Source organism: Mesoplodon mirus, assembly GCF_964341445.2.
Source record: "Mesoplodon mirus genome assembly, chromosome: 3".
NCBI classification, from domain to species: domain Eukaryota; kingdom Metazoa; phylum Chordata; class Mammalia; order Artiodactyla; family Ziphiidae; genus Mesoplodon; species Mesoplodon mirus.
The window spans coordinates 89601955-89746133 of NC_138978.1; the positions used below are offsets into that span (position 1 = coordinate 89601955).

Genomic DNA, 144179 nt, shown 5'->3' on the forward strand with positions numbered 1-144179 from the left:
ACAGTTTTAGCTGGACAAGATGCCAGAGAGCCCTAAAGGCAAAAAGGAGCCAGAAGTGGAACTCTCACTTGTGAGGTTTAAAAGTGAGGGGAAGGGCTTCCTTGGTGGCGCAGCGGTTGAGAGTCCGCCTGCCGATGCAGGGGACACGGGTTCGTGCCCCGGTCCAGGAAGATCCCACATGCTGCGAAGTGGCTGGGCCCGTGAGCCATGGCCGCTGAGCCTGTGCCTCTGGAGCCTGTGCTCCACAACGGGAGAGGCCACAATAGTGATAGGCCCGCGTACTGCAAAAAAAAAAAAAAAAAAAAAAAAAGTGAGGGGAAACAGAGTCCACTTGATTATGATATACTCTTTGGGTTGTCTCAGTAGATTAAAAGAAAATTAAAAGAGTTTAAAAGTACATTTTCTACTGGGCAAAAAGGTCACCAGCTGGTATTCCACACCCAGGTCAGTGACCTATCTGCTCCTTACACAAGCGTGGCAGAAGGAACAGCTCACTCATGACATTACTTCTCCAGAGTCAGTGTGTTATGTCTCTGCTTTATGCTCCTTAGAAAGAAGATGAAGGACTTGAGAGCCTTGATGTGTTTTCTTAGTAGTTGCCATTGGGATTAGGCTGAGCGAGATCCTACCTGAGGACTTTATCCCATGGTGTGCCCTACTCTTATTTTTGCTTTGTCCACACGAGAAAAATAAAGATGATAACTTAGTGTTGAGATGTGAATTTGGGGGTTTATATGCTATGGGGAAATTTTTAAAAACTAACATAAAACTCTATGTACATTATGAGGAAATTATGGAATAAAAAGTCTAAAAATTAAAAAAAATACATTTTGTAAGCTTCAGTATGAAATGATGAGAAAGTTCTGGACATGGATAGTGGTCATGGTTGCAGAACAACGTGAATGTACTTAATGCCACTGAACTGTATACTTAAAACTTAGTAAAATGGTAAATTCTATGTTACGCATATTTTACCACAATAAAAAAATTTTAAAGGTGAATTTTCTATTGTTAAACACTACCTGATATTATTGAGTTGGCCAAAAAGTTTGTTCAGTTTTTTCCGTAAGATGGCTCTAGTAGCACTTAGTTGTCTTTAACTATATGCAAAACAATTTTGTTAGATTGTATTGTGGCAGCTGTCATATCAGTGTGCATTTAAAAAAAACATCAAAATTGGTGAATTTTTGTGTACCCATTTTAATATTGAAGATGGAAGAAAAAAGCAACATTTTCAGCATATTATGCTTTATTACAAGAAAGGTAAAAACGCAACTGAAACGCAAAAAAAAAAGAGATTTGTGCAGTGTATGGAAAGGTGCTGTGACTGGCTGAGTGTGTCAGAAGTGGTTTGTGAAGTTTTGTGTTGGAGATTTCTCGCTGGACGATGCTCCATGGTCGGGTAGACCAGCTGAAGTCGACAGTGATCAAATCGAGACATTGAGAACAATCAACGTTATACCATGTGGGAGATAGCCGACACACTCAAAATATCCTAATCAAGCGCTGAAAATCATTTGCACCAGCTTGGCTATGTTAATCGCTTTGATCTTGGGTTCCACATAAGTGAAAAAAACCTTCTTGACCATATTTCTGCATGGGATTCTCTACTGCAACATAATGAAAACATTCAATTTTTAAAACAAATTGTGACAGGTGATGAAAAGTGGATACCATACAACAGTGTGGAACAGAAGAGATCATGGGGCAAGTGAAATGAACCACCACCAACCGCACCAAAAGCCTGTCTTCATCCAAAGAAGGTGATGTTGTGTATATGGTGGGATTGGAAGGGAGTCCTCTATTATGAGCTCCTTCTGGAAAAGCAAATGATTAATTCCAACAGGTACTGCTCCCAGTTAGACCAACTGAAAGCAGCACTTGACGAAAAGCATCTGGAATCAGGCAACAGAAAACGCATTATCTTTCGTCAGGATAACACAAGACTGCATGTTTCTTTGATGACCAGGCAAAAACTGTTATAGCTTGGCTGGGAAGTTCTGATTCATCTGCTGTATTCACCAGACATTGCACCTTCGGATTTCCATTTATTTTGGTCTTTACAAAATTCTCTTAATGGAAAACATTTCAATTCCCTGGAAGACTGTAAAAGGCACCTGGAACAGTTCTTTGCTCAAAAAGATAAAACGTTTTGGGAAGATATAATTATGAAGTTGCCTGAAAAATGGAAGAAGGTAGTGGTACAAAACAGTGAATACGTGTTCAATAAAGTCCTTGGTGAAAATGAAAAATGTGTCTTTTATTTTTACTTAAAACCCGAAGAAACATTATGGTCAACCATCAGAATCTGGCAGCCCTGTGTTTTAGACTTGATTCCAACTGCTACACCTGTGGAACCTAGAGCACATTATTTAACTAATTGTCAGTTTCCTTATCCATAACACAGGAATAATAAAGTACTTACCTACCCATTATAGGCTGCTGTAAACTTGAAATAATTTATGTGGAACTTAGCAGAGTTCACGGCACGCAGAAAGGGCTCAATCAATGTTGGCTCTTATTTTCTTTTTAGGTTTTCATACCAATACAATTCTTTTATATTTTTTACAATGAGGACTAAAAACAAGGCTCTAGTACAAAAAGATGGGTTATTCTTTCTTCCTAGTCCTTAATGTCATATAGAACTATAGAACAACTTCCCATAAAATGAATTTCATGTTGTAGTCAAGGGACATATGAGCCCCAAGTGCTGACCACTAAGCCAATGGTTAATAAACCTTAAAGTCTCACACCCTAAGAGGCAACAATTTCAGAGAAACCACAAGAACTTGAAATAATTTAACAGGTTAATATATATATTTTTTATCAAGTATAACATGGTCATACAAAAGCATTTGTTACAAATATAATTCACACATATAAAAAGAGGCTATTTTATTTTTTTGTCCCTTTTATATCCTATTTTACACAAAATGACAAAACCAAGAAAATAACAGAACTATACTAGTTCTAAAAACTGGGAATTTTATAAATGAAATATATCCAATCATCTATACTTCCTCTCAAATTCCAAACAATGAGGCTTACTGAATTATACTTAGAATCAACTTAAATAAATCTTTGTATGATTCAGATGAAACATACATTGTCAATGGTTATAAACTCAGGTAGAAAAAGTACATAAAATTATTCATAAGTGAAAACACTTCATACAAAAGAAAGGGTTTTTTTTTAAAGAAAATCCCAGACAATATTAAAAGGAAAGGCACTGAATTTTAAAACACTGTTTTGGACTATTATATAAAATACCAAAAGGTTCAGAACTGTTGAACAACAAAAGTTTATGCAGAACAAAGCCGAGAAGTGAAATTATTAAATGTATAATAGCTAAAACCAAATAAGACATGACTGAACTATACAATTTAGAAACATGTTTAAGTGCATTTTCTTTGTACAATTCAACTGCCTATCACGTGTAAAATCTGGCAATGAATTAAAATGCAATTAAATACAGATTTGCAAGCCTTTTGGCCATTACGCAAATATGAAAAAGTTAAGTGACTCGCCAATTGAAAAATAAAAGGTTACACACATACCATAAAAGCACAAATGGTCAAAGATACACTATAAAATTGTGTGAAAAAACAATCATACCAAACAAAGATCTTTCAGGCACCTGCACTCGGAAACATTCCTTTTATAAATAAGCATGTAGTTTCATTTCAAAAAAATAAAGCTGATTTCCTCAATTGCACCTATTAGTTGAGAGCTATATCATATATTAGGGATGCACTTAAATGGATCATACTATGGGGAATCAACTGAACTTTAAAAAACATGAGTCTATCTATTTATTCACAACTTCAAAAATACACATAATTCCAGTGAGGCACAGATGGGGCCCTATCAAAACATTCTGTCATTCAATATAACCAACACAGGATAACACAACACAATGACAAAAAACAAAATCCATGATTTGGCAATCCTATACAAGAGAGGCCCTGTCAAAAATTTCTTCCAGAAAACAAATACAACACGACAAAACAACAAAACAAAAAAAGAAAAACTGAATTCTGACAACCCTACACAAACTGTGGGATTTCATCTTCAAGGTCTTCAAACTGCTGCATTCGTTTTAGCCTCGGTCTCTGACATGCTGGATGTATACCAGGTAAGTCACGCTCTTCAGCCTTCTCTTTAGGCTTGCTAACCGGCTGCACGGGACCAGCTGATGCATTTTCAGAACCTGGAACTGATTTCAGCGTGTGCTCCTGGGGAGCATGAGTTGTGCAAGCGGGCACAGCTGCGGAGGATGTCACAGATTTCTCCTCATCCCCTCTCCCAACAGCAGCAGGAGCAGGTGGTTTATAAAACGTGGTCCAGTGCTGGGGCTGCAGTGTTCTGGGTGCTCTGACAGGAGCAGGAGCGCAGGAGTCAGAAGACCGTCTCTCTGACACCTGTCTGGCTGACCTGATGGATTCTGTGTATGGCTTACTGGTGGTGCTGACTGGGTGGTCCCCACCACTCCTGGTGCTCACTGACACTTCTCTTTCCTGGAATGCACTGGGCACAATCACTGCAGTCTTTGCAGTCAGGTCAATTTGTTCATACTGTTTCTCCCGAGTTTTCTGTAGAGGTTGCTGATCAAAGCCATCAAATTTGGAACAGACAATAGTTGGGGTGTCTTTTCTATTAACTCCTTCAAAGGTAGGATTCTTGCAAAACTTGTCTGAATTTACATTCCCCATATTTCTGCCATTTCTCTCATTAGGAGAGCTTGCAAGAAGTAGTAGTCTGTCTACAGGCAAACTTACAGGTCTAATCTTGGTCCTTGGAGTATGCCTCTCGACACCATTTATTTCCCTATCAGACTTCAGAGTAGGCAGCTTGGAGGTTTTGCCAACATCTTCCATCTTTTGTGATGCTGATTCAAGCTCTTGGTCTACAAGCAAACGCACTTTGTTGTCTGAAAAAGGAAAAGATTCATTTAAAAATCAAACTTTATGGCACATAGTTAACAGGAGAGTCTAAATGAGTTATAGATGAACACCCTCTCAAAACAAGGGTCTTCATATATTTTTTCCAAGTTATTCTCTAGGCAGAGGAGTAAAATACTCATAAAATATTAAAGGTACACTTTGAATTAAAATGTTAGAATTCCATATTTATTTAAATCAATACAATAAACAGCTACAAAATTCACTGCAGGTTAGTGAAAAAAAAACACACTTGCTGATGTGGCTTCTCTTATGTGCTGCGTATGAACAAGTATTTGCTGGCTGAAAGGGTTGTCACGATTTCAGCAGGCAGATATTGGTGTGTTACCCTCAGAAAAGTGACACCAATTTACATGCCAACCAAATGTTAAGTATGCCCTGAATCCTAAGGCTTTTGCCAACTCAATCTGCTTTTCAGTTACATTCAACCCCCAGTGAGAGCATATCTTATTAAATGCCTTAGATGCCCTCATCTGATCAACTAATAAATGGACTATAATATTCATCCTGCCTGATTAAGGTTGAATAGTTTTATTTTAAGTAAAAAATGCCATTCTCCCTATTTGCTGTTTACTCCCAGACGTACTTTCTTCTCTTTCCTGTCAAAACTGGGACCCTGAACTCCTGCAGACCCTATCCTTTTTTGTAGCATCTCCCCTAAAATATTCCCATTTCTGATAAGTTCCAGCCTTCTGCTCATGCTCCTCTTTTGGGCAGCGGTCTGCAAACAGTAGCCCATCAGAATGACTTGACAGTCCTTACCTCATCTGACCTTTCTCCTTACCTGAGACTGTGGACCTCTCTTCTCTGGGCTTCCAGGGCAGTGCTCTCTTGTTTTGATTTCCCAGGTGCTTCCCCATGTGTATAAAACACCCTAAGGGACCTGACACACTGTGGTCAGGCTGTAGGCACCAAAGTGCATTCTTAAGTTCTAAGGGAAAAAACTTGAGTGTAATGGGGAAGAGTGCAGACTCTGAACCCCACCTGCCAGGTTTAACTCAGCTCTACCACTTCTGCACTAGGCAAGGCAATCTCACTGCCCCTCCGTGTCTTCATCTGTCAAAAGGAATCATAATTTTACCTACGATTATATGTGGCCTAAAAGATCTAACCATGAAAAGTGCTTATTTATCTGGTATACAGTTAGCCCTTGAAAAATGACATTTATTTTTATTACTATTCCTAATTGGGAGCCCTAGCTCACCGAATAGTGAAATAATCACAGACACAGGTCCAAATACTGAACAATTTATTAGGGGCATGACCTCTGACATTATTTAACCTCTCTCAGACTATTAGGCTATGGGTTGAACGGGGCTATTACTACCTATTTACAGCACAGAATTGTTCCGAAGATAAAATCAGATAAATGGAATCAAACAATAAGCACAGTGCTTAGCACAGAGTAGGCAGGTACTTAATGAATGTTAGCTCCCTTACTTTTTTTTGGACCTGTCAGGCTGTGATCACTAATACTTCATTACACGCAAATTTAAAATATATGGCTGCACTTAAAAAAACTGCAAGTTAGCTCTAGTGATGTACAGAATTATAGTAACAAGTGGAAGCCTTTCCACAAATGAATAGCTTGGTAGCTATCACTGAAACTAAAATTACCAGTGAATAAAATGATTATACAGTCAAGGAAATTAAAAAGATATACACATAAGTGTGCTTAATGTGTTACAGGCAGGCAACAGGAAAAGGCATTTGAAAAAAATTTTAGAGGTTTTTTGAGTCTAAATTTTTTGAATTTTAGGAGTCCAGTTGACACCTTATGAGTAATGAGATTAATACAATGATCTATAGTAACAGAAGATGCTAATGAATCATCATACTGCTTACCAGATTTCTGCCTTGACTTTGATTAATGGCAAAAATAAAAATAAAAAAAGTTTTCAGAACACAAAACACACCTTTGAACTCCAAGATGTCTTTTTATAAGAAGGGCTATTGTAAAGAATGAAGGCAACTTTCTTAGTGGCTGGCAAAGATGTACTTACTAACGAAGCTTCTTTCTCTGACTTCTCTTCACGCCACTCACCTTGGCTTTTAATCACGGTTTATTGGGACAGTTTTAAGCCAGCAAATATGCATTTTACATGGCCACTCACCAATGAGACATGCATCACATTTTTCGAATGCATTTTGCTTCCGTTCTGATTCCTCAAATGATGCAGTGGATTCAAAACTCTTGCTTTCACTATCTGTAGTATGGATATCCTGTCGATGGAAGAAAATTTTTAAACTTGAAGAAGCAAAACACACCTCAAAATAAACAGTTCAAAGATTCGTAACTTATTAATAACGTAAACATTACAAAGTTCCAACACAATTCCAAAAGAGCAAAACTCACTTCCTTTGAAGAGAAAAACAGTGACTTCGTAGAATGTTCTGGATCTCTTTCTTCTGGTGATAACAGGGGCTTCGGAAGATAGCCTTGGTCAACCTGAGGTGCACCACCGCCTGCACTACACACAGCTGTATCTTGTGGCTGCAGGGACCCATCGAAGATCTTCTGTGAGTAGGTAATGAGGAACTCCACCAACCGCGCTTGATTTGAATAGTCAGCAAGAGAGGAGATGGTGATAGGAGCAGCTGTGGGCCTTGGCCTAATGAGACTTGGTCCAAATATCACCCCCAAGTTTCTGGAGTTCATTTTGTTTTCTTCTGCATGATCTACGACTCTGTGATGCAGAACACATAAAGCTGTATTAGATTTCCTTGACAGTAGTTTACTATGGGCTGGGAAGGGTGGAGGAAAAATGGGCTGTGCAAGTCTAGGGAAAGGATATATTTATTTGCTTAAATACTGACCACACACCAAGTTGGGTTTCACAGTATTAGGATTAAATATAAGTAAGCAGAAGGAACCAGTACAGTTTTACCAGCAGAAATTAAAAAACACCCCTAAAAGCTGCTCCCACCTTAGTAAATATATATTACACCCTCCCAGGTCCATATACTGGAAACTTTCTATCTCACTGCTAGTCTTTAAGCCTAGTTGAGCCTAAAGATCTCTCTGCTTTATTGCCAATCCCACTGCTCTGACCTTACTTCAAGCTCTCATCACCTTTTATTTCTCTGGCTATTCAAAGAGATCCGAACTGAAGTAAATATCTCCCCTCCAACCTATTCTCCATATTGCTACCGTAAAGATCTAATAGGCAAACCTGAGCATGTTAAATTCCTGGCTTAAAATTCTTTAGTGAGTACAGAAAGAAGACAGTCAACTCATCTGCCAGGTATGTATGACTTTACCAGGACTCCTCCAGCTCACTTTGTGTGACTGCTTGCTATATCCTGGCCTAACCAAATTACTTAAACGTCCTCAAAAGCAAAATGATCTCTTGTGTCTCTGTGTCTATTACCCTCTGCCTGGAATGCTCTTTTGTACATTCTCTGTCACCAAACCATTACTCAGTTCTTCAAGTCTGGCTCAGGGTTACCTTCTCTGATTCATGACCCCCTCTCCCCCATCTTCCACTGTATGTTGAGCAAAGTTCCGTCAGAACAAGAATGATGCTGCGCTGCACTTGTGTGCAGGTCTGCCCCTCAAGCTGACAAGCACAACGGATGACAGAAACCTTATATTTGCGTCCTAATTTCCCCAGCCTGGCATACAAGTGGCATCTGAGGGAAAGATGTTGGCTGCATGAACATATATTCAATGTCTCTCTTTCCCTAACACATATTAGAAATGAAACATTCAATGTAAAAACAATACCACAAGAGTGTGAATGTACTTAATACTACTGAACTGTACACTTAAAAATGGCTAAAATGGTAAATTTATATGTGTATTTTACCACAATTTTAAAAAAACCCATAAAAGCAAAACCAAAAAACTGATCAATTATCCACCCACTAATCATGTCTGTCTTATTCAAATTCTTACCGCTTAAGATGAACTATGAGGTAATGAAGGCTGTTAAAATTTGATGCTGGCAATTGTCTTAGAAGATCCTTGCTTTTTAGAAGAATTCGGTTTATTTCTATACACGTATTTGGACATTTTTTGTCCTCAGGATTATCCTTTTTCATCTCTTGTTCTTCATTTACATGTTGGATCTCTACTGCAAGGTCTATAAATTCCTTGTACAATCGGAATAAAATAAATGGTTCTGGTAGCTAAAGAAATAAAATTACATTAGAAATACCATTCTGCCCAGTTTTTCCCTGTTAATAACCTACTGAATAGCTACTGAGTGGTTTAGCATGTTCTTTTTAGAGTAACAAGACTTAAGGTCAATCACATTTAGAAATGTACATGTCTCATCACAAGGAAAAATATTTTTCTATTTCTTTAATTTTGTATCTGTAGGAGATGATGGATGTTCACTAAACTTCCTGTGATAATCATTTCATGATGTATGTAAGTCAAATCGTTGTGCTGCACACCTTAAACTTATACAGTGCTGTATGTCGATTATATCTCAATACAACTAGAAGAAAAAAATTACACCCCAGAACAAGAAAAAAAAGAAATGTACATATCTTTGCTAGATGTGATCTATAAAGTGAATCCGATAACACCATACATTATATCTATATTAAAAATGACTTAACTGGTAATCAGTAACTCTAAACCTAAAGCCACATGATATGATTTTAAAACTCTGATAGATATGCTATACCAATTACATTCATGACTGCCCCAAAGTTAGCACGATCTTCAACTATTTTATTAAAACAAACCCAGGATAATATACAATATAAGTCAAATTAATTAGAAAAAGCTCATTTTCTGTTGGTATGGGGGAGAGAGAGAACAAAAAGCTATAGGGTGTTTGTGTTTTACTCGGGCCAGATTGAAGATTAGCAAAAGACAATATGACTTATAAGAAAGAAACTGTCAACATTTTGTTATCCAATTTTTAAATACCACTTGAATTTCCGTAAGTAGGTCAAAAAAAGTTCCTCTCTCAAACTGTCAATGGGCATACCACCTTGATCTGTCTACTGGCATAACTGATTTCAATGATTCCACTGCCCAGCGATGGAAAATACAGCATCTCTCTGGCTAGCTGATGTCCTACAACAACTGTGGTGAGGTAGGCACCACTTCTCCAGTTTCCCCTTCTGTTCCCAGAGAGGGGAAGCCTTGAGATTAATTTCTACCTCTACCATCTTGGTCACTCTTGGAGCTTCAGATTTACCACATGGTAATGAGTAAATAAAGGCTGCTCTCTTAACACTGTAAGAATTGAGCATGGCTTCCCACACTAAAGCTTTGGTCCCATAGTATTCCCAGGATAAAATGAGAGCTGATAGTATTGGACCCCACTTATTTCCTCTCCTCCACTGACTAAAAGAAATAAAGGATGATTCATTATGAGATTAAAAGTCATTCAAAGACACTGTTTCCACTTCTCAGTTGAGAATCCTATAAAATGTGATTGAAGAGATATCAATAGTTTCCTGGGCTAACGTGGCACATCCAACATTTGTACCTAATTTCTTTCCCTCCTACAACCCCACTGAAATACAGTTAAGCTTACAGGACTGGAAGAACAGGAATGGGGACAAAAGTAACATTTCACAAGCTGAAGAGGAGATGAACAAGTGCTGACTTAGCACTCCTGAGAAAGCTGAAATTCCAAACTTGAGAACCAACATGATTTAGCGGGTCCTAAGGAGACTCAGGGATTGTCAGACTAGGTCCTCTGATCTCGGGGAAGGGTGAGCTATCTGAACAGAATTAGATTTTTAGATCCTTGTCTCCACTCCATGCTCCTGAGCAACCTCAGAAGTCTGGGGATTTCTTCTCTGGGCAGTGTGAAACAGAGGGTCTCTGGACGGACAATGCCAAGCACAAGGAACAGGTGGGCAACTATCTTAAAATAAGGATTTAATGACTGTATGCCTGCTGAATGCAGAGATCCTGGAGCTTCTGAACTAACATGGCTCCCAGAGTTCTGGAACCATACCTGTAGGCAGGGAAAGACCTTTCTCTGGGGTATCAGACCAGCCCAAGAGCAGAGAACTAGAGATACAGACCTCAAGTACTTCCCAAACAGCTCTCCTAGATAACACTACAGTAAAGCTCAAAATCTTCAAAGCCTTCATGTATTCAAGAGCTTCTGGATAGATTTCAGTTCCCAAAGCTTTAATTTTAAGGAGACAACTATGGAAGACAGAGTCAAAATAAGTAGGAAAAAAACCAACTTGAAGGTCTACAACTGTGCTGTCAATATCGTGGCCACTATCCACATACAGCTACTGAGCAGTGGCAAGGTGGCTGCTCCAAACTGACATGTGCTCTAGATGAAAAGTATATACCAGGGGCTTCCCTGGTGGCGCAGTGGTTGAGAGTCCGCCTGCCGATGCAGGAGACGCGGGTTCGTGCCCCGGTCCGGGAAGATCCCACATGCCGCGGAGCAGCTGGGCCCGTGAGCCATGGCTGCTGAGCCTGCGCATCCGGAGCCTGTGCTCCGCAACGGGAGAGGCCACAACAGTGAGAGGCCCGCGTACCACAAAAAAAAAAAAAAAAAGTATATACCATATTTCCAAGGGTCAGGGCCAAAAAGGTAAATGCTTCACTAATAATTTAAGCATATTGATTAGATGTTCAGATAATATTTTCAATATGTTGAATAAAATATTAAAATTAACTTCACCTGTTTCTTTTTAAGTGGCTACTAGATAATTTAATATTATATATAGGGCTCACATTATATTTCTATTGGATGGGGCTAGAAGCTAAGCAGAGGAAAGAATCCTCTTTAAAAAAAGCTATGAATATTTCAGGTAGAGGAGATGCTGCATTCAAGTTTAAAAAGAATGCTATAAAAGGGACAGAAAACCAGAATTCTTGGAAATTAAAAGATGATCTCAGAAATAAAATAGTTTACAGTAGGAATGGAAGAAAAAGCTGAGGAAGTTTCTTAGAAGGTGTTAAATGAAAACAAAAACAAATGAAAATAGGGAAAAGGGAAGGAAACTAGAGAACCAGTGCAGTTGTTAAGTATCCAAATATAAGTTCCAGAAAGAAAATAGAGAGGAGGAAATGAGCAAGAAAATTAAAGTTCCAAGAACTAAAGGACAAGCAGAATGACAGAGCTTGTGGAGTGCCTGAAACCATGGATGAAAATACACCCAAATCAAGGCATACACTGTGAAATTTTAGGATAATGGAGAGAAAAAGAAGATTCTACAGGCTTTCAGAGAGAAAACAATAGGCCACATAAAAAGAATCAGGAATGAGAAGGATTTCAGGCTTCAAAGAGAATAAAAAAACACCTTCAAATTTCTGAAGAAAAATAATTTTCAGCCTACAATACTATAAACTTTCACAGTATTCCCATTCAAGAAAGCAGAATAAATACATTTACAGATCAAACAGTTTCAAATATTTACTCTTATTCCACCTTGCTCAAAGATGGGCATGACCAAAACAGGACAATGAATAAAAAACAGAAAGACATGACACAGAAGACAGGTGTTCCCTCACAGAAGAGGGTAGAGAAGAGAGATCCCAGGATAACAGCTCTTCACCATATTAAAAAGGACCCAGATGAAGAACAAAGCTCCTGAGATGGACACAATGAGGACCATCATCACTATGCTCTCTGTAACTGTCTCTTCACTTTCACCCAAGGACAGAGAGCTTCACCCAAGGACAGAATGCAGCTGGGCTTGTCCCAGGTCTTTTGTACTTGGCTTATCATGACAATGTGCTGGTTGTTCCTGTAACCCTTCCAGGAACTGCTGCCTGAGCCACTACGGCCACTTACTTCACCCACAGAAGCATTTTCTTCAGACCTACTCCTATAACATGCAGGTGCAAGAGTGAGCAAAGAAAGAGAAAATATAGAGCAAGTCCACTCCCAACCACATTCCTGCTGAATTTCCAGCACCTAGCTTATAGGATAGCCCTGCCCCCTAACTATGGTGAACTTCATGTTCCCTGAATGCATTCACACCTTACTAACCTCCCACAATAGTTATTTTAAAATATCTATGAAAGTGAAGCCAAACTATGACCCAGACACTGTTTCTACTGGCTGAATTTTTCATATAACAGTGTGAATGGTGGACTTTTCTTAAACAGCTAGATTTATGCTTTCTACTCAGTTTTCTAGAACTTAATGATATATTGTTTAGGAATACACAACAGGTATTAAAACTATTAAGAAAAGAGAGGGAGGTATTAACATGGTTAGGAAAGACCACTGGGTAGAGCTGTGGGCTACAACTGGGGAGGGGCATACAGGGGCCTTCTATAAGGTATAGTGATATTTTATTTCCTTAAGCTAGGTGATGGAAAATGAGCTTTTACTATTATGGGTCTTTAAATTGTACATATATTTTATACACTCTTTGATCTGTACATTAATAATTGGAAAGATATTAACATGGTCTACGTCAATGAAAAAAATATGTGTGGCAAACGTTATCAGCAAACCGCAAATTATATTTTTGCTCTATTTAATGGTAAATTTCAAGGCTAAAACCTTTACCTGTCGAAGGTATAATTTCAAGACATCACAGATGTCATGTGAACTAAATTCTGAAATGTCTACCAAGTGCATTCCATTTTCCAATGCTTGACACAGTTTTTCAGTTTTTATTTTGTTTCCACATACACGATAAATTCCCTTGAGAAGAAAAAATTTTGAAAAATTCTGCTTTAGTACAAATGATTAAATGCAGACCTCTAAATATACTTACTGTCTACTTCAATTCTAAATATTATAGGAAAAAACTAGGACCAAATGAGGTAATATTTTCCAAATAACTCTGAATAAATTCAGTTATTTAGTAAAGACTGGGAGCATTGTTCTCCTTTAATGTCTCCTTATCATTAGAACAAATCACATTTACATTTAAAAATTTTTAATTTTAAAAGTTATAATATACCTGTAGACACAAGGCTCTATTTTCAATCTCTGAGGCACATATTTTGAGTACAAAAGGGATGCCATCTGGTTCCTTTTTTGCAACTTGTGTGAATTCTGCTCCAAATAAGTGTATTTTCCCCAGAAGTTTCTGATGACCACAGATGATGACTAAATTTTCCAAACACTTTCGGTGACAAACAAGGAGACACTACAAGAAAATCAAAGTCTAAAATGGTTAACTCACCTTAAAACTATTCACAACTGGATGAACTACAGGTAGAGTGGTAACAGAACAAAAATGAGTTTAAAAGGTATTACTTGTGGTGTTTGAAATACATTTACTAGCAAAATGAAATATAAAATTATAGAAAATACACTGTGGTTCAATTTATTAAAAATACATTTGCAAAAGATCCTAATTGGTAAAACTAATAACAAAAAGCATTGCTCAAAGCAAAAAGCATAAAAGGGCTAATGTAATTCCAGAAAGATCTTACCTCTTCACATTCAACACCCTGGAATACCACAATGCCTTCACAGTCCCTGCACTTCGTGGGGGATCTCAGTTTGCGAAACTTGTGAGTCAGAGCTGCCTTTGACATCAAAGTTTTCTTAAATGTTCCGAGGGAATTGGGTCCTTGTAACAGAAGTAGAATAGTATGTAAGAATTGTAAGACTACAGAAAAAGTATACCGTATGATACTACATTTTTAAAAATCTTTAAATAAGATTACAAAAAGCTCTTACTATAATAACAAAATAAGCATCCAACTTATAGATCTCTTACAAGGCACACATATATCAAACATTTAAGCTACGAGTAAAAATCACCATCAGACCAATAAGATACTTCTAAAATAGCATAGCATAATGTTTCCAGAATCAGCGAATTTCAGTTATTAACATGTCCTTTATTACACAGGTGGCATTACATTCTTAGAAAATGACCCTTTGAAAGCTTGGAATAAAACTAGCTATATGAGGTTAGTGTGTCAGCATTATTTGCGTTAAAGCTATTCTCAATTCATTACAAAATTATAAGTAATACTAGCTAGCTATCAATATCCTACCAGAGGGCTTCCCTGGTGGCGCAGTGGTTGAGAGTCCGCCTGGCAATGCAGGGGACACAGGTTCGAGCCCTGGTCCGGGAGGATCCCACATGCCACGGAGCAGCTGAGCCCGTGAGCCACAGCCGCTGAGCCTGCGCTCTAGAGTCTGCAAGCCGCAACTACTGAAGCCCACGCACCTAGAGCCCGTGCTCTGCAGCAAGAGAGGCCACCGCAGTGAGAAGCCTGTGCACCGCAACGAGGAGTGGACCCCGCTTGCCGCAACTAGAGAAAGCCTGCGCGCAGCAACAAAGACCCAACGCAGCCAAAAAAAAAAAAAAAAAAAAAAAAAATCCTACCAGAGGTCAGATGTTCTTATACTGTTTAAGAAAATGATACCAGAACAGGTATCTGGAGGTCTCAAATGAAGCCATTAACGTGACTTCCCTTTTATACCCTTCAGCATCCACAACTTTCCCCGCCCTCAAGAAGTACATGTGTTTACTTTTCCCGCCTAGCTTCTTACACTATTTCTTTTGAAGAGGCTTTTCTCATATAGAAATTCTCAAGACTAGAATGTCTCACGTATTGCAACACTCTGAACAATTAAGTCACTATTAGATTTATGAAAGACCAAAATATCTAGCCTATTTTATCAACATGCTAATACATTTTGGCTCCAGTGGTTTTGCTGTTTATTCTTATATTTTCACTTGTAACATTTGATTAATACATTATCAACCCATACTTGTACATAATTTGTTGGGATATATTTAAGTCACCATAACGCCTTTTTTTTAAATACACAGTAAAGGAATTCTTTAAATCATACTATTTTTTCCCTAATATCATGCAATGCTACTGATTCAACTGGTTTAGTGGAAACTTGATTCAGGTGAGTGTAATACCAGCTTCTGAAGGGGAAGGTGGCTCTCTTTCATCCAGATCATCTGCAGAAGACATGGTTCCACTAGATGGAGTTCGTGGAAGTTTTCGATGGAAGTCTCCTAAAAGAAAATTCATTGTAGAATTTCAGAAATGGGTAGTGACAACATTTTTTGAATAACGCAAGTCATACTATTATATTAGCTACAATGTAAACATTTGCTTCCATTCACAGACTTTGGATGCAGGGGATTCTGATACTCTTGGGAACAAAAGAGAATTGAGCCAAATCTGACTTTTCCAAATAAATTTAAAATTGAGGATCACACATCCCAATGAACCTTACTGTCAACTTCTGATAGTAAGTGCCAGAGATTATAAACTCAAGGACAGGGAGTTTTTTCTATTCAAGTCTTATATCTAATGTCTGACAGAATAGCTGGCGCAATGGTAAAGTTGTCATTAAATGCTTGTTGAATTAAACGATAAAGAAATACTTACAATGTAACCTAAAGCTTTCTAAAATAAACAAAAATCTGCAAATATAGCAATACAACAGTACCGTCACATTTATGTTGCCAGTAAGACAGAAGACCAGGAACCAGGACCAATGATCCTGGCAGGGAGCAGAGCATGGGATACAAGCTGTCAGCCAAGGACTCTGCCATGTGTCTCAAAGCATGTTTGGAAGCAGCCTGACCAGGTAATGAGGTTTATTTGCTCCCTGCTGATATTACACACAGGGCTGTGTCTAAGTGGAAGGTTACACTTACTCAAGCCCTTAACAGTCTTAGGTTCACAGTTAGAAAGGGCTTTACAAATTATTTAAACCACATCTCTCCCAAAAGATTCCCCCTGCCTTCAAACTATGCTTAAAAGGTGGTCATCTAGTTTTTGTTTTGAATGTGTCCTCCAATGACTAAGAAATCATGAGACCACATGCTTGCTCATTTTAGAACTATTCTAACTGTAAAATGACTTCCTTGTATTGCTGAGCAGAAACCTGCCACCTATAAATCCCAGCTCTTGGTCACGTGTCTCCCTAAAGGAGCAAACAAGCACTCTGACTCTCACCCTTTTACACTTCAATGTCTGAGAACAGCTGTCACATCCCCAGGTTTCCTCTTTCCCAGGCTATGCATACCTCAGTCTTCACCCATTTATCATGCGACCAGTTTCCAAATTTTTGTCTTTACCACATGAAGTCTTACAGGATTCCAAATAATTTAGAGCTGGCTCTAGACTGTCTCTTAATTTCTGGGGATAGCTAGAACCACTCTGTTTTTACAAAGCTAATTACAAATATTCAGTTAAATATTTAGGATTGCATCTCCAGAGTGTCCCTGAACAGCAATAATTTTAAAGTAGGACTCAAAGTAGTTGCTGACAATCTGCCTATAAACCCCAGTACGGCATGGAAGTCATTTCTAACTTTAAATTCAAGGGCTTTATTTACATGAATAAAATTTCTGTAATATGTAGAACACCAGAAAAAAAAACAAAGCCTTGGACTCTGAGGTAGGTTAAATCCTAACTTATCTCCTGCAGTGCCAAAATCTTAGGAGAAAGAAACTTAGCCAGGAAGAACAAGACTGGGAGAAGTCTCTGGTAGAAAAGCGGAGGAGAAAGAACATCGAAAGTAATAATCTCAAGGGTTCAAGTGACACCTTCTTCTCTTACTAGCTGTATTATCTCTGGCAAGTTATTCTCTTTGAAGCCACTAAGGGAGGGTTCAAAACATCTATTCTGCCTCTCTAAGGAGCATGAGACTATCAAAGTACCTTAAAGCACATTTATAAAAAATGAAATTATCACAGGCACAAGAACTGTTGTTAATTGTACAGTTCATTATAGTGATTAACTACAAAACAATCCAAAAGACAGATAATCACAGTTACGTTCATAAAACGGAATACTATACAGCATACAGTATAAAGTATAAAATAAAGACAGCTTCTCATATCAATATGAATCTCAAAAAAAATGCATGAAAGAAGTCACAAAAGGATAGTATGATTTCCTCTGCATACTATTCCAAAGTGGGCAAAGCTCAACTAGATATAAGTACTAAAACATTTAAAATAGCCAGGGAAAGATGAACAAAATTCAGGATGATGGCTCATCTGGGGGTGACAGAGCAAGGTTATCAAGGAGGTATACATAGGGGCCTTCTAATATACTAATCATGGTTTATTTCTTAGGCTAGGTGTTGAATATATAAGGGTTTGTTCTATTATTTTTATTTAAACTGTACACATATATGTACAAACCCCTCTCTATGAGACAGTTCATTATAAAAATAAGATAGTTATAAACAACAAGGATTTACTATATAGCACAGGGAACTATATTCAGTATCTTGTACTAAACTATAATTGAAAGGAATCAAAAAAGTATAGAGATATATACATAAATATATGTATAACCTAATCACTTTGCTGTACACTTAAAACTAACATAATATTGTAAATCAACCATACGTCAATTTTAAAAAAAGTAAAAAAGGTAGTTAAAAGTATCCCCCAAAAGGAAAATTTTAATCTGTCATTGAATTTTCACTCTAGACTTAAATACTTATGTACCTGGACTTATAGATTCAGAATCCAGAGATCTAGATTCACTGCTTCCTCCAGTGCTCTCAGAATCACTAAACATTCCAAATGTCCATGACCTTATAAAAGAAGGACCTTTAAGAAAAGAACATTTAAAGTCAAACTTGGCTACAGACAAATTTCATAAGTGTTTCAAAACACTGACATTAATGAGACAAGTCAAACTTCTTTAACAGTGTTAAGCAACTGACTGTAAGACAAGCACAGTGCTCACAACTGTGAATAAAACCTCATAAGGTTACAATTCAAGGCCTGATGTTTAAGTTCCAGAGCTGCGATTCGCGTAATGATCACATTTAAACAATCTGATCCTTCATAAATTAGTGCGCTCTTTAATGTGAAACACTACCTGATATGTCTGCACTGTTAGAGCATCTGTCCTCTTCAATCTTATTAGAGTTGTCAGGAAGGCGCACAACATCTTCTAAAGAGTCGGAAGGTCCATATCCAGAAGTGTGGGGGGTATTTGTTAACTGTTTATTTACATTCCTAAGAAAAACCCAAATAAAACTCATCACTCAGAAGCATGACTACTTTATTCTATTTTCAGGAAAATCTGTTAATTTAATGAACAGAGTAATTAAATTAACTAAATATTAGGAACAAGCCATATTATACTGTTGAACTTCTTAAAAGAGATGTGAATAAAACTTATTAATCATTTGTATTTATTATAGCTGAAACACAGAAAAGAATAGCAAAAATACAGTCCATTATTCATATCATGGTTAAACTCTTCTGGTATAACCTGTGTGGAAAATGCAGGTTGTTAAGTTTGCGGACATTCGAAGTTGATATGACCATGATTTGCCATTCTCAAAGGATTTCTAAATCTCAAAGAACTGAGCTCTGTGTTAAAATGGAAAACTTTACTCTTAAGTGAGTCACATCTTAAATAATATTTTAAAAATTCAGAAGGTTTTAAAGTCAATTCTACCAGTGTTAGAAAAAAACATCACCTGACACCAGATAGGAAACTTAGCAGTAAAGGTTTTATGCCTTGAAATAATTTCACCTAACATTAATTCTCACCCATCAACTTTTTCTTCCTCAGCTGAATTCGTGGCCCTGACAAACTCACTGTACTCCTGGCCTGGGTCATAGAGTTTGGCACCATCACAGAGAGACTGTAAATTGTTCGCGAGGGAGGCAGCCCGCAGGTGTTGCATCTGGAAGAGGTTAACTGTTACCTGTGGGAACAGATAGAAACAAAAGGCAACGTAACTCACGTTATAGAGAATGCTACATAAATACATATTTATTTCAAGTGATAGCACCAAGAAAAAGGTCACACAGTGAAGAGCTCAACAGTGAATCTCCTCGAGAGCACACTATGTTGCCTGACTCAGTACCAGGTCTAAATCAGAAAAAAAAAAAAAAGAAAGTAGTTTTAATCCAATATCTAAGAGTAATCATTTCTGGCAAAACTGGCTTTAATCTGAAATGTTTAAAAGCACAACCTCATGTCCCTAATGGTTCACAATTTTAGGAGACAGGTATGTTTTTGAGGATCCCCAGCTCTGTACTGATGGTCTGACCACAACTGTCTAAACTGAAAAACATGGGGAAAAATATTCCAATCAGAACACTGTTATTTTGACTTTCACTTCTTCAATCCTTTACAAATAGAAATGCTTTATACTTACAGTGTGTCCTACAGTGCTCAGTTTTTATAATTAGGTACTATCCTGAGTCTCTTCAAAATACATTATTCCACTGAGTTTCTACAAATGCCTACATATACTGTCACTACTGCCACTTATAGTAACAGCAACGATAGCAGCTGGAGCGTGCTTACAACATGCCAGATTCACCCTGAGAGCTGTACATGAAGTAACTACTCTCACGTTCCCAGAAACCCAGGTTTTGGATACACTACGGCAAATAAACAGATGAGATCCCAGCCCTCATAAGAGTCTGCATTTTCCTGAGGGTGGTGTTGGAGAGAGAGGACAAACTAAGTAAATAAGATTATTTCTGGTACTGAAAACTGCTACGAATACGATATAATATTGTCAGGTTATGGAATATGACCAGGTATATGCTTGCAAAAGGGTACTTTTTTTTTTTTTTTTTTTTGCGGTACGCGGGCCTCTCATTGCTGTGGCCTCTCCCGTTGCGGAGCACAGGCTCCGGACGCGCAGGCTCAGCGGCCATGGCTCACGGGCCCAGCCACTCCGCGGCATGCGGGATCCTCCCGAACTGGGGCACGAACCTGTGTCCCCTGCATTGGCAGGCAGACTCTCAGCCATTGCGCCACCAGGGAAGCCCCATAAGGGTACTTTTGACATGACAGTTTGGTGAAGGACTCTCTGAAGAGGTAACATCTGAACTGAGACCTGATATAAGAAAGAGCCAGTGTGAAGTTTCAGGGAGAAGACCAATCCAGATAAACGGAAGAGGTAGTGCAAAGATCCTACGGCAAAAGTGAGTAAGAAAGAACTTGTCATGCTCAAGAAACAGTTGAAAGGTCAGTGTGGCAATTCAGTTTGAGATGAAGCCAGAAGGGGAAGATGTAATCTAAACCAAGGTAAGGGGTCTGGATTTAAGTACAACTGAAGGAAGCCAGTGGAAGGTTTTAAAAGGGTGTTAAGAGCTATAACATGATCTGATTTATTTTTCTAAATGCCACTCCGGCTCCTGTGTGGGAAATGTTAATGAATGCCAAATTTCAACTGGCTTAATGTTATTTCAAAGACTGCCATGTTTCCTCTTTCATCTCTCTTGATTATACCAGATGATATGTTGAACTTCTGATTAGCCTCTAAGTCCTTTCCAAGATAGACAGGCATTCTCCAAGGATAACTAAGAGTCAGCATAAATAGTATTTGAAAAGTGCACATAAATGAATAGCTTGTTTGTGGCCTCTTTCAAGGAACATAGGAAATTCAAACTGTGGATGGTGAAGTTTAAGTCCAGGAATTAGCTACAATCAGGGAATTCTCCAGTTAATGGTAAACTGAACTTACTCTCTTGAGTAAAGGTAACTAACTGTATGTTCATTTTTAATACTTTTTAATAAGCTCTATGAATCTAGTTAGAAACACCAATAATTTAAAAAGCCAAATGAATATACTGGCATAATTGCTCATCTGCTGAATGTTTGTCTCTGGGTACTTATTAATAATAAAGACTTAAGCAATAATATATACTGGAAGCCCAATCTTAAAATCTCTTTTCCCTAAATGATTCAGCCTTCTCCCTCACCTAACAGAAATGCTAAAGACTGAGGTCCCCATGGGGTAGATCCTACAGGACTTGCTGGGCATCTTAATTGGGGTGGCTCATGGGTACCTCAAAAACCATCATGCTCCTAAGATCTTTTTGTCCCCCAATCCCTTCCTGAGTCAGGGACTTGGTCCTTTTCTTCTAGGTCCCCAATGTGTAGCACAGTGTCCTAAGTGCTTCATAAAGGGGAAATGACCAAATGAATAGTAGTAGAATGTGTTATCAGTCAAGGTCATACTGAAATTCTGCACATTTCCTGGTACTGCTAACTCAAGCACATAGGACTTCCAACTCTATGCCCAGTTTTGTCACCTACATCTAATTTTTAGCTATTCCATGGGCACATAGATTAGCACACATTTTTCTGACAGTTGTTGAAACAGAATATGCCATAATATCAAATCAATGGGAACAGATTCTCCCATATAGATTAGCAATAATCTAAAAATTAATTTTTGTTCAATATAATTTTCTATCCTATATTTTTAAAAAGATAAATTTTTCTTGGATACTCTTTAAAACAAAAGGAAAGGGCTTCTCTGGTGGCGCAGTGGTTGAGAGTCCGCCTGCCGATGCAGGGGACGCGGGTTCGTGCCCCGGTCTGGGAAGATCCCACATGCCGCGGAGCGGCTGGGCCCGTGAGCCATGGCCGCTGAGCCTGCGCCTCTGGAGCCTGTGCTCCGCAACGGGAGAGGCCACAGCAGTGAGGCCCGTGTACCGCAAAAACAAAACAAAACAAAACAAAACAAAAGGAAAAACTCTTGTGCTAATGTTTCCCATTCTTCAAAGCCCATTGATTTGATTAGGTCTTTAGTGACTGACTTGGTAATTTCTCCTTCCTCTCACTTAGTAATGTAATTATGATCTACATCCCATACCCTTCAATACTTCATAATTCAAGACAATTTTGAATATTCAGGAGTAATTCTTGATGTTCATGACATAACTTACAATTTTGCTGGGACATGAAACTGATTTGTGTATCTTTCTTAAGACAGTGAGTGAATATAACTGTGCCTAGCATCTTTACATCTCAAATAATTTTGTTTTCTCTGCAATGATATACACAGTAACATATCCTAGAGGGAAAATAAAATTCTTTTAAAAACAATTTGAGAGATGGTGTTGCAAAATAAGTCACCAAAATCCCCTAATTCTCCTGCTTTGATGGAGAAGAAAACATAAAGAAATCTGAGAAAATTATGGCTCTTACCGGGGAAAAAACACCAATATTCAAGAACTCAATGTTGGATTTGGTATCTGCTTGGATCTTCATGTGAATAATGCCATACGGAATAAGTAAAACTGATTAAACTGGTTCAAAAGAATTCCAGCTAGTAAGAAATTCTGCTCACAAATATATAGAGAGAAATTTTCTATAAACTGTCTCTATACATTACATGTTGTAGTGACTTTCAGCAGTTTGGGGATTTGTTCAAATTTGGGGAACTTTAACCTCAAAGTCTACTTCATACACTGATATGTACTGTTCTCCAATTTTTCAGATGTATTCATTCTCTCCCCCTAAATAAATGCTGAACTCCTTGAGGGCAGGCATCTGTCTTACATTTCTTTTAAATAAAGAGTAGGCATTAATAAATACAGATGTTATATACAAAATTAGGTAACTTCTTGTTTATATTACATCAAATTAAAAGAAAGCATAATTGTTGGATCACCAAATAACATCACTTTTTAGGAGGGAGGCAGATAAACAAGATTAAGCTTGTGAGAGAACTCAAAACCACATCACGTGAAGAAAAGTAATCAGATTTGGGGGTGTTTAGCATGGAAAAAAACATCCAGGGAAAGAAGGTAATAACTACCTTTAAATATTTAAAGTACTATCTTGTGGAAGAGGGATTATAGCAGTACAGTACAACTTGAAAGGTCCACAAGAAAACAGATCTTTTTTTAGCTCAATATAAACATCATATTAATTTTGGAGCTGTTCAAATCCAGGCTAAGTAATCATTCAGCAAGACAGCATAGTACTTAGGAGCACAGGCTCTGAAGTTATTCAACCAGAGTCTATCTTAGCTTTACAACTTACATGCTGGGTGACCTTGATATCAAGTTATTTATAACTTCTCTAAACCTGTGTTTCCAAAAAATTTAATGTACAAATACATATTATAGGGGATCTTGTTCAAAATGCAGATTCTGATATCAAAAGTCTAGGCTGAAACCCAAGATTCTGCATTCCTCACAGGCTCCCAAAGGAATTAGAATGTGACTGGTCCAAGGAATACATTTTGAGAAGAAAGGTTTTCTAAGCTTCAGTTTCCTCATCAGTAAAATGGAGCTTAAAACAACTGTTTTTACCTAGTAGGACTCTGTGAAAATTAAATGTGTTAATGAAAGCAAAGGGCTTAAGGCACTGGCAAGCACATAATTTTAGCTATCATTAGCTACTGTTTGAGGTGAAAAGGACTTGTTAAAGGTAAAAGATTGGCTTAAATAATTTATGTGGGAATTTTGGATCCTGGGATTTTGTAATTCTTTTAAATAATTTTACTAAAATTGATTCTGTAAATTAACCACATATTAATTAATCAGAATTTGATAAATAAATGAAATACAATTTTAAACACCCAGAAACATTTTAAGGAAGACTTCTGATTCAGATGGAATAAGCTCACTTCCCACAGTCTCTCAATGAATTTTCCTAAAAACGCTTGACAGAATGCATGGATTAGCTAGCTGAGGGCTCTGAAAAGTAAATGGTAGCAGGTAGACTGTGGAAATAAACTACAAATCAAGGTATGACCAATTAGTGGTATGCTTCCTGTTATTTTTTTTCCGCTACTGTGTTTCCCAGTTAGTACACAGCTCCTACTCAAATAAATGTGACTGAAAGAGTGGGGGAAATCCTTTGGTTTCTTTTGTATGTTTGTTTTCTCTCCTGCCCCAGCCCCCATGCAAGCCCCAAGCCCTAAGATGAAGTCCTGTGGCAGTGGCAGTGATGGCAGTAGCAGCAGAACAGACATCTAAAACTCTTCTCTATAAGCAGAGGGGAATTCTCTATAAGTAGATGAACTGTGGTCTGAAGAGTGAGGGATCTGAAATTCCTGTTTTTTCTTTCTCTTTATCCTTCCCCTACTTAGCTCTTAAAGCAACAGACTAGGTTGACTACAGTTTCCCAGCTAGAAGACCTAGAAGGGAGCCCTTAGGAGTTGAAGAGTGAACCTTGCTAGATAAAATGCCTGCAAAACTTTTTAAGAATCAACATTCAATATAGGTTATAAAGAAAACCTAGAGTCATATAAGGTAATATTGCAAATGTCTAGGATATCATCCAAAACTACTTGCCACACAAAGAACCAGGAAAATCTCAGTGACTCACAAGAGAAAAGATAATAAACAGATACCAACCCTGAGATGACTCAGCTATTTGAATTATCAGATAAAGACTTTAAAGCAGATATTATAATGGTTTCAAGAAATAAGGGCCAACAATATTAAAACGTGGAAAGACTGAAGTCTCAGCAGAGAATTGGAAGATATAAAAAAGAAATAAGGAAATTTTACTACTGAAAAATATAATATCCAAAACAAAAAATTTACTGGATTGACTGTATAAAAATGGAGATAACAAAGGAAAGAGTCAGTGAACTTGAAGCTAGATCAGTAGAACAAGAGGAAAAAAAGATTGGGGGAAAAAAAGGTCCCACATTCCTGTGGGATAATAACAAAAGGTCTGACATTTGAGTCTTTAGAGTCTTAGAGGAAGAGGGGAACATGTTACAAAAAAATATTTGAAAAAAAAATAGCCAAAAACTTCCCAAATATTGCAAAAGTCAAACGTGCAGATTCGAGAAGTTAAGGGAATCCCAAATAGGAGAAACTCAACAAAATCCACACCCAAATACATTGTAATCAAACTGTTGAAACCCAAAGATAAAGAAAAAATTTTGCAAGCAGCCAAAAAAACCAAACCAAACCAAACCAAACAACAAAAAACAATGCATGCCACATAGGGGAACACTGATTCAAATGACTGTAGATTTCTCATTGGAAACTATGGATGCCAGAAGGCAGTGGAATAACATTTTTAAAGTGTTGAAAGAAAATAACCAAATTCTATAACCGGTGAAAATATCCTTCTGGAATGAAGAAGTAAAGACATTCTCAGATGAAAAACAACCAAGAGCATTCATCACCAGAAGACCAACTATAAAAGAAATGGGAAAGGAAGTTCTTTAGACAAAAGAGAAATAATACCACAGAGAAGATGGAACTTTGGAGTGAAAGAATAATAACAGAAATGGTAAATATCTGGGTAAATGTAAAGACTATTTTTCTCCTCTTCTCTAAAATATGAGACTTTTGAAAACAAAAATTATAAGATTGTCTGGTGAGGTTTTCAATGTACATAGATGTAATATACATATATCAAGCACAACCCAAAATGAGTAAAGGAACTTATATGGTGGTATAGTTTTTACATTTCACTTGAACTGGGTAAAATATTAGTTCTAAGTAGACTGAAAAGTTCATATATATCTATATATATCTATATATATCTAGTGCAACCATTTAAACAAAAAACACTATACAAACAGATATAATCAAAGACCCAATAGATAAATTAAAATGTATACAAGAGATAAATTAAAATTTAGATAATCCTTTTAGATAAATTAAAATATAATTCTAATATATAAATAAAACAGAGTAAATCTTTAATAGATAAATAGATGAATTAAAATGTAATTCTAAAAAATTTTCAATTTATACAAAATAAGGCAGCAAAAGGGAAATAGATGAAGGGAAACAAGGTACAAATAGAAAACAAATAAAAAATAGTAGGCCTAAATCTGAACATATATTTACATTAAATATAAATGGTCTAAACATTTCACTTAAAAGATAGAGATCATCAAAATAGATTTTTAAAAAGTCAACATTGAAAAATATGCTATATAAGAACTTCATTTAAAATATAGTGATTAAAAGTAAACAAATGGAAAAGATGTACCATACTAAAAATAATAAAAAGAAAACTTAACTACTTCTATCAATATTAAATAATGTAGACTAAAAGGCAAGGAAAATTACCAGGATAAAAAGAGACATTTCATAAAGATAAAAGGATCAATTCACCAAGAATATATAACAATCATTAATATGTAAGCAACTGAGAGATTCAAAATATATAAAGCAAAAACTGATAGAATTTAAAATGTACAGTATATTGAAAACTTTGAAACTCCTTTCTCGATAATTGACATAAATAAAAAGTAAATCATCAAGGATATAGAAGAAATAAATAATACCATAAACCAAAAGGAACTAATTGACATTTACAGAATACTCCAGCCAACAACAGTAGAACACACATTCTTTCAAGTGCACACACATAGAACAGGCACCAAGATAGACCATATCCTGGGTCATAAAGCAAACCATAACAAATTTAAGAGAATTAAAATCATAGAAATTATTTCTTTCACCATAACAGAATTAAACTAGAAATCAATATCAGGAAGATATCCAGAAAATCCTCAAATAATTAGAAATTAAATAACAAGCTTCTACAATATCCACAGGTAAAATATGAAGTTTCAAGGGAAATTAGAAAATATTTTGAACTGTATAAAAATGGAAGTACAAATTCAAACTTTGTGGGATGTAGATAAGTAGTGCTTAGAGGAAAATTTAAATCATTAAATATTTGTATTAAAAAGACAGAGGTCTTGATGAAACCTAAGCTTCTACCTTTAAGAAACTAAAAAGAATAGCAAAATAAACACAAAGCAAGCAGAAACAATAAAAAGCAGAAATAAAAATTTAAAAAGACAACTAGAGAAAAACCAATGAAATCTAAAGCTGTTTCTCAGAAAAGATCAATGAAATTTATAAACCTGTAGCCAGACTAATCAGAGAGAGAGGAAGTGAGGGAGAAGGGACAAATTACCAAAATCAGGAATGAAAGAAAGGATATCACTACAGCCCACTGAGACACTGAAAGGATAAGAGTTATGAACAACTCTATGCACATAAATACAACAACTTAGATGAAAGGGAGGGACCTAATTCCACAAAATACCAAAATTCACCTAAAAAGAAATAACTAACTCAAATAGGCTTATAGCAAAAGAAATTGAATACATAGTGAAAGATCTTCCAAAAATGAAAACTCCAAGCCGAGATGCTTTCACCAGGGAATGCCACCAAACATTTAAAGAAATAACACCAATTCTACACAATCTTTTCCAGAAAACAGAATAGGAAGGAGCATTTCCCAACTTACTTTATGAGGCCAAAATTACCGACTCCAAAACCAGACAAAGGCAGTATAAGAAAAAACCTAAACTAAACAAAAACATAATACAAGTATCTTTCATTAACAGAGAAGAAAAAAAATACTCAACAAAATATTCGCAAATTGAATCCAGCAATACAGAAAAGGAACAATGCATCATAACCAAGAACAGCTTATCCCAAGAATGCAAGGCTAGATGAACACTCAAATATCAAATGTAATCCATCATATTAAGAGACTGAAGAAGAAAAATTGTATTATCACATCACTCAAATGATGCAAAAAAAACCCTCATTTGATAAGATCCAAGATCTTCATGATAAAATTCTCAGCAAACTAGAAAAAGGGGAAATTCTTTAACATGATAAAAGGTATCTTTAAAAAAAACTTACAGCTATCATCATGTTTAATGGTGAGAGACTGTTTTCTTCCTAAGATCAAGAATAAGGCAAAGATGTCTTTTCTCACACTCCTATTCAACAATGAACTGTAAGTCCCAGCCAGGGCAATAAGAAAAAAGAAAAAAAGGAATAGTTTGAAAGAAAGAAAGAAAACTGTCCCTCTTTGCAGACAACGTGATTTTTTATGTAGAAAACCCCAATGATTCTGCAAAAAAACGTTCCTAGAACTAATAAGTGAGTTTATAGCAAGGTTGCAAGATACAAAATCAACATACAAAAATCATTTGTATTTCTCAACACTAACAATGAATAAGTGAATTTGAAATTAAATAAGTGTGTGTATGTATGTATGCATAGATACATATACACATGTACACATAAATCATGTATTTATTTATATCAATCATATTCACAACAGACCCCCAAATAAACACTTACATACATAAGCTTAAATCTAACATAACATGGGAAAGACTTACATGTTAAAAACTACAACATGCTGATTAAAACTATCATTTACCTAAATAAATGGAGACACAAACTGTGTTCATGGATTGGAAACTCATAGTTAAGATGCTATGTATATAGTCAATTCTCCCTAATCTGATTAAGATTTAACACAATTCCAATCAAAATGTTAGCAAGATTTTTTTGTAGATACAGACAAGCTGATTCTAACATTTTTATGAAAGTCAAAGGATCTGAAACACTCAAAACGATTCTGAAAAGAATAAAGTTGGAAGACTCACAGTACCTGATTTTAAGACTTGCTAGACAACACCAGTAATCAACCTAGTAGTGTTTTGACAAAACGATAGACACACACACACACATATATATATATATCCATGGAACAAAATAGAGAAACTAGAAATTGACCTACAAAAACATGGTCAATTGATTTTTGACAAAGATGCAAAGGCAATTCAATGGTGATGGCACAGTGTCTTCAACAAACAGTATTGGAACAAGTGGACATCTGTATTAATCGTGTTTTTTTTTTAATTTTCTGTATTTTATGATTTTTGTTGTTGTTGTTTTTTTGTTTTTGTTTTTGGTTTTGCGATATGCAGGCCTCTCACTGTTGTGGCCTCTCCCATTGCGGAGCACAGGCTCCGGATGCGCAGGCTCAGCGGCCATGGCTCACGGGCTCAGTCGCTCCGCGGCATGTGGGATCTTCCCGGACTGGGGCACGAACCCGTGTCCCCTGCATTGGCAGGCGGACTCTCAACCACTGCGCCACCAGGGAAGCCCTTACGATGTTTTAATATCTTAAAAAGCTTGCTGCTGGGGAGAGACTGCTCCTCCCAATGCTAGCCAATTCTTAGCTGGGGAACATGCATGTCTTTCATATGCAACTCCAACCATCTCTATCTAACTCTCACACACCAAGCCAATATTTCCCCTTGCCCTAAATCATCCCAGGGCCAGGTACCAAGCAATTGCAGGCCATCCCTATTCCCCAAAGCCCACTGAAATTACACAAACTAGCCAATCCTTTATTGCTTATCCTGTCCTACCTTGCCTTTCCCCAGAAACCCCAATAAAGGCTTTATACTCAACTCTCCCCTCACTCCTGCTTCTGCTTCACCAAACCTGGTACCTTTATGGCCCTGTGTGGCATAGTGTGTTCCCTTCTCTCAGGAAATCTAAGTAATTCATTTTTCAATGACATTGACCTCTCCACGTCAACATTCAGTCACCTCTATAAATTAAAGTCCAGTGGGTATAATTTTAATACAACATCCATATGCAAAAAATGAATTTCAACCTGTACTTCACACCTTATAAAAAAATTAACTTAAAATGGATCATTTCTCAATGTCAAACTATAAAAGTTTTAGTAGAAAACATAGAAGTCTTTGTGATCTTGGGTTAGATGAAGCACTCTTAGATATAATACCAAAAGCATGACCCATAAAGGAAGAAATTAAGTTAGACTTAATTTCTTAAAACTTTCTGCTCCCTGAAGGACACTGCTGAAAGAATAAAGATATGCTTTAGACTGGAAGACAATATATGCCAGGTCAACAATAAGAAAACAAACAACTCAATCCAAAAGAATAGGCAAAACACAGATGGCAAACAAGCCACTTAAAAGATGCTCAATATCATAAGTCATTCTAAAATACACAAATTAAAATCACTACCTAAGAACAGCAATAATATAAAAACAACAACTGACAAGTGTTGTCAAGGATGCAGAACAACTGGAACTCTCATACATTGCTGGTTAGAATGAAAAATGTTATGGCTACACTGGAAAACAGTCTGGCAATTTCTTATAAAGTTAAACAGACATTTACCATACCACCCATTAATCTCACTCCTAGGTATTCACCCCAGAAATGTGAAAACTTATAGTCACACAAAAAAATGTAAATAAGTATTTATAGTAGCTCTATTCCTAATCACCCCAAACTGGAAACAATGCAATTGTCCAACAGGTGAATGGATAAACACTGTGGTACATTCATATAGTGGACTATAACTCAGCAATAAAAAGAAATCAACTATTGATACATATATAACATTGATGAATCTCAAAAGCATTATGCTGAGTAAAGAAGCCAATCTCCAAAAGATACATACTATGATTGCATTTATATGACATTGTGGAAAAGACCAAACTACAGAGATGGAGAACAGATCAATACTTGCCAGGAATTGATAAGGGATGGGTGGAGAGTTTGACTACAAAGGGTCAGCATGAGGAAATTTTTTTGGAGTGATGGAATTGTTCTGAATCCTGACTGTGACAGTAGTGGTTACACAAATTTATATACGTGTTAAAGCTCGTGAAATGTACACCGAAAAAAGGTACAGTCATTCCTCAGTATCTGAGGGGAATTGTTTCCAGGACCACCCATGAATACCAAAATCCACAGATGTGCAAGTCCCTTTTATAAAATAGCATAGCATTTGCATATATATTACGCACAACCTCCTGTATACTTTAAGTCATCTCTAGGTTATTTATAATACCTAATGCAATGTAAATGCTATGTAAATAGCTGTAAATACAATGTAAATGCTACGTAAATAGTTACCAGCGCAGGACAAATTCAAGTTTTGCTGTTTGGAAGTTTCTGGAAAATTGTTCCCCCTGAATATTCTCAATCCATGGTTGGTTAAATCCACTGATGTAGAACTCGTGGATACAGCGGGCTGACTGTATTTTGCACATACATTTTAAAAATAAAAACCATGGTAAAGAGGCAAATGAAAACACTTGAGAACAGGATGCTTTGTCTTCAAATAAACCATTGGGTTCAATTTCAATATTTAGTTTACTCAAATTTTGAAGAAGGATCTCATACTGCTTATAGAAGTTCCAGGTATTAAATCCATTTTGTCAACCAAGCCAAGAAAGACAGTGACATAGAGGCAATTTCAAACTCTCAAACTTCAGTTTTAACAGAACAAATCATCAATCCCTGGAGTGGAGAACCAGATAAAAAAAAATGAAACTCAAACCACATACCAGTATTAAAAACTGAGAGTCGACTTTTAAAATCTAAACTTTCCATTAATCTCAGAAACTAAATCCCATAAGAATCATGACTCATCAAGCATTCCTCTCCCTTCTTCAGATATATAGACTATTTTTTCCTCTTTAAAATACTGAAGAAATTACTTACAGCTTTAAGGGTAAGATCACACTGGAAAACAAGTTTCCGGAGTTGTGTTAAAATTTCTCTTTTGGTATTTTCTAGATCATTTCGTCTTTCTTCAACATTTGTCACACAAACTTTGTAGAGTTCATTTGCTTCTTCTACCTTCAGGAGTATCAGAGAAAAAAGTGACACTGATTCACTGAATCTATATTTTAAAACAAATGCTTACTCTAGTAAGGCTCGATTTAAATAATTGAAAAGGCTTATGCATGAAAGTTCTGAAATATTCTATATTTTAAGTAGAATATTTCTAAAGAGAAATATTCTGTTTTGGTAAGCAATTCAAGGACACTTGTCTTTTATGAATAGTCAAGTATGATTTACAATTAGTACACTGTTTGTCTATAAAATCAACATCCACTTCTACTTAATAGCTTTTTCTATTTATATTTACCATTTTCTATATAATCTTCTTACACAATTTATCAATTATATTTCATAAATAATACAAAGCTTCGGCCTAGTCTTGGTACCAGGTATTAGAATAAGTACACATATACACACAGTTGCCTAAATGGTGAACTTTCTGAACAATCAAGTAAAAAATATTAAACTACTGCTCTAAGATATATCTTTCACAAACAAACCCCAAAATTCAAAAGATAAGCAAAAATCTCTTAGCATAGTGGTTCTCAAAGTGTGGATCCCCGGAAGCAGCAGCACATGGGCACTTAGAAATGCAGGTTGTCTGGGGCCAACCCTAGACCTGCTGAATCAGAAACTCTGGGGATGGGGCCCAGCAGGCTGTTTTAACAAGCCTTCCAGGTGGTCCTAATGCAGGTTAAAGTTTGAGAACCAAAGCCTTAGCAGATTAGTGCTAATTCAATAATAACAAATAACAAAAAAGATGATTACTTTTTGAAGAGCCTCTTCTTCCAGTCTTCGCTTTTTTTCTAGCTGCCTGTTGAGATTTTTTACTAATCCACCACTTGAGCACAGATGCTCCTCTTCTGCACGAAACATGGAAGATTTTGCTTTTTCATATTCATCTTGACGTTGCATGCACAACAATTTTGCCTTTTTAAGAGCAGTCTCTGTTTCAAGCTACACAGAAAAAAAAAGAGTATTAAATACAGAATAAGAAAAATCCTAATGTACAAGTTTCTTTAGCATATTCAGCAAGATGGTTAAGACTGCATTTTAGATAAACTACAGAGTAAGATATGCATCTTCCCAGGGTAGATGCTTATAGACTGCAGATGATTTTTAGATGTTCACAAATAGATGAAACTCTACTATAATACTAACCATTTTATTTTGTTCCTGTTTCCAAAGTTCTTTTATTTCTTTCCTTTGTTTTTCCATTTCATTTTTCCTCCCAAGTAGAGGCTGGCAAGGGTATTTTTAAAAAAAGAAAGAGAGAAAAAAGCTGTTTTCTAAAGGTATACTGCTGTTTTTTTTTTTTAAGTATATTGTACTTATAAATTTTTACCTGCACAAATTTGTTGGCTTGGAGAGCTGCAATTGTTTGTTGTAAAAGGTGACTGCTCTCTATATCATTAAGAAGAGCATTGGTAAATAAAGACTGCAGTGGCATAAACTCCTAGAATTTAAAATTGAAAAGTAAATTTTCCAATAGAAATGTACTAGAGTTCTAGATCCTCCCCACCCCCACTAAACTTCTTCAAAAGGAGAATTTTTAAGCTTAGATTTTTTTCAGAAAAATGACTATTCATAAATATGACCATATGAGAAAAATACTGAAGAAAATTAATGAAGTTATTCTAAACCTCGTTAGCAAAATTAGTAGCTAACAAGATAATCAACATTCATATAAAACTGTGGATTTCCTAGTTTCTTCATAATGGGTATCCTTATAAGTTTAAAAAGATTTTATTTTGTCAGTAAAAAGGTTATGTAGCACGTAAGTTCTTTCCTGTTAAGTACAAAATTTAATCTGATTTTGTAAGGCGCTCATCTGAGTAATCTCTCGGCATAGGACCCTAGTAGTTCACTGATCACTTACCTGTAGTCCAATGTTAGTTCTAGTTGCCTCTGCCAACTTGACAATATTTCTAGTGGACTCCAATTCTGAAAAGGTCAAAGAAGGCATCAGAAGGTAAATTCAACTTATTTTTCCCCCTCCATACTCTAAAATTATTTGTAATCCCCCAATTAAAAAGTGATCACAAATACTAGTCTGCATCATGATATGAAGTTATGATTCTTACTTGGTAGTACTCATCAAAATCAACTGGGAAACTTTCAAAATGCACTTGATTAGATCTCACTTCTCTGGGGGAATGGGACCTAGTCCTGTGTATTATCTGTTTCTAAGGATATTCAGGTGAATCTGATGGGCATTCCCTATTAAAAGCAAATAATGTAGTGGAAAGAGCATAGGCTTTGGGTAAATTCTATACCCTTCCAGTTACTACTATATGATCTTAGGCAAATCTGCTGACCTTAGGCAAATCCCATCTCATTTGCCTCCACTGTAAAATGGGGATAATAATCTTGTCTTGCCTACTTCTCAGGGTTTTGATAAGGATTAAATGAGATAATGGATGTTGAAAGCATTTTGTCAACTGTAAAACACTGGGAAAATATTAGCTATTAAGATTTTCCTTATATGTTTCCATTGCCTTCTGATCCGACAGCTACTGTTGTTTTTGTCTCCTTTAACCATATTATCTGATTGCATTTCTTTTCACCCACTAGAGTATGACTTCTTTAAAGACAAAGACAGTATACTATCTGTCTTGGTGCCCCCAGATCTAGTGGTTGGTCCACATCAATGTTCAATAAGTATATTTACTGTAAGAAGAGTCTTTCCTATTCTAAGAGAAAATGGGCAATGATTTAATGCACTACAATGAAAGAGCTACTAATTTGGAATCATATTATTTATAGTCTGTAGAACATTAATCACAAACAATTCAGTTCTTACGTTCCAAAGTTAATCAGATGCCCTAAAGGGCAACTCACCCAAGCTCAGCTTCTTTTCAACCCATGAAACTATGTTCTTGGTATATTTTAACCATGTTTTAGCATATGACAAAGCCAATTCTATAGAGTTAGTGTTCTTTAACAGCATGCTGTCTAATTCTATAGGAGAAAAACTTCCTGAAAATAAAAATATCAAGGTAAGTATACATTAAATATGAGTTCATAACTCTAAACAAAGAAGCATTCATATCCTAAGATGTTCTTCAATGAAAACTGGTTTAAATATATGTGACAAATTCATAATTAAAGGGTCACAGTTTAAACTGAAAATTAAATTATATTTTTTAATAAATGTGTATTTCTATTATTCATCAAGTTACAAGCCCTATATAATTCTTGATCAGTCTATCATCACATTATCTATCTACTCTAGCAGGTTTTTTTCCTTAAGTTTTATATGTAAAACTTCACACATCATTCATTTTACGTCTGAAATGGATACGTTAGGTTACTAAGCAAGGAGAGATTAAGTAATCCAAAACATTTATCAAAAGTAACTGTAAAAATTTGACTAAAGTTTTAAGTACCTCAAGCATTACCTTTTTCACTGGATGAGTCCACTGATTCCACAGAAACATTTTCAAAAGACTTAAAACATGGAAGAAAACAAATTTAAGATTAGAGCAGAAGATAACAGAACTTGGCTTCAAAATTTTTTCACTCTAATTTGTTACTCTGACATAATTCCTACTAAAGAATTTCAAGCATTTAGAACTCAAAGGGCCTGAGAAGTCTGTTTAAATGCCAGAACAATTAATAAGAATTATATAGCTTTTTACAACAGCAGTTCTCAAGGTCCAAGAATGAATAACCTCATTGTTTACTAACAGCATTAGTTAACATTAATGAATCCATTCAAAACTTTAAATTCTGCAGATCTCAAAAATATTAGTCAGCAAGTTATAGAAGCAATCTAAATAGACTGCTATTTAAATAGAAGACAAAGACCTCTCTCTTTCAGCCATCTTTTACCGTTTCATTATATGATAAGCTGTCTCTGAAGGTCCACTGGACAGCTTAGTGCAGAACTTTCTATGATAATGGAAATGTTCTACATCTGCACTGTCCAGTAAGGTAGCTAATAGCTACATGTAGCTATATGAGCATTTGAAAAGTGGCTAATTTAAATGAGAATTAAAATTTTAATTTAATGAATTACATGTGACAAGTGGCTACCTTATTGGACAGTGCAGGAAAAGGTTATCTACCGAAACTGTGAGAGTTTATATTTAGTTGGGCAATACGGAGTATGAAGGAATTCAATGCAACAGGAATCAAGTAAAACCTGGGTTTGAAGTCAAGCTCTATCACTTAGTAGCTGTATAACACTGAGCTATGTATTTATACTCATTTAACTTTGGTTTGCCCTTCTATAAAATGAGGATAAGAACATTACTCCATAAGACTATTTTAAGGATTAAGATGATGTAGGTTTAGCACAGTGCATGGTTATCTATTAAGCACTATTAAATAAATGGCAACTATTATTTTATTTTTATTTTTTTTATTTGCAATACGCGGGCCTCTCACTGTTGTGGCCTCTCCCGTTGCGGAGCACAGGCTCCGGACGCTCAGGCTCAGCGGCCATGGCTCACGGGCCCAGCCGCTCCGCGGCATGTGGGATCTTCCCGGAGCGGGGCACGAACCCGTGTCCCCTGCATCGGCAGGCGGACTCTCAACCACTGCACCACCAGGGAAGCCCGGCAACTATTATTTTAAAAGATATTTTTCAAAACTCTTCATTGAATGAAGTAATTTTATTAGTAGTATATCATCATGGATTTTTAGATTTCAATTTCTAGGGTAAATTAAAAACTGCAAAAAGGAAAAAGTATTATCCTATTAAGAATTAGTATACATGTGCACAACAGAAGTACACAAATAGGAGATATGATTTACACCTAAAATTTAAATTGTTTAGGCCCCTTTAACACTGATATAATGTTTTATTACACCTTCTAAATTAGCAGCAAGCTTGAAAATATGAAATTGAGGAAAAATCATAAATAACAGCAAAATATTTAAAGATCTTAAAATTCTTCATCATTCTGATATGGTTTCTACACTATCCTCCTTTAGTCCTTCAGTCACCAAATGGATGACTTCAGAAGTAGTCACAATTGTTTTCTAAGTACTGTAGTACATATAACAAATGCCTTAAATAGTCATTCATATTTTGTATTATTTAAGAAAGATCTGTAGTTTCTATATTATTTTGATATAATAACAGGTACTTGGCACATTTCCAAATATTTGTTGCAATCCTTTTGGATTCCAATCCTTTTTGGAAATCCTTAACAGGAAATGATCAACATATGTCCCTAATGCAGTTTGTTTAAATACCTTGCATTTGGTGAAAAAATTTTAGTCAAATGAAAATATTACTACTACAATTAGTATAAATCTATAAAGCAATATTCTACATACATTCCTAATGCTCTTTTATTTCATAGCAATTTTTCTTCCAGTTAGGAATCAGAACCCCAATTCTCTAACATACTTATAAGGATGCTCTCAGGGAGAATTCAGACCTTCAGTTCTGTTAATAAGTGTTTCATGGTAACAAACAAACTGTAGGATGTGTGAAAAGATTAACACCCTCTTTACTTCTTGCATCATTTTTCTACCAGTCTTAAAATCTGTGACAATGTCAGGAAGGAAAAACAGCTATGAATTACTTACTAAAATTTTGGACCATAGACATATAGGTTCATTACATAAGACACTATAAAATTACCAGCTATGTTTTTTAAAAATGATGGTTCCACTTCAAAAGTACAATTAAATTTTTGGTCCAGAAACTGACCATAATTTATCATATTTAAAATGAACTGAGCTGGTTTTTTTTGCTAAACTAAACACCTATCAAAGATTAATGCTGAGATTAAGATTAGGATATTATTAAAATATTAAGTTAAAAATATTAAAATCTTTGCTTTCATACAAACTTGGCCTACCTTACTTTCCCGGGAAACAGGCAGTCGCAATAATGAATCATTGCCTACATCTCCCATGAGGAAGTTTGTTAGGCTATCCAGGGGAATTAAAAAAAAAAAAGAAATGGAAATAAACAAGTCATGACATTGCTCTGTCACAAGCTTTACATTCAACATGTCATCTAGGTTAAATTTTTTTGAAGTAAGAACCTTAGAAATAAACTGCTAGGAATCTATCCACATAAACCACATAGTCACTTGCAAATGGATGTTGCTTCTAAACAGCTATAAACACCTCCAAATACAGCAGTAAAGCAACACAGAATGTAGCTTTTCTGAAGTTGTGATAATATTTCATGCTAGTTAATACTTTACTTTGCATGTATGTACTGAATTATTGTGACATACTCTCATTGAGACATCTAGGCCCTAATTTCTTTAAATGACAGTCCTATACTTACATATTTCCAAAGGTAAAGGCCAAAGTTTCAATGGAAGAAAACACTTCTCTGAAGAGATCATTTTTGTTTTCTTCATTTACTTCTGTGAAGTTCACAGCTTTAGGGAAAAGTTGGTTACAATAAATGAGGAGAAAATACTTTAAACTAGTTTTATACAAAGTCATTTAATCCCTTAAAAATCCATCATTACTACTAGAAGCATTAGAAGATTCAGAAGCTGAAAAGCCTAATACACAAAATAAATATGATGTTCAAGTTCTTCATTAAAGAAATCATACAAAAGAATCACCTCGCATAAAAGTAGCCAGCATTCCAACCTGACTGCTCCACACATTACATAATTTGACACATCTAAAAAGTGACTCAATGTGAAATCAATTGATCTTGAGTCACACAGTCCATGTTACACCAGCCTTCTCTCATTAAGAGTGCTCTGTGTTTTTTTCTCTTGCTTATTGCTTCATGGCATTTTTTAAAAACAGCTAAATGCACTGTGGCTCACTTAAGTCAATATGAAGTACATTTTCCACTACAAATTACCAATATTTGAAGTCACATATACATTTGACATAACGTAAAACCTATATACAAAGCATACCAATTAAAAACACACAAAGCTTAAAAATTTTTTAATTCCTATTTATTTATACCGTTATTTCTTATAGGGTCTTGGGCTCTGAGGTCCATTTTAATTGATACATAGCTGTCTTTTGTTTATCACAGGGACAGTCTAACATTTTGCATTTTGTTAAAATTATGAAACATAACTGAAAAAGGTTTCTTATCATAAGTTCATCTGTATGCACCTTTGTTAAAAGCCCAGATACAATCTACAGAGACAAAATCTGAGGGTTGAATAGGTAATTTTTTTAAAGTAACTCATTCTACTCAGATTGAGTTTAAGGAGCAACTGGCTCCCTGTATCCCACCCTCCCTAGGATCCTGGCCAATAACTGGAAGGAGAGAAACCAAGTGGAGAGGAAGCTATCCTTTGTTTTAAAACATAGTTGTTCTTAAGCTTGCCTGCACATCAGAATTACTTATGCAGCTTTAGAAACAAAGTCTGAGTCCCACCACCAAAGATTCAGATTTCACAGGTCTGGTGAAGCACATATATTTGTTCAAAAGCTCTCCCAGGTGATTCTAAGGTGCAACTAGGGTTGAAAATGTTTCCTGGAAAGCCAGGATTCCTAAGCAGGGATCAATTAAACCTTAAGCCTGGAAGCCTCATGAAATTACAACCAAGATTTTACACGCCTTTGTAGATATGAGGGGCTAAGGTCCACACCTTTCATGAGATCCTTCTAAATATCCCTGATACAAACAAGAAGAAAAACTTAAGAACCGCCATAAATAATTTTTAAAATATTTTTTGATTTCTGCTCTGGTCAAGATGGAAAAACAGGCTTATATATCTGAAGCAACTAAAAGAAATCTGTACAAAATATACAAAACAGCAGTTTTCATGACATTAGCTATCAGGCAACACAGAACAAAAATCCTAACAGACAAGAAACAAACATGGTGAGGCTCTACAACTGCCCCAAGCTTACTGCCTAATAACACACAAAGATTCCTAAGCAAAGGAAACTACCAGAGATAAAGAAGGTCATTTTATAATGATGGATTCAATTCATCAAGAGGACATAATTTTATACACTTATGCACCTAATAAACAACTTCAAAATGCATGAAGCAAAAACTAATAGAACTGAAATGACAAATTCACAACTACAGCCAGAGATTTCAAAAACCCTCTCTCAATAATTGACAGAACATGTAGACAGAAAATCACTAAAGGATGTGAAAGCCTTCAACAATACGATCAGCCACCTTGACGAGACCGACATTTAAAGAACACTCTACACAATGACAGCAAAATACATGTTCTTTTCAAACACACACTGAATATTTACCAAGATGGACCATATTATGAGCCATAAAACAAGTCTCAATGGGTTTAAAAGGATTCAAGTCAGGCAAAATATGTTCTGAGACTAGATGGAATTAAATTATAAAAATATCTGGAAAAATCCTCAAATATTAGGAAACTAACACACTTCTAAATAAACCATGGATCAAAGAAGAAAAAGGGAAATTAGAAAGTATTTTGAATACAACGAAAATGAAAACACAATATATAAATATTGATGAAGGTGGTGGCAGAGAGGCACAGAAGGGAGGGATGACAAAGGGACATGCATTACCTGGATTGTGATGGTTTCACAAGAGTATGCATATCAAAATTGATCAAATTGTACCCTTAATTTAAATATGTGCAGCTTATCTGAAGTCAATTATACTTCAATAATGCTGTTTTTAAAACTGCACTTGAAAGTAGACTTTAAATGTAATTTATAATGTAATACCAGCAAAAATGTAAAGCCTACTCACTATTTCCCAACTTTAACCCGTTAGACTTTAAAGAAAAGAATACTTTATAACACTTTGCAAAATTCTATAATTATTCTTCTTTTCCTATAAATATATTTTTCAAAGCACTAAATATGACTGGGATATAACTGTAAGTAGTGAAATAATTGTAAGTAGTAAAAAGACAATTATTTGAACCATCTTCAATCGTTATCTTCATCCCTACTCAAATGAGGTTACAGCCATCTAATGAAAATTCCTATTACGGGCCTTGCCTCTACTTCAAAACAGCTCTAACAGCTCTATACTTCTAATATCCTTTCATTGTTTTTTTGCTCCTGTCCAGTGTTTCAAAGAAAAGTCTTTGGCTCCTTTCCAATAATAAATCTTCCCATTCTCTCCCGCATTCTCCAAAACCCTTACCACCATTACTCCTCCCTCATAACTTCACTATCTCCTACCAACTGACATTTTTTCTTATGCTACTAACAACATACCCAAATCTTTTCTACAGGAAAAAAATTAAATTTACCATATTTCTTCTTAAAGCTACCATCCTAACTAATTCAGCATTTCTTTACTGCTAAAACTTTATAAATAGATAATGACAATTCACCAGGATTTGGCTTTTCATCCAGTTTAATGGTTAGCAGGAGTTGGAAAACTTTTTCTGTAAAGAGCTAGATAGTGAATATTTTAGACTTTTCAGGCCATACAATCTGTTGCAACTATTCAACCCTGTATAAAGTAGCCAAACATAAACAAATAAGAGTAGTTGTTTCCGATAAAACTTTATTTACAGAAACAGGAAGCAGGCCAGATTTGGCCCACTGGTAGTAGTTTGTGCACCCCTGGTTAAAAGGATGGGTTCCAAAGCCAGTCTGCCTAGGTTAAATCCTAAATCTGCCTCTTAACGAGGTTAAGTAACTTAACTGTTCTGTTCTTCAGTTTTTTCATTTATAAAATGGGGATAATAATATGTATTTTGAGAAACACTGTGAAGATTTAATGAACTTAGAACAGAGCTTGTTACACAGAAAATGCTCAATAAATGTTAGTTATTCTCACTCAATACCACTGAACAACACTGTCAACAGTAACCTCCAACTGTTTTAGTCAAACTTGGAAGTCTTTTTCCTTCTAAGTTTTCATCCTACTTCACTGTTCTGCAACTCTGAACAACTCTACCACTTCATACATATGCAACCTTGGACAAATCACTCTATGTCCCAGATTTCTTATCTGCAAAATGGGAGTTGATATAATAATAATTTGCTGTGAAGATTAATGGGTAATCCATGTAAAGAGCTTAACAGCATCTGGCATACAGTAAGTACATCCTCAATATAGTATGTCAGCTATTATTAATACAAATATTAACCATTTCCTTCTATCTTGAAGCACTTTGCTTAGAAGCAATACATTATAGCAACTAGAAAATGCAAGGCTTCAGAGTTTCAAACCTGAGTTCAAATCTGACCCTTACCACTTCCTGTATCACTCTGGATACATCACCTAACTTCAATTTCCCCATATGTAAAATGGCGTGTTACTGAAAGGAACAACTGAGAAAACAAATGTAAAACACCTAGGGTACAGTGCTTGGTATTTAGTGAATATGAGCACCCCCATATTCTACATCTGATCTGTGCTTCGTACAGTTGTTTCCACTCAGCCGGCAGTTCTCATCTTGGCCTTCTTCTCTATACATTACCCCCAGAGAATCTCATCCACTTTCAATACCTTTAAGGGAATGAATCCTTAAACTACCTGTCTAGTTTTACCCTCTGAGCTCCAGACCCCTATTTTCGATGGTCTGTTTGATACATTCCTCCCCCTATTTCCCAATCTTTACCCACCAGCACTGCAATCTCAACATGTACTAAACTGAACTCTCATCTCTTCCGATCTACTCTGCCCCTCAAGCCTACTCTCTTCCTTCCGTACATTCCTTAGCTCATTAGTTTTGCTTCCAAAATGCCTCTAACTTTTTTTTTCTTTCTTTCCATTCCTGTTGACACTGACTTAGTTCAAAGGCCATATTTTACTTCTAGTTTGGACTATTTACCAACCTGCTAAGTGGCCTCTCTGTCTCCACTCTCTCCCCTCTACTAGCTGACCTTCGAAATCAAATCAAGATTTTGCTTAAAGTTTAAATAATTGTCTCCCTTGGGTTCCCTATTAAGTCACAACAATGAGCACTAAGACACATTTAGTATCTCTTTAAGAAAACACATGAATAGCTTTCATACATATAACCTATTAGAACAGCAACTTTCAAACAGTTTTACCACAACCTTAGGTAAGAAATACATATCACATCGTGACCAAGTATACCATTACACGTAACAGTTATCAGTTACATAACACCTACAAAGTTTCTGAAATATCCTTAAGTCTTATACAATGAGTGTTACACTCTGATTTTCTTTTCTATTCTCTTCCATATTTTAAAATGCTGGTTACAATTCACTAACTCGATGTCATAAATCAAAAGCCAAAGTTTGAAAACCACCAAATTAAAAGATATAATGGAAGAAAATTTTCACCATTTGCACAGAGAAAATTCCTTAGGGAGAAAAACAAAACAAAAGCTACAAGATTTATAAACTGAAAACTTCACACTGCTTCTGAGAAACAAAAAAAGACAACCTGAAGAACTTAAATGCATACCATATTCTCAGATAGAAATGATAAGTATATAAATTCTCCTTAATTTTATTTATAAATTTAATTATAAATTAACTATAATTTATACATTCATAAACTTAACTATAAATTAATTTATAAATGTACATATTTAACTCAAATCACCCTCAAAATACCAATAGGTATTTTCTGGAACTAGACAAGCCAATTCAAAAAGCTTGATGGAAAAATAAAATCCTGAGCAAAAAGAGTAATGGAAAGAGAAGCTACCCCAACCAGACAGTAACACATACTATAAAACCACAATGAAGACAGTATGGTACTGGCACATAACTAAACAAATCAAGGGGATAGAATAAGGTCCAGAAATAAATATATGTGACAATTTCGTGTGTTTATGATAAAGATGGCATCTCAAACCAATGTGGAAAATATGAATTATTCAATAAATTAGCTAGAAACATAGATACTCTAGAATGTATCAAAGATTTAAATTTAATAAGTAACACCATGAAAACATTAGAAGAAAAAACAGTGGAGAACGCTACTATAATCTCCAAGCAGTGAAGTCCTTCCCTAATACTCAAAAAGCATATAAAAGGCACATAAAAGATTGAGATAGAAATGCAAAATAAAACAAAATACCATAAGCAAATCAAAAGATAAAAAAACAAACTGAAGAAAATCTGCAACTTATATCAAAGATTAAGGGCTAATTTCACTTATATGAAGTTTCTATAAATCAATACTAAAAAAGGACCAACTATCAAGAAAAAAAAAGAATAAACAGTCAAGTCACATAAAAGGATGTGCAAATGACTCTGCAACATATTAAAAGATACTCAACTGTACTCAAAATGAGGCAAATGCAAATCAAATCTATACTGAGATACCAGTTTTTACTATCAGATTGGGTAACAAAGTTTGGTAACCAGCTTTGTTGGCAAAGGGGTAGGAAATCAGCTTCTTCAGCATGGCTATCAGAAGGACAGAACCTCTACAGAGGGCGTGTAGCAATATACAAAATATAAATGCACATGCGCTCTGTTCCAGTAACTACCCACCTAGGAATACACAGGGCTACTCATTGAAGCACTGTTTGTAACCAAAAAAACTGGAAACAATCCAAACATCTATTAGTAGTGAACTGGTTAAATTAATTATAGTACATCAGTATAATGGATTATCATGCAGCTTTGAAAAAACAAAACAAATAACAACAAAAGAAGAAGACTTTTTATATACAGATAACTCAGAACAATGAGCAAGGAACAGAATGCTACCCTTTGTGTAAAGAAGAGAACATGTTGTGTTTGCTTCTATATGTGTATAATGTCTCTGGAAAGATACACAAAAAACCAGTAATAGTTGTTGCTTATCTAGGGAAAGGAATGGTGGCTAAGGTCTGAGGTAGAAAGACACTTCACTGTTTGAATACTCTTTTATACCATTTGCACTATGAATCACGTGAATGAATTGCCTATTAAAAAAATTAAGTTTCAAAACAGAAAGAAAACATGAGGCATCTACAATTTTGGATGCATAATTAAAGCTTATTTTTCTTTTTTGTTTCCAATTTTTAAATATAGGGCAAAATACAAATCATGAAAAACCTTAAAAATGGTCCTTTTAAATTATATTACAAATAAGATTTACCAGAATACTTCTAAATGACGAAAACACAAATACTAAGTACATAATAAATTACTGAGTGCTACGATGCCTTCATCTACTTCACAAATAAGCTGTATCTCTCTTACCATGTTGCAAATATTTTGTAAGACTGAACTTCCTGCTTGGAAACAAGAGGAGACACAGGAAATACAAATCACTATTAGAATGAATGGGGAGAAGCTAAGGATTCTTCTTTTAAAGTTATTAAAGGTAAATTCTACATTTAAAATAAAAAATAAGAGATGTTAAAAGATTCCAATTTTATTCCAATGCGCTTATTCTTATTATGCATAGGAAGTGGATAGATTTCATGCATTCAAACCTGCAGCAGCACAAATAAGATTATACCTCCCTGATCTAAAGTTATTACTCTGTATATGTTATTTTTTAATGGTTTGGTATATTTGCAAAATGCATCTGACAGTTGCAAGATCTCCAAAGCAAGTCAGGTTACCACTGTTTTTTAAATGTAATTAGGAGGTTAAGACAAAATGATCACATTCCTGACAGCTTTCTGATCATAATATACAATAGTTTTTAAGTTTTCCTCTTTAATATAGAAGTAAAAATGTACCTTTGTAAGTTTTTTGAAAACATGAAAGTAGACAGCGTATGCAAAACATTTAGATTGCCACAAGATAGACATTCAAAAATGGTTTCTACCTCCCCCTTGCCTTTCCAGGGTTTGAAAACAAAATTACCATTCAATGAAAGAATTAAATAAGCTCCAATTTGACATCAATTTTCCAGGTTACTGAATATTTTTCATTTGGGGTATCAATGATATTTTTACATGGCCTCAACAATATGGGGGGGTATTTAAAAACTTAAACTTACACCAAAGAAAACACAATTTTTAAAGTTTTCTAGCATCATGGAGTCCTACTGAAACAGAGTAAGTTCCCCAACAACAAAGTAATTTTTTAAATTTCATCCAACAAAGAAGTAAAATCGTTAACAATAATTCCAAGGGTAAAGACAGTCTTAGAGGGAAATAATACTCAAAACATTGCTTTACCTCAAAGAAAAAAAGATCTATAAGGCAGCTGAGAGGCCACTTTCTTCAAGTCTGTTTCTGGAATGTGGACATCAACAGACACACTCCTTCCCCAGGACATCCTGACTGCACACAATAGCTACTGACAACAATTGAATGAACTGTGGTCGCTATTTTCGCTATTTCCAAGCATGGAAATTTTACTATCTACAGATACAAATTTCCCTAACTTAAGTTAAACTGCACTTACAAACAATCTATTTTAAAACAAATTTGGTTACTAAGCATTTTTAAGAGTCACAACAGAAGCTATCCATTTTGAAGCCATCCACATTTTTTTCAGTGCTTGAAATACAGAAAAAAGAGAACCATGCAAACATGATTAATCTACATAAAAAGTAGGGAAGGCAGTTCTTAAGTATATAGACTGTATTTTATTGACAAGGTTTTTATTTTCTCTTCCTGCCTCATCCCCTTGACACTTGCCCTTTGCCCTCTCTACATGTGAGTATGTTCATTAATCACATCCTGTTCTTCACATCCAGAGTTCTCATACAAGCACCCTTTATCACAGTGCCAATCCCCACTCTAACCTGGTTAATGCCCACCTGACCTTTAAGACTCAGGACAGGTAATCCCTCTCCTCAAAGAAGCCTTTTGAGTTTCCTTACTCAACCCATGGTGACTCACTTTTGTTAAACATTTTAATTCATATTACCTATCAGATTGACATTTAACACTGACAATCACTTCCTAGAATATGACACTTTTAAAATTCCATAACATCTTTCTCCAGATCATCTCACTACTTCATTAGTGTTTCTCAGGTTCCTCTATCTTCTCTCTGTCCCTAGGATCTCACACTCAGTCCTCTACTTAGTTTGCACACTCTGAGTTGGTGTCATCCTCTTCCATCACCACCCATAGACCAACAACACTCAAGTCCACGTGCTCAACTCCAACTTCAACTTAATCCCTAACATTCAACCTGTCCTGTTTCTTCAACAAGCCATCCCCTCTTCAGTGACAAGCACATTCCATGACTACCACACCCCAGCTTCTGCCTTAAATCAGACTATTAACCCTCATCTAGCCCATTATTTCTAACAATCTCCTAACTGAACTCCCTGGTTCCAGTCACATTCTTCTCTATCTTTATATAATCTTCACCCTCAATCTTTTTACAATGCAGCCTAGGATAACAGATTCTAACAGTTTTTGGTGGCAAATCATTTCATCAAAGGATAATGTCCCAATTCTTACTTCTTTTAGCACATGTAATATATATATATATATATATATACACACACACATATATATATATACACATATACATACACATATATGATAAACTTATTTTCCAATTTTGGTTTCATTTTTCCACATTTGAAAATAAGGTCCCAATTAAGTCTTCTTTTTCTCCATTTGTTTTCCTCCTTTAAGTGGAATCACTACAAATGTCCATTTTCCAGCACCAACTGTCTTCAGATAACAAAGACTTTTTGTACCCTAATAACTTACTTCAAAAGAGCATATTCTTTCAAAAAACTCAAAAATTGTAAACCTCAGTTGTTCAGTTCATTTCAGTTAGCATTTTTAGAGTGTTTCCTGCCAAATAAAGTTTTAATTTTTAAAAGAAAGAGAGGTTTAGGTGTGACTTAGTGGGGATATTTAAATACCAAAGTGTATGTAACTCTTAATGATACACATCATACAGATGCCAAGAGAGATGGTTCTATAATCATTATAAACGAAAATGTATCATCTGGATCCTTTTTGCCCATGCCAACCCACTGTTAATATTATCTTTCTTACCTTTCACTTTTGCAGTAAGCATTTCTGCAGCATTTTGAAGATCAACAGAATTGAGGTTCTGATGTTTATTCATTACAGACTTTAAAACACGAAGAAGTTCGTCCAGACGTATATGAATGACTTCTTTAAAACAGTCTTAAGAAAAAAAAAATTTTTTTTTAATTTGTTAAATCAACCATTTTGAAGCACATTTCAGGTAGAAGCAGTGGCTCCACAACTTTTGCCTACTGTATGTTCACTTTTATTTTCACTATTGCAATTATATGTAATTTATTTAGCCTTCAAAAATCCATAATCATTTTAATTCATTAAAGATTTCAAAGTCACTCACAGTCATGGTCAACTTAGCACTACCTTTTTCAGTCTTCTCAGTCTAAATGTGCTCTCCAGATTTCCCTTGAGGCAACTTTACAAGTTTTTCCTGTCTTACAGTTTTTACTATAATATACTTTTTAATATATATGGTAACAGAGTTAAAGCCCTATAGTGCCTGATATATTAACTAATATTAAATAGCACTTACATGTTAAGTTTCTACGTAAGAACTGACTCTTTGCATTAAGTTATTATCAGATATTAGAAATGAGCAACTCACAGGCATATATATAAGGACCACCACCTGACCTGCACATCTTTAAAACTGTGGTATAATTTACATACAATAAAATGCATAGATCTTCATATGGTTCAATGAAATTTTGTACTTTTTAGAAAAATTGAACTAATTGCCAATGATGAAAAATTGGGGGATCATTACAAAAGCTCCAGATTTATGCCTACCCTTGAAAAATCAAAATCTGGTTATACCAGGCCCCCATCCTCCTTGGCCACAAGCAGCTGAAACAGAGCAGTACTGCTCTCTTAGGTGTGCTTCTTTCCCAGTCCCTACCTGCCTAGCCCTAGTCTGCTCTACCCATTTTACAGCAGCCCTGGTCAGAGGGACACAGACAACGTTTTATAACCCCTGGAAATAAGGTGACCATATAATTTATCTTCCAAACCAAAATACTCTAGCAAGAGAAAAGGTGGGTACTACTCATAATCATGCCAGCAAACAGGCATATCCCTGGATCACCATTCCAGGCAAACCAGAAAGTACAGTCACCTTAACCTGTAAAACCCCTGAAGTAGGGACTTCCCCAGTGGTCCAGTGGTAAAGAATCTGCCTCCCAACGCAGGGGACGTGAGTTCAACTCCTGGTCGGGGAACTAAGATACCCACATGCCACGGAGCAACTAAGCCCACACACCACAACTACTGAGCCCGCACGCCACAACTACTGAGCCCGCTTGCCACAACTAGAGAAAAGCCAACACGCTGCAATGAAGAGCCCGCACGCCACAATGAAGAGCCCACGTGCCGCAACAAAGACCTGACGCAGCCAAAAACAAAGAAATAAATAATTTTTTAAAAAACCCTGAAGTAAACCTCAAAAGTTTGAAAAGACAACCACCTGAAATACAATACTCTGATGTAATGTTCATTTCTATAACCTTACACATAGCACTAGTGTTTAATTAACAATGGCACATTTATTAAGTGCTTCCTATGTACTAGGCACTGTTAAAAGCACTTAAAACCTATTATCGCATTGAATTTTCACATCAATTCTATTAAGTAGATGATTTTTTAAATCTCCATCGTACAGATGAGAAAACTGAGGCAAACCTAAGTTTACCAAGTCAGAATTTGAACCCAGAGAGTATAATTCTAGAAGCTAAGCTCTTAATACTGTCTCCCTATTGAAACAGCTTAAAAAACAATCAAAAACATTTTTTAAAAGAGTGTTTTAGGGCTTCCCTGGTGGCGCAGTGGTTGAGAGTCCGCCTGCTAATGCAGGGGACGCAGGTTCGAGCCCTGGTCTGAGGGGATCCTAGATGCTGCAGAGCAACTAGGCCTGTGGGCCACAACTGAGGAGCCTGCTCGTTTGGAGCCTGTGCTCCGCAACAAGAGAGGCTGCGATAGTGAGGGGCCCACGCACCGCGATGAAGGGCGGCCCCTGCTTGCCGCAGCTAGAGAGGGCCCTTGCGCAGAAACGAAGACCCAACACAGCAAAATAAATAAATAAATTAATTAATAAAAACTCCTACCCCCAACATCTAAAAAAAAAAAGAGTAAGATGCTGATTAAAATTTTCAAAAAAAGAGTGTTTTATAATTATGCAATTTTTTTCCAGAAATATTAAAAGATAATCACTAGAAAGAAAAATTGTCTATAGGATAAAAAACAAAAACAAGTAATTCTACTATCATCTATCAAATATTCCATTCATTAACAGCATTATCAAGAGAGAAATAAGTAGTATAAGAGCAGCAGGCAAGGTGAGTGCAAGGTGGGGAGCTGGGTACATTAGGGCAAAGAGTATCCCAGGAAGGGGTAAAGAAAGAATAGTTCAGGTAGTGATGCAAGGAGAGAGAACAGAGTGCCTTCAGGAAAAAATCCAACTCATTCATCCAAAAATTTTAATAATAGAAAAAGAAACACAGGCGATTAGGTGCTGGCTTAAGCAGCTTTGGAAGTGATTGGAGTCTGTAAGATTAAAGGCAAAGGAAATGCACATAAGCACTGTACTCTAGTTGATAAAGTGTTTTCAATGAAGATTCAGGTTAAAAATGTTGATATTGCTATACATGTATCCTGGAAGTGAACAACTAGGTAACTGGACAGTGGATGGTGGGAGCCAGGAATCTCACTGTTGGAATGGAAATTTACAAATAAGCAGGGAGAGGAGGCTATAATGATCCATGTGGTGATAGATTAGAGTTGGATACTTCCGTAAGAATTCGTATGTAGCTTAATATAGATATAGGTGGCTAGAAATATTTATAGATGTGTGTATATACACAGGTTAGTACACATACATATATTTCTTTTCTTCATCAGGTGAGAGGGCCTAAAAGAAATGATGCCCCAGTAGCAACAAACCTACCTAGCACCCTGATCTTGGCCTCTAATACCATTCTCCAGTAAAAGGAACCAGAGCTCCTTAGAGAAATGGCTGGTTCTAGGACTGTGTCAGGAAATAACACAAGATGAGTTAGGAGCATCTTGTAATGCCAGAAAGTAAGAGCTTAAAAAAAAACAAACCCTCACATTGAAGAGGGTATGCCAAAGGTGCACAGGAACCAACTGAAAGACCTCCCAATGGCCAAAGGTGGAAAAATTTGAGCAATAAATTTTAAAAGTAGCACTGTATGATAACTCAAAGTATAAAGTAAATATCCATGAGTCCATATTGATACAAATAAATGTCTGAATAAATTAATAAATGGAAGGAAAGAGACAACTCTCTTGTATAAAAGAATTCCAAATAAATTATATAGATATTTTGTCCTCAAGGAGGTGAATCATGTGCACAGTGACTTCCTTCCAAAGAGTACAATATGGAAAGGGGGACAAAAAAATTAAACTAAACAAACTTGACAACTACTTCTTATGACAGGTGATCAAGGTCACCATTAACAGTGATAAATCATGTACTCTTGATAATGACATAAGAAATATGTCCCTTTACATCTGTTAGCTTCCTCTCAGTATCCCATAACCCCAGTCTAATCATGAGAAAAACATCAGACAAATTCTAATCAAGGCGCATCCACGACTTCCCTGGTGGCGCAGTGGTTAAGAATCCACCTGCCAATGCAGGGGACATGGGTTCAAGCCCTGGTCTGGGAAGATCTCACATGCCGCGGAGCAACTAAGCCCGGGCACCACAACTACTGAGCCTGCGCTCTAGAGCCCGCAAGCCACAACTACCGAGCCCACGCTCCGCAACAAGAGAAGCCACCGCACCACAATGAAGAGTAGCCCCTGCTCGCCACAACTAGAGTAAAGGCCGCGCGGAACAAGGAAAACCCAAGGCAGCCGAAAAAAAAAAAAAGGCGCATCCTACAGAATACCTGACCAGTACTCCTTAAAACTGTCAAGGTCATCAAAATTAAGGAAAGTTTGAGAAACTGTCATAACTAAGGAGAGCTTAGGGAGACACGACAATTAAATGTAATATGATACAATTCTGGAAGAGAAAAAGGACATTAGAAACAATCTATGGAAATCTGAATCAACTATGGGCTTTAATTAATAATATATCATTATTATCAAATATCGGTTCATTAACTCTAACAGATGTACCATACTAATGTAAGATGTTAACAAATAGAGGAAACTGGGTGTAGGAGTAATATGGGAACTTTCTGTACTATTTTCTCAATGTTACTGCAAATCTAAAACTGTTCTAAAAATAGTCTATTTAATAAATGAAATAGAAATGGACAAAAGATTTTAGCAATTTTATGTACTGTTGGAATTTTTCCCATAAACATATATTACTTTTATAATTTAAAAATTCATTTATAATTTTTTAATTCCTAAGGAAAATGTAAGCATGTCATTTCAAGAATTATCTTAATTAAATGATCACTATATATTTTGTCTGTTTTATCACTGTGGATATTAGTTTGGTCGGTTTACTTAGCTGAGGCAATACAGCTTAGTGGTTGGTTAAAAGCATAGTTTCTAGAAACAGACTGCCTGAATTTGAATTCCAACTCCATGGCTGATAAACCTTGAGCAAGTTACTTAACCTCTCTGTACCTCATCTATATAAAAAAAGAAGATATTGGTAGCTACTTCATAGGGTTGTTGGACTAAATGAGTTAAAACACATAAAGCACTTGGAACAGTGGCTGGAACATAGTAAGCCCTCCATAAATGTTGGCAGCTATTTCTTTTAGTTTATACAGAAGTAGAAATAGGTTAACAACATAGGCTAGGTCTGAAATAGAATCAAGTAGCTTCGAAATGAAAGAAACGTCTGGGACAATAATATAATTTGAATACCTATAAAAAATAATATAAATGCATTTTTTCCCAGTTTTGCATTGCAAAGCCTATCCTTTGTTATATATATATAGTATATATATATATATATATATATATATATATATATATATATATATACTATATATATATATAACTAAATAAAGCTATTTTATGGTAATACTTCTGCCTATTTGTCAAAACCAAGGCTGAATCTAATGTCATAACGAGTTGTGCTATACTCTTTCTGAAGCCTAATCTATGTTTGTCTTAAAAAAGAGAAAGGTGGGAATTCTCTGGTGGTCCAGTGGTTAGGACTCTGCGCTTTCACTGCTGAGAGCCCAAGTTCAATCCCTGGTCGGGGAACTAAGATCCCGCACAGCGTGGCCAATAGAAAAAAAGACAGAGAGAAAGGAAAGCCAGTCATTTCTATCCCCTACTGATGTTTCACAATAAAATCTACAGATACTAACATACTTAGGAAATACTAAGTAAAAATACTTTGTCTTATTTTGAGGTCTCAGGACAAAAGAGCTTGATTTTTGTGTGTCAACAACATCAATATTCAAAATTAGGGCTGGATATTAAGCAAGAACTACAAAATACTAATGGTTTAAATGCCTAAATAAACCAAGTTAATAAATTCTGGTCTTCTCAGAGTCAAGGAAATTAACTATGTGGAATAAACATATTTCAAAATTATTATAGTGTCTTTGTATGTTTTAAAAACATACTATTATATGTTTTTCAATGTTCCTAGTTTTAATTTCTAACACAGTAAATAGTAACAGATACAGCCCACAAAAACAAAAACTTTTCTGGATTCTCAATAATTTTTAACAGCATAACGGGTCCTGAGGATTGCTGCTATAATTTTTCTTTAAAATCACTGCAGAACATTCCAATAATTGTCAACATAAATGTTTTACCAATTTGAAATTCTTTTTTTCCTACAAGGAAGCCCTTATAAACAGATATTGAAGTTGTTTCAAAGCAAAATACTAGAAAACAATAACTGAGTTATTTAGTAAGAAATTTCAAAGTATCTCAAATTACCCTATAAATAAGTCCAATTTTCTGTGATTGAACACATCTCTGAAGGCTATAAATCAAGAGAAATGAACAAGACAGCTAAATTTAACAAGCGTTAATTACAAAGATTCATAAATTCTCCTATGTATTTGAGTAGATGAGTCAACTACTAGGACATCAGTATATTCTGATAATACTTCAGCTGGGACTTTATAAAACAGCAAGCCCTTAATTACGTTTTATGAGTGGTAGAACGTTCTATTTTCTTATAGTAGAATAAAGCTACCTCAAATTATTTTTATGAAGCAAAAGCCTCACGAACTTTTTTTTTCAGAAAGTTTTAAATTTAGGCAGCTCCTTCACCAACACTAAATATCCCCACATCAACAGCAGCAGCAATGAGCAAAGCAAAAGAGAGAGTAATTTTTCTTCCCTAATACAGAAGAAAGGTAAGTAGCTGGTTGGTGTGGTAGAGAACAACAGAGTTAAAGCAAGAAACCTGAATTCCAATGTTTGATCTGCCACTTGCTTGAAATGACCATAAACAAAACTCTCAGTTTCTCTGACCTCAGATTCATCATCAGTAAAACAGTTGTTGTGAATATCAAATAAATTAACAGAAATGAAACTGCTTTATAGTCTTAATATATGTAAACTATTATTACTATTAAATCTGTAAACCATTCAAACTAAATACCTTTGAAAACAGAATTGCCTCACACAGAATTACACTCAGTAACAAATTACAGTATGGTCCCACAATATTTTGGCTAAAGAAAAAGAGACATTAAAGTTAAATTTCAATTTAATTTTATATGTAAAACCTAAATTAGTACATTACTTAGAAATAAAATCATAATTAAGAGTATATTTTACAAAAATATTTCTATATCTATCAAGTTATAGTATTTCATTTAGTCATATAATTACCAGATAATTTTTAAGTTTTATAGTGGTCACGTTGTAAATGTAATAATTCAATTTATACTACAAAGGTATTATATATGCAAATATTATAATGTTCAACCAGTCTTAACACCAGTTATATAGAAGAGTAAAACTCCTGTATCCCAATGTTTGCTTGTTTATCTACCATCCCTATATGGTAATCTGAATTTTAATTTATTGTTTCATTCATTTGTGCCATTTATTTTCTGCTTCATTCAGCTTATCAAGTGAGAACAGATTAGCCAGTTCCACTTTTTGGTTCTCATGCATTAACACAATACTGTAGTGTTTATATTGCAAACACTTCATGGAAATGCTTATGTAAATAAATGAAAAAAAAGTGTTTTCCTTGATTTAAAAAAAACTGACAATAATTTTTAACATCAGTCTTGTTAATTCAGCTTAACCCCTCTGGGAAAGCAATGAAAACAAGAAGGAAGGAAAATGTTTCAGAACTTATCACTAGGAAACTCACTTTTTTTTTTCTGTAACGACTTCTGAATTTACAGGATAAAATGAAGCCTGAAGTGCAGCTTTCGTTATCCAGCCACTTGGGGATTGTAAAAATAATAATAGCTGACATTTTAAAACACTTATTCTATGAGCTTTATATAAATGAATTATGAACTCATTTAATTTTCACAACTCAATAATGTAGGTACTATTATCTCCTTTTAGCAGACGTGAAACTGAGGCAGAGAATATAAGTAACTGGCCCAGGGCTATATACAAATAGTGGCAGAATGAGGATTCCACCTCAGGGTTCTGGCTCTAGAACTTTAACATGGTTAAAGAAGTTATAGCTTAATGACAGGTATACTCTGCAATCTGTGATTTAACAGGCTTTAACTTCCAGTCAAATATGCCAGTTAACTACTGTAAATGGTAACATTATGTAAGCCATTCTAGGTAAGTGCAGAAGAGGAAAGCTATCTCCTAAGAGCTGGCACATGTGTAATAAATGAGCTACCTGTATTTCATACTTCATTCCTCAAGGATTCATTTTGTACCTTCTAGGCACTAAGCCATAAACTACTAACATTCATATTAGCTTTTCCTAAACGGTAACCATTGGAAATCACTTCTAGAGAGGTTTACTTCTAAAAAAACATAGCAGGAGGACATATCTGAGGCTAGCAACTTAATGTTTCCAATATTTCACAAAATATCTTGCACACTATAGAGGGTGAACGTTAAGTAATAGTCAACAATGGTAAAATTAATACTCACTGGAATTTGTCTAAATAAATTTACACATCCTCCTGTATATTCATTTACTCTGGAAAAAAAACTGGGGTAATCCACAAGACAGGATTTCAATTAAGACTTTGAAAATTTATACAGAACTTCCCTCTCACAACATAATATTTAATGACATTAAAATGTTTACTTAATTCCTTCTTTCAATAAAATTTGCTTTAGAAAGTTAATATACCACTTCTGACTATAGTTCTGTCAAATTTAGGACCCAGAATTCATCAAAAGCTATCACTTAAGAGATCAGTTACATTTTTACAAATTAAAAGTGATACATTCAAATTAGAAATCATTTTTAATAATGAGAGAACTTAACTAGTTTATCTAAAACTGATGATAAAGTTTAATCTTCCTTTCTAGCCTATTTAAAAAACAAAACAGAAAAACAAGCCACCACTGTCACAACAGTAAACTTTTATTAAAATCCATTTTAAAAATAGTGTTACATAATCAAAAAGCTACAAGAAGTATTAGACTAACCGCCAATTTTTCTTCAAATATGTTATAATGGCAATGGACACTGCCAAGCATTGAGTACCAGACAAATTAAGCAATTTGCACTACTCTTTCTAGCTGAATTAAAAGCCTTGCACTTTTCAAATTCCCAGATTTTGAACTTCCACGCATGGTGTTCCACCTGGGAATGGGAAGGTATGTCACAAAGAGAGAGTTTAAGATTACTGTATAAACTAGAAGAACATTTATGAATGTGTTCTTCGGAATTCAGAACACATTATTCCTCAGGGGGGCAACCATAAACCTGAACTGGTACTTAGACTGCACATACATTAATCTGCAGTGTTATATTTAAATACAAAGGACATATGCATAATTGCGTGCCTTCAGCATTTTAACATAAGATGAAAATTTTGCCCTGTAATTATTCATAATGCACCTTAATGACACTAGATGGAGATCTAAAACTTCAAATTCCACATCTGTTACTTATGTAAGACTACAGGGTAACCTCCTACTGGAAATTAGTAGTAGACAGAGAATCAACAAACTATCACTTACCCTATCAAAGTAAGCATGTTCATAGTCCTCTGATCTCCCACATTAAGCTCTCTACTTTTTGTAAATAAAAACAGTAGAGGACTTCCTTGGTGGCACAGTGGTTAAGAATCTGCCTGCCAATGCAGGGGGCACAGGTTTGAGCCCTGGTCCGGGAAGATCCCACATGCCACGGAGCAACTAAGCTCGTGTGCCACAACTACTGAGCCTGCGCTCTAGAGCCCACGAGCCACAACTACTGAAGCCCACACACCTAGAGCCTGTGCTCCGCAACAAGAGAAGCCACTGCAATGAGAAGCCCGCGCACTGCAATGAAGAGCAGCCCCCCACTCGCTGCAACTTAGAGAAAGCCGGTGCGCAGCAACAAAGACCCAATGCAGCCAAAATAATTAATTAATTATTAAAAAAAAACAAAACAGTAGAGACAGTGCATACATATCTTAACTCTGTTGGGGGCAAAGAGTTCTTTGGCAGACACTAATTTTTTTCTAATCAGTTCATCAACGCCTACTGCAATACGAGCTTCACGTTCTCACTTGGGAAAATTTCATAAACCCACACTTAAGAAAGTTATCATAAAACTCACATTAAAAAATGCTACAGACTGGTGGGAGGCGAATGTCCTCTAAAATGCATTATATAGTTTGAAAACAAATACTTAGCTGTCTTCTTCAGCCCTGAATTGTCAATATTCCGAACAATGTAGAATTTCCAACTCTAATCAATTTTTGGATCACAGAATTATAAAATCAATAGCATTTGGTGTAAGTGCCTCATTCTTAACAAATTATTAAATGACTTAAGCCATATTCCCAAACTAGTTAATAGCAGAACTAGGCCTAGAACGTAGATTGTGTGAATCTCTTTCCTGAGCTCTTTCTGTCATTCCTTACTACCAATCGCACCAACTTGTATAAAATGCTTGGAAAGTGATCTGCTAGTTCAAATCAAAGAATGGCATGAAAGCTAACATTCCAAAGGCAATCTGAGGGAGATTCCAAATAGATTCCAAGAGTTCCTATTTCTAGGTAAAATTTTCCTTAATTTGCTCCAATAATAACTTTTTCTAGGTTTGCTTTTCATGCTATACAAATCAAAAATACTTAGAGCTCAAAAATTCATCTCAATATTCTCAAGATTGATAAAAGCCAAATGTCTATACCATCACTGTCTGATAGAAATCTCTGTAATTATGGTAATTTTTATAACTTCACCATCCAAAATGGTAGCCACTAACCAGAGGTGGTGAATAAGCACTTGAAACGTGGTACTGCAACTGAGCTGCATTTTAAATTTTAATTAAATTTAAATAGCCATATGTCTAGAGGCTACCATATTGGATAGTGCAGGTCGAGATAAACCCCACGGAAAACAGAATTGGTTAACAAAATAATGAAAACTGAGCAGTGTTTTTATAGTACCTGCCACGTGAAGCAGCTGAGATAGCAAGAAAAGAACACACCATTCTGCATTCATGACCTCTGGGCTCCAAATGAAACCACTATCTATCAGCAATAAGAGGTTGATGAAATCACATAATCTAAATTATACATACAACTCATCTGTGAAACAGGTCTAAAAGTACCTGCCTTTGTGGGGACTGCATGATTATATACCATTTGTATGTAAAAGTACTCTGTAAAATGTGAAGCACCATATACAATTATATATCATCTCTGTAACTAGTTTAGGAAAGGGAAATGTGGCTATAAACTTATCACAAAGCTATTAACCTAAGCCTAGTCTCAGTAACATGATTTAACACTTGAGCAGCAGTCAAGTGATTTTGCACATCATTGCCTCATACAGGTAAAGTACATAGAGAAAATGGTACTCAGATAACATCGAAAGGTGATTAGTATACCCACAGTCTATATTCTTAAAAGATAACTTTTTAGCTTTTTAACAGCCAACTGACATGAACTGAAAAGTAACAAACAATACCAAAAATTTGGCTTCCTTCTTTTAAGGAGGCAAAAGACAAAATACTGGCAAGGCCGCTGATACAATACTGACAAGGATCCCTCAGTCCAAAATAAAAACAGTGGCCACAGTTTACAACTATGCTGGTACTAAAGAACAGCAGAAGTCCAGGGATATTTCTCAATACCCAGAGACAAAAGCATGGCCTATGTCTATGTCCAGTAACATATATAATAACACCACCTTAAATAGTTACAGAATTTAAACTTTTTACCTGTTTTCCTGAAGATCTCATGTGACTGTTGTAATAATTCTATTAAATAAATAGTATGATACTCTAACAAGCTGAAAATCATGAGCAAAATTAAAGAAGCATATTATTATGTAGCATTTCTTGTCATCTATAATGAGGTTAATTTATATGTTTAACATACTCCCTTAAGGAAAACAACAAACAAAAAAGGTTCTATCAATTCAAATAAACTAAAGAATATATTTCCAGATTTTGATAACAATGATGCAAAGACAGAAAACAAATTCTTGTTAAATCCAAGATTTATTCTGAGATGGCATACATAAATCCTTTTAACTCTGACTGAAGAACCAAGCATTAAAATCAATCCAAAGATAAATTAATGAAAATACTCTGGCCACTGCCTACTAATGAGAGTTGGTTACCCAAAAGATGGTTTCCACATTTTTAAATTAATTTACCAATCATAAACGGCAAGCTTTTTTATTATTAGCAATATAATCAAGTCTTAAATTATGAAGTACTGGTTTTCTTATTAAAAGAATAACACCCTTTCAGATTTTTAATATTACATTTCTGTAAAAAATATATTTCCTTGAGTCACACTGCTGTGCACCTGGAACTATCACAAACTTTGTTAATTGGCTATACTCCAATATAAAATAAAAGGTCTAAAAACAAATAATAAATTAAATAAATTAAATAAAACAAGGAGACAAGTACAGACACACTCCTAAAATATATATATATATATATATTTCCACACACACCCTTTTACCTCAAAAGGTAATCTCCTTTTGCTATCTTATACTTATTACCAATTTTCTCTTTTCTTCTCACTTAGGATCAGCTTTCAGTCCTCTTTCTTCCTAACCTATGAACTGTTTACTCACAAATTAAAACTCATATAAAAAAACTGTGGAGATAAGGAGTGGGTCCAACTTGTTTTAAATTACCATCATTTTAAATCTGTGAAACAAGGGATAAATATGCGAGATGAGGATTTCAAACGATATAAATCTCCTATGGAAAACAAATAAAAACAAACAGATATCCTAACTAAAAATCTTATTTATATTAATGAAAACCTATTTTTATTGATACATTAAAGAAAATCAGATTTTACCCTAAAGTGAAGTAAATGATTTGTTAATTAATACATCATTTTAAATTTCAAATTCAAAATTAACCCAGCTACAACAAAAAGAGTACATTTTATTGTGTGTAAATTAAAAAACAAATTTAAAACAAGTAACTCAGTCAAGAACAAGTCTTTATTACAAAGGTATGGTTCTTTAAATAAATGGCAGATGTGTCATTTTAGTAATGAATCTGTTACCAGTATAATGCTTAATGTATTTAGAATATCTTTCCACATTAACCAGATAACTTTATTACCATTTAATTATCCATAATTAGACTTCAAATTCAAGCTATTAAAATGAACAGAAGTGTAAGTAAATTCTTTTCTAAAAACATACATATAGTGTCAAAAGAATGACTTATGTGATTGTCATTTTAAGGAAAATTCAAATACTAAAATTTTGAGGCTACAATTCAAGTCCAGGTATTTTGGGCATTTCAACTTGAAAATTACAATTAGGTTAGAAATAAACTCCTAAAAGCAGCGTTTAGGACAAATAGAAGACATGGTTGCAGTTTCTGTTTTTCGGAACACATGTCAGAAAATGAATATCTAATTTATAAACACAGAAAATATTTATGGAAATCTTATAAATGTCTATGAAGCCTCAGAAGGTCTCATATAAGTAACACTAGGAATCTTCATTTTTCTACATCCAGACATACCTTTATGAATATGGATTGAACTGCTACTTATTACAAAAGAACAGGAACTGTATGATTATTAATTGCCATCAAAATTAGATATAAAAGAGGCACGGAAAGTTGAAAGACTTAAGTACTAAGATCAAGTCAGGGAGTACAAATACATATAGCTCTTTACTTGAGGTGAGTCAAGTCTCATGCTCCATTATCCATTTCTAACTAGACAGAGAATAAATTCTGTGATTATCTCTTAATTGAAGAAGAGAATAGCAAAACAGAATTAAGTTTGATTTTTGAGGAAAAAATTCACTCAAATCGGTGATTTTAGATTATTTTAGGAACAATATAGAAAACTGAAACCAGGCAGAAGTGTCAACAATGTAAATTAAAAACATCAGTCTGCGTATTAAAGACCAATCAATGCACTGTGTTACCATTAACAAGGCGGCTAAAATTCCAATTATCTAAAAATCTCCCATGTCAAATGGGTCCAACTTCTAAGAAGCAAAGAATGAATTTTTTTTTTGTATTCTTGTTCTCTCACTTACCAAAGTTTCTACTATGTATTACACTGTATCTGATTATAAAATACTTTACACTGTAAACATCAAACATTTGGCAAGAAAAAGAATAACTAAAGCAGAATACCCTGTTGCTACTACTGTGTAAATATTTATCTGTAGCTAGGCTGGCATTTAAAATTTTACAAACTATTCAGTAAGAATGCTAAGAGAAAAGAGTTGACGAACCTGAAAGAATAGCTTCTTTCAAATATAGTAACACATGGGAGAACTTCCTGATATCATTCACCAACTCCTTGATGTAATCAGGATCCAAAATGGAGTTGGAATTTATGGACTTGAGCCCCATTTCAGAAGTTGTAACATCAGTAGAGAGCTGGCCTGTTGACAAGACACGTTTTTTCTTTGTCTTTTTCTGTTTGTGAGCAATCATCCTTTCATATAACAGTCAAAAAAATGGAACTCCTTAAGGGGGTGAGAAAAAGAGAGAAACACAAATACTACATTAATCAGGGGACATTATACTAGATTTTCACAAATAGCCCAAAGCCTGCCTCAATATTCTATTTAAAACAATAACAACAAACCCTGTATTACTGATAAAGCAACTTCCATTTATTAAGTGCCAATAATCTTGACAACTCTATGATATGCAAGCTACTATTCTCTTCATTTCACAAGTTAGGAACCTGAGGTTTGGAGGTTAAATAATTTGTTTAAGCTCTCAGCTGACAAATGAACTGGTACTTAAACCCACATCTGCCTTGTCACCAAAACCCATGCTCTTAATAAACTTCCTCTTAACTCCTAAGGTACAGAATTTTTTAAACTGTAAAAGTTATTCTGAAATGTCAATTAGTGGAAGAAAATATTCTCCCTCCATGACATCACCTTCAAAAATAAAGGTGAAATGTGAGCTTTGAAAAAAGAAAGACCTGTTTTCAAAATCCCCCTCCATCACTTACTATGCATGACCTGACAAGCTGTTAATCTCCTCACTTTGGTAAACTCATTTATAAAATGGAAATAACATCCTGACAATACCTACTTCATGAGATTATTGTAAGCATTAAAAGAGACAATGGTATAGAAGTGTCCAACACATAAAAGAAATTCAAGTACAGTATGTTCTCAATAATAATGCATACTCATACACACACCCCCCCACACACACACATATTCTGGATTATCACCTTTCATCAAGAACATTTCTCCGCTGAAAACAAGTTCTAAAGATGTCCACTAATCTGACACACCTGGATTGGTTGAACAAATAAATGTATGATTACTGGAGCCATATTTTTGGTAATTTCAGGGTGGTATAATAAAAACACAATCTTTATTTTGAGAAAGATTGAGAATTGAATCATTACTGAATACTTCCTAAATGTAAGACCTGTACAATTTGCTTACAGGCTGTATGAAGACTAAAAGGGAACACAAAGTTAAAAGACTTCATATGTTAAAACACCTAAACCTGGCACATAGTTGGAACTCAAGAAAATCTTAGTTTGTTTCTACTTCATCCTTACCTTTTACCTTTCTAGAATTAAAAGTCCTAATTTTGTTTGAAATCAAAAAGGAAATGACTGGAGGAATTAAATTAGCTCAAGCATTATCATTAAAACATTTTTCAAATGTTTGAGCTGAGATCAGAATGAGTAAACAAAGAGGAAGGAGTAGTCTAGCTGCTGTTACTAATTTCCTAATGATCTCTCCACATCCATTCTTGTCTCATTCCAAATGTACAATGTGTGAGTACATTTTCAAAACATGAATCTCATCATGTCATTTCTCTGCTCAAAACTCTTCCAAAAGACAAGTGAGAAGCTATCGTGCCCTACAAGGCTCAGCATGAGATCTGGCTCCTACCTACTTCTGCAACATCGTCTGGAGTCACAATTCCTACTCAACACTTTCAACACTCCTGCCACACACACCTCTTTCTCATTTTTCCAACAGTATTTGTTTACCATGACCCACAGTGGAGCCAGTATACACATTAAGTATGTTATGTTTGTGTGTGGTGTGTGCGTAGGAATGCATAAACATAAAACAGATTCTGGCTAAGGAGCCAGGTGATGTACTCAGATGTTTTCTTTCCTATCCCATTTCATTTTTTAAAAAGCCGATTGCAACCCACCAAATTGGTCTCAGACTTATAATGGGTTCTGTCCCTACAACTTGAGAAACACCAACTGTTGGACTCAGGGTCCTGTCTATATGCAGTTCCATTTGCCTGGACTACTCCTTCCTCTTTGTTTACTCATTCTGATCTCAGCTCAAAGATCACTTCCTCAAAGAAACCTTCCTGGACCTTCCCTGCTCCCATAACCACCACCACCACCACTAAACTAGAACAGAATCTCCTGTTACATACTTTATACTATCTTATACTTTTCATCACTGCACTTATCAAAGTTCTCATAGGTGATTCGTGTCTCCCTATCCAGACTATAATCTCAAGGAAATCATGACCAATGTTTGCTAACCAAGCATTCTCTGCTTATAGCACAGTGCTTGGCATATGAGGGATAAACAACTCAAAACTGTCCACAGAATGAGTGATGAAGTTGCAGAACTAATAATGAATAATAATAAATAAGTAGTTTATAATGAATTTATAAACTTTAAAAATTTATAAAGTTTCAATTAATTTTAACAGAAATAAAAATGCTTAACTCTGGATTGTTGCAGTGTTTTGAACGGAAAATAGAATCGGTTTTTAAAAATCTGTCTCTAAAATAGTATCTTACCAAAAAACCAAGCATATGAAGTTGAGTAAAGGCAAGAGTACATAAAACTGAAATCAAAGGTTGATTTCTATTATTGTTTCTCTACTTCTGATTATTAAATAAGGTGTCCTGACACTTCTTCAATGGCTTTTAAAATTCCTTTATTCAGTATTCTTATTAATCTCAAATTATTTCTGGAAATGCAATTTCTACATTTAATCTAGTTTCAAACCTTAACATTAATCTTTAAATGTGTAAATAACTTCTAAAATGAACTTAGGTATAATAATAGTGTCCCCCAAATTGTCCTAAGTCTCCCCTCCAACAAAAACAAACAAAACACTCAAGTGGCTTGTTTGGGCAGCTCTTTTACAAATCGTTAATTGAGAGGACTATTAGCCTAATTTATTACTTTTGCAGCTTAATAAAGTCACTCTGATTAATTTTGATGGCTTTTAGTTCAGTAAATTAGAAAATTGGTCACTGTCACTGGTAAAAAGATGGTTATAAATTTTAAAGCATATATCACAAGCTTCGAATAAAACAATTCACCTATCTCAGTAAAAAAAAAATTATAACTGTCAAATTAGTAGCTCAAAGTTGTAAAAAGTGTTTCAGAAATGCTTGAATATATTTAGTCAAGAGTAAGAATGTCTGTAAACGAACAAAAACGATGGGGAAGTAAGGAACTAAAAGGGGTTATACTCTACCTCTAGTCGGGATTACGGTGAGCAATGTACTACTTTTATTACATATACTTTACTACTTTTCATATTTCAAACTGAAAAAAGGAAACATTACAGTTGAAAAAAATATTAACATAAAGTTAATTCAAGCTTTCACAAAATTGAACTATGATAATGCGAAAGTTTGGAGGTTATACACTTTCCGAGATCATCCACATTACTTTCTCATGTCCCAAAATGAACATCCTCTAGTTGGTGGTAACATAAAATGTAGTTACTAACAGATTGCAACTGGAAATTTAATTAAATGAGATAATAATATGGAAAGCACTTAGCACTTAGCACAACGCTTGGTTCATCATGAAGACTCAATGTTAGCCATTATCACTAGCATGCTTTACTGTGGGAGATTGTTAACATACGTAAGTAATGAACAAAATGTGACTTCACTACAATATATCTGTAAATTGGGAGCAAGAAATATAGGACGGGAAGCAATTCCAGAAACTTAACTGACTTCATGGAAGCCTACTAAATGGCTTCCAAGTGAAGTTTGAACTGTGTAAACAGACTGTTGAGCAAAATATTTGTGAAACTCTCCTAATTCTCTGCATCTCTTCCAACTCCAAACCATCAACATAAAAAAAGCATTTTATCCACTTCGCAAAGAACTTTGTAGCAAAGAGAAAATCACTGTGCCAAACTACTTTCTCTATATGTTCTAAATTCTAAGTAATATGTGTATTAGAAATGTGAACACTAACTTCCGGTACCCTGGAATGTGGCTTTTCCAAGACTTCAGGAGCCTGTGTTAATCAAATGTTCTTGCCCCATGTTCCTCCTCCCCAAATGTATCCATACAGAAGTATTTTCATTTTAGGCACCTGGCTGCCTAACTGAAGAGTAAAACAACCCCAAATATCTGTACTTAATAGTTCCCTATCTTACTATGTCTACCTCAGGAAAAACTGCCATATATTTCTGAAATCTGCTATTTCAACAAATTTCTGATTGGTAAGAATCTATTGATACCTAGAGATGTTTTTTAAAACTCAGAAAAACTCATTCTGGAGGTCTTTGATTACGTTTTTTAAATGCACTTTTCACAAAAACAGAATGGGGCATGTTAAAAAGTTTTATCAATAATATGCAAATAACTAATTTCTAAAGAAAGGCGTGCAACGCACACACACTTCATTCCTGGGCAGTTAGAATTCAGCACGTTTAAAGAAGATGAAGCTGCCCAACCTCCCACGCCTCCAGAATGTCCAGCATTCCTGACAGGCAGGGCTCTCCAAAACTACCCAATGCCAAAGACCACGTTCCCCATCCCAGAATTTAAATACAGAATGGGAACATGGAGCAACCAAAAAGGGCTGCAGGCACTGATAGCGATGGACAAGAGATACCATCTCGGAGACACCTGGAGAAAGGGGAAGGGGCGCTCAGCTCCCGCCTTTAGCAACTAACAGTCCTCCTCTCAGAAGAGGTATGAGGCCAATTCCTTATTGAGGAAGAGAGTCAAAAAAGATGAATATGGAGAAACAAGGCTCGTGAACCACTAGCGCTCCAGCTTGAAACGTCTCAGACTTGGGATCCCACGTCAAAAAGAAAAAAAAAAAAAAGCCCCAAACACGTCCACAACGGATTTGGGGAAAAAACACTGAAGGCTGAAGAGGCCTCGGAACGAAACACCCCTCCCTCAGCTCAAAAGACAGGGACGAGAACAATGCACCACGGAAATCCTAAGATATCTCGGGACAGAGACCCAGATGAATTGAGGGGCTGCTGTCAGGGCGGGAGTGGGGGGGTGGGACAGGATCCGATCAGACTCTGTAGCGGTAGGGAGCAGAGATTCTGGAGCAAAACTGTCCGACTTAAAATCACACTATGCCAATTACTAGACTGTGTGTTCCGACAGGTTTCCCCCGTGTGAAAAATTAGTTAAATAATCGTGGAACTCCCGTGAAGTTAAAACATGAAGCGCTCTTAGAATGTGTATGCCGAACGTGGGACGTGCTATGTGTTTGCTTTTATTATCTTCATCATCTGCTCAGGGCCACAGCTCGCGCCCACCCCGCTCCTCCGCTCCTGCCGCGCCCGCCGCGTCCAAAGTCCGGTCGGACCCCTCCCGGAGGACCAGGAGTCCCGGGGACACCGGCCCGGCCCGCCGCCGCCGGCTCCCAGCGCAGCCCGCAGTCGCCTCCACTCCGGGCCGCCGCCTGGGCCGCCCGGACCCCGGACGGCAACTCGCGGGTGACCCCAGGCCCCTGCCGCCGCCGCCGCAGCGAGCGCCGCCACCCTCCACTCACCGCGGCGCTCCATCCCGCGTTACGGACGCGGACGCCCGCCCGACATTCACGGCCGCCGCCGCCGCCGCCGAGGGCTGGAGCTCGCCGCTCCCATCCCCCACGGCCCGCGGACGCCCGGCCAAGCCGCCGCCGCCGCCGCCCCTGCAGCTACAGCCACGACCACGCCAGCCCCGGCCGCTCCGCCCCCGTCCTCGCACCTCCCGCCCGGCCGCGGCCCGCCCCCTGGGGCCCAGCCCATTGGCCCGCGCGCCCGGGGGGCGGGGACGGGCGCCTGCGGCAGGTGGGGCCGGCCACTGGCTCTCGCGCGCCCGGCGCAGGCTGTCAGCTTCGCCTCGGCCCGCAAACTGTCCCGAGCCTAGCAGGACGTGTTAGCCGCCCCGTGAGGCTTGCGGCAGGACAGGCGGAGGAACCTTAGGAACAGGTCACCTGATGACTTCATCTGGCAAATCGGAATTTTCTTGGATGAGCAATCTACATTTTTTATGAGGTACTTCTTTTGGCCATCTCGTTCCTCTCTCTCCAACTCAAGAAAACAAAAACAAGACCCCACACAGGTAAAGTGTAACACAGGCCAGGCTTCTTTCCGGAAGAATAAACTTCCTCAAAACCAGCCAACTACTCTGCCCTCTGTACAGGGTCATATTTTCCACTTAGACCTATATTACTTCAACTGCACTCTCAAACTCGCTCAGAGTGAGAAAAATGTCTGAGAAAGATGGAATAATTAAAGAAAGCAGCAGGGGCTGAAAGCTTCTACATACATCATTCTACTCACGAGAACAAGCCTCGTCATTCGTTATTTCAGTTCTGGAACATTCAGAAAGAACTGATGGAGAAACAGAGGGCACATGGGCAGGGTGGCTGGCGGTAGTGGTGGAGGCAGAGAAAAATATTATCGCATGTGGGAGAAAGCAGAAAAAGACACGGGAGAGTGTGAGGAGAAGTAGGACAAAAGCGGGGCTGCAGATATAGGGAGAGAGAGGGGGCAAAACCAAGGAAGGCAGAGACAGGTGGAGGCAGAAAGAGAAAATATTGAGAAATAAAAGAGAAAGGAGAGACTACCTACTTACAGGGACAAAAAGGAAGTGAGCATGAGAGAGCCAACAAGTGAAGTAGTGAGACAGGGAGAAAACATTCATTGGCAAAGAGAAGAGGAACATCTCTCACATCTTTGAACCCTTATACTAAAAACAATGTTGGGGAAACAGAGCAAATTTGGCCCTTCAGGTGCTACTTGGAAAAGATAAATATGAAAATGCTCAGCGTCTTGGATATTTTAGCTCCACACTGGAATTGTCTGACTCAACTTACACAAATTTACCCCTTCAAACCCCAAACACAACAGTACCAAGGACATGCCACAGGCACTAAGGAAACCTCAAAACCAAACTCTCCTTCTAACCACACTTAAAAAGAACAGTGCACCATGGACTCTCACCATGGAAAATGATGATGCCCTGAACTGAAACAAACTGAGAGGTCAGGGGTCCCAGGGCAAAAGAGGGCTGGAGCATCCCAACCCTCATTAAATCATAAGGAAGATTTGGGGAAGAAATATAAGGCAGTCACTCAATCTCAAACACCCCTTTATATCTATTTTTAAATACCTGTATATTAATTATTTTGTACTCTTATTCCATTATCACCATTTCCTTAATAAAGAGGATTGTTTTTCTTATTAAAGTTGAACAGTGTCTCGCACAAGATCCTCATGGGGAGAAAGGGTATGTGAGGTAGAAGTGGTGGTGTGACAGAGACAGAAAGGAGCACATGGGACGGAAGGAGAGGAAAAAGCCGTGAAAGAGATGTGAGAAGGTGAGAAACAATTGTGGAGAAGAGAGAAAGAAGACCAAGAAAGATGCAGAGACAAATGGAGGCAGAGAAAGAGAAAATAAGATGCAGACAGAATAAGGAAAAGAAACAGAAATGACAGAGAGAGAGAGAGAAAGAAACGGGGAAACTACCCATGGACAGGAAAAGGGGAGACGGACACCTCTCACACCCAAACAATTCTGGACAAATAAACCCAATTAGGGCCCTAGGTTGTTACTTGGAAAGGATAAATATGAGAACCTCAGGCTCCTTGATTACCTGGGCTCTACTATCATTTTGCAGATAGTAGAGCTATCTTAATTTCTATTTATCATAATTTCTTTTATCTTTGCTTAATTTTTAAAAACTTTAAACATAACTGTGCCAAGATCAAAAGCACTAAAAATGCTGGGGACACCGAACAACCAAATGTTCCTTCAAATCCTAATGGAGAAGAATGATGCACCATGGACACTCACCATGGACACCACTGATGACTAAACTGAAGGACACCAATGGGGGAGAGAGGAAAGGATTCTGAAGGCCATGGAAGGTAGAGGCAGGGTAACCCTGAGGGAACTCAAGGGAGGAAAGTCTGCCCCTTGGATCTGCTCTGGGTTAATCTCAAGACCCTTCCCACCAGATCTACCTCTAAACCATCTAAAAACAACCAACTATTCTGCATAGAACCAGCACAGAGTGAATCGTCAACGAATATTAGACCATTAAATTATAAGTACGGTTATCTGAGGGAAATTTTGAGAAGTCTCTCAATCCCATCCTCCTCTTATAGCTTTAAAAAAAATAGATTAATTTTCTGTCACCTTTTCTACTCTTTTTCCTTAGTAAGGAGGAATACAATATTTGGAAACATTAGCAAAAATGGTGGTTCACTTTTAAATTAAACGGGTTGTTTTATTCCCCCTAACTTGCATTTTGTTTAAAGAAATTTTATGTCACACAAGTAAGTTTCAAGTATGAAAAGTACACTATTGAAACGATACCTTTCTGCAACTCCAAAATTCTTGGTTTATAGTTAAATTATAAAGGGTTAAAAAAAAAAGTAAAACCATCTGTATATCTATTGTAGAAGTCCAACATCTTAAAATTGTGTTTTTACCATTTTACGTTATTATTGTCTCTAGTATTTTTCCCTTCTAAAACAGAAATCACATCCTCTGTGATATTGCTCTTCAGTCATTCTATGAAGCCTCAACTTGCATATTGTTAAAATATTTTTCATGTGTTCTCTTCAGTGTTAACATAGGTAGTATTGCTATTTTTGCTGGGTAAGGATCTTCATATTCCTGAAGTTGATTCTGTAGTTTAGGTAGCCTACTTTTCATAACAGAATATGGTTCTAAAAACATTTTGCAATGTCTGGAGACATCTTTGATTGTCACAACTGGGAAGGAGCTGTACTGACATCTAGTGAATAGAGCCAGGGATGCTGCCAAACATCCTACCTGCACAAGAGAGCATGCCTCAGCCCTCCCACCTCTACCCCTAAGAAAGAATTACCCATACCCAAATGGCCAATAGTGTCAAGGTCGAGGAACTTTGCTCTAGACCCAATTACCACTTTATAAGCAATATTGAACACAAAGGAATATATTAAATTACATCACAGGATGCACTCAGTAAAATCTAGACTGTGGGTCATTTTATAGAGCAAACAACAGTTTCTTAAACAAATAAATTGCAAGGAAAACGATGAAAAGAAAATCTCCAGATTTAAAAAAAAAGTCTTAAAATTTTAAATACATCAAGTGCAGGAATAAATGAGATCAGACTTGCCCTTCCACTATACAGTTTTCAGACATTAGACTACAAACAGCACAGGACTGTGATCCTGGAGAGATGGGATCACAAACAAATGAGGTGATCCCTACAGTCACCCCAACTTTCTGCTGGGAGACACGCTCTAGACCATGGCATGTAAGGAGGAAGCCAGACAGAGTGTGGTACTCTTGCTAGGTTGAGGAGAAAGGGATCATAGTTCAGGGAGACTGCGACAGCTGGAATCTATAGGACAGAGTACCAGATAGGAAGAAGGTAGGCAGAAGAGCTCCAGAAATTTGCATAGGCAACTCTTTAATTTTCTTGCTGAATACAAAGCTATATATGTATAGGGTGAATCCCCACAAGGATAGACAAAGAATTTCCAGGGACCTGTAGCTGAACAATTCCCAGGGCTCTCGCAGGTCTGGGAGACCTCTGAGTGTTCATCAGCCAGAGTAGAGAGACCTGTTGAATACTCAAGGAGAGATCCCAGAAGGACATTGTTCGTAGTACATCTAACCCAGCCCTACTAAAATAGTATTCTAGACTCACCCCAACAAATCTTCAAAACAAGCCTCATTTTGTAAATTTCTTTTAAAAAAAACCCTGATATTTAAAACAAAAGTAATAACAATGTGTGTGGCATTTACAGCATACGCTGGATAGCAAAAAGTATCACAATAGCAAAAATTAAGGGAGGAGGGAAATCAAAGTAAGGTTCTTACATTATATGTGAAATAGCATAATATTATTTGAAGGTATATTATAATAAGTTAAAAACGTATATTAAAATCTTCAGAGGTACAGTTAATAAGCCAACAGTGGACATAAATGGAATTTTTTTTTTTTTTTTTTTTTTTTGCGGTACACGGGCCTCTCACTGTTGTGGCCTCTCCCGTTGCGGAGCACAGGCTCCGGACACGCAGGCTCAGCGGCCATGGCTCACGGGCCCAGCCGCTCCGCGGCATGTGGGATCCTCCCGGACCGGGGCACGAACCCGTGTCCCCTGCATCGTCAGGCAGACTCCCAACCACTGTGCCACCAGGGAAGCCATAAATGGAATTTTTAAAATTAATCCAAAAAAAAGGCAGGACAAGAAAAAAAAAAGAAATGAAGAACAGATGAGAAAAATTAAAGACAAACAACAAGATTATAGGCTTAAACCCAATCATATCAATAATTATATTAGATATAAATACTCTAAACACCCCTATAAAAAGGCAGAGATTGTCAAATTGTATAAAAACTTAAGACTCAACTACGTAACTGCCTGTAAGAAACAGACTTGAAATATAAAGACACAGATAGGTTGAAAGTAAAACCACAGAAAAAGACATGCCACGCAAATACTAATCATAAGAAAGCAGAAGTAGCTCTATTATATGAGACAACCCATTTTACTAAGGATAAAGAGTAACATTTCATAATGATAAAAGAGTCAATTCATCATAAAGACATGATCTTAAAAGTGTATGCACCTAAAAATAGGGCTTCAGAATATACAAGGAAAAACCTGACAGAAATGTGAGGAAAAACAGACAAATCTCAATGATAGTTAAGATTTCAACAATCCTCTTTCATTAACTGATAGAACATATAAGAGAACAAATAAGAGAACAAACATATGGACACCAAGGGGGAAAGCAGGGGTGGGGGAGCTGGCGAGGGATGAATTGGGAAATTGGGATTGACATATATAACTAATATGTATAAAATAGGTAACTAATAAGAACATGCTGTTTTAAAAATTAAATTAATTTTTTTAAGTGGATCAAAGAAAAATGTGTGACAAGAAAAAAAAAAGAATAAGAGAAAATTTGTAAGGATATAGAAATTTTAAATAATACTATCAACCAATTTGACCTGATATACATTTATAGAAAATTCTACCCAACAACAGAATACACAGTCTTTTCAAATACACATAAAATATTCACTAAGATAGACCATATGTAGGACCATACAATAAGTCCCAATAAGTTTAAGAGAATTGAAATCATAGTGTATGCTCTCTGACCCAAACAAAGTTAAATTTGGAATAAATAACAGTAGGATAATTGGGAAATCCCCAAATATTTGGAAATTATAAAATATATTTTTAACTCATCCATGGGTTAAGTTTTCACAAGGCAAATTTGAAAATATTTTGAACTGAATAAAAATGAAAACATGATATTTCAAAATGTGTAAGTTACACAGTAAAAGCAGTGGTTAGAGAAATATTCAGCTTTAGATGCTTTATTAAAAAGAAAGGAGGGAGACTTCCCTGGTGGCACAGTGGTTAAGACTCCACCTGCCAATGTAGGGGACACAGGTTCGAGCCCTGGTCCAGGAAGATCCCACATGCCGTGGAGCAACTAAGCCCCTGAGCCACAACTACTGAGCCTGCATGCCTAGAGCCTGTGCTCTGCAACAAGAGGAGCCACCGCAATGAGAAGTCCTCACACCGCAACAAAGAGTAGCCCCCGCTCGCTGCAACTAGAGAAAGCCCACGTGCAGAAAAAAAAAAAAGAAAGAAACAAAGGGGGGCCTAAAATCAATGATTTAAGCTTCCACTTTAAGAGGCTAGAAAGCAAAGAGCAAATTGAACAGGAAGTAAGTAAAAGGAAGGAAATAATGGTAAGAGTAGAAATCAATGATATAGAAGACAGAAAACAGAAAAAAATCAATTCAACTAAAAGTTGTTTTTTTTTAAATATCAATTAAATAGATAAATAGCTTGTTGAACTGATCAAAAAGTAAAGAGAGAAAACACAAATTACTAATATCATGAATGAAATAAGGAACATCAGTACAGACCCTACAGATATTAAAAGAGAAACAAGAGAATGTTATAAACAACTTTGCCAAAAAATTCAACAACACAAATAAAATGGAAAAATGTCTCGAAAGACACAAATAACCAAATCTAACACAAGAAATAGAAAATCTGGATACCCTTATATGTATTAAAGAAATTGGATTCATAACTTAAAATATCTCACAAAGAAAACTGCAGACCCAGATGGCCTCACTAATGAAATCTATTGAACCACATAAAATAGTCCTACAAAAACTCTCAGAAAATAGAGTAGGCAGGAAAACTTCCTAACTCATTTTATTAGGTCAACACTACTCTGATACCGAAAGCTGACAAAGATATTACAAGAAAACTACAGATCAAATTTCCTAACACAGTATTAGCAGGTCAAACCCAACAATATATAAAAAAGAATACATTAGAACCAAGAACGTTTGTCCCGAGAATCAAGCTTAGTTTAATAGTCAATAGAGAAAAACCAGGTGATCATCTTAACAGATGCAGAAAAAGCATCTGACAAAATTCTTCAACCTTTCATGATTAAAGCAGTCACCAAAGTAGGAATAGAAAAGAATTTCTTCAACCTGATAAGAGACAGCTACAAAAATCTACAGCTAACATCATAGTCAATAATGAAAGACTATGTTTTCCCCTTAAGATCAGGATCAATATTGTTACTGAAGGTCTTAGCCAGTACAATAGAACAAGAAATAAAATACACTCAGATTGAAAAGGAGGAAGTGAAACACTTTATTACAAGTAGACATGTTTGTGCACCTCAAAAACCCTAAGGAACCTATAAATAAGGTACTACAACCAATAAATGAATACAGCAAGGCCACAGATTACAAGGTCAATATACCATAATCAATTTTACTTCTATATACTAGCAACAAACAATTGGACAGTGACATTTTAGAAACTAATAACAGTTATAATAACATCAAAAAACAAGATATTTTTAGGAATAAATTAGTCAAAACATGTGCAAGATCCTAAATTTAAAACTATAAAACACTAGTGGCAAGAAGTTAAAGAACTGGATAAATCAATAAGTATGCCATGTTCATGGATTGGAAGACTCAATACTGTTAAGGCTTTAATTTCTCTTAAATTGACCTATAGGTTCGAGCAATCCCAAACAAAAATCCCTCCTGGCTTTTTTATAGAAACTGATAGGCTGAGTCTAAAATGTATATAAATATGTAAAAAATCTGAACAGCCAAAAAATTTTTGAAAAGAAGAACAAACCTGGAAGATTCACAATGCCTGATTTTAAGATTTACTATAGAGCTACAGTTGTCAAGACAGTGTGATATTGGTATAGAGATAGACATAGATCAACAGAATAGAATAGAGTCTAGAAACAGACCCATAAATACAATCAGTTGATTTTCAAAAGCTGCTAAAGTAATTCAATAGGGGGAAAGATGGTTTTTTCAATAAATGGTGCTGAAATAACTTGATAACCATATGAGAAAAAAAATGATCCTTGATCCTTACTTCAGAGCATACCCTAAAATTAATTCAACATGTGTCATACACCTAAACATATAACCTAAAACTATCAGTCTTTTAAATACTGGAGTTGGAGGAGGCAGCTGCTTGTTTTTATAAATAAAAGTTATGGGGGGACACAGCCACGCCCAACTGTTTATGTACTGTCAATAACTGTTTTTGCCCTACAACAGCAGAGTTGAGTGGTTGAGGTGCTGTAGCCTGTAAGCCTAAAATATTTATGATCTGGTCCTTTAAGAATATGTTTGAGGATCCCCATTCTAAAAGAAAACTTGGGAGAAAATCCAGGGAACAATTTCTCAGACACAAAAATCAAGAACCATTAAAAAAAAAAAAAAACTGGTAAACTGGACTTCATCAAAATTTAAAGCTTCTGCTTTTTGAAAGACAACTGTTAAGCCCACAAACTGGCAGAAAATATCTGACAAAGGACTTGTATTCAAATTACATCAAGAACTCCTACAACTCAATAATAGAGTGAACAACACGATAAATTAATAAGTAAAAGATCAACAGACACTTCAAAAAAGAAGACACACAACTGGGCAATAAGCACATGAAATAGTGCTCAACATCATTAGTATCAGGGAAACACAAATTTAAGCCACAATGAGATACCACTAAATATCTACTGGAATTCTCAATTTTAGCTAGACTGAAATACCAACTTTGGTGTAGGAAGGATTTAGAGCAACTAAAACTCCCACACACTGCTGCTATACATGGTACACACCACTTTGGAAAATAGCCTGGCAGTTCCTTATACAGTTGAACATACATTTACCATACAACCCAGGAATTCTACTCTTTTATATAACATCCCAAAATGAAAAATACATTCATCCAAAAACTTGTACACAAATGTACGTAGCATTAGAGTCAAAAACTGGAAACCCAAATGTCCATCAACAGATAAATGGTTAAACAAATTGTGATACAGCCTTACAATGAAATGCTGCTTAACAATAAATATCTATGACGTAGCAAAAACCCATGGGTGAATCTCAAAAACATTATGCCAAATGAAAGGCAGGCACAAAAGAATATATGCTGTATGATTCCTTTTACATGAAATTCTAGAAAAGATGAACTTAATCTTTAGTAACAAAAAGCACGAATGATTGCCTGATGACAGGGTTGTAGTATGGGAGGTGGGGGGAGTTCCAAATGAGCATTACTTTTTGGAGTAATGGAAATGTTCTGTATCTTGATTACGGGCATTACATGAGTGTATACAATTGTCAAAACTCACTCATAGTGTATAAAAAGCTGTTATCATTTTTTAGTGCTCAATGAATATTAGATAAGTAAATTAAAAGTAAAATTGTAGAAGGTTCTATTTGAATAATCCCTGAAATTCAACTTCCTCTCTCAATATTTTTCAAAATATTTTCCATCTTCTTCCTTAGAAAGGAAGACTATGGTATTTGAAAACTTTCTCAGTGACAAATACTGGAACATTTTTTAAGAAAAAGAAAAAAAAACCTTATCCTAGGGAGGCAATATCATCAAATGGCTCTTTTGCTTATCAGAGTAATGATAAAGGCAAGGAAGAAAATACAAACCCTCCACAAAAATCCTCACCATATTGAAACGAGTTCCTAACCTTCCTTTTAAACCTCCTTGTTTCTTTACACATGAATGTGTCTTTCTGTATTGTGGCTCATCATCATACTGGAGATGAGGTGGGAAATTAAAAACAAACAAAACAGCCTTCAAAGCAGAATCATGGAAGCTGATCAGTAACATCCTTGTATGTATTAGAGATAACCAGCAATTCTGCCCCGAAGGATCCTTCTGCCTTCTGTGCTTATTAAAATCATTCTCTTAATTAACTTCAATCTCACACAAAACATCACTTCTTCCAAGAAGCCTTTCCATTCCCTCCACTGAAAATAAATCATCCCTTTAACTTTCCCATAGGACATTCAACATACTTTTCTCGGGTAACCCAAGATACTATGCCTTGGGCCCTATTTATTTGGAATTGTCTACTTCTACCCAATAGACTGAAAGGTTCCACAGGACCTTGTCTAACACAGAGTGGGATCGCACTAAATTTTCTGAGCGAATGCTGAATGTATCACCAATGGTACAGGAATGAAAATCTTTCCAGGGTACCTTCTGGGCATGAGCTTTGTTCAGTGCAGTACTAACCACTGGGACCAACAGCAGTGGTTGTAGAAGCACACATTCCTAGATCAAGGGCTTTTACAGCTGGGAAGTGAAGGTGCTGATAATTTAGGTGGATGTTCTATTTTAGGGAGGTGGGCAGAGCAGGAATGACCAGCCACCATAGATTTGCTGAACAGTACTTTCTTCATCTCAGCCGAAGTTTTATCTCCTGCCAATCTGGGGACTGAAACATTTTCAACCCAGGTCTATCTTACTTCCCTTCAAATTCACTCTAAAACTTTTCTCAGAATCAGGAGACTAAAGCTATTTGTACCATAAAGCTAATAAAGCTTAAGTGTCCGGGTCCTCACTTGCACAGTTCCTACAATCAGGAAGCATTTCTAACTATGCATTCTTGGCAACTGCCTATAGAAATCTCTGAAGAAAGGGATTTAAGTCTCCAAGACTCATAATTTGATTTGTAATTTCTTGACTCATTCTAAATATTCACTTTCATATTTAATTATGAATTCTTTTTCTTGAACAGGAAACTCCCCTCCCTCAAACCGAACAAAGGGGCGAAACTAATTGTCAAAAAAGAAGAGAAAAGGAAAAGGTAAATGTGCAACAAAAAGTTCTTTGGTTATTTTGGCTCCACCGTCGTCTTGGAACTTTCACCTCCTAACAGCTCCTAAAAGATCCACCCTTAGAGATAGATAGACGATGTTGAAGATCAAACAAAACAAAAAAACCAAAATACTACCAGTGGGAGTAGTTGGTAAACAAACCTCCCCCTCGTTTCTAAAGAGGAGTGGTGAAGAAAAAGCGAGATAGACCCTGGAAATGTCAGAGGGGCTCAAAAGACAAGGAGAGTCCCTGGCTACTTTGTTCTGGCCAAAGGAAGGCCTTCCCTCGAGCTGAGGTTTGGAGCTGAGGTTTGGAACAGGAGTCCTGGGACAGCCTGGGAAACAAACTCACAGGGATACGCTCCCCTCTCCTCTTAACAGCTGCAATCCCCCGCCTGTCAACTTCTATTTCGCAAAGCACAGGGCTTGCCCTAGGACCAGGCTGGGTTAGCGCGCGCGTGCGTGCGTGCGTGCGTGTGTGTGTGTGTTGTGTGTGTGTAGGACGGCTACAGGGGTGTGAGAGAGAGGGTCGGGGTGGTGGGAGAGGGAGGGAGGAGTGTGAAGACAGAGATGCACCAGGGTAGGGCACTTGGGTAGAAAGGGGAGTGTTTTTCTACTTTTCATTCCCGACCCCCCAACAAAAATAAATAAATAAATAAACAGCCGGGACTAGGTGAGACGAAGTGTGATAAAAGGTAGACAGGGAACACGAGGTGTTTGTTATTTTATCTCAGCCTTTGCATTTGTCAGACTAAAATTTCAGAAAATGGCACCAAACTTCCAAAAAGATCCCAAGTAAAGAAAACAAATGTGAAGACCCGGTTAAGGAAATCAAAAGTGGGCGGGAAGGAGTAAAGGAGCCCCCTCCTGAACTCCGCTTAAAGGTAGACGAGGGCCTGTGGTTAGAAAAGGGAGAGGGGCTACAGACGCTCAGGGGGGACTTGGAAAGGGAGTAAAGTCCGCCCCGCGAGCCTCTCCCCAGCGGCCGGGCCGGCGTCGCCTAACTGGGGACAACGGGGTCCGACGGTCCTTGCAACACCCGCTCTTGCCCTCCCCGCTCCTCCGCTCCTGTCGCGCCCGCCGCGCCCCTCGTCCGGTCGGACCCCTCCCGGAGGACCAGGAGCCCCGGGGACACCGACCCGACCCGCCGCCGCCAGCCACCAGCGCAGCCCTAAGTTGCCTCCACTCCCTGCCGCCGCCTGGGCCGCCCGGACCCTGGACGGCAACTCGTGGGTGGCCGCGCGGGTGACCCCAGCCCCCAGCCGCGGCTGCAGCGAGCGCCGCCACCCTCCACTCACCACGGCGCTCCATCCCGCGTCCCGGACGCGGACGCCCGCCCGACACTCACGGCCGCCGCCTCCGCCGCCGCCGCCGCCGCCGCCGCCGAGGGCTGGAGCTCGCCGCTCCCATCCCCCACGGCCCGCGGACGCCCGGCCAAGCCGCCGCCGCCGCCCCTGCAACTACAGCCACGACCACGGCAGCCCCGGCCGCCCCGCCCCCGGCCTCGCACCTCCCGCCCGGCCGCGGCCCGCCCCTTGGGGCCCAGCCCATTGGCCCGCGCGCCCGGGGGGCGGGGACGGGCGCCAGCGGCAGGTGGGGCCGGCCACTGGCTCTCGCGCGGCCAGCGCCCGCTGTCAGCTTCGCCTCGGCCCGTAAACTGTCCCGAGCCTTGCTGGACGTGTTATCCGCCCCGTGCGGCTTGCGGCAGGACAGGCGGAGGAACCTTAGGGATAAGTCACCTTTTGCATCCTCCAGTAGGCAGCAGGTCCTTGTTGTTTAAATGGACATTTCTCAGGTGGACATTTTGAATTCCTTCCAGTCAGGAATTTGGTCCCCAACTTGTTTAGTCCTACGCCTGCCTACACCCTCCTTCTCCCTGTAGGAACAAAAATACATTTTGTGCTTAACTTTAAAACTGCCACACTCTTTTCTGTCTTTGACTGATTGTCATTTTCAGAAAACTAAATTACCCAAAACATCAACTATTATGTACAGTACCAGGCCCGTGGGAGTTGCTCAATAAATACTAGTCGAATGCATGTCCCCCTAATCATGCTACTTGGTTCTTACCATTAATGCTCCTTTACTGATGGGACTCATCAACGCTATAGGGAAAATGAACAACAAAAATTAAAGCATTTATCTAGATTTGTATCACACATCATAATGAAAAAAGTACAGCGTTTCTATTGAATAGTTAGAATACATAGTAGTAACACTTAACTCTACCAAGAATACCCTTCCTGTCATCTATGCTGAGACATAGCAGGCACTCTATGAATATTAGCTGAGTAAATAAGTAAAATTATGGGAAGGGAATTTGGAAAAGTTCCTCAATCTCTTCCTCTCCTTAAACCTTTTTCAATACATGAAACATCTGCCATATTCTCCACTCCTCTTCATTAGTTGGGAGAAATATATTAAAAAACATTCTCAGAGGAAAATGGCAACTCATTTTTGCAATAAAATAAATACAATTAACTGAGAATGAACATTAAAAACCTGTTATCTGCTGTAAATGAACTATAATTCAATAAAATTTTTTAAAAAGGAAAAAAGGTTTGTTATCTGGGATAGGTGGCTCATGTGTTTGGTAAAGAAAAGAAGAAATAAATACCTCCACCAAATCTTATAACACTGTCACAGCATTTACCCTTATAAGCCAACTTATTTTTTACCTATAAATGTTTCTTGATTAAAATGGCTCAGGGTCACGTCTTTGGAAGATGAGGAATCAGAGACAAAAAACAAAAATCAGAGGCATAATTGGATGCTGGATCAATAATGAAACATTCATGACAGATGGTGTAGTATTGCTATTTTATAATTATAGTATTTATTAATAACACATAACTACTCTGCCTATTGAAATGTTCTTCATTCTTTCTGTGATAGAGAGAATACAACCTCTGCTCTGAAGCCTTCTGTTCTCACTGAAAATTAGTCATCCCATTTAATATTATATGGTACATGGAACCTTATTCTTATGGCACTTTTGACTTTCATGCAGTCTTTTACTTTTTACTAATACCAATGTTTATTTATACTAATCATATTGTGGAGGTCTACAGTGTTATGTTACCTAAGTCTGTGTCCAGTACACAAAGGGTCCCTGCTAAGTATTTTCTAGAGGAATGTTTAGGGACTGACCAGTGTGTCCAGGAATAAAAATCCTTCTAGGATGCATTTTCTTTTTTACCGTAAGCTCTGTTCAATTTGTTGTAACTAATGAAATCAAGTGCAATGGCCACAAAAAACACATGTCTAAAGCAAAGACGGTCCCAGGTACCATGTGCCCAGAGGTGAAGGGGCTGATAATGAAGGCAGATGTTCCACGTGAGTGATGGAGGTGGGAGCCCAGCCCCAAAGGAGAGTACAATGGACAGGCGCTCTTCCTGTCAGTCACGCTTCAGTGACAGCCTGTTTAGGAGAGCACAACATCATCCACCAGACAATATTTATTGAGTACCTCCATTGTGCCAGGCATTATTCTAAGCACAGGGGTTATATTAGTGACCTTTCAATCCACTTTCAGACTCTCTTCAACCATGGCTAAATGCCTGGGAGAGGAAAAGAGATAATGGAAGCAGGCATGTTCCCAGTCACTGAGACTGTCTTTGCCCCTCACTGTTGGAGCACTCAGAAAGAACCACGGAGAGCCCGATGGGCCACAGTGAGTACAAAGGCTCCAGATTCCAAAGTGGACGAAACTCACCAAGCAGGTTATTAATCTTGATTCTGTGATGGTTGTAATTGAGAAACAAGGAATCAATTCAGACCACATGCTGGAAATGAATGTGAAAGATGTTACAAACATCCAAGAATTCTGTGTTGTCTTGAGGAGTGGGAACTGAGTAAGATTAACTGAAAAAAATAAAGAAAAACTCAAGTGAGTATATGGATATGATATCATACTCATTTTATGTCTAGATTAAGATATTACATTTTAAGGCCCAATTTGTTTATGTTATTTTAAGCTCTCTATAAGACATCTGATGACATAAACCTCTGTGCTTCAGTCACCACATACCATGACTCTACCTAATGTCCTAACACGTGTAAGGAAGCTCTCCAGATAATTAATGATTGGTGCCAAATTATGCTATTGGCCTAAAAATTGAATTATTGATATTGTTGTGAATAAAGAGATGATGATTATGATGATAGTAATAATAAGTAGCCCTCCCTGGTTTACTCTGTGCTAGACACTGTCTTAATTATTCTTTATATTTAGTAAGTCATTTAGTCCTCACAACAACCCTATGAAATACTATCATCCCTATTTTACAAATTAAAAACTGAGGCACAGAACAAAAGTTCAGTGAAGAGTTTCTTTTGGATTTTATGAAAATCGATCTTAAAATGAACATAAGGGCTTCCCTGGTGGCGCAGTGGTTGAGAGTCCGCCTGCCGATGCAGGGGACACGGGTTCGTGCCCCGGTCGGGGAAGATCCCACATGCTGCGGAGCGGCTGGGCCCGTGAGCCACGGCCGCTGGGCCTGCGCGTCTGGAGCCTGTGCTCCGCAACGGGAGAGGCCACAACAGTGAGAGGCCCGCGTACTGCAAAAAAAAAAAAGAAGATAAATTTGACCATACTTTTCTTAGAAAAAAATAGTGGGGACTCACTCTTATTCTTCCTCTGCCTCTCTCGCCTTTTTGCTGTTCCCCTGATACCCCAAGGTCCCTCTTGCCTCTGCTGTTCCCTCTGCCTGGAAGGGGCTCCCCATATATGTGACTTGCTCTTTGCTCCCTTCCATTCTCCGCTCAAATGTTCCATGTCATTGACATGTTCCCGGACCTCTCTGTAGAAAAGAGCATTCCCCTCTTTGATACTCCCTATCTTCCTTCTGCTTTATTTTTTTTGCTACGATAGTTAATTTTATTTGTTCAAGGACTCATCTTGCAAGCATTAAAGCAAGCCTGGGCTTTGATTTTGGGAGCCCAGATTCCCATACTTAGGAAGATAACAGCAAAAACTGCTCCATGTACATGGATGAAAACTAAAGGTTCATGGTTAATCACACGGTAGTTTTTAAGTTTCTACAGCCTAGAAGCCAGAAGTCACCAGTCCTTTAGGTCCATCTGGATGTCCCACAGGGTTTCTGCACTTTTATTGAGTTGGGCAAACTTATCACTTACCCTGCTTTAAATACCATAAAGTGCCATAACACGTATCCCTCTACTGACTTGGTATAGTTATTAATTTATTTGTGTATTTTTCATTTCCTCTCACTAGTGTGGAAATGTCAGTGCCATGATGAAAGGGACTCTGCCTGTTTTGTTCACCATTGTATCCCCAGCTCCTGAAAAAGTATTTGGAATTAATCAATAAATAAAATAGTTTGAAGAAATTAACAGTACAGCCCAAATACTAGATTTATCTTTCAAAAAGATTAGTTAAACATTTTGAAAGTTTTAATCAGATATGAGAAACATATTGCTTTGTTTGACAAACATTTTACATTAGCTGCTTATAACTGACATACTAACACATGCCAAGTTTAATTACTTTACCTAGTCTTCATCTGAAAGAACCATAAATAACTCTAGAATCTTAAATTATTTCCTTCCTTCTTTAGAGTGAAGGGGTGAACATTTTCTGCTATTGTTTTCTTTCATCTATTCCACCAGATACTGACTAGATAAGTAAACAAATACAGCTACTCCTCACCTACATATTCTATTCAGTGGATGACGCTGTGCTTTGGAGTACATCATGTCGTCTGATCCTCACAAAAACCTTTATGAGATGGGAAGATGAGATCTGTTTTCCCCAAAAGAATATTATAATTTTCAGAGTCAGAGGATGTTAGAGCTCCTCTACTACATTCTCCTTTATTTTATTTAAAAAAAAAAAAAAAAAAAAAAGCCCAGGTCAGTTTTCCCAGAGATCACACGGTTAGTCATTGGCCTAAGTAGACTGGAACCAAGACCAGGGATCTCTCTATACCAGTTGATAAATTAAGCTTTTAAAATGTCCCTAAGTCTATGAAATTAGATCAAAGCCCCTACCTGAATCGTTCTTAATTTATGTGTAAATATTTAAGCTATACTAACATGTTTAAATGTGAATTTGTTCTGCAAATTTACTCCTATTATTTCAGAGGTCTGACTTATTAAGTTACTAAAAAATGATGACCCTTAAAAAATGGGTGGCTTAGCATGGAGCCAATGAGGAGCTTGGTTTGCTCTTGAAGTAGAAAGTTGTCACGCACAGATTACCGCCTCTCTCCTAGGGAGAAGGCTGGCTGGCTTCAGGAAGGAGTGGAGCCCAATGGAAACATTGCTAATCTCTTTCTTTATTTACACACTGAGCAAATATTGCTGAACCCTGAGAAACAATGCAACCACTAGGGACTTTAATGAGTGTTTATCTTTCTAACTGCGTATTTATATAGGGGTGGCTGCCTGTGGCACGCTTGCCAGTGGGTTGGGAAGGGACTGCTTGTAAAAGCTGAAAAATATTTAGTTATATGAACCTGTTTCAGCGACATCTCCTTTTATGTTCATTCAAGAGGACATTACATTCCATAGCAACAGAAGAACTATTATTACTCAATCATTTAGATATCTGGATTTAAATGATTTTATTTTGAAACTCAATATTATTAATTAAATTAATATTGAAATTAATTCAATAGCTGACAATGTATGACTTAAATTAGAAGAAATAAAACACAGGAAAAAAGAGTATATATGACTTAATAATCCTATAATATTGGCATCTCGAAATGTCTGTAAACTTTTGTGTCAAAGACCTTGAAAAATAGTAACTGAGAATCATTGATGGATTGACATCCTTTGCTGCTGATGGATTTGACATACTTACTGTGCTTGATGACATATTCAGTTTAGGATGTTCATCAGTGTAATTAAATTTTCCTGGGAGCTACATGGTATTAGACTATAGGAGGTCACAAGCATAACATATATCCTACTAACCAAAAATCTCATGAAATACCTGTTATGTAATATCACTGAAACCATCAGCTTAGTATACGCAAGCTGGAGAACAGATGGACTGACAAACAAGCTATTAAGACAGTCAGTTGCCTTGCTTCGGAGTTAGCTCAAGCTGGGTTGCAAGGTGAAATGCTTTAGATCTTTCCTGTGAATAGATGAAGACAGTCCTCATGGTTAGAATGAACAATATCAAGCTGACTTCTAATATCTTCCTTCTGGGTAATAACTAAGGACCAAGAGGGAAAAAAAGAGTTCCATTCTGGAAAAGTTATTGAAAGATAAAACAAGCTTACCAAGAAACCAGAATCTAAGGAAATGAATAGACCAGTAGACAAGAGGTCTTGATATAAACCTTGGAGTTACTTAGGGACTAAAAAATTAGAAGCATAAGATGTGGATCAAGGAACAGTGGATTCTAGAAGGACTCTTTAAACGTGTTTCACAGAGAACTGGTATTTAATTTACACAAGCTTTCCTTGAACACCAACAAGTCAGTGAAATGGAGCTGCCAATGCCAATGGCATTGTTGTATTTGCGAACCAATGTTTGAAGTGCAATGAAAACTGAAGGGGCTTTTTGTAGTTTTGTAGGTGGTACGTGGTTTGGTAGTGGGGATGGTGCAGGGCTATGGGGAAGAGGAAAACATAACGGAGATAGCGATTACTGGGAAAATTTCTTAAGAACAAAGTAGATCACTGATTTATCAGACAAAGTGCTGTAGGCTGAATTTTATCCCCTCAAAATTCATATGTTGGAGTCTTAACCCCTAGTACTTCAGAATGTGACTGTATTTGTAGATAGGGTCTTCAAAGAGGTATTTAAGTTAAAGTGAAGCCATTAGTGTAGGCCCTAATCCTATATGACTGGTATCCTTGTAAGAAGAGAAGATTAGGACACAGACACACACAGACCACATAAAATACAGGGAGATCAGGTCTACACCATGCAAAAACACAGAGAAGACAGCCATCTACAAGCTGAGAGACACCTCAGAAGAAACCAACCATGCCAACACCTTGATTTCAGACTTTTAGCTTGCAGAATTGTGAAAAAATACATTTCTGTTAAGCCACCCAGTTTGTGGTACTTTGTTATGGCAGCCATAACAAACATATAAGAAAACACCACTTAAGTTCTAGGAATCAAATAATAATACCATTAATGGGTTCTAGTTGGATCCAAGATAATTTCCTTCCCCTACCCCATAGAAATATTAAATCCAAGTCTGGCTGAAAGTTGCCGTAATTCAACTCTTTAAGTGGACCATTTCTTCTTCATAATATTCACGAGATACAATAAGTCAATATCACTCCTACTCTGGGGTGTAGGCCAGGATGGAGCATCATATCCATTGTAATATTATCATTAAAATCAGAAGGCAGGGCTTCCCCGGTGGCGCAGTGGTTGAGAGTCCGACTGCCGATGCAGGGGACACAGGTTCATTCCCTTGTCTGGGAAGATCCCACATGCCGCGGAGCAGCTGGGCCCATGAGCCATGGCTGTTGAGCCTGCGTATGCGGAGACTGTGCTCTGCAACAGGAGAGGCCACAACAGTGAGAGGCCCACATGCTGAAAAAAAAAAAAAAAATCAGAAGGCAGGATGTTTACAAGCCTGGTGTTCTGTGAGTATTTTCAGTGGGAGGAGGCTGACTGGTTTCTACTCAGAGTGGAAGGGATGCCCTGGTCTCTTCACTTGTATACAGTAGAGGAAGATTTGAGAGTGGAAATTTTAAGGGTACAATTTTAAGCCACTGCAAGCAGTATTAGCGGCTAGTTAACACTAATAATTTCATCACAGTGCTTGGTTCATAATAAGAGTTTGATAAGTGTTAATTTACGTTTCTATTATTTTTGGTTCTATGGCATTTCACAGTGTACAAAGCTACATTATCTCAATTTATCTTCAAAATAAGTCAGTGAAATATGAGTTATTGTGATCATTCTTATTCAGATTTCTCATAAGAAAGCTGTATCTTTTTTTTTTTTCTTCCTTTTTGCGGTACGCTGGCCTCTCACTGTTGTGGCCTCTTCCCGTTGCGGAGCACAGGCTCCAGACGCACAGGCTCAGCAGCCATGGCTCACGGGCCCGGCCACTCCGCGGCATGTGGGATCCTCCCAGACCGGGGCACAAACCCGTGTCCCCTGCATTGGCAGGCGGACTCTCAACCACTGCACCACCAGGGAAGCCCAAATTCCAAATTTTAAAAAATTTTGTTCAGGCCAAGGAAAACTCATAAGGAGCAGGATGTGGCCTGGGAGTTGCCTGTTTGCAACCTGTAGGTTAAAACCTCTGGCTGATATGAGAGTGCTCTTTGGTTTGCCTTTTTGGAGAACATTTCTCTCTTGTAGCTGGTGACAAAGGGTCTTCGGGTGCCTACTACATGGGAGGGCCTTCTTGCTCTATGAAATTCCAGTAGAAATCAGTGTGGAGTCAGGACATATGATATGAGCAGCTTAAGCCTGTTGTTCTAGGCCTTTGTCATGATTGTAGCTAGCACTTCCGATGTACTACATGCATTGCATAGACTATCTCATTTACTCCTCACAATAGGTCTGTGAGGAAGATATTACTATCTCCATTGTTCTAATGAGGAAACTGAGACTTAAGTGACTAATTAGTTTGAACAAAGTCACTTAGCTAGTAAGTGGTGAAACCAGGATCTGAACTCCTGACAAACTTAACTCCAAAGCCCATGCCTTTTTCCTCGGTGTCTGCTGCTTCCCAAGGTAGAGAGATCAAATTTCTCTTTCCCTTGGGACATTTTTCATTTGAGTAAATCCTTTCTGACCTCTTGTCACTATGGAAAATTATAGTCTTGACTCTGGGTCTACAAGAAGACATTCTCTTGCTTTTATTCAGGGCTTTAAGTCAGAGGTCCAGTGGTTCAGCTCACATCTCTGGGAATGGGGGACCCCAAGGGAGTTTAAAGCCAAAGTCCCACTTAGTCATAAGCATTGTTCATTTACCAGGTGTCCCCTTCTACTCAGACCCTTTGAGAATCTATAGTGATGCTAGGCAGCTGGTCATAGATTTAAGGTTTCATAACCCCAGTCATCTCTGTATCCCATATCCATTTTAGAGATACAAATAACAAATAGACCTCATCTAATGGGGACTAAGAAAAAGCATAGGATTTTCTTTCCATTATTAATTTGACCAAAGATTGGGAAATGTTTAGCATGTTATACTGGGTGAATAATCCCCACCCTCTCACCCCCTGCCACCCGCCAAATTCATTTCTGCTTGGAACTTCAGAATGCGACCTTATTTGGAAATAAGTTCTTTGCAGCCAGTAATTAGTGAAGATGAGGTCATACTGGATTAGGGTGGACCATAATCCTAATCTGATGACTGGAATCCTCATAAGACGAGATAGAGACACAGAGACCTACACAGAGGGAAGGTGGCCATATAAAGATAAGTAGAAATTAGAGCAATGCAACTGTAAGCCAAGAAATACCAATGACTTCAGGCAATCATCAGATGCTGGAAGAGGTAGAGGATTATTCTCTAGAGATTTCAGAGGGAGCACGGTCCTGCCAATGCTTTGATTTGGACTCCTGGCTTCCAGAACTGTGAGACAATAAGTTTCTATTGTTTTAAACTATCTAAGTTTGTGGTAATTTGTTACAGCAGCCACAAGAAACTTGTACATGTAAAGAAAAAATAAAAAGTGAATGTTGGGCTTCCCTGGTGGCACAGTGGTTGAGAGTCCGCCTGCCGATGCAGGGGACACGGGTTCATGCCCCGGTCTGGGAAGATCCCACATGCCGCGGAGTGGCTGGGCCCGTGAGCCATGGCCGCTGAGCCTGCGCCTCCGGAGCCTGTGCTCCGCAACGGGAGAGACCACAACAGTGAGAGGCCCATGTACCGCAAAAAAAAAAAAAAAAAAAAAGTGAATGCTGTAATGCCCTTTCAGATGCAGCAGAGGAATCTGTATTGAATACTTAAATTCAGAGTTCACAAGTCAAAAGTTCAAGAAGTGTTTCATGACTCACTATTAGTTAAAGAACAAACTCTTCAGAGAGGAAAAGTTCTCTCCCTATATAATACAAAAGCATCTGTGGAATTTCTACAGAAGACAAAAGGCATCCAGTATGTTGATTCAATATGGCTCAATTCTGTGCTAATCCTGACCAAGACTGGCTGTGTTAGGGAATCCCTCTACCAATCTACCATTATTAGTCATCCTGTCCTAAGCTTGAAATCTGATAGAACTGGGGTGAGTCATAGGCACTGGAGTGTGCATTACTTGGTAGTCTTTTCCCATTCTCTGCCATATTTACCCCATTTATCTGACTGGTATCTGACTCAGTTTCTCTCCTGAGACTATGATTCTGACAACATCACCAGCTTTTATTTCTCTAAGGGCAAATCCCTGCCTTACTCTAGCCTCTGGCTGGGGTCTGCCTCAAATTGGATGGACTCTCTGTATTGGGGGGAAATCTCTTATACTCTCAATTCCTGAAATGCCCATTGCCCTTTTTGAGGAAAGCTAGTCACAGCTTCTACATTCTGACCTCAGCTGATTCAACCAAATTTGGATGTCTTATCCAAGGCCTGCCCATCCATAGGCCTATCAGTGTTCTATGAAGCAGTCTGGCAAGTGAGCTCTACCCAATGAGGGAAAAGATAAGCAACAGCACCAATAGGACCTTCTATGTTGGAGAGTTTAAATAAGAGGCCTTTGGAGAGCCCCTGCTGTTGGTAATATGGACAGAAGTTGAAAAGACACACAGAAAAAACAGACACAGGAAGCAGAAACCATGAGGTAGAAAATGCCATCAGTGAGCAGAAATCAAGAGATAAAAAGAGGAAAACAGGAAGTGGGAAGTAAGTGGCAAGAGCAGTAGAAACAAAGACCAAGAGTAGCTGCATCATTGTAAAACTTGCAGAGCATTAGAGTCAGGCTGACAGATGCCCAGGGGCACAGAGGATAACCCAAAGTGCATTGTATTCTAAAGTGGCTTCTAGTTCTTAAATGATGGTCTGGCCTCTGAAGCACGGCTGTGCAGCTGTTAAGGGTGTTCCCTGACTTTCTTACATTCTACATCCATCCCTACACACCATCTTCTTATCCCCGTCTCCCCCACCATTAACTGAGGTAAATGGGTCTCTATTCTTGAAACGTTAAAAACCATGCCATGAAACAACCAACTGCCACTGCTGAATTCCATTAGATTAGAATTCTTGGATACCAGCCCAGTGATCCTGAGTATCCAGTCTCCTGTTAGACATTGACACTTGGACTGCTCATTACTCTAGCTTGGCTAGTCCTTCTTACCCCCAGCTCTGCTGCTTCTCCTTTCCCAATTCTCTTGCTGCAAAAGCTCTGACATGTCTTGTAAATCAAGGCACATGGATTATGATGACACTAATCCCGTTTAATAATGAAGTAATAGGGCCTCCCTGGTGGCGCAGTGGTTGAGAGTCCGCCTGCCGATGCAGGGGATACGGGTTCGTGCCCCGGTCTGGGAGGATCCCATATGCCGCGGAGCGGCTGGGCCCGTGAGCCATGGCCGCTGGGCCTGCGCATCCGGAGCCTGTGCTCCGCAACGGGAGAGGCCACAACAGTGAGAGGCCCGCATACCGCAAAAAAAAAAAAAAAAAAAAAAAAAAAAAAAAAAAATGAAGTAATAAACTCTTATGTTTGCTTCAACAAGGTGGGGTCTCATTTGTCTTTACAGTGTTATGCATGTGGGTCAAGTATAACTACATCTCAATAGAATTTAAAGTTTCAGTAATTTAGGAGTAAAAGATTTGTGGTATTGTGTGTCTGGTTTATCTGCCATCAGAAATGGTAATGTCAAAAGATATTAGAGGACTTGCAGATCCTATGTACGTGTGTAATTTTGAGATACAGTTATGAAGGGTCACATAGGGAGGCAGAACCCCTCAATGTAATAAATTTCACCCCATCCTCTAATTCCCCTTGGGTGTTACACAATATGTTTATGTTTTCTGCATATAATAACACAAGTTCATTTTAGAAAATTTGTGAGAATTTTTAAATAATCTATAATATCACTACCCAAGATGGTGATTATTAATGCCTTAGTATCCCTCCTTTCAGTCTTTTTGTGTGTGTGTTGATATATTTAAATGTTTTAGCAAAATTAAAAATTTTCTATATATGTCACTTTCTACTTCTGTTTGCTTGTTTTGTTTTTGCTTATTTCCCCTAGCATTTTATAATATACGCATTTTCCCATGCCATTTAGGATTCTTCAAAAGCATGATTTAGTGTGACTACATAATAGTTCATTTTCCAGAAGTTCCTTACTTTTGCCAGGTCAGTTCTCTACCTTTTAATGTTTGTATTGCTTCCAATTTTCCTTGAGTATGAATAACACAATGGTAGGCCTCCTTGTATATAAAGCTGAGTCCACACCAATCCTTATTTCCTTATTTCCTTACTTCCTTAGATTAAATCCCTAGAAGTGGAGTTTTGGATCAAAGGGTAGGCATATTTTTATGGATCTTTCTACGTATTGTCAAATTGTCTCCAGAAAGAATATACCTCTTCATAATCTTGGCAGTAGCATATCAGAATTTCCAGCTCACCTCAGCAGCCCTTGATTTCTTTCTCCCATGTTTTAGCATTAGTCCCATTGAGACTCAGGAGTTCTTGCTGGGTCCTCTCTGAGTCTTTCTTTGTTAGGTTCTATGCTAATCCTCATCTCATCTCCACCATTTGTAATTGGTACCTAGACATCCAAAGCTACCCCCTCTATCTCAAGACTGAGAAGGCTCCATTTGGGAAGAACATTAATGGCCCTTGCTGGACTAGTCAATGGAGTTCTGGAATGGTCTTTGGCTTACTGACTGAAACATAAGACCCAGGGGCTTCAGGGTCTTTGGGCAATGACACTCCCTGAATGCCCCTGGATGCCCCTCTGTAGCTCCTTCCACTTGCTTCATTTAGGCTTTTGAGTTTACTCAGGGGAGTCCCACCCTATACCCCACCATCAAGCTGGGATCTGCTTCCCCTGCATTACCCTTCCTGCCCCATTTCCCGGGGCTGGGCCACTCACACTCTTCTCCACCTCTATTGGACAGACTTCCCTAAAAGATTTAGCTTCACATCTCACATTCCTCCTTCCCAACAATCCTCCAGACCATCTTACTCCTGGTCTCGGCCAGAGGCCGGTAAGGCAACTCCCTTAAGCTGCTCCTCTATGTTAGCTGTCCCTTTGACTTTGACATCTATGAAAAGGGGTGGTATTTTCTATACCTTCTTGGTCTCTTATTGCCATCTTCTCCTCTGGGTTGCCACCTCTGTCCTACCTTTGCCCCTGACTCTGGTAAGTTCCTCTCACTTTGGCTCAGGGCTTCTTCTCTGTTTCCAGCATGCCCTGGCCCTTGCACTGCAAGTCCAGTGAGAAACTGACACTTCAAGGCCTTGCTTCAGGATATTAAGGGAGTGTACTAAATGTGCACCAAAGGGCTGTGGCAGTTTGCCAGTTTCATCTTAATAAACCCTATTTCATTCCCCAGACTTATCCCCTCCCTGCTCAACTTCCATTTGGTCCTTCCTGCCTCCCATTTGTTTAAGGTTTGTCTCTGGCATTGGCATCTTGGTTGACCTTCCCCTCTGGCCCCTGGCCCACCATATGATATTCTCATTCAATACTTGGCTCTCCCCTCCTGCCTTGGCATTACTGGCCTGGTCTGTCTTCCCTATGAGCTGTATCCATAAACTGCCCTGGCAAGGATGACCTGGCATTCTTGAGGGCCCTGCCTCCTTCCAGGCTCTGGCCCTGCTCCAGAAGCTGTGTGGATAGGATATTTTAACCCCTCCACGTTCAGTTTTCTCCTGAAAAGCTAAGGCCTAATACTTGAACGTGGGCAGCTCAAACTCAGACCATCCCTTTCCAGCAAACCCTTTCCAGGGACATGCCTTGGGGAAGAATGTGGAAAATAGGGGCAGCCACTCAATTCCCCGATCATGCCCCTATGGGATATTCTTACCCAAGTCCACATCATCAGTTCTGGGAGCTACAACAGTGCCTTCACCACATAACTGGGATCTCCTCTCCTTGCTATTGCTGCCTGTTCCCTAAGTTCCAGTGACTTTTTCCTTAGACCTGCTGCTGACTCTCTGAATTCCACTGCTTCAAGGGTGGGGGCGCTGGTTGCCTTAGTAAGTACACCAGGGCCAGGGGCTATTTTACCAGAGGTAATGAGGAATACCAAAACCAAGAAGGTGAGGAGTTATCTCTTGATTTGTAAAGCCAAAGTTCAAATCCATGGGGAGAGTCTGGTCCTCTCTATCCACTCTAGCAGCTGTTACAGACTTGGCACAGAACCAGGAATGTGGATGTAGGGATACTGGGGAGAATCACTGTCCTTGTTTCTGGCCTATTTTATGAGCCAGCAGGCACGGCTCATGGTGGCATTGTTTCTGGTCAAATTGCTTTTGATTAAAAGAAACCAAAACCTATTCAGAGTTCAGGCAAATGGAATGAGAGGAGGGGCTGGCCCTTCTAAGGCAAACTAGCAGGGCAGTGGGGTTGATAGGCAAATTGACTGACATGTCCAGGGAAGCAAGTCAGCCAAGCTCAAATGCCAGGCACTAAATGGACACTGGTCACTGTCATTCCTCCCCTTCTGCCGCATGCATATTCCTGCGCTCCCTCCTGCCTACACAAAGACTAGGAACTCCTGAAGCCCATGCTACTCCAGAAACTGCTCTCAAGAGAGTCTATATTCTCTCCCCTCCAAACCATGTTGAGGAATTATCAGAGCTTCTAATAGGATTCTGAGTCTCTCTCCCTTCCTGAATATTGCGCTTACTGTGCCCACCTAAGAGCTAACAATATCTCCTTGCCTCTCTACTCTTTTCCCCTCTATTCTTCTCTCCTCCCCATTTCGTGGACTGGGCCCCTCAGTACTGTGGGCTTTGCTTCTTTTCATCTGCATCATAGTGGGGTTCAGGGTGTAGAACACAGAGAGAGTCTGGGAGAACCAACTCATTCCCATTAAATAACTCTTGTTCTAAAGAGGACTCTTCGGGGTCAATGGAGTACCTGTTGGCCATTTAGTTCCTAAATTCATAAAAATGTATCACTTAGTATTCATAGCCTCCCCTGCACTGGAGTGTCCCATTCTAAGCTTTTTGAATCAAACTTTGTGGTTCCAGAGACACATATACAAATAAATTATTTGTGGCAATGAATCATCAACTCTTGGAGGAAGTACACTCACTGGCATTCTTTAAGCTTTACAGCATTGGGCATCAAATGTATGAGGAAACCAAGACTTAGAGTTGATGTGACTTGTCCAAGGTCACATGAGTTAATGGTAGAGCCAGGACAAGAACTCAGATCTCCTATCTTCAGTTCAGGAATCTTTTCATTACCCTATCAGGCCTTCCTCAGAGCTTTGTTCATCTTTGGCTTATGCAACACTCTCTTGAGTTGAAATTACGTCCATAGCTTAGAAATAGGCCAGTTGCCTGTTCAGAATTTTCTTTCTGGCTTTCTGCAATGGAGCCTCAGAATACTATGATCGGCTAAAGTATGGAACTGAAGTATCATGGGACTATCTTAGATTCTGAACAGGTGTGTTTATAATCTTAAATCTGGAAAGTTCTTGTTGGTGTGTTCTCACTTAAGATGTAGTTCTACAGCCTTGGTTTCCCAAGGCTGTAGTGTCACAGTGCTTGAATGTGGATTATGCTATGATGTCCTTGAGTAACGCTTTTTAAAATTCTGGAACCAGGTAAAAATACAGTATGATTATCAAATCTTATGTACATTTCTGCTCTGTTCTTGTGAAGATTTAACTCACCTATATTTTATCTCTCATCATAGACATGAATGTAATAGTAAAATGTAGTAGAAAAGTGGTCCAGCATAAAGAGTAAGATGGTGGATTCTGAAGTCAAACAAATCTGGGATCATATCCTGACCTGGCCACTTGCTAACTGTGTGACCTTGGGTAACTTACATAACATTTCCAGGATCTGATTTTCTTGCTCATAAAATGAGTATTAGTTGAAATAATTATAAAAATAATCCATGAAAAGGGATTAACCCTGGGTGTGGCCAATAGCAAATGCCCCCCAAATAATGATTTACTATTATTGCATTCCTTTGAACTACCTCAGTCTTCACTATATAATAAAAGCCTGAATACTCAAGCTACTAGATGAAATAATTGCATTTCTTTGACATACTGGCAATGCTAATATTTGTTCTGGTACCTTGTCCCTCTTTCTCTAGCTCTCTTAATTAATTTTACACTGTGTAAAAATAATTTACCTCAATTAAACATGGGCTTCTTCCAACAAACAGAAAGAATGATTAGTAAATTGCACTAATTATAGTTCTGTTTAATACTTTGATTTTTAAATTATGTCTGTCAGTTCAGATATTCATTTTGAATATGACCTTTGAAACTCTTAGTTTAATTAAAATATTTGTATTAAGGGGCAAGACCTATAGGCAACATTTGATATGTTAATTTCAAAGATATCCACTTTACTAATTCCCTCCCCTTAAGTTTTTGGTCAAATCTCACCTTATTAATGGGGCTTACTCTGATCATCCCATTGAATTCTGCAAGCTTTCACCTTCACTCACTCCTGCCAACCCCCCACCAACACAAACACTGGCACTCCTGAACAACCTTATCTTGCTCAATTTTTTTCCCATAGCACTTATCACCATCTAACATACCATGTAATTTTACTATGTTTATTGTATGTTTCCACATGGACAAGGGTTTCCCTCTTTCTCTCTCTCTTTCATTAATATATCGCAAGTGCCTAGAATAGTGCCTGAGATATAGTAGATATTCCGTAAATTCAGTAAATATCAGTTGAATGTTTGCTAAATAAATATACTTGCACATTTAATTAAAGTAGGTCTACTTAAACTATCAAATGATTATCTTCTATAGTAGAAATATAGACTAATCTCTGAGCCATTAACTTTTAAAAAAAATTTTATTGAAATACAGTTGATTTACAAAGTTGTGTTAGTTTCTGGTGGACAGCAAAGTGATTCAATTGTACATATATATAAGAGTTTGCATTTGCTAATCCCAAGCTCCCAATCCATCCCTCCCCAACCTCCTCCCCCTTGGCAACCACGGGTCTGTTCTCTATGTCTGTGAGTCTGTTTCTGTTTTGTAGATAAGTTCATTTGTGTCATATTTTACATTCCACACATAAGTGATATCATATGGTATTTGTCTTTCTCTTTCTGACTTACTTCACTTAATATGATAATCTCTAGGTCCATGCATGTTGCTACAAATGGCTTTATTTCATTCTTTTTTATGGCTGAGTAGTACTCCATTGTATATATGTACCACATCTTTATCCATTTATGTGTTGATGGACAATTTAGATTCCTTCCATGTCTTGTCTGAGCCATTAACTTCTATTTGTCTTTCCATATTTTCCTACTAAACCAAACTAGACTTTAGTAATGGCTATTTACATATGTATGCATGTATATACATACATGTACACACATATACATGTATCATACACATATAAGTGCACATATATCCACATATGTAAAAAGATAACTTTTGTTGCAATAACTTTTAAGTCTGTCAAAAGACTATAATTGTTTTTTCTATTTTGAGGCAATGTTTATTTCTAAAACATAGATATTTCTTCACATATCCCACAGAGCAATGAATGTCCTGGGGTGAAAGTCCAGAAAAACTTCCTTTTCAAAACTCCCAGAGTTGAGTCCAGTTTTGGCCAAGATACAGTTAGACAATGGAATCATTTACCATGTTGGTGCTCGAATATGGAGCATCAGTTTAGAGGGAAGCTCAGAAGGAATCTGTTTTTATCTAAAATAAATTTGTTTCTAGCTGCTTAGCCTTGGCAGACTGACTTGATTCATTTATTCATGAACATTCATTTTAATTAACTTATTCATTCCTGTTGTTTGTCAGGCATTGTGCTAAGTCCTGGTTATATATGATGCTATGCATGATGAAAGGACAAAGTTCATTCCTTTAAGGAATATAATATAGGAGAAGTAATAGACAAGTAAAAAGACAATTATAATGCAGTATAAGTGCCTCTGTACAGCTGACAACAGAATGCTAAAGGAAAACAAGAGGCTAGGATATACTCACAATCTCTAAGTAATCCAAACCACTACCAAGTTCACCTTTAAACAATCAAATTTTTGAGATTGGATCAGCCCTTTTGTCTGCTCTGAATTGGCAATTGTTTGTGGCCAGGAATAGAGGGAGCAAACTTTATTATTATTATTATTACTACTAGTAATATTACATTTTTAATGATAATGATGATCATGAAGAAAAGGCAGTTTACAGAATGAGAACTATAATCTTACTCATAATTAAAGGAATGCAAATTAAAATAAGATTAAAATAAGAATGCAATAGATTTATGCAATTATTGAGCACTTGCTTACTGTGTGTCAGGCCTGTTGTAGGTGCTGGAGATAGAGCAGAGACTAAAGCCTGAAAAGTCATGGCTCTTAAAGAGCTTATATTCTTTTTGGAATAAACAACAAGAAATACAGCAGAGACATAAAATAAACAAATGAATAAATAATATGTAGGTGCCTGTAATTAGAGTCCCAGCTGAAACCCAGTTTACAGTGGGTCCACTAGGCCCATGGATCCAAATGGGGTCATTTCTCTTGTCCTCAAGTGTAGAACTGAGATTGACAAACATGGAAGTTGGAGATAGAGAAAGTCAAGGGGATGAACAACAATGTTATAGTTTTGCTCCAGGGCTTTATTAACTACCCTGCTTGTCATAATATGATCTGAAAAAGAGAGCTGGACTTTCTCTCAGAACATAATTACCTTGATAACATCATTCTGATCAGGCAAAAAAAAAAAAACAAGAGATAGTTAGCATGCTGGAGACCTTGTTTAGATACATGCACACCAGAGGGTGAGAAATAAACCCTAATAAGATTTAGTTTTCAGGGTCCAGTGGTCAAGAGTGTGCTGAAATATGCCTCCAAAGTAAGAGACACATTACTGCATCTTACATTCTCTACTACAAAGAAGGAAGCACTGTGCCTGATAAGCCTTTTGGGTTCCGGAAGCAACATATTCTACACCTAGGAATATTGTTCCAGGTCATATATCAGTGTCACAAAAGATTGCCAGCTGTGAGTGGAGCCCAAAGCAGAAGAGGGCTCTGCAGCAGGTCCAATGCAAGCAGCTGGGCTGCTTGGGCCATAAGCTCCAACAAACCTATACTGGTCAAGTTGTCAGTGGTGGAAAAATGGAGTTTATGGTAAGTCCCAGTGGGAGAATCACAATACAGGCCCCTGGAGTTATGTAGATGGTTGTGCCATCTGTAGCTAAACATTATGCACCTTTTGAAAAATAGTTCTTGATGTGTTACTGAGCCCTGGTAGACAGAATGCTTGACCCTGGGACACCAAGTATCCAGAACTATCTATAAGTTGGGTTATTTGGGGCCCACCAAGTCATAAAATCAGACAGATGCAGCAGTAGTCCATTAAAAGAAGGAACTGGTACATCCAGAACTGAAGTCAAGCAACACCACAGGGTACAAGTAAGCTTCCTGAGCAGATAGTCCAGAGTTCCATGTCACCCACCACAGTTATACCAGCATCTCTCCCTTAACTTGCACCTACCTATGGCTTAAGAGGGGGAGGGGGATCCCTGTATGACTAGCTTAAACAGAGTGGAAAATCTTGAGCTTGAGTTATGGATGAGTTGACTTTGTTTATAGGAGCAAGCCAAAAATGGACAGCAGCTACATTACAGCCACCCTCAGGGATGGACTTGAAAGAGAATGAAGAAAGAAAATCTCCCCAACAGGCAGAGTTGCAAGCAGCACACCTGAATATCTACTTTGTGAAGAAGGAGAAATGGCCCAAGGTAAGAATGTATATTTGTTATCTATTGCTACATTACAAATTACCTTAAAACTTAGCAGCTTAAAACAAGACACATCTCACAGTTTCTGTGGGTTAGAAATCGGGTGTGGCTTGGCTGGATCCTCTGGCTTAGGGTCTCTCACAAGGCTGCAACCAATATTTCAGCCAAGCTGGAGTCTCTCCAGGCTCGACTGAGGAAGGATCTGCAACCATGCTCACTCATGTGCTTGTTCACAGGACTCAGTTTCTCACAGGATGTTAGACAGAGGGCCTGGGGTCCTGGTTAGGGCCCGTTAGCCAAAATACTCCCTCAGTTCCTTGCCACGTGGACATCTTTATGGGATAAATCACAACACGGCAGCTGGCTTCTATAAGAATGAGCAAGTAAGAGAATAAGAGAAGGCAAGCAAGATGGAAGTCAGCATTTTTGAAACTAATCTTAGAAATGATATCCCATTACTTTTACTGTGTTCTGTTTGTTACAAGTAAGTCACTAGGTTCTGCCCACACTCAAAAGAAGGGGATTATATAAGGGCATGAATACCATAGGTGGACACCATCAGGAGCCATCTCAGAAACTGCTTTCCACAATAGATTCCTGGGCAATGGCCAGTAGTGACTGCCCATTAGAGCATTAGAATGGCATACTGAAGGTATAGCTGAGTGCCAATTTGGTGGCAATACCCTACAGGATGGATGCAGTGCCATTCTTCGGACATAGCTTTTAGAGACCTCTTCATGAGACTGTATCCCCTCTACAAAAAATACAAAAAGTAGAAGCAGGCATAATCTCACTTACCGTTACTCCCAATGACTTATCCTGCTAGTTCTGGGCTCTGCAGGGTTAAAAGTACTGGTCCTCAAAGGAAGTGCCCTCTAGCCAGGGGACAGAGCAAGGAGTCCCATTGAATTACAAAGTATAGTTCCCACCTTGACGTTCTGGAATATTTGTATCCAGAGACCAGCAGACAAAAAGTAAAATCAGGAAGAATTGACCCAGCGAGAGAAACAGTAATGCTTTTATATGATGGGGACAGGGCTGAACACATGTAGATTATCCACTTGGCCACCTCTTGGTAATCTGCTCCCCAATTGTAACTATGAACAGTCACATATAGCAGCCCTGGTGCAGAAAGAATATGAATACCCTTCAAGGATGGGGGTTTGAATTCAACCACCAGGAGAGCCACCAGACCTGCCAAAGTGAAGGCTGAGGCTGAGGGAGATTTAGAATGGATAGTAGAAGTAGGAAAGGATGAGTACCGGTTTTGACTCTAAGACTAACTGTAGAGATGGGACTATAGTTTGTCCCATTAACCTCCTCTTCTAAGTTTTTCCTGAGGAAGAGAGGACTATGGGAACCACAGAGGAGCTGCTCTTCGATCTTGTGTGGAGAAGTGGGTCTGTGAGGCACATGGGGTGACTGTGGTGACCATGGAAGTGGGTTGTCAGATCTCCCTTCAAGAGAACCAGATGCAAGGAGTGTAGTGCAGCCTCCAGCCTTTGGATGCACTCTAGTGTTCACTCTGAGGCCACAGTTCCCCAGCCAATGACTGAGATGAAGGGGTACTGGAGCTGGGCTATTTCTGCTCTCCTCTGATGAGCAATCTTAGCTCTGGAGCTCTCCACTGGCCTGGCTGCGACTTCCTCAGAGTTGTATTATAGTTAGAGGTTCCCCCTACCCAATTCTCCCTCCTCTTTTCTCCTTTCACCTATGTTAGACCTGCATCACAGTCTGAAGGCTCTTCCTGTCTATTCCTGCTTTCTTGCCCCTTGTATCCTTCATGGGCTTTGCCCCCAGTAGATCTCGGGCATGTCTAATTCCCTCTCAGTGACTGCTTCTATATCCTTACCAGGACTGACACAAAGCAGTGAGCTTATCCCTCGGAGTTCAGGGTAAAATTCCAAAATAGATTTCTTAATCTAGAGAGATTTTAATCCAATGCGTGAGCATCCCAGATACAAATCCACACTGAAGTCCAACTTTCAGAGCACAGATTTGTACATTAACAAAAACTGTACAATTCCTGTTGCTATGGGCAATTAGACACAGTGCCCAAGCAGGTGACTCCTCAGATGGGTAGATGACTACTGACTGGAGTCAAGGTAGGAGTGGCCGACTGCTCTCAATTCCTGTAGGGCAGAGTCTTGGTCAATGCCAAGACTTTGGAAATCTTGAATGCTAAAGGAAAAACTGAAATTCCATTCAAGCTTCATGATCAGAAAGAGAAACTAATAAATAACATGTTAGGTGAGTCAGAGAGCTGTCCTCCTTTGCGAGAGCTACAATCCACTCTGCAGGACATTTGTCTGATTAAAGGACTTAAGCAATTTATTTTAACAAGAGTGATCAGCAGGCTTTCCAGCTATGAGGGTTACAAGTTAAATAACAGATGCCTTTGGGGATTCTTGGCTTGGTCTTTTATTTATCATTCAGACATTTCTTGCTAGAAAAAGAAAAATCCTTTTATATATTTAGTGCTCCACCCCTGCCTCCACACTTTCAAGAAATTTAATAGGAGTGCTGTGGGTGTTTGGTTTTAGAGACAACGGAGTAATATGTTGGACAGATCCCAAATTAGGGGATAAACATGTGAAAAGCCAAGCCCCATTTTTGTTTGTTATGATAGAAAGGTATGTAAAACAAACCTCATATCAAATATGTTTATTAACCACCCAAAGATTTTGCCTTAGTTTTTTTTATAGAATTAATAAATTTTTTAGTCTTTGTTCTCAGGAGCTGAGCAGTTTATTACTAAAAATGTGGTTGAACCCAAAGTTCTTTCAAATGGCAATGCCTCTATTAAAGCTAGAGGATGCTCTGGCTCTATTTTTATTAAACAACTTTTTAAAGCAGATGAGGAATAGCAGAAAAAGGACTAGAAAGAACATAGGCAAGTTTTTTTTAAGTTGTAAAAATAACAGCTAATATTTACTGAACACCTACTATATGCAGGTTTACAAGGATTAACCCATTTATTCCAAACAAGAACCCTATAAGATAGAATGTCATTATTATCCCCAGTACCCAGATGAGAAAACCAAGAGAGATTAAGCAATGTGTCCAATGTCACACAATCAGATCTATACAACTCTAGGGCAGAAGTTGGCATACCCTTCTGTGAAGGGTCAGATGGTAAATATTTTGGGCTTTATGGGCCATATAGTCTCTGTCTCTCTGTTGCAACTACTCAGCTCTGTTGTTGCATCATGAAAGCAACTATAAATGATAATGTAAATGAATGGGCATGTCTGTGTTTCAATAAGAATTTATTTACAAAAACAGGTCATCTGGATTTGACAAGTGGGTCTAATCTCTGTGAATCTTTTTCTCTGTTCTCAGGTGAAAGTGTTTTAAATTGTGAGGCATACAGGTTGTTTTTCAAAATAAATGTATTGGAGTCCTGCAGAGAAAATTCTAATCAAGTTGGAACTATCTAAAATACAAAGTCATTAATTCAGCAAATACTAGCTGAGTGCTTACTGCTGGGATGTTGGCAATACAGTGATAACAGATAACCTAGATGAAATTTACAGTGGGAAAAAAGACAAGTAAATAGACAATTATTGTTTTAATAGACTGTGACAAGGGCTGTATGATGATAGGGGCAGTGTGATTAGGGCCCCAAGGGAACATAGAGGAAGGGCAACTAACCTGGCCTGGGGAATCGGGGGTTTCTGGCAGAATGGGCCGATGATCCAATGCCAACTCTATGCTCCCACCACTCAACTCCATTCTCTAGGAGCAAAGGTTATTTGAGTAAAACAGCTGGAGCATGGCTTTAGCTTGCTGTAGTCTCAGGCTCTTTAGAGTGTAAATGTCCCACGCACCAGGGCTTGACATTGTCACCCGAAGGTAAAAGAAATCCCCAGTTAATTTTTAAGGATCTTAGTAACATTGCCTTGAACCCCGACCCTCTCTAAGAAGCCATCGTACTCACTCTCATTTGTTGTTCACTCCCCCAAAGAAGAGCATGTAGGACAAATGAGTAACTGTGGATTGGCCTGCCAGTGGTTCTGAAACTTGACTGTCTATGAGATACTTACTTGAAATAAAGTTCTAGGGCCCTAATCCTAGAGACTGTGATTTAGAAGTTCTTGGTTTAGTGTCTGAGAATCCAGTCTTTTAACAAGCGTCACAAGTGATTCTGATGCGCATGAGCTATATTTGGAAACTGCTGGTCAGGAGGATTTCTAACGTTGCTTTTAACATTTCCTGCCAGCTATTCTGTGTTTATTGCCATGACTACATTTACAAACATCCTACCAAGAAGGAAGGAAAAATCTAACTGGTTTTTGGGATGTTTACCACCGTTTCTACCTTCCCATCACTGCCATATAGGGACAATGATTTGTGTGATAGGCTGTGGTGGAGGAGTCAAATTTGTTGCCCTAATATGCTGAAGAACGGTCAGGAGTTCCTCCTTGGTAGGTAACAGAACAAAAATGTGAATCTTGGATGGAGCGTGCCTGTGTGCTTACTTCAGGTGTGCTTTATATAGCAAAAGAGCAGCACCTGTGTGTAAATCAAGTCTGGCAAAGCACAAGTAAGATTCTTTCTGCCCCCAGGTTCTGGACAGGCTGGGGTTTGGAGGTCTTCTTAGCACCCAAATGGGTTTAATGTCCCACAGGGTCACTGAGTGCCAGTTGGCAAAAGCTATACGCAGGGGAAGGAAAAGGGTAACGGATGAGGAACACAAAAGAGAAGGAGTGTTAGAAGGCAATGAGAAAGAAAAGCAATATTAGAGTGGCAGATAGTCTCCTGTTTCCTGATTCTGCTTTAAACATTCATCCAACACGTGGAACAACTCCTACAGAACACCTACTGAACGCTGGCAGAAGACCCCAGACCCCCCAAAAGGCAAGAAACTCCCCACATACCTGGGTAGGGCAAAGCGGAGAGATTCCCGCACAGAGGATCGGTGCCGAGCGGCACTCACCAGCCTGAGAGGCTTGTCTGCTCGCCCCGGCGGCGCTGGAAGCTGAGGCTCGGGCTTCGGTCAGAGCGCAGGGAGAGGACTGGGGCTGGCGGCGAGAACTCAGCCGGAAGGGGGCTAATGAGCCACAGCTAGGCGGAAGGGTGTCCGGGAAAACTCTGGAGCTGCCGAAGAGGCAAGAGACTTTTTCTTCCCTCTTGGTTTCCTGGTGCGCGAGGAGAGGGGATTAAGAGCGCTGCTTAAAGGGGCTCCACAGACGGGCGTGAGTCACGACTGAAACCGCGGAGCCCAGTGACGGGCGTGTGACGCTGGGGCTGCTGCTGCCGCCGCCAAGAAGCCTGTGTGCGAGCGCAGGTCACTGTCCACACCGCCCTTCCGGGAGCCTGTGCAGCCCGCCACTGCCGGGGTCCCGGGATCCAGGGGCAGCTTCCCTGGGAGAACGCACGGCGCGCCTCGGGCTGGTGCAACGTCACGCCGACCTCTGCCGCTGCAGGCTCGCCCCGCACTCCGTGCCCCTCCCTCCCGCCCGGCCTGAGTGAGCCAGAGTCCCCGAAGAGGCTGCTCCTTTAACCCTGTCCTGTCTGAGCGAAGAACAGACGCCCTCCGGCGACCTACACGCAGAGGCGGGGCCAAATCCAAAGCTGAGACCCAGGAGCTGTGAGAACAAAAAAGAGAAAGGGAAACCTCTCCCAGCAGCCTCAGAAGCAGCGGATTAAAGCTCCACAATCAACTTGATGTACCCTGCATCTGTGGAATACATGAATGGACAACAAATCATCCCAAATTGAGGAGCCAGGAGTCAGTGGTGTGCCTCTGAGGTGGGAGAGCCAACTTCAGGACACTGGTCCACAAGAGACCTCCCAGCTCCACATAATATCAAACGGCGAAAATCTTCCAGAGATCTCCATCTCAACACCAGCACCCAGCTTCACTCAACGACCAGCAAGCTACAGTGCTGGACACCCTATGCCAAACAACTAGCAAGACAGGAACACAACGCCACCCATTAGCAGAGAGGCGGCCTAAAATCATAAAAAGTCCGCAGACACCCCAAAACACACCACCAGACGTGGACCTGCCCACCAGAAAGACAAGATCCAGCCTCACCCACCAGAACACAGGCACTAGTCCCCTCCACCAGGAAGCCTACACAACCCACTAAACCAACCTTAGCCACTGGGGACAGACACCAAAAACAACGGGAACTACGAACCTGCAGCCTGCAAAAAGGAGACCCCAAACACAGTAACATAAGCAAAATGAGAAGACAGAAAAACACACAGCAGGAGAAGGAGCAAGATAAAAACCCACCAGACCTAACAAATGAAGAGGTAATAGGCAGTCTACCTGAAAAAGAATTCAGAATAATGATGGTAAAGATGATCCAAGATTCTATTTCCCAGATCCAAAATCTTGGAAATAGAATAGACAAAATGCAAGAAACAGTTAACAAGGACCTAGAAGAACTAAAGATGAATCAAGCATCGATTAAAAACACAATAAATGAAATGAAAAATACTCTAGATAGGATCAATAGCAGAATAACTGAGGCAGAAGAACGGATAAGTGAGGTGGAAGATAAAATAGTGGAAATAACTGCTGCAGAGCAAAATAAAGAAAAAAGAATGAAAAGAACAGAGGACAGTCTCAGAGACTTCTGGGACAACATTAAATGCACCAACATTCGAATTCTAGGGGTTCCAGAAGAAGAAGAGAAAAAGAAAGGGACTGAGAAAATATTTGAAGAGATTATAGTTGAAAACTTCCCTAATATGGGAAAGGAAATAGTTAATCAAGTCCAGGAGGCACAGAGAGTCCCATACAGAATAAATCCAAGGAGAAGTACGCCAAGACACATATTAATCAAACTGTCAAAAATTAAACACAAAGAAATCATATTAAAAGCAGCAAGGCAAAAACAACAAATAACACACAAGGGAATCCCCATCAGGATAACAGCTGATCTCTCAGCAGAAACTCTACAAGCCAGAAGGGAGTGGCAGGACATAATTAAAGTGATGAAGGAGAAAAACCTGCAACCAAGATTACTCTACCCAGCAAGGATCTCATTCAGATTTGATGGAGAAATTAAAACTTTTACAGACAAGCAAAAGCTGAGAGAGTTCAGCACCACCAAACCAGCTTTACAACAAATGCTAAAGGAACTTCTCTAGGCAAGAAACACAACAGAAGGAAAAGACCTACAATAACGAACCCAAAACAATTAAGAAAATGGGAACAGGAACATACATATCGATAATTACCTTCAATGTAAATGGACTAAATGCTCCCACCAAAAGACACAGATTGGCTGAATGGATACAAAAACAAGACCCATATATATGCTGTCTACAAGAGACCCACTTCAGACCTAGAGACACATACAGACTGAAAGTAAGGGGATGGAAAAAGATATTCCATGCAAATGGAAACCAAAAGAAACCTGGAGTAGCAATTCTCATATCAGACAAAATAGACTTTAAAATAAAGACTACTAGAAGAGACAAAGAAGGACACTACATAATGATCAAGGGATCGATCCAAGAAGAAGATATAACAATTGTAAATATTTATGCACCCAACATAGGAGCACCTCAATACATAAGGCAAATACTAACAGCCATAAAAGGAGAAATCGACAGTAACACAATCATGGTAGGGGACTTTAACAACCCACTTTCACCAATGGACAGATCATCCAAAATGAAAATAAATAAGGAAACACAAGCTTTAAATGATACATTAAACAAGATGGACTTAATTGATATTTATAGGACATTCCATCCAAAAACAACAGAATACACATTTTTCTCAAGTGCTCATGGAACATTCTCCAGGATAGATCATATCTTGGTCACAAATCAAGCCTTGGTAAATTTAAGAAAATTGAAATTGTATCAAGTATCTTTTCCGACCACAATGCTATGAGACCAGATATCAATTACAGGAAAAGAGCTGTAAAAAATACAAACACATGGAGGCTAAACAATACACTACTTAATAACCAAGTTATCACTGAAGAAATCAAAGAGGAAATCAAAAAATACCTAGAAACAAATGACAATGGAGACACGACGACCCAAAACCTATGGGATGCAGCAAAAGCAGTTCTAAGAGGGAAGTTTATAGCAATACAATCCCACCTTAAGGAACAGGAAACATCTCGAGTAAACAACCTAACCTTGCACCTAAAGCAATTAGAGAAAGAAGAACAAAAACATCCCAAAGTTAGCAGAAGGAAAGAAATCATAAAAATCAGATCAGAAATAAATGAAAAAGAAATGAAGGAAAAGATAGCAAAGATCAATAAAACTAAAAGCTGGTTCTTTGAGAAGATAAACAAAATTGATAAACCATTAGCCAGACTCATCAAGAAAAAAAGGGAGAAGACTCAAATCAATAGAATTAGAAATGAAAAAGGAGAAGTAACAACTGACACTGCAGAAATACAAAAGATCATGAGAGATTACTACAAGCAACTCTATGCCAATAAAATGGACAACCTGGAAGAAATGGACAAATTCTTAGAAATGCACAACCTGCCGAGACTGAACCAGGAAGAAATAGAAAATATTAACAGACCAATCACAAGCACTGAAATTGAAACTGTGATAAAAAATCTTCCAACAAACAAAAGCCCAGGACCAGATGGCTTCACAGGCGAATTCTATCAAGCATTTAGAGAAGAGCTAACACCTATCCTTCTGAAACTCTTCCAAAATATAGCAGAGGGAGGAACACACCCAAACTCATTCTACGAGGCCACCATCACCTTGATACCAAAACCAGACAAGGATGTCACAAAGAAAGAAAACTACAGGCCAATATCACTGATGAACATAGATGCAAAAATCCTCAACAAAATACTAGCAAACAGAATCCAACAGCACATTAAAAGGATCATACACCATGATCAAGTGGGGTTTATTCCAGGAATGCAAGGATTCTTCAATATACGCAAATCAATCAACGTGATACACCATATTAACAAATTGAAGGAGAAAAACCATATGATCATCTCAATAGATGCAGAGAAAGCTTTCGACAAAATTCAACACCCATTTATGATAAAAACCCTGCAGAAAGTAGGCATAGAGGGAACTTTCCTCAACATAATAAAGGCCATATATGACAAACCCACAGCCAACATTGTCCTCAATGGTGAAAAACTGAAACCATTTCCACTAAGATCAGGAACAAGACAAGGTTGTCCACTCTCACCACTCTTATTCAACATAGTTTTGGAAGTTTTAGCCACAGCAATCAGAGAAGAAAAGGAAATAAAAGGAATCCAAATTGGAAATGAAGAAGTAAAGCTGTCACTGTTTGCAGATGACATGATACTATACATAGAGAATCCTAAAGATGCTACCAGAAAACTACTAGAGTTAATCAATGAATTTGGTAAAGCTGCAGGATACAAAATTAATGCACAGAAATCTCTGGCATTCCTATATACTAATGATGAAAAATCTGAAAGTGAAATCAAGAAAACACTCCCATTTACCATTGCCACAAAAAGAATAAAATATCTAGGAATAAACCTACCTAAGGAGACAAAAGACCTGTATGCAGAAAATTATAAGACACTGATGAAAGAAATTAAAGATGATACAAAGAGATGGAGAGATGTACCATGTTCTTGGATTGGAAGAATCAACATTGTGAAAATGACTCTACTACCCAAAGCAATCTACAGATTCAATGCAATCCCTATCAAACTACCACTGGCATTTTTCACAGAACTAGAGCAAAAAATTTCACAATTTGTATGGAAACACAAAAGACCCCGAATAGCCAAAGCAATCTTGAGAACGAAAAATGGAGCTGGAGGAATCAGGCTCCCTGACTTCAGACTATACTACAAATCTACAGTAATGAAGACAGTATGGTACTGGCATAAAAACAGAAAGATAGATCAATGGAACAGGATAGAACGCCCAGAGATAAACCCACGGACATATGGTCACCTTATCTTTGATAAAGGAGGCAGGAATGTACAGTGGAGAAAGGACAGTCTCTTCAATAAGTGGTGCTGGGAAAACTGGATAGGGACATGTAAAAGTATGAGATTAGATCACTCCCTAACACCATACACAAAAATAAGCTCCAAATGGATTAAAGACCTAAATGTAAGGCCAGACACTATCAAACTCTTAGAGGAAAACATAGGCAGAACACTCTATGACATAAATCACAGCAAGATCCTTTTTGACCCACCTCCTAGAGAAATGGAAATAAAGACAAAAATAAACACATGGGACCTAATGAAACTTAAAAGCTTTTGCACAGCAAAGGAAACCATAAACAAGACCAAAAGACAACCCTCAGAATGGGAGAAAATATTTGTAAATGAAGCAACTGACAAAGGATTAATCTCCAAAATTTATAAGCAGCTCGTGCAGCTCAATAGCAAAAAAACAAACAACCCAATCCAAAAATGGGCAGAAGACCTAAATAGACATTTCTCCACAGAAGATATACAGACTGCCAACAAACACATGAAAGGATGCTCAACATCTTTGCTCATTAGAGAAATGCAAATCAAAACTACAATGAGATATCATCTCACACCAGTCAGAATGGCCATCATCAAAAAATCTAGAAACAATAAATGCTGGAGAGGGTGTGGAAAAAAAGGAACACTCTTGCACTGCTGGTGGGAATGTGAATTGGTACAGCCACTATGGAGAACAGTATGGAGGTTCCTTAAAAAACTACAAATAGAGCTACCATATGACCCAGCAATCCCACTACTGGGCATATACCCTGAGAAAACCATAATTCAAAAAGAGACATGTACCAAAATGTTCATAGTAGCCCTATTTACAATAGCCCGGAGATGGAAACAACCTAAGTGTCCATCATCAGATGAATGGGTAAAGAAGATGTGGCACATATATACAATGAAATATTACTCAGCCATAAAAAGAAATGAAATTGAGCTATTTGTAATGAGGTGGATGGACCTAGAGTCTGTCATACAGAGTGAAGTAAGTCAGAAAGAGAAAGACAAATACTGTATGCTGACACATATATATGGAATTTAAGAAAAGAAAATGTCATGAAGAACATAGGGGTAAGACAGGAATAAAGACACAGACCTACTAGAGAATGGACTTGAGGATATGGGGAGGGGGAAGGGTAAGCTGTGACAAAGTGAAAGAGCGGCATGGACATATATACACTACCAAACGTAAGGTAGATAGCTAGTGGGAAGCAGCCGCATAGCACAGGGAGATCAGCTCAGTGCTTTGTGACCGCCTGGAGGGGTGGGATAGGGAGGGTGGGAGGGAGACGCAAAAGGGAGTGGATATGGGAACATATGTATATGTATAACTGATTAAATTTGTTATAAAGCAAAAAAAAAACAAAAAACAAAAAAAAAATCAACTCCCTGTTCTCTTATCCCTTCAGTCCCTGGAAGCCACCATTCTACTTTCCATCTCTATGAATCTGACTTATCTATATGCCTCATATAAGTGGAATCACATAGTAGTTGTTTTTTGGTGACTGCCTTACTTCACTGTCCTTAAGTCTCATCCATGTAAAAAAAAAAAAAAATTCATCCAATTATTGAGTTTTGAGTTCTCTGGTACTCCAAAGACCTGGAATTTTCAGCTTCTATTTTCCCCCCCACCTGATACTTAATATTATTTATTTATTTATTTTAAAATCTCTATTGGAGTATAACTGCTTTACAATGGTGTGTTAGTTTCTGCTTTCTAACAACGTGAATCAGCTATACATACACATATACCCCCATATCCCCTCCCTCTTGCGTCTCCCTTCCACCCTCCCTATCCCACCCCTCTAGGTGGTGACAAAGCACCGAGCTGATCTCCCTGTGCTGTGCAGCTGCTTCCCACTAGCTATCTATTTTACATTTGGTAGTGTATGTATGTCCATGCCACTTTCTCATTTCATCCCATCTTGCCCTTCCCCCTGCCCGTGTCCTCAAGTCCATTCTCTACGTCTGCGTCTTTATTCCTGTCCTGCCCCTAGGTTCTTCAGAACATTTTTTTTTTTTAGATTCCATGTATATGCATTATCATACAGTATTTGTTTTTCTCTTTCTGACTTACTTCACTCTGTATGACAGAATCTAGGTCCATCCACCTCACTACAAATAACTCAGCTTCGTTTCTTTCTATGGCTGAGTAATCTTCCATTGTATATATGTGCCACATCTTCTTTATCCATTCATCTGTCGATGGATGCTTAGGTTGCTTCCATGACCTGGCTATTGTAAATAGAGCTGCAATGAACATTGTGGTACATGACTCTTTTTGAATTATGGTTTTCTCAGGGTATATGACCAGTAGTGGGATTTCTGGGTCGTATGGGAGTTCTATTTTTAGTTTTTTAAGGAACCTCCATACTGTTCTCCATAGTGGCTGTATCAATTTACATTCCCACCAACAGTGTAAGAGGGTTCCCTTTTCTCCACACCCTCTCCAGCATTTATTGTTTCTAGATTTTTTGATGATGGCCATTCTAACTGGTGTGAGGTGATACCTCATTGTAGTTTTGATTTACATTTCTCTAATGATTAGTGATGTTGAGCGGCCTTTCATGTGTTTGTTGGCAATCTGTATATCTTCTTTGGAGAAATGTCTATTTAGGTCTTCTGCCCATTTTTTTTTTTTTTTTTTTTCTTTTTGCGGTATGCGGGCCTCTCACTGTTGTGGCCTCTCCCGTTGCGGAGCACAGGCTCCGGATGCGCAGGCCCAGCGGCCATGGCTCACGGGCCCAGCCGCTCCGCGGCATATGGGATCCTCCCAGACCGGGGCACGAACCCGTATCCCCTGCATCGGCAGGCGGACTCTCAACCACTGCGCCACCAGGGAGGCCCTGCCCATTTTTTGATTGGGTTGTTTGTTTTTTTGATTTGAGCTGCATGAGCTGCTTGTAAATTTTGGAGATTAATCCTTTGTCAGTTGCTTCATTTGCAAATATTTTCTCCTATTCTGAGGGTTGTCTTTTCATCTTGTTTAGGTTTTCCTTGGCTGTGCAAAAGCTTTTAAGTCTCATTAGGTCCCATTTGTTTATTTTTGTTTTTATTTCCATTTCTCTAGGAGGTGGGTCAAAAAAGGATCTTGCTGTGATTTATGTCATAGAGTGTTCTGCCTATGTTTTCCTCTGAGAGTTTTATAGTCTCTAGTCTCTAATCCATTTTGAGTTTATTTTTGTGTATGATGTTAGGGAGTATTCTAATTTCATTCTTTTACATGTAGCTGTCCAGTTTTCCCAGCACCACTTATTGAAGAGGCTCTCTTTTCTCCATTGTATATTCTTGCCTCCTTTATCAAAAAATAAGGTGGGTGACCATATGTGCATGGGTTTATCTCTGGGCTTTCTATCCTGTTCCATTGATCTATATTTCTGTTTTTGTACCAGTACCATACTGTCTTGATTACTGTAGCTTTGTAGTATAGTGTGAAGTCTGGGAGCCTGATTCCTCCAGCTCCGTTTTTCTTACTCAAGATTGCTCTGGCTATTAGGTATCTTTTGTGTCTCCATACAAAGTGTGAAATTTTTTGTTCTAGTTCTGTGAAAAATGCCAGTGGTAGTTTGATAGGGATTGCATTGAATCTGTAGATTACTTTGGGTAGTATAGTCATTTTCACAATGTTGATCCTTCCAATCCAAGAACATAGTGTATCTCTCCATCTCTTTGTATCATCTTTAATTTCTTTCATCAGTGTCTTATAGTTTTCTGCATACAGGTCTTTTGTCTCCTTAGGTAGGTTTATTCCTAGATATTTTATTCTTTTTGTTGCAGTGGTAAATGGGAGTGTCTCCTTAATTTCTCTTTCAGATTTTTCATCATTATTATATAGGAATGCAACAGATTGCTGTGCCTTAATTTTGTATCCTGCTACTTTACCAAATTCATTGATTAGCTCTAGTAGTTTTCTGGTAGCATCTTTAGGATTCTCTATGTATAGTATCGTGTCATATGCAAACAGTGACAGCTTTACTTCTTCTTTTCTGATTTGGATTCCTCTTATTTCTTTTTCTTCTCTGATTGCTGTGGCGAAAACTTCCAAAACTATGTTGAATAATAGTGGTGAGAGTGGACAACCTTGTCTTGTTCCTGATCTTAGAGGAAATGGTCTCAGTTTTTCACCATTGAGAACGATGTTGGCTGTGGGTTTGTCATATATGGCCTTTATTATGTTGAGGTAAGTTCCCTCTATGCCTACATTCTGGATGGTTTTTATCATAAATGGGTGTTGAATTTTGTCAAAAGCTTTCTCTGCATCTATTGAGATGATCATATGGTTTTTCTCCTTCAGTTTGTTAAGATGGTGTATCACATTGATTGATTTACATATATTGAAGAATCCTTGCATTCCTTGGATAAACCCCACTTGATCATTGTGTATGATCCTTTTAATGTGCTGTTGGATTCGGTTTGCTAGTATTTGGTTGAAGATTTTTGCATTTATGTTCATCAGTGATATTGACCTGAAGTCTTCTTTCTTTGTGACATCTTTGTCTGGTTTTGGTATCAGGGTGATGGTGGCCTTGTAGAATGAGTTTGGGAGTGTTCCTCCCTCTGCTCTATTTTGGAAGAGTTTGTGAAGGATAAGTGTTAGCTCTTCTCTAAATGTTTGATAGAATTCACCTGTGAAGCCATCTGGTTCTGGGCTTTTGTTTGTTGGAAGATTTTAATCACAGTTTCAATTTCAGTGCTTGTGATTGGTCTGTTCATATTTTCTATTTCTTCCTGGTTCAGTCTCAGAAGGTTGTTTTTTTTCTAAGAATGTGTCCATTTCCTCCACGTTGTCCATTTTATTGGCATATAGTTGCTTGTAGTAATCTGTCATGATCCTTTGTATTTCTGCAGTGTCAGTTGTTACTTCTCCTTTTTCATTTCTAATTCTGTTGATTTGAGTTTTCTCCCTTTTTTGCTTGATGAGTCTGGCTAATGGTTTATCAGTTTTGTTTATCTTCTCAAAGAACCAGTTTTTAGTTTTATTGATCTTTGCTATTGTTTCCTTCATTTCTTTTTCATTTATTTCTCATCTGATCTTTATGATTTCTTTCCTTCTGGTAACTTTGGAGGTTTTTTGTTCTTCTTTCTCTAATTGCTTTAGGTATAAGGTTAGGTGGTTTATTTGAGATGTTTCTTGTTTGTTAAGGTAGGATTGTCTTGCTATAGACTTCCCTCTTAGAACTGCTTTTGCTGTATCCCATAGGTTTGGAGTCGTCGTGCTTTCATTGTCATTTGTTTCTAAGTATTTTTTAATTTCCTCTTTGATTTCTTCATTGATCTCATGGTTATTTAGTAGTGTATTGTTTAGCCTCCATGTGTTTGTAATTTTTACACATTTTTTTTCTGTAATTGATATCTAGTCTCATAGTGTTGTGGTCAGAAAAGATACTTGATATGATTTCAATTTTCTTAAATTTACCAAGGCTTGATTTGTGATCCAGGGTATGATGTATCCTGCAGAATGTTCCATGAACACTTGAGAAGAAAGTGTATTCTGTTGTTTTTGGATGGAATGTCCTATAAATATCCATTAAGTCCATCTTGTTTAATGTATCATTTAAAGCTTGTGTTCCCTTATTTATTTTCATTTTGGATAATCTGTCCACTGGTGAAAGTGGGGTGTTAAAGTCCCCTACTATAATTGTGTTACTGTCAATTTCCCCTTTTTTGTCAGCTTCTATTTTAAATTAGAGCATTTGGGTAGAAGCAAAGCCACACACCTAGCAGGAGGATTTTCAACCTAAAAAAGTTTCTGGAAGCCATCCTGGATATTAAATGATTGCATTTGTCTTTTCAGAGGGTATAGGGAAGGGAGCATCTTGTTAGACTCTAGAAATGTAAATAAGATGATCTCATAGGGACAATCTTATAAAGGCAACAAATGATCACATTAGTCTCTAATTGTTCATGTATAGTGTTGATTTTAGAGATTTTAAAACATATAACATAGGTATTAGAAATTCATGGGTCCCAGTTCTCCACTGTCATTGCAGTTCCTATTACTGATATATTGGTGTATTGGAAAAAAATAGTCCACCTGTATGTTTTTCAATTTCTTTTTTGTAATATTTGTCACACTGCTCCTGAACACTGTAAAGGGCCAGCTAACTTTAATGAATAATTATGTCTTAAGAGTCTTAGCTATGACCCCCAAATTGTTATTGAGGTCTTTTTGAATACTAAAAATGAAAATAGACATGCTTTCAACAGGTTTTGGCACAGCAGAAACTTTCCCCAGAAGTCAACTCCTAATTTTCCATGCTTTGGAGCAGAGTGCAGTTTTTCCTCTTGCTCTGGAATGTCTTTTTATTCTAACATTTGAATAGGGATGTTTCTAGAATTCTGGGAATTCAGTGGACTTTAAATAAAATAATGTTGCCATTCTGGGAAGATCCAGCTCTGAAGAAATTGGAGAGCAAGCCAACTTGTCATTCTTAAAGATGAGTTAAATATGCAGGGGGATGGAATAATGTCACAATAAAACTGAAAGGCAGATTTGTCATGGATTTGGATAATCAACATTTGGCTGTACTGAATGAGACAATTCAGACCTTGTTTTTCCTCAGATCATGCTCTCCTAAATTACTGCTCCAAGTGAAAGAAAATGTTCATTTTGACTATGATTTTAAACAAATTTAGTTATTTTTTTAAAGGGCCAATTATTTTTATAAGTACTAGATGGATCAAATTCAGTATTTGATTCTATCCTGTTTGGGTGTGTGTGTGTGTGTGTGTGTGTTTTGTCTTAGAATGGAAGAAGAAAAAATAAGGGATTATACTCCCCAACCTGCAAAAAAGGATAATTCCATTGTAGCAGTGAAATAGTTGATATTTTAATTTTCCCCTTCCCCTTTCTCTGAAATTGTCTCCTCCTTACCCCATCAAGGTAAATATCCCACAGTATGATCTGCCTGATATGGTGATAGGCGAAAGGAAGTGAAAAGGATAGGCTGGTGATTTGCTTTTAGCCTCAGATCCCTACTGGAGGGAGGCAGGTTGGTTAGAGCTTTTCTTCTCCATCAATTGCTGATGGGTCCTCCTCCAAGAAGTAGCTCCTGGAAGGAAAGCAATTCAAGCCCTCAGGAGTGGAAGAGTTAAGTAGTTTGAGGAAAATAAATACATCTTGGTAACTCCAGATTGTCTCCAAATTTTATTTGTACATCGGCCAGTTAATAAAATCTTTCAAGGTATCCTTCTGCACACCGATAATACACCCAGTCCTAATTCTACGACTTGCACAAAGCCATCAGAATGTTTGCTATTCATTTAAGTGTGCATGTGCAAACACACACACACACACACACAAACACACACACACTATATATATTGTACAGTTTAGGACCCTCTGCCTCCCTAAAGGGGAAGCACTGAGAACAACCATTCAACTGTTGCCTTAATAAAAGGTAAGAATTCGAAAGGATTTTGAATACCTTGTCCAAACTTTTTTCTCTATAGATAAGGAAAAAGCAGCCCAGAGAGGTTCAGTGATTCTTCCCAAAGTTACACAGCTAGTGCCAGATACATCAAAGGCTAAAATCCATGCCTGATATATGCGCATGCGTGTGTTTCTCACCACATCCAGGGAAGAAATGTCCTGAGAGACATTCTGAAACTCATGAAAAAGTTAACCTAATAGAGGCTGAAATTGAGGGTGTCTTTTTTTTTTCTTTTTTTTTTTTTTTGCGGTACGCAGGCCTCTCACTGTTGTGGCCTCTCCCGTTGCGGAGCACAGGCTCCGGACGCACAGGCTCAGCGGCCATGGCTCACGGGCCCAGCCGCTCCGTGGCATGTGGGATCCTCCCAGACCGGGGCATGAACCCGCGTCCCTTGCATCGGCAGGCGGACTCTCAACCACTGCGCCACCAGGGAAGCCCTGAGGGTGTCTTAATTAGTTATTAAATTTATTAAACCAAACCCTTTGCTGAGGACCCTCAGGGCACAGTCATATTAAAATATTTTAAGCCATATAAAAGCCTCACTTTAATTACTCGGTAGACATGCCAGCCTGGAAAGATGGGTTTTGAATCAACCTGTTAATAGACAGGAGCAAATGTTTAGCAGCTCCACAGCACGAGGGCAGCTGCCTGGGAGAGCTCCTGTGGCTGCTTCGGTTTGTCACTAGTTTCAGAGGAAGAGGAGTGATGAGGACTGTAGTCAGGCTTATTGGGTAAATGCACAGACGTGAGCATTAGGAAAAGTACTAATTTATGATGTGTAGGAGAATAAGATGGTAGTGATATTGATCAATTTATATCTGTTAAAGAGTCAAAGAAGACTAATTACAGTGTGCATTTGTAAGAAATCAAGGTGACGAGCAACTTGTAATTAATCCAGCTACATTCGTATGAGTGTCAGACAGTAGTGTCCTACTTTCTAGCTTCTTTGATTGTTTTGGCCAGGTTTGGTATTTCTCATGGTTTCCTTTTTTCCATTAACACCGTGGCTCTCAAAGAGCAGCTGTGAGGGTCCTCCAGATGGTTAATCTCCAGCAGTCTCAGTTATTTCTTCATAGATTAGCAGGCAGCTGCTTATGGTATGAAGCAATGCTTTGCTTGCCATGCAATTTCATGCCCCTTTTTGTCTGTGCTGTACCCTCTGCCTGAAGAGTCCTGCCCCTCTTCTCTGACTCATGAGCTTCTACATTATACTTCAAAGACTAGGGTTAAATGTCACCTGTCTAGGAGGTTTGCCTGACCTCGAGGGGTGGTACAAATCTCTCCTTCCACTCTACATCATTTCTTTTAACACATAAGCTTGTTATAGCACCTTTCAGATCTTATCAAAATTGCTAATTTACCTTCCTATCTTTAAAAGTAGAATGGAGGCCTTGGAGACAGACTGTCTTGTTTAGCTCTGTGGCCACAAGGTTGGCCTGTGTGGGCCTTTAGTCCATGCTTGTCAAATGCATGCCATTGCTTCACTGTTTATGCCTCACTCAATAGATGTGTTCATGGAATCTCTTCTCTGGTCTAAATTTCTGTCTTAATTCTTGGGCCCCACCTCCACCCTCATTCCCACCCCAGTGTCCTGAGAGCACACGCAAGGGTAGTGTTGACTTGAACTTTCACTGTACCTATTGTCTTTCCTTCAGGGTCTTTCTTTCCATTTATTCTGATGGAAATTTCGTGAGCATTGGCCAAGGTTTCCCTAATCTGATTCTAACTTTGTCTCATAGCCTCTTGATACCACCTTCCACCATACATCCTGACCACATCCAGCTATTACACACCATTCATCACAGTTCCCTTACACATTCACAGTTCCCAACCTTGGCTCAGATTTGGACCTCATTCATTTATTCATTCACATTATTCATTCACACATATTTACATTTCATTTATTCATCCAAAAAGAGCACTTACCATATGCCAAGCACTGTTGTTTACTGTGTTGTACCAAGATCACCCTTCTGCTCCTTTAGGAATTCTGTTCATCCCCTGATCATCTCTACTTAGACCTAATTCTTCCTTCTCCTTCTCCCTCTTAGCACTTGTTTTCTGGAGGTCCTTTTTTGTTTGTTTGTTTTTAATTTTTGTTTGATGGTTAGTTTTTTGGTTTGGCCTTTATCTCCAGCAAATAAGGAGCTCTTGGAGGACAGGAGATGGTCTGCAAAGTTGTATTTCCCTGGCATAGTCATCATTTTTTAAAATTATAAATTTATTTATTTATTTATTTATTTATTTATTTATTTATTTTTGGCTGTGTTGGGTCTTTGTTGCTGTGCATGGGCTTTCTCTAGTTCCGGTGAGCGGGGGTTACTCTTCGTTGTGGTGCTTGGGCTTCTCATTGGGGTGGCTTTTCTTGTTGTCGAGCATGGGCTCTAGGCGCATGGGCTTCATTAGTTGTGTCACACAGGCTCAGTAGTTGTGGCTCGTGGCCTCTAGAGTGTAGGCTCAGTAGTTGTGGTGCATGGGCTTAGTTGGGCTTAGTTGCTCCACGGCATGAGGGATCTTCCCGGACCAGGGCTCGAACCCATGTTCCCTGCATTGGCAGGCGGATTCTTAACCACTGTGCCACCAGGGAAGTCCCCAGCCTGGCATAGTCTTCTATAGATAACCTTCTCACAGTAAAAAATCTCTTGAATTGAAAAATTAACAAACCATTAAGAAACCTGTAGAGGAAGATTGGAAGGTTGGAGGCTTCCACAGTTCTTGCATGTATACCCTTGCTAACCTCTCCCACGGGCCACATAAATTGGTCACAATGAGCACAGTTGATGCATGCATTTCACCATTAAGTACAGAAATTTAATGCCACTGAATTTGTATACTTACGAATGGTTACAATGATAAACATTATGTTATTTATATTTTATCCCAATAAAACCCAGAGATGTTTTGCCCTGGAGTTAGGGAAATAAACAATAAAAGACAACTTGGAGGGCACTAGCAGGAAGGAGAGTTGTTTTGGGAAGGAGAGAAATAAAGTCTAGAGCTTATCCCGACTCTTTTCTGTAAACTGCAATCCAGTCTCCAGCTGTTGCAACCAGGAGGATGGGATGCATTTGTCAAATTACCTAAAAGATGGAATAATGGCAGGATAAGTAGAGAAAGCTGATGTCCTCCCTTAACTTCTCCTGTGTCACATCCTCCATCAATTCTGGGTTTCTAGGCATCACTTTCCAACTTTGAATAATGACTTCCAGTGATATAGAAACATTTCAACTCCCTTCAAGGGTTAATCATATTGCCACAGTTGACAACTGTGCCCTGTTATGATTATTAAATATAGAGATAGTTATAATATTGCTCTCTGAGAGACAAGAAACAGTAGAAAATTTGAGTCTTATAGTATATTAGTATACGCATGCACTGTATAGCACACATATACACACCCATACACACACGTGTCCAAACACATGCATTTACAAAATATTCATGTAGGTATATATGCATACACATTTAAACTTACTTTCTAAAACAAAGATTTATAATTTTCTAAAATTACTCTAAATCCTTATGTTTGCCAAATATGACAGCATGATAGGGAAGGAATTGAGGCCCCTGTGCTATCTCTCTGGGCAAGCACAAGGCAGGAGGTGCATTAGAGGCTGCTCTTTCTGGAAACAGCCCAGCACTTAAAGCTAACCCTGAGATCAACACCGTCAGTGAGACGAGTTACAGGACTTCATGGCAGAGCATCACAGAAATTCAGGAATGTATCAAAGCATTCGTCACTCTGGTGGCAGGAAATGAGCTGAAAGAATTTAGAGAATTGCAATCACACATAATAGTGTTATCATTGGGAACTGTAGAATTTGAATTATGTGCATGCAGCCTTCTCCTTTTAAATGAGTTCCTGCAGCAGGTACTGCTTACAAGTACTCAAGGAAAAGGGGGTTCTGGATAAAATCAACTAGCGACTAGCTACCTACACTTGGACAAATGCACTACAGAGCAGCTAGGGTTGGTGAAAATCAATTCTGAGCTATGTGTGCAGCGTTGGCAGCACTGCTGGGGGATTTTTTTCCCCTGGGGATGTCATGTCCTAGGACTACCATGCTGATGGACATGCAATTACTGAGGGCTCTGCATGGAATATTCTTTGGTCCATAGGTTTACACTCCTCAGCGTTTATGAGAGCATGACATATGTGTGGGAGGGGGCAGTGCAGACAGGTGGTGAGGTGGGTTATGGAACTCACCAGGTCTCTCTAGTGACAAAATGATCCGAGCTCCAGGTACAGCTCTTTTACCAAAGACAGAGACCAAAGTAACCCATAGCCTGGCAAGCCTCTTAATACTTCCTAAAGTTGGCAGATAATCACGATCACGGTGAAACTCTTTAAAAACACAGATTCCTAGGCCCTACCACCCCAAAATTCTGATTCAGAAGATTTGTGCTGGAGCCCAGAACCCTGTCCTTTTAAAAAGTTCCATGGGTGGAACTTTTTAAATCCAATGTAACTCTAAAGCTATACATCAAAATGTAACTGTAAACTTAGAAAATCAGTGGAACTTTTTGTAATCCAATAGGTTTGGGAAACATTGGTTTAAGTAATGGTCCATTTTTGCTAATTCTTGGTAAAAAATGAAAAATAAGAGGAAGAGAAAGGTGGCAGAATGGGATTTGAACACTCTTCAGGGTCTTCAGTGCTCTTCTCTGCTGTGTGAATGTCCATGGCTCTGAAGTATTTACTGGATGATGAGAGGGGAAGCCTTGCAACCTGGAGACTGATGAACTGCTTCATGCTAAAGAAAAAGAACCAAGAAGGGGCTCTGTGTAAATTGATGAAGATGATTTTCCTCTCTGTGTGGTTTGTCCCCAGGCAACAATTATGACTGAACATCTAACCAAATCTAAATTACTCAGGTCTAGTTCAAATCAGTATTTCTCCTTCTATAGGTAAGGGAGGATATATCCATTCCCCTTTTGTGGACATGGTCCTTCCCTCACTTTTCTCTCCTTTGATAGTATAGGCCTAGTATTTAAAGCTCTATAAATACCAAGTTAAAAAGTTTAGCAAAGACACAGGGATCAGCAACCTTTCTTTAAAGCTTAAGAAAAAAATGCATAAAAGCATTGTTTTAAATTCCATTGCCAACTCTATATAAAGTTCTTGTTATTACTGAGTTGACTTTAATGAGACTACAAACATGGTGGGTTCTGGTTTTGTACCAAATAGGTAGCCATTTGAATGACAACCTGTGTACCACTGCTTCTGTATTTAAAGCACTGCATGGTCATGAAGAATATTCTTCATAAGATGACATTGCTGAGGGATAGCCTGGTGCCAGGCACACATGGTTCATAGGGCTGAATGGTTTAGAGAAGTCTGCAAAGGCACCACCCGTGAAACTCTGGAGCATCACTCCTGTCCCTCACTTCAAATGAGATTTCTTAAGAGGTTGAAGTGGAAGATATATAATATATTTCAAAGTCTCACTTTCGAATGCCCCAATTGCACAGTTTTTCAAAAAACACATTTGATAATTCACCTGGTTACCAAATATTTAAGAGAACTAGAATCAATTATCTCATGGAAAGAATTTTCAACTCTATACATATATAGAATTTATTTTAGTCACTCTAGGAAGAGTATGAAAAAGTGGTAAATTACTATTTTACTTAGTTTTTAATGGGTATATCCGGAAGCAATCTTACCAGGATTTGTGTAACTCAACCTATATGCCAAATCAGACAGCCATGCTCTTTGCTCTGACATTATTTGGTAGGAAACAGTGTATAAATTTAGCAAGTCAATAAGATGTTTTAAAAAGAATTATCGGGCTTCCCTGGTGGCGCAGTGGTTGAGAGTCCGCCTGCCAATGCAGGGGACACGGGTTCGTGCCCCGGTCCGGGAAGATCCCACATGCCGTGGAGCAGCTGGGCCCGTGAGCCATGGCCGCTGAGCCTGCGCGTCCGGAGCCTGTGCTCCACAGCGGGAGAGGCCACAACAGTGAGAGGCCCGCGTACGGCAAAAAAAAAAAAAAAAAAAAGAATTATCTTCAAAATGTAACTCTAAACTTAGAAAATCTGGATACTGTGAAATGACAACATAAAACCCCAATTCTACTTCCAAATATCCTTATCAGCACCAAGAAATCCTCTGGGTGGGGAATTGTGTGAGTTTCTAGTGATGCAAAAAAGGTATGAGACGTGGCCCTGTTCCAGTTGCTTACAATCCTGTTTAGAAAACAGAGGTCAAACAGGAAAAAATGAAAAATAAATCATAGAAATTTTATCCAACCTAATTCTTCACAGATCATCTTGATTCTGACAAGAATGGCCTTGATGGAAAAAACATGAAGCCAGTGCTGGAAACATGGTTCAGACTGTTTCAGTGGGGTCTTCAAAGAAAAAATTAAAAGGAAGAGTTAACTAATTTACTTTATTCTGAAGTGCTTGGAGAACTTTACTTATGAATATCAGGATTTTTAAACTTGTAAACTGAAATAGTCACCATTTCCTGACAGAAGACTTCAATGTATCAAACACTTTACATACATTATTTTGCATCCTCACCTCAGTCTTCAATGCAGAGATTATTATTATTATCTTTATTATTATTATTTTACAAATGATAAAACAAGGACTTGAACAGGTTAGGGCACATAGTATGTATGGTATGTGGGCACCATACATACAAATAAGGGTATGGTTCACCCTTTTATGCCCCTCTCTGTGTGAATCCACATGTGGTCACATGACTTGCTTCAGCCAATGAAGTGTGAGCAGAAATGATGTGTGTCACTTCTGGCAGAAGCTTTCGTGGTTCATCGTGCTTTCTCTCTCTGCCATGAAAACAGCAATGTTGCAGATGGAGGGAGTCTGCATCCTGGAGCGAAGACTATGTGGAATAGAGCCACACTCAGTCCATGATAGACATATAGCATGAATGAGAAACAAAATTGGGAAGTGGTAAGGCACTAATGTTTGGGAATTATTGGGTTCTGCAGCAAAACCTAGTCTATCTCAATGGATATACATAGCAAGTGGCAAAACTAGGATTCACACCTAAGTCTGTTTAATTTTCAAGCCCTGGGCATAGCAGAAAGGTACTTAGCACACACTTGGCACTCCATAAATATTTGTTGATGGAAGAATGTGTATTTATTGCTCAGAACTGAACACAGTGCTTCAGATGTGATCTGATCCACATAAGGATCATTAGGAATACAAATACTCTTCTGACACTGAACATCTGTTAATAAGGCTTAAAGTGCATTAGCTGTTTTGGGATCAATCATAGTTATTTTTTTAACAAAAATGTATTGTCCATCTAACATGTACAAAATGAGATGTCATGGATGATACAAAAATAAAAGGTAGAAATAATTTGCTCCTAGCTAGTCATGATTTTATGAGTGAGAGTCACACATTCGCAAGCAACTGGGTCACAAGGCAACGAGTAGAGGGCAGGAGAGAGTGTGTTGTTGAATACAGACAGAGTGTGGAACTAGGAAGCCATGAGTTTCATTCATTCATTCTGCAAATATATGTTGAGTATCAACAATGAGTTGGGTCCTATGTTTGCCTCTGCAGATTCAAATTTAAGAAATACAGCTCCTGATCTCAAAGATCTCACAAGCTAGTGAGAGAGATGGATTTGATAATAGGGAATTACAATAACAGCTGTGATAAAGTTAAACTCAGGAAGCTGTGGTATATCGAGAAAGAATATGAATCAGCCTGGAAGAATCAAGGAAGGTTTTCCGGAGGAAGTGAACCTTAAGTTGATTCCTAACAGATGAGTGAGTATTGCATTATGAAGAATGAAAGGGGATGTACTGGTGGAGAGAAGGAGAAATTAATTCATACCCCAGTGAACAGTGAGTGAAAAAGCCAGGCAGGTCACAAACTAAAGATAGTCTGAAAGAACGTGATTTGTTCCAGGGGACAAGTAGCGCACTGTCTTAGCTCAGGCTGCCATAACAAAATAGCCTATACCAGGTGGCTTACACAACAGTGATTTATTTTCTAACAATCTCATTGTGGGTTAGGGCTTCAACACATGAATTTTGAGAGAGCACACAAACATTCAGTCCATAACACACACATGGCTGGAAAAGTAAGGTACAATTTGAAGAATAGTGGAGAAAGAAAATTGAGAGGTAAGAAGTGCAGAGTATAGCAGACACCCATTAGATATTCTTTCAGCTCACAGTGATTCTCAGTTCTTTGTGAATGCCTTATACACAGAAGGGAGCCCCCAGTGGTCACACCTGTGCCATGTGCTCCTTCAGAGAGTATAGAGAGTATAGAGATTAACTGATTTACCCATGCTGGGCTAATCAGAATCTTATTCCTGGGAATTTTGAAACTAGAAGTGAGGGACACAGAGCCTGGGAATCTTTAAGATGAGTCACATTAATGACAATTCCATAAAAAGAAGGACCACCACAAGCAGTGCACAATTATAAGTGGTAGCCCTGGTTAAGGTTTTCAAACTTCTGCTGCTGACATCCTCAGAGCAGCCCTGGTTGGGGTTCTTCCTGGCACTTGGTTGTTCAATTCCTTCAATTCCACAAGCTTCTCCAATATCATTTCAATAAACTAGCCTCTCTTTTCTTGACTTAGCCAGAAGTTTTTTAAAAAACAGTTCCTTGCAACCAAAGGAATTTGTACTATTAGAGATTATTATATCATGATAGTGTGACAATGGAGAGTCACTGAAGGGGTCTGAGAAGGGAATTAACATAATAAGACTTTTGTTTTGGAATGACCATTCTTTTGGTGGTATGGAAGTTGAGTAGATTAGAATTACAGAGATTGGCTAGAAGGTAGTTGTAACATTCTAAGCAAGAAATAATGAGGTCAGGGGACTTCCCTGGTGGCTCAGTGGTTAAGAATCTGCCTGCCAATGCAGGGGAAACAGGTTTGAGCCCTGGCCCGGGAAGATCTCACATGCTGAAGAACAATTAAGCCCACATGCCACAACTACTGAGCCTGCGCTCTAGAGCCCATGAGCCACAACTACTGACCCCGAGTGCCACAACTATTGAAGCCCACGTGCCTAGAGCCTGTGCTCTGCAACAAGAGAAGCCACTGTAATGAGAAGCCCACGCACCACAACGAAGAGTAGCCCCCGCTCTCTGCAACTAGAGAAAGCCTGGGCAGCAACGAAGACCCAACACCCCCCCCCAAAAAAAAGAAAGAATGAGGTCAGACGGAATAGAGAGGATGATTGGATTTCAGAACTATTGAGAAAGAAATAGGATCAATAAGGGCTTGGTGATCAAATGAAGGGGTAAGAACTGGCGCATTAGGAGTCAGAGATGATTGCAGAAAGTTGGGAAAATGGAAAGCGGTACCATTCAGTAAAGGAGGAGGGCTGCAGCAGACTGTAACACGGAGAGAAATAGTAATCATTTAATTTGTAATACATTGAGTTCTGGGTACTGGTCAGATATACAGTCAAAACTCTCAGCAATTAGATTTAGAATTTAGGAACAAAATTTGACCTCTAGACTTAGGGACCATCAGTGTACAGATTGTTCATGCTAGTGACCGTTGACAGTGGATAAGAATACTTGGAGAGATGGGAAGAGCATTAAATGAGAAGGGGGAGGTGAGAAGAGGGAAAAGGAACCCCAGGAAAATGTCAACATTTAAGAAAAAGAGGAGGGCAGGAAATAATATTGTCCTAGAAGGGAAGACAAGAGAGAGTTTCAAGAAGGAAATTGACAACAGTGTCAAATTTCTTCAAGGGGCCAAATAAGGCAAAGACTGAAAATTCAATTGTATTGAGAAATTAGGAATTCAGTGCTGACCATGGTAAAAGCAACATCAGTGGACAGTGTGAAACTGAAAGATACTGGAGTGAATTAAGGAGAGAAAAAGAGTGAGAAAGGTAAAATGGCAAGCATAGACCCCTGCTTTCAGTTTAAGAAGATTTGAAATTACATTGTTTTGGGGAAAAGGGGAAGATGTTGACTAGGGACACCTAGAAGGGTCAGAGGTGAGGTTAGAGATCTTAAAAGAATAGTGACTCCAATATGTACAAATGCATATTCTTCTCCACCAGTGTTAAGTATAAAGTGGAGAAAGTGGTTAGTTGAATTGACCCAGGATTGGGGTTTTTTCAGATGGGTATGTAAAAGAATGAGGAGAAATAGAATTGCTAGTATCAATTAGGCAAGAGAGAGATTGAAAGGTTGTACCTTTTTCTTTTAAATTGCCTGGAGAAGGAAATGAGGACAAGATGAGACTGAGAAATTGGAGGTGGGGTGGAGGAGTCAAGGGGCTTCGTGCTTTTGATACAATTTAAAAATATGCATTGATAAGGTTAGGAGATGGTGCTCAGATAATAGAGTTTAAGATTTCAGAGATGGAACAATTCCAATTGATGACGAGATCTGGGGTGTAATCAAGAATGTAGAATAGAAAAAGTAGGTAACAGGTAAAGATTAAGGATCTGTGAGGCTAGGATACTTGAACATGTTTATACGTTGATGAGAAGAATACATTAGAGAGGAAGAGTGTGTCAGTCAGTAGGAAACAGATGACATACTCACATTAGTTTAATTTGAGGAAGGGACCATTTACAATGGTGTAGTTACAGTATAGGGATCCAACAGGGGATTGTAGAGTACCCTGGGGCAAAAAACCAGTGGAATCATTACCTTTGATTTAAAGAGGGGCGAGGTGGGCAGACACAGTAATTCCCAGAAACCAGAAGGAGAGGGCTGTTTTGAGAGGACAGTGACTTTGGTCAGAAGAAACAGCAAACCCAAGAAGACTTAGAGAAGAAAAAGTCAGAGAAATAAATACTCCTATCTCATGGTCCTCCCTCTCTCAGATCTCCTGCTGGGGCTTCCCATTGGCCACACCTCCAGGGAGTAAAGGGCAAAGAAGCCTGCTGATACAGTTCATACAGATTTCAGCCTCCCCCAGCACAAGCAGGGTAGACAAGATAAAAGTGCCTCTAGAGAGGCAAACAGCGCGACTCAGCTTAGTGATGTTAGAGATGCAGGCTAGAGAAGGGCAAATCAACAGTGTGGATTTCTGACAAGGTGGGAGGGGATGAGATCCCAGTCTCAGATAGAAGAATGGGACTTAAATAGGAAAGATAATTCCTTTGTTATAAGAAGAGGGAATTAATAGAGGATGGGCTATATCGTAGCAGATGGTTTTATGGTTTCCATTTTGTCTATGAAGCAGAGGTCATCAATTGAGATGGCTGGAGGAAGAGATGAGAGTGATAAAACGTTTGATGTCACCATAGGGGAACATCAGAGAAAGCCAACCAGAGAATTGAAGCAGGATTGCTGAACCATACTGAGGGTCATTTGAGGTATGATCATGAACTTAAGGTGAAATCAGTCTGCTCTTTGTGTGATTTTTCTCTAGTGTTTAATTGCTCATGTTCAAGTATGGAGAAAGCAGGTAGTTAGGCTCCATGGATGGAATTTTTGCCACATGGAGGCAAGGGAGTTTTTGAAATGATGAACCATAAATCTAAGTTGCAAAGGGGGGAAAGTAAAGGCAGGATGGGACTAATACATAAGGAAAAATAGAGGAGTTGATAGAGCACTGGGTGCTCTAATAAGGCATAGTCGAACAAACTAGCTGGAAAGATGACAAGTTGTAGAAAAAACAAGATTCTTGAACTCATGATTTTGAAGATTGCATTGGCCTGTGCCCTTTCAGTCATAAGTAATAGAAACTAAACTCAAACTAGCTTAAAATAAAAAGGAAGTTATTGGCTCACTTAATTGGGTCCAAGGGCAAGGGCAGAGGTAGCTTCAGACACATCTGGATCCATGGGTTTGGAGGACACTATCAAGGCTCTCTTTTTTCATTTCTAAGGTTTCTTAGAGGTTTCTATTCCTTAATCTCTCTTACAAAAGACAGACTTTCTCCATATGGCCCCTTAGGGAAATATGGTTACTGGCAGCTCTAAGCTCACCTGACAATACCTCATGGTCCTTTAGGAAGAGAGACTCTTCCAGTGTCCATAGACTAAATTTTCTGGAAGGAATGAGACTGACCTTGCTTAGGTCTCAGCCCATCCCTTGAGCACTTATGTGCACCGGGCACTATGCAAACTCGCTTATATACACAGTATTATTTAATTTTCATGACAATTCCTGTGAACTACTGAATTGGATGGTCATTGGTTGCCTCTCCACTGACCATTCTCCCTTCCCCTTTCCTAGTAATGTCCATATTTTCCGTGGGGGAAACAGGAACTCCCCCATTGTTAGCAAAATTGTTAAAGGATGACAGATTCCACTCTCAGATGCAGGGAGAGTCCTGGACTGTTTTAAGCTAAGCAGAGATACTCACCTTCCTGGTCTTTCATGGGATTTATTAGTATGTAGCTCTTTTTAACACATGTACATATACTTTAGAATAATTTATTCTGCATAAGTATAAAAAAGTAAAATTACTTTTAGAATAACATGTATTCAATTTTTTCTATTATGTCCATTGTAAAAAATATAAATGGCTTATGTCATTTATAGTTGGACCTAGTGTTTATGGTCGTTTCTATAAAGATTTAGCATTAGGTCTTTGGACCAAAAGAACACTTCTTCATTATTTATTGTTCCATGGGAAAATCACCTTGATTTCGATGATTTTCAACTTATTACCTAATTTAGGAGCATTGGTCATGATGAACACAAGGATTACTTGTATGAAAGCAGTCTCTCAATCTCTCTCTTTCATTCTCAGATTTGTGTTTATTTAGATCTATAGCATTTTACACAAGACAAGCTAAGCATAGTCCTTAAAAATTATTTTTGTTTTAGTTTGTTTGTTGCCTACAATGTATTCATAAAAACATTTACCAGAGAGCAATGATGTAATTGTCTGTCCTTATGATCAAGAACCTATGATGCAGGACTTCCCTGGTGGCCAGTGGTTAAGAATCCGCCTGACAATGCAGGGAACACGGGTTCAATCCGTGGTCTGGGAAGATCCCACATGCTGCAGAGCAACAGAGCCCATACGCCACAACTACTGAGCCTGCGCTCTAGAGCCTTTGCGCCACAACTACTGAAGCCCGTGTGCCTAGAGCCCGTGCTCGGCAACAAGAGAAGCCACTGCAATGAGAAGCCCACGCACCGCAATGAGGAGTAGTCTCTGCTTGCAGCAATTAGAGAAAGCCTGCGTGCAACAATGAAGACCCAACATAGACAAAAATAAATAAATAAATTTATATATATATTAAAAAAAGAACCTATGATGCTATGTGCCACAAAAAAATAGAGAGATGAAGAGTGAATAAGTAAATAATGAGTTCATTTGTATGGTTTCACAGACTTAATCTTGCAAATCCAACTCATGACAATAAACTTATGAAAACAAAGCATTAAAAAACTTAGAAAGTAATAATAAACCGTAAACACAATGCTGCTGAAACTCAGCCTCACCACATCCTCAGCTCTGGTTTGAATGTAACACAAGTGTTTTAAATTGCACAGGGTGGAGGCCCTGGCAGGAAGGAAGCATCGGATATTGCTGGAACATATCTTTGTTTGAGCAACAGCTAATGAGAAAGGTCACCATTATGCTTTGCTTTCAAACACTGTGTTTGTTTTGAAATTGGTACTGAACATTTCTTCACAAATGCTGGTTTATAACATTGAGGTACACAATCCTGTAGTATTAACCTTTTTACTCCTAAGTGGAGAATAAAAACCAAAGCTTATATTCTCACCACTGTTTTGGTCAGAATGTATATGTTAAAGACAAAATGACTTCCTATTTATGGACTCAGGGTTCCTATTTATAAAATTCCAATAGTGGGTTTAAAGGAAATTTAGCCTTATAAATTTTTTCCTGCAGTTTTAGTGTTATTCATAAACTCATTGTCAGGGTTTGAGATGCAAGGCTTTCGGGACTTTGCTTCCTAACATTTTATTGCATTTGTTTAATGGACCAAGTCAGTGTCACTGAGATCCTAAAACAAACCTTAACTTTTTTCTGGGCAAAGTGTTTGCTGACAACTTCAATAAACATCAGAAGGCCTCCTCCCTGAAAGGACTGATATATCAAGAATAGTAAGAGCAGTAATAGCAGGCATTTCTGCTCTAACTTTGAGGGAGAGAGAGAAAGGAATCTATTAAATCTCTCCGTTTATATTTTTGGTTTTCCCTGTTGGCTGGGCTGTTGTATTCCCATGTCCACAGCACGTTCCACTGTGGGAGCCTGGAGCTCTCAGAATAAACTTTGGGAAAGGCTGGGTCCACCCTCTGGGGATAAGGGAGCCAGAGGGAGGAAGGGGAGGGGGTAAAGGAAAAGGGAAGGGGACGGCTGTCTTCCTGTGTTTGGATGACCTTTTCTTATGTTTATCTGGAGGGACCGCGCAGCCCCGCTGGTTGGTGTCTTTCTGCCATGTTGCCCCACATGATCTCTTTCTTTGCTTTATGTAGGTAAAGGAGCTTTGCTTCTGCTGGAAGGACTAGATATAAATCTCTGAGGAAAAACAAAAGTGTACAAGTCTGCTAGGGGTGAGTGCCTAGAAAAAGAAGTCTTAGCAAACGTGCACATAAGCCTGTGTCTAATGGTTCCCTAAGCGAAAGATCTGGGTGTCTCTGGAGCCTTTTGAGGGAGGGCCCTCCAGTGCGTCTGCCTTCCTGCTGAGAACTAGACTAGAGATTGTCTTCCTTCTCCTGAATCCTCATCATTTAGCAAAATACCCCCCACCTGTGGGTATTCCATAACTATTTCTTGAATGAGTAAATAAATGAACAAATGAATGAGCAGAGTTACTGAGAGGGGACTGGGCAACAGGCAGTGGGGTCCCTACAGTAGCTAATTTATTTGCCAGTCCCTCTCTAAGGCCCTGTGTAGCTCCACTTCAAAGAAACCAGTTTCAAGCCTTCCTGCCTCACATTCCTGGTGGGTGAATCACTTGTTTCTTCTGGGTAGGTGAGACTAACACCTCTGGTTCCCACCTCTACTTTTCATTTCAGTGTTGACCTCTCACCTTGGCCTGGCCTTAGCTTAAACGTTATTTCCCCAGAGCAGCTATCCCTTAATGCCCTCACTCTCCTCCATCTCAATTAGATCCTTCCAACATACCTCTTATGAAATTCCATGTTCTTCATTACACTTAACACAATTTCTAGTTCTATTCATTTGTGTGATAATCCATTTTATGCCTGCTTTTGCCACTAGATTACACACTCCTGAAAGAGAGGGGACCATGTTTATTTTCTCATCACTATATTCTCAGCACCTAGCACAGTACCTGACATATAGCAAGTGCTCAGCAAGTATGTGTTACATGAATGAATGAGCACATTAGTGAATGGATTATATTTGGAAGGAGAATTTATACTAGGTTACTAAGTGGGGATGGAGGATAAAGGTGAGAGTCCAAAAGCCCTGCCCCAATCAGACCTTGAACACTTCATGAGTTTGAGATCCTAGAAGGGGATGAAGTGGTTAGTAATCATAAGTAATGTGCATTTTACCTTTGCAAGCTAGATAGCACTCAACACTCCTGGGAGTACCAGTAATTTTCTCTTCCATACCCAAAATAGCAACTTTTTCCACTTCTTCAGTAATAAATTATTCTTGGTCACCAGGAATCCAAACCTCAGGACTCTTTTCCTCACACCACACACCTTCACAATGCTTCTTGCTAGTTTCTTCCTTTCCATTCCCATGAGGGCCATTTGATCCAGTGTATTAGTCAGCTTCCTTTCTATTGCAAGTTACAGAAATTCAGTTCTAATTAGCTTAAAAGCAAAAACCAGGAATATATTGGATCATGTATCTGGGAAATTGATGACTGCCACAACCCCTGGCTCACAACCTCCTCATAGCAGCAGAGAGGACTCTGATTGCACCTTTGTGACCACTCCTGAATAGGTCCCTGTTGGGGGAAAGGGGCAAGACTCTGATTGGCCTGGCCTGGGTAACATGCTCACCCTTGTAGACCGTGTGTGGAGGGTGATACAATCACAGAAAGAGCTCCTCAAGGAAAAGAGGAATTGTGTTACTAGGATGAGCTGAGGAAGCGGTGACAGATAATCAAGAACAACTAAATATCTTCTTGCAATACACCCTGTGCCAGGTGCAGTGGTAGGTCCTTTACCTACACGAGGCAGGATATACAGGGGAAATGAGGATGTGCTATGGAATCAGATTGCTTCAGTCCAAATCCTACCTCTTTTTTTTTTTACTAGCTATGCTATTTTGGACAAATTAATCTCTCTAAGTCCCATTTTCTTGTGATAAAACAGTGATGTAAGACACTCAATAGAATAGTATTCAGCCTTAAAAGGGAAGAAAATTCTGGCACATGCTGCAACATGGATGAGCCTTGAAGACATTGTGCTAAGTGAAAGAAGCCAGACACAAAAGTATAAACACTGTTGGATTCCACTTACATGAAGCACCTAGAGTAGTCAAATTCACAGAGACAAAAAGTAGAAGAGTGGTTGCCAGGGCTTGGAAGCTGGGAGTGGGGAGTTATATTTTAATGGATATGGAGTTTCACTTTGGGAAGCTGACAAAAGTTCTGGAGCTGGTTGTTGGTGATGGTTGCACAACAATGTGAATGTACTTAATGGTATTGAACTGTACACTTAAAATAGGTTAAAATGGTAAATTTCATGTTATCTATATTTCTTTCTTTTTTTGCGGTACGCGGGCCTCTCACCGCTGTGGCCTCTCCCGTTGCGGAGCACAGGCTCCGAAAGCGCAGGCTCAGCGGCCATGGCTCACGGGCCTAGCCGCTCCGCGGCATGTGGGATCTTCCCGGACTGGGGCACAAACCCGTGTCCCCTGCATCGGCAGGCAGACTCTCAACCACTGCGCCACCAGGGAAGCCCATGTTGTCTATATTTTACCATAATAGAACAGTGATGTAAGGATTAAATGAGACAATAGGCATAAATGTGAAATATTATTATTCTCATAATAATCCTTAGAATGAGGTATAATCTCTATTTTTATCACTGGTTATATGGAGACTTAGAGGTTAAGTAACTGGTCCAAGCCCACCTAGTTAGAGGGTGTCCAAGCCAGACTCAAACCCAATACTTGACCCCAGAGCCCCTGCTGTTTTCTACTATTCCATGCTTCTTCCCAGCACACTGCTTGCTAACTACTATCACCTGATTAGTATTTTAAATGCTGCTTTATGTCAAGTTCCTGTTTAACAAAACTTTAAGAGGTTTACTCCTGGTCTAAACCCCAAATGCCTCCTCCTGGCACAATTTTCTTTGTAGTCTGACCCCACTGACTTTTCTAGCCTCATCTCAAGGTCTAGGCCCTGTTTTACCCTGCCCCGTGTTATCTGTGTCCATAGCACATATTGGTTCTCCCGCTGGGACAGTATTGAAACTCTACCCACCTTTCAGTGCTCAGCTCAAGACCCAACTCCTCCAGGAAGCCTCACCTAACTGAAAAAAAGGCATAGTCAGTTCTTCCCCTTAACTGACATAGTGTTTATTATTTGAGAGCAACACACCATGTACTGCTTCCATAAAAATGATGACTTCAGTTGTTCATTTCTTATCTCCACAGCAGACTGTCAGCTCATAGAGAGCGTGGACTGTGCCGGTTACTTCTTTAAATTCCTCTCAGTGTTAGTTTAGTGTTTTGTATTGAGCAGTGACTTGAAGATACAGTAATTTTTTAACAATGCTGATGTAGGAAATATGATTAATGACAACTAGTTAGCACAACCATTATTTGGATTGAAGAAAAACGTGTATTATTTTCTTTCTTGTTAGAGAAGATCCTGGAACTTTTCCTTGTACTTTTAGGTCAGTTCAGGACATAATGTTTCCTAGTCAGCATGGAAATAAAAAGATTAAGCCTGGTTTAAAAAAAAAAAAACTGATCTGCTGGTGGGCCTGTGTGAGAGGTAGATGTCTCTGGCTGATTAAATTCTGAAAAACATAAGCAGGAAAAACTATCTACAAGGCAACCAGAGGCGAGGCAGTGGTTTCTTTGAGCACATCTCAAAAAATAGAAACGGTCATTTCAGGTTCTGCAAATAGTGCTTACTGTGCAAATACTTCGGTCTCTACCTAGGTGCTGGAAATGTTAATCATGGTGTCTTCATGTCCATAAACCATCTAAATGATGCTGTCTTTTACCTCCAGCCACTGCTTAATGGCTAGTCTTCTGTGGACCATGTAAAGGATCTGCAGAAGTCCCCCAGAGAATCATGGTCAAGGTGCTAGAAACAGCAGTCTGAGCTGATGTTCAGCAGAATGCGCTAATGAATAGCTCTCAGTGGTCATGTGGTTTGTTCTGATTGACTTGTTCGTGTTCTTTAAGTATTTTTAATTTCATCCCTGGGGAAGGGGAACAGCACTGGAAGTGCAGGCTGTTCTATGTGGTAGGAGTACAGAACATCAATGAGAGAACGATAGAAGATGAGGCAGGAAACATATAGGTAAGGACCAGAACTTGAAAGAATTCAGATCGACCATTTGGGCATACAAGCCACAGAGAATTGTTAGGAGAGTACTATGAGTAGATGTACCTTTTCAAAAGATGAGAGAGACTGGCTTTAGAGTGGATCAGATGAGCAATGATGAAGACTTGAACCAAGGGCTTGGCAGTGCCAGTGGATAGAAAATGAGAAAAACAAAAGCAACAGGGGCAATATTGCCCTCCCAGTTACCAAATAAACCATAAAGCTTCATTAAATCATGTGGAATTGTTGCTGCAATAGATAATACATCAATGGCACAGACAAGAGACTACAGATTAGAATACAGATAAGATAAAGGTAGATTTTACAACATTGGGAAAGGTTATAATGTTTAACAAAATGGTGTTGGAAAAATTGGCTGTCCATGTGGGAAAAAAAATAGTTTTATTTCCCCTTCTCACCAATTTAAAAAATTGGATACATTTACAAAGCTGTAGGTTAAATACAAAATAAAACTATAAAATTAATAAACAGAAATATGGGAGAGTGTTTATGATTTTCATAATGAGAAAGTCCTTACAAAGCAAGACAAAATCAAGAAATAGACCCCAAAAAATGGACAAATTGATTATGGACTATCACTGACAATAGACTATCATTGATTATCATATGTCATTGTGTACACGGACCTTGACCTTTAAAGAAGCCTATCTGGTAATATCTATCGAAATGTTCCTATTCTTTTATTTATTTATTTATTTATCTCCAAGATTCTCTTGCTTAAAATTATTCACATCTGTAGACAGATGTTTGTTGTAGCACTGTGTGAAACTAAAAAATTAGAATCAATTTCACTGTCCTGCAATAGAGGGATGCTTTAAATAAATCACAGTACATTCATATGGAAAGCTACAAGCCTTTCTAAAGAGTGAGGTGGATAATAATGTATTGACATAAAAATCCCTTCAACAGAGAGAGATAGAGAAAAAAAGAATCAAGTTTCATAACAAGAGTATGTATGATCACATTCGTAAAAACCAAAACCAAAACAAAACAACTTTGTGGTGTGTGTGCATACTTATTTAAATGCACAGAAAATGCTTTCAAAGGATACACATCAAATTGTTAATTCCCAATCCTCCTCTGAGCTGGGAAATGGGATTTGGAAGGATGGCAGGTATGAAGGAGAAATTTTAGTTTTACTGTACTACTTTTGTTTTGTTTGAATTTATTACATAGAGTTTATAATCAATTAACTTTAAAAACTTAATTTAAAATGAATAGAATAGAAATTATCAGAGCCATTGCACATAATAAAGGCAAACACTATTTCATTAAACTATTGTTTTCTGAAACATTTGTCTCAATTGTATGTGTGTAGAGCATACACTGAGTCCCAGTGTGTAACATATATTTCTTACTGGAAGTTGCATCTTAAAAAATGATTTAGGTAACTTTACTCTCATGAATTCTTTTCATCGGCTTCCAAACATAATCTACTATCTTCCATCTCTGAAAATTTTCCCTGATCTTCACACATCCATCCAGCTTTTGTCTTGTTGACTCAGGTTTGTGAATGAGTGGTCTGCATTTGAAGATGCACATCCCAGTCACTTCTCAATGCACCTGCTCTGGTTCTGCCATCAATAACCTTCCTGTGGAGAGATCTTTCACAGACCTTCACCTTCTTTGATGTCTCAGCAATAGTCTACAATAAGGATAGGCTACTCGTTCCTTCTTCATACATTCTCTTTTAGCTTCTATGAGAATGCACTCTCTCCTGCTTTTCCTTCTGCCTGTTTGCCTACTTCTTCTCCTTGGGTGGCTTCTCATTTGTGGGCCACCTGACCCTGAAATGTTAGCATCCTTTGGGGCTGGTCCTGTGCCCTCTTCCCTCCTCACTCTCTACTCCCTCCCTAGGCAATCCCAGCCATTCTCATGTGGACACTAACCATCTGTGTTGTTCCCCACTCTACACCCACCCAGCACTTAACACAGTACCTGGCATACAGTTGGTGCTAATGAATAATCATTGACTGACTCCTGATCATATTCAGTTGTTCTTGCTGCCATGAATATTGTATGTTTGTATTTAATTGTTTTAAAATAATTTTGGAAGGAAAAGTGCTCCTGAATTTAGGAGTGTAATTTTAAATAATTTTCCTAGGCAAGAGCACATTGCCAGCCTTTACCCCCTATTAAACAAATGCTAGATTTGGTAAATTAGAGAATGACACAGGAAGTTGTCTAATTATTTCTATTGTTTTGACTGCTGGACAACATATACATATTTTCAACATTTGTAAGACATTTGTTTCTGAACATTTCCATCTAGCAAAGCATTGATGCGTTTACTTTTTCTTGAGATGATAGTAGTACCCATGTGTAGTCCTCAAGAGTGAACGTAACTCTTTGTCACTCCTCTCTATGCATCTTTGAATACATAGTGGATTACACAAGGCCTGGCACAAAGTTTATGCTCTAGGTCTGTGGATTTGATTGAATTTGAATTATTTTGATTATGATAAAATATCTTAGAAAAATAATTTTTAGTAATTAATGCTTAATAATGCCCAAATGATAATAATCCTTCCTAATTTAAAAAATATTTTTACATAGATTATTTGAGGAATTTCCCTTCCCTCCCCTGCAAAAAAACCCCACTAGAATATAGGGGAAAAGATACTCATAGTAGTAGTAGCAGCAGCAATTTACCCCACACCCTCTTCCCCTACTTCACCAGAGGAATTAAGCAGTTTATCTAAGGTCTTGGTCTGGGTCTCTGTCAATTATGTCATGACATTTCTAATGATAATTAAGCAGTTTATCTAAGGTCCTGGTCTGGGTCTCTGTCAATTATGTCATGACATTTCTAATTATAATTAAGCAGTTTATCTAAGGTCTTGGTCTGGGTCTCTGTCAATTATGTCATGACATTTCTAATGATAATTAAGCAGTTTATCTAAGGTCTTGGTCTGGGTCTCTGTCAATTATGTCATGACATTTCTAATGATAATTAAGCAGTTTATCTAAGGTCTTGGTCTGGGTCTCTGTCAATTATGTCATGACATTTCTAATGATAATTAAGCAGTTTATCTAAGGTCTTGGTCTGGGTCTCTGTCAATTATGTCATGACATTTCTAATGATAATTAAGCAGTTTATCTAAGGTCTTGGTCTGGGTCTCTGTCAATTATGTCATGACATTTCTAATGATAATTAAGCAGTTTATCTAAGGTCTTGGTCTGGGTCTCTGTCAATTATGTCATGACATTTCTAATGATAATTAAGCAGTTTATCTAAGGTCTTGGTCTGGGTCTCTTTCAATTATGTCATGACATTTCTAATGATAATTAAGCAGTTTATCTAAGGTCTTGGTCTGGGTCTCTTTCAATTATGTCATGACATTTCTAATTATAATTAAGCAGTTTATCTAAGGTCTTGGTCTGGGTCTCTGTCAATTATGTCATGACATTTCTAATTATAATTAAGCAGTTTATCTAAGGTCTTGGTCTGGGTCTCTTTCAATTATGTCATGACATTTCTAATTATAATTTGCTACAAAAAGCCAGGGGGGGCATTTGGGGACTGCATTTCTTAATTCTACAGAAATACATAGTTCCTCAGAAAATATGATGGAAAAATAATGTCTAAGGTCTACCCTCTTTTTCTGCAGAGAGATGGTATATAATAACTGCTATCAATACTAAAGCCAAGGCATGTCATCATCTTCTTTGTTTTCATGTCTGTCAGCTGGGATTGTATCTTCTGCCCCATTTCAAACCCTCCTGATCTCTTCCCTTACTCCAGCTGCTGCTGCAGGAACCCGTTTTGAGTAAGTGTCAAAGGTACAACCTGATATGGCCTTTCCTCATCCTGCACCTTTTGCTTTCACTTCCTCCCCTGGGGTCCAGTTGGCACTCACATGTGTGCAGCCCTGAAGAGATGGGGAGTCAGTGCCTAGCGGGCCACCCTTGACCAACAGAGGTACAGATCTCTGGATAAGTGCTCCCCCTTTTAGTTCCTCAGGGGACTGTTCAGAGATGCATTTCATAAGGCTCCTCAGAAGGTTGTATGACATTGAGCACCTGTCACCTGCAACCCTGACCAACACATACTTGTACTGGCCTTCCCTCCCTCCTTCTCTCTTTTACTCCTCCTCTTCCCAGTCCTGCCCCTCAAAACCACATTTCCAAATGTACAACAGAGGTGTCATGAATGCAAGCCTTTGGCTCAGGCTCTGGTTTGGTATGAACCCAGGTGCCGACTGGGGTGAACCTCCTTCTTTTATTTTATTTTATTTTTTTTTTTTGCGGTATGCGGGCCTCTCACTGTTGTGGCCTCTCCCGTTGCGGAGCACAGGCTCCGGACGCGCAGGCCCAGCGGCCATGGCTCACGGGCCCAGCCGCTCCGCGGCACACGGGATCCTCCCAGACCGGGGCACGAACCCGTATCCCCTGCATCGGCAGGCGGACTCTCAACCACTGCGCCACCAGGGAGGCCCCGAACCTCCTTCTTTTAAATGTTACTGTATGATAATACATCCTAACATTTGCTTCACACTTTCAGGTATTCTGTTTCATTGTCACAACAAACTTATGAGAACAATATCTCTACTTCTATTTGGTAGATGAGGAAACTGAGGCTCAAAGAAGTTAAGTAACTTGATTAGGGTCACATCAGCTAGAGAATGGTAGAACCAGGATTCAGCATAGGTCTGCTGAGGGGAAGTCAGTTCCTGCTTTGCTATGACACAGCCACCTACCATCAAAATATTTGCAGAGGGCTTTGCTCTCAGTGCCTACCACTCAGAAATTGCTGTTCCTCACTTATCAGCTCTCTGCCATGACACTCACTGCTGTTCCAAATATATCCACGTTGTTTCCAGCCTCAGATACATCATGCATAGATTTTTTTTTCAAGAAGTTTTGTTATGAAGGAACACAAAGGAATAGAGCAGTAGCTGGAGAGGGGAATGTGGGTCAAGGAAAGGGTTTTTGAAGGTGAGAAATATTTGAGCAGATGCCTGTGCTGAATGGAATCACCTGGTAGAGAGAAAGAGCTGGATGATGCAGGAGAGAGAGGAAATAGGTAAGAAGGGATGAATCCAAAAGTGGAAGTAAAGAGACTGGTTTTTGGAGGGATAGGGTCAATTCTTCTGTTACAACTAGAGGAGAAAAGAAGAAATTCCAATAGATAAGTTCAGGTCTCTAGGTAAGTTGAGATCTGCCTTATTAAAAATACAAACCAAAAGGAAAGGCCCTTCTTCTGATCCTACACTGCATACTCCACAAAGGCAGGGACTATGTCTGATTTGTCTACTGCTGTATCCCAATACTGACCTTTTAGAAGGTTCTTGATAAAGATTTGCAGTTGCTGAATAAATAGATGTAAATAAATTATATACTTCCCTTCACCACCAAAAGTTTCTGAGACTAATACTAAATCATCAAGAAATTAATAAAAAAAGTCATGAAGCAAGAAATTTTAGTCAGTTGAAATAACCCACAGATAAGTCACTCCTCCAACCTTTGCTATTTAATATGGGTAAATATACACACAAGGTCCAAAAAATCCAGCTGGCTAGGTATGGGGTGGTAAAGCCCTTACCTGGCAGCAGTACTTGAACCAAAAATCATGGGTGTTGCAGTAGCCAGACAGTTCAAGGTGAGTTAGCAGGGGGATGGAAACACTGAAAGAGGAATGAAATCCTGGCTTCCTGTACCTGTTGAGGGAGGGCGTCTATGGCCAGGGGAGATGGGCTCCTGCCTACTTCCGCTGGATGGAGTCTTGTAGTGGTCTCCAGGTGCCACACTTTCAAAGGAACAAGCTGGTACATGTGCAGTGGAAAACAACCAGTCTGTTTATAAAAATGCTTGAAACATTCTTACATGAGGACCAGTGAAGGAACTGGGTGCGTTTAATTCCAGCAAAAAGACTCAAGAGGATCATAGCAGTGGTTTTTTGGTATGTGAAAGGCTGCGACCTTTCCAGCACATTCCCTCTGAAACCTCGAAGCCAACCATTCTTTGACTCACTTAGGCCTCCAATTGATTGGCCCTGCCGCCTTTTCACTATCTCACTTCCCTTGTTGGCTAGCTCAGATTACATAGGCCAAAATGGTAATCACTTCCTTGTTTATACCTTCAAATTTCTCACTCCCTCTCACCTATCCAGTGCTCGCTTCAGGGCTGAAGGGAGGTTCAAGGCCCAGGCATGGCACTGGACAGCTTCTCATGGTCCAAGACCTTTCTTTCAATTCATGACTGTTAGGAGGGAAACCTCCTTCCCCATACCTGCTGTTTTCTTCCATGTGGGGGACATGAATTAGTGTCACACTCCTGGTCTCCTTCTCTCCAACTAGCCCTCTCCCACTCTATCCCCACCAGATAGCATGATGTACCTCACTGGTGACTTTGGAAAGAGAAATTGGACCTGTGTCAGGTGCAAACACACCTTCCTTGCCTCTCTCTTCTCGGCAGTTAGTTGCCTACAAGGGGTCACTTGTTTTCTGCCTTTTCTCTTCCATGCTGTAAATTTCACAAAGGGCCCCTTGGGAAGGTCTGTGAAGGTCCATCCAAGCTTAAGCCTGGGTGGGTAGGCCTGCGTAATTCTGGGGTTCAGTATATCGAAGTTCGTTTAGTTCTCAAATCAAAGCCACGTTTTCCAACTGCTTCTTTCCTCCCTCCTGAAGGGAGTTTGCCACCTTCAAAGAATATTGATTCCCTCTGTTCATAGGGCATGAGCGCTAACGAGCCTACTGGAGTCAACCTCCCCCTCCCGCCTCTCTCCTCCCTACCCACCTCTGAGCCTGACCCTGGAGAGAACGAGCCCTGACTGCAGCTACGAATACCTGGGACTTGGTTAAGTGTGACACAAATGTTTGTAGATCAAATAAAATAATAGATGCTATATGTTTTAATAGAGACCACATTTGAGGAGTGGGAGCAGAGGGAGGCCTGGAGTCTGGTGGTTTAGCCTCAGTGACCCGACAATAACATCATCTTAAGTGACCTCAAACCTTTGCTGACTGGCAATCCTCACCGATTTCCTCAGTCAACTGACTCTCCCATTCTCCAAAGACAGGTTTTCACTGATTCTCTCTCTCCTCAAGCCTTCTCACTTTCAGCTGTTGGGCTTGCTTCTTAGTTTACTTAGAAAATAAAAGCATAATAAGAGAGCTTCCATGGACGTACCACTAAATCTATCAAATGTCTGCATCTGCGTCCTTGCATTCTGTGTTCCTCCCGTTGCAAGGCTCCTTCTGTAACTGTCTGTGTTCCTCTCCAAAGCCAAGACTCACCTGGGCCCTGGCTCCAGGAATTCTCTGCATTCTCCATGCAAGTACCTTGCTCCTGCCATTGTCTCCTCTCCTGCATCATCTATTTCCCTCTCTCTACTGGCTTATTTGGATAAATATGCAAATATTCTGTAATATCTCCCATCTTAAACAAGCAACCAAACACTCTCCTCTCAACCCATATCTCCTTCCAGCTACTGCCTCATTTCTCTGATTCTCATTATGATGAAATTCCTTGAAAAAGTTGTCAGACTTGCTGTCTCCACCTCCTCTTCCCTCATTTTCTCTTGAACATACTCCAGTCAGGTTTTTCTCCCCATTACTCCACTTCCCCCTCACACAAATCTCAAGATAACCAATGAGCTCCATGTTGCCATATCCAGTGGCCTGTTCTTTTTTTTTTTTTTTTTTTTTTGTGGTACGCAGGCCTCTCACTGTTGTGGCCTCTCCCGTTGCGGAGCACAGGCTCCAGACGCGCAGGTTCAGCGGCCATGGCTCACGGGCCCAGCCGCTCCGCGGCATGTGGGATCTTCCCGGACCGGGGCACGAACCCGTGTCCCCTGCATCGGCAGGCGGACTCTCAACCACTGCGCCACCAGGGAAGCTCCCAGTGGCCTGTTCTTGATCCTCATTTTGCTTGACCTATTAGCATTGTACAAATCTGATCTCGCCCCATCCTTCTTCAAACACTTGCTTCATTAGTTTCTAAGGCATCATTCTCTCCAAGTGCTTCAGCCTCACTGGCTACTCCTTCTCCACCTTTGCTGGAGGCCACAGCTTCCTGAACTGTAAATGGGAGACCTCATCCTTGCTCCATCTACACCCCGTAAGGTCTGTGGCTTTTTTTTTTTTTGACGTCATTTTTTCTTCATTATTTCTCTGCTCTCCTTTAAAAAGAAATGTCTTGAGAGTGTTCTCCGATTTTTCTCACCCCATTTCCTCTTGAACCTGCTGTAATCAGATTTTACTGCACTTCAGCAAATCCCTCTGGAAAATGTCAATAATAGTAACTTCAAGCACAGCGGTCACCTCTCAGTCCCATCTTACCAGACACGGTCGATCTCGGTCTCCTCCTGACATTCTTTCTTCCTTCACCTTGAACTGCGTGTGCTCTTCTGGTTTTCCTTCTATCTCACTGGTAGCTCTCAGTCTCCTTGGCTTTTTCCCCTCCGACGTTGTTACTGTGGAACTCCCAGGGTCCTGGGCCTTGGACTCGTCTCCTATTGGAATGCTCTCTCTTTGGATGATCCAATCCAGTCTCAGGGCTTCAAATACCAGTTCTATGACAACTCCCAGATTTACACATCCAGCTGGGACCTTGACCTTGAGACTCACGGCCAACACCTACTCAGCATCTCACTTGGAAGCTGTAGCAGAGTCTAATCAGAAGGGCAGGACCACTATGAGTGATAGGAAATGGGGGGGGGGTTCATTGCAGGGATTAGAGTTTCTGCAGTTGTGGAGCTGCCGAAGGGTCTGTGAAGAGCTGTTGACTCTGCCCCTGGGGGCCTGAAGGTGCCGTAGGTCAGCAGTTGGGAGGAAGAGCTGGACATGAAGTGGGAGGGAGCCGGACGACTGGGGCCACATCTGCCTCTCACTGCCTCTGACCTGGACCACACGCCGGCCTGCACCCTGGCCCCAGAGTCAGCAGAGCTGGGAGGGGTGGAGCTAGGGAGGCTGCAGGATCTGCTGCCCGCCCTGGCAGTGCGGTGGCCAGCACTTGGGCCACAGTGCAGGCAGGTCCTGGCCTGACCTTAGACGCTGCCTCATCTGCACCTTCCAAACTCAGTGCAGATTTACCTGCGGCCCGACCAGGAGCCACGGGAGGGAACGGGCTCTGTCTTAGCTCAGCTGATGCAGCTCAAGATCCTCATCGTGTCTAATGGATTCTCACACGACATGTTCCAAACTCTCCCCTTAAATCTTCCCCATCTACCATCTTTCTCCATCCTCTCGAGAATCTGAGTCATCCTTTTTTTTTACAATGGTGTGTTAGTTTCTGCTTTATAACAAAATGAATCATATATACATATACATATACATATGTTTCCATATCCCCTCCCTCTTTATACACCGTCTGTTTGCTGATAGCCTGGGCCTCTGCCCTGAAGACTTCACACTGTCAACATATGCTCCTAGATGTCTAATGAGCAGTAAAACCTAATATTTCAAAATCTGAGCTTCTGATCTCTACCACTAAGCCTGCACCTCCCCCAGACTTTCCCATCTCAGTACTCATCAACTTCATTTTTTAGCTGCTCTGGGCAAAAACCATGGTGACACAGAGCTGGCTGTGGCTCTCAAGGCCTTGCATGTTGCGCCCATATTCCCCCTCATCCCATCCCTGCCTGATCTCACCTCCTATCCTCCTCCTCCTGCTGTTCCTTACCCCAGGGCCTTTGTATTTTCTGCCTGAGATGCTCTTCTCCCTAGTTATCCATCCATATGGCTTGCTTCTTCATTTCATTGGGGCCTTTCCCCAAACAGAATTATGTCAGAGAGAACTTCCCTGACTATCTAATGCAAGATATAAGCCCCTCTTCTTCCCCACAATCACCTCATGCTTGATTTTTCTTCATAGCACTTCTTCCCACCTGA

At 38.6% G+C, this 144179-nt stretch overlaps 1 protein-coding gene across 2 annotated transcripts; it reads right to left on the bottom strand.

The window, feature by feature from the left end:
- Positions 1-1174: 1174 nt before the first annotated feature.
- On the bottom strand, positions 1175-79147 carry ARHGAP29 (Rho GTPase activating protein 29). 2 transcript variants are annotated; one of them, XM_082614297.1, is made up of 23 exons: positions 79014-79147; positions 61558-61794; positions 47776-47910; positions 38268-38364; positions 37828-37900; positions 35410-35458; positions 34850-34987; positions 33888-33952; positions 33354-33464; positions 33170-33250; positions 32777-32965; positions 31886-32023; positions 19380-19537; positions 18697-18836; positions 18318-18422; positions 15759-15857; positions 14302-14441; positions 13824-14012; positions 13424-13561; positions 8860-9092; positions 7318-7648; positions 7076-7184; positions 1175-4930 (listed from the first exon to the last, which is right to left on the bottom strand). In XM_082614297.1, the coding sequence occupies exons 2-23, from the start codon at positions 61760-61762 to the stop codon at positions 4047-4049; spliced, it is 3807 nt and encodes a 1268-aa protein (XP_082470423.1). In that variant the 5' UTR covers positions 61763-61794; positions 79014-79147; the 3' UTR covers positions 1175-4046. The 2 variants fall into 2 exon arrangements, with proteins under 2 accessions (XP_082470423.1, XP_082470422.1); XM_082614296.1 differs by lacking the exon at positions 79014-79147 and adding an exon at positions 67063-67209.
- Between the last annotated feature and the right edge of the window lie 65032 nt (positions 79148-144179).

Bases quoted from the DNA above. Each gene is read 5' to 3' on its own strand.
- ARHGAP29 (XM_082614297.1), bottom strand. From the start codon at position 61,762: ATGATTGCTCACAAACAGAAAAAGACAAAGAAAAAACGTGTCTTGTCA. The intron at 19,538-31,885 runs GTAAGTAATTTC...CTGTTCCCACAG, and splicing joins GTGATCTTACCCTTAAAGCT to GTAACAGTTAACCTCTTCCA. The intron at 13,562-13,823 runs GTATATTATAAC...TTTCTTCTCAAG, and splicing joins ATAGAGCCTTGTGTCTACAG to GGAATTTATCGTGTATGTGG.